At 39.2% G+C, this 143,192-nt stretch overlaps 10 protein-coding genes, 1 long non-coding RNA gene and 2 other non-coding genes across 31 annotated transcripts; 5 read left to right on the forward strand and 8 right to left on the reverse strand.

Moving 5' to 3' along the window:
• Positions 1–6,347: 6,347 nt before the first annotated feature.
• LOC122051255 (pentatricopeptide repeat-containing protein At3g06920-like) lies at positions 6,348–10,850 on the reverse strand. Of its 6 annotated transcripts, XM_042612276.1 has the most exons (3): positions 7,189–10,850; positions 6,837–6,981; positions 6,349–6,730 (listed from the first exon to the last, which is right to left on the reverse strand). In XM_042612276.1, exon 1 carries the CDS (start codon positions 10,267–10,269, stop codon positions 7,468–7,470), a length of 2,802 nt encoding a protein of 933 aa, XP_042468210.1. In that variant the 5' UTR covers positions 10,270–10,850; the 3' UTR covers positions 6,349–6,730; positions 6,837–6,981; positions 7,189–7,467. The 6 variants fall into 6 exon arrangements, with proteins under 6 accessions (XP_042468206.1, XP_042468205.1, XP_042468209.1 ...); XM_042612272.1 differs by having other exon boundaries at positions 6,348–6,981; XM_042612271.1 differs by having other exon boundaries at positions 6,348–6,730; positions 6,837–10,850.
• An 85-nt stretch (positions 10,851–10,935) lies between these two features.
• LOC122051257 lies at positions 10,936–13,590 on the forward strand. Its single transcript, XM_042612280.1, has 3 exons — positions 10,936–11,306; positions 12,432–12,541; positions 13,077–13,590. The coding sequence occupies exons 1-3, from the start codon at positions 11,132–11,134 to the stop codon at positions 13,359–13,361; spliced, it is 570 nt and encodes a 189-aa protein (XP_042468214.1). The 5' UTR covers positions 10,936–11,131; the 3' UTR covers positions 13,362–13,590.
• A 268-nt stretch (positions 13,591–13,858) lies between these two features.
• LOC122050239 lies at positions 13,859–19,662 on the reverse strand. The gene is made up of 9 exons (XM_042611162.1): positions 19,461–19,662; positions 17,921–18,036; positions 16,988–17,160; positions 15,622–15,715; positions 15,233–15,343; positions 14,995–15,084; positions 14,376–14,461; positions 14,175–14,239; positions 13,859–14,091 (listed from the first exon to the last, which is right to left on the reverse strand). The coding sequence occupies exons 1-9, from the start codon at positions 19,660–19,662 to the stop codon at positions 13,982–13,984; spliced, it is 1,047 nt and encodes a 348-aa protein (XP_042467096.1). The 3' UTR covers positions 13,859–13,981.
• Positions 19,663–42,326: 22,664 nt separating this feature from the next.
• On the reverse strand, positions 42,327–42,767 carry LOC122050240. The gene has a single exon (XM_042611163.1). It carries the CDS (start codon positions 42,765–42,767, stop codon positions 42,327–42,329), a length of 441 nt encoding a protein of 146 aa, XP_042467097.1.
• An 8,295-nt stretch (positions 42,768–51,062) lies between these two features.
• LOC122051258 (E3 ubiquitin-protein ligase RFI2-like) lies at positions 51,063–59,523 on the reverse strand. Its single transcript, XM_042612281.1, has 6 exons — positions 59,189–59,523; positions 56,590–56,759; positions 56,225–56,283; positions 52,540–52,568; positions 52,092–52,464; positions 51,063–51,872 (listed from the first exon to the last, which is right to left on the reverse strand). The coding sequence occupies exons 1-6, from the start codon at positions 59,331–59,333 to the stop codon at positions 51,425–51,427; spliced, it is 1,224 nt and encodes a 407-aa protein (XP_042468215.1). The 5' UTR covers positions 59,334–59,523; the 3' UTR covers positions 51,063–51,424.
• Positions 59,524–60,552: 1,029 nt separating this feature from the next.
• LOC122051259 (lipoprotein NlpI-like) lies at positions 60,553–63,773 on the forward strand. Of its 2 annotated transcripts, none has more exons than XM_042612282.1 (8): positions 60,553–60,858; positions 60,952–61,018; positions 61,106–61,145; positions 61,366–61,498; positions 61,780–61,851; positions 62,915–62,995; positions 63,301–63,362; positions 63,452–63,773. In XM_042612282.1, exons 1-8 carry the CDS (start codon positions 60,577–60,579, stop codon positions 63,516–63,518), a joined length of 804 nt encoding a protein of 267 aa, XP_042468216.1. In that variant the 5' UTR covers positions 60,553–60,576; the 3' UTR covers positions 63,519–63,773. The 2 variants fall into 2 exon arrangements, with proteins under 2 accessions (XP_042468216.1, XP_042468217.1); XM_042612283.1 differs by having other exon boundaries at positions 60,680–60,838.
• An 843-nt stretch (positions 63,774–64,616) lies between these two features.
• Positions 64,617–74,448, forward strand: LOC122051264 (AP-1 complex subunit sigma-1-like). Of its 3 annotated transcripts, none has more exons than XM_042612294.1 (7): positions 64,617–64,805; positions 65,193–65,279; positions 72,593–72,684; positions 72,766–72,874; positions 72,964–72,999; positions 73,081–73,167; positions 74,166–74,448. In XM_042612294.1, the coding sequence occupies exons 1-7, from the start codon at positions 64,803–64,805 to the stop codon at positions 74,235–74,237; spliced, it is 486 nt and encodes a 161-aa protein (XP_042468228.1). In that variant the 5' UTR covers positions 64,617–64,802; the 3' UTR covers positions 74,238–74,448. The 3 variants fall into 3 exon arrangements, with proteins under 3 accessions (XP_042468228.1, XP_042468227.1, XP_042468229.1); XM_042612293.1 differs by lacking the exon at positions 74,166–74,448 and adding an exon at positions 73,477–74,122 and having other exon boundaries at positions 73,081–73,277; XM_042612295.1 differs by lacking the exons at positions 64,617–64,805; positions 65,193–65,279; positions 74,166–74,448 and adding exons at positions 71,510–71,723; positions 73,477–74,131 and having other exon boundaries at positions 73,081–73,277.
• A 1,074-nt stretch (positions 74,449–75,522) lies between these two features.
• LOC122051263 (chaperone protein DnaJ-like) lies at positions 75,523–77,715 on the forward strand. The gene is made up of 4 exons (XM_042612292.1): positions 75,523–76,211; positions 76,300–76,351; positions 76,428–76,495; positions 77,004–77,715. The coding sequence occupies exons 1-4, from the start codon at positions 76,080–76,082 to the stop codon at positions 77,445–77,447; spliced, it is 696 nt and encodes a 231-aa protein (XP_042468226.1). The 5' UTR covers positions 75,523–76,079; the 3' UTR covers positions 77,448–77,715.
• Positions 77,716–81,471: 3,756 nt separating this feature from the next.
• On the forward strand, positions 81,472–87,721 carry LOC122051260 (calmodulin-binding protein 60 B-like). 7 transcript variants are annotated; one of them, XR_006131407.1, is made up of 12 exons: positions 81,472–81,694; positions 81,786–81,858; positions 82,752–82,801; positions 83,036–83,469; positions 84,139–84,299; positions 84,380–84,595; positions 84,762–84,897; positions 84,985–85,088; positions 86,026–86,095; positions 86,214–86,317; positions 87,074–87,193; positions 87,281–87,423. XR_006131407.1 is itself a non-coding variant. In XM_042612284.1 (11 exons), exons 1-11 carry the CDS (start codon positions 81,609–81,611, stop codon positions 87,554–87,556), a joined length of 1,710 nt encoding a protein of 569 aa, XP_042468218.1. In that variant the 5' UTR covers positions 81,472–81,608; the 3' UTR covers positions 87,557–87,721. The 7 variants fall into 7 exon arrangements, 5 of the variants coding, with proteins under 5 accessions (XP_042468218.1, XP_042468219.1, XP_042468223.1 ...); XR_006131406.1 differs by having other exon boundaries at positions 86,214–87,193; positions 87,281–87,310; XM_042612284.1 differs by lacking the exon at positions 87,074–87,193 and having other exon boundaries at positions 87,281–87,721.
• A 756-nt stretch (positions 87,722–88,477) lies between these two features.
• LOC122051265 lies at positions 88,478–91,879 on the reverse strand. Of its 5 annotated transcripts, none has more exons than XR_006131409.1 (6): positions 91,642–91,879; positions 90,839–91,102; positions 89,723–90,715; positions 89,257–89,595; positions 88,843–89,076; positions 88,478–88,759 (listed from the first exon to the last, which is right to left on the reverse strand). It is a non-coding gene; the product is annotated as an uncharacterized LOC122051265 (long non-coding RNA). The 5 variants fall into 5 exon arrangements; XR_006131411.1 differs by having other exon boundaries at positions 89,723–90,725; XR_006131412.1 differs by having other exon boundaries at positions 89,723–91,088.
• Positions 91,880–91,984: 105 nt separating this feature from the next.
• On the reverse strand, positions 91,985–92,056 carry TRNAP-CGG. Its single transcript has one exon. It is a non-coding gene; the product is annotated as a tRNA-Pro (tRNA).
• A 1,185-nt stretch (positions 92,057–93,241) lies between these two features.
• LOC122051262 (protein REDUCED WALL ACETYLATION 2-like) lies at positions 93,242–97,155 on the reverse strand. The gene is made up of 17 exons (XM_042612290.1): positions 97,048–97,155; positions 96,914–96,963; positions 96,629–96,720; positions 96,363–96,497; positions 96,216–96,272; positions 96,074–96,146; positions 95,501–95,659; positions 95,183–95,332; positions 94,839–95,094; positions 94,641–94,759; positions 94,462–94,548; positions 94,303–94,391; positions 94,147–94,209; positions 94,005–94,061; positions 93,820–93,916; positions 93,567–93,723; positions 93,242–93,480 (listed from the first exon to the last, which is right to left on the reverse strand). The coding sequence occupies exons 2-16, from the start codon at positions 96,944–96,946 to the stop codon at positions 93,571–93,573; spliced, it is 1,620 nt and encodes a 539-aa protein (XP_042468224.1). The 5' UTR covers positions 96,947–96,963; positions 97,048–97,155; the 3' UTR covers positions 93,242–93,480; positions 93,567–93,570.
• A 44,992-nt stretch (positions 97,156–142,147) lies between these two features.
• On the reverse strand, positions 142,148–142,219 carry TRNAP-UGG. The gene has a single exon. It is a non-coding gene; the product is annotated as a tRNA-Pro (tRNA).
• Positions 142,220–143,192: the final 973 nt, after the last annotated feature.

Below are 143,192 nucleotides of genomic sequence, written 5' to 3' on the forward strand. Positions count from 1 at the left end.
TCTCTTGCCGGCCCCGCTGCACCAACAAGTGGTATCAGAGCCAGACCGCCTCATAAAAATTGATCACCGACTGAAGCACAAAGATCAAGACGATGGCCAGAATAAGCATTCATCGCCCGAAATTCAACGGAGATTTCATGACATGGAAATGCCGAATGGAGATATTCTTTAAGACTGAATTTGATATACTTCTAATCATGAAATATGGTTTTTCAGCTCCCAAAGACAAAGAAGAATACAACTTGACGAAGAAGGAGCAAGCCGATTTCGTGGCCAACGGAAATGTTGAGTTCCATCTGCTTAGCGTTCTGCCGCCCCAGGAGGTAAGTCGGATCGGAAGCTACGACTCTGCCAAAGACCTCTAGGAAAAATTCCTGGAGCTCCATGAAGGCACCTCAGAAGCGAAACTAGCAAGGTGTGACATCCTCCGGACTCAACTGACAAATCTCCGGATAAACAACGACGAAAAGGTAGTGCAACTCCAAGCAAGGATAAAGGAGCTGATAACTCAACTGACTAATCTCGGAGAATTGGTAACGAATCGAGATTCTATCCAGTATGTGCTCAACGTCTTCCCAAGAACTCCAAAGTGGGCGTTCTTAGTAGATGCTTATTACATCTCTAAGGACTTTGAGGTAAGTACTTTAGAAAACTTATTTTCTACTTTCGAACTTCACGAGTCTCGAATTGCAGAGTCGAAACAAATAGAGAAGACAAACCTCAACATTTCCCTACAAGTCGAGATGGGCAATCCCGACTCCGAAGCGTCGATCGATGAAACTGAAGCGGCACTATTCGTAAGGAAGTTAAATAAATTTATTAAAACTAACAAATTTAGATCGCAGTCGAGGAAACATCAACGCAACAAAAAGATGGTCCGATACTACAACTGCAACAAGGAAGAACACATCAAGGATGACTGCCCAAAGGTGAAGAAAAAGAACAACGAAAAGGTAAAGTACAAAAGACCGATGTCCTCGAAGCGCAAGAGTCTGAAGGCTATTTGGGATGAATCATCATCCTCGAAATCAGAAGTCGAAGCATTCTCAAGAGTAGCACTGATGGACAACCATCAAATCTTTGAAGAAACCAGCTCGGATATGAGCATAGATGAAGGGGGAGGATCATCAGAAGAAGAAAGCTGCGATGAAGGGGAGCATCAGAAATAAAGATAAGTCAGAAACGTAAACTAACTCCCTAGCAGTCTTTTCAATTCATCAAAATGCTCACTAAAGATTTAGTTAAATTAAAAAAGGAAAATAATGAGTTAAAGTTAAATTTAGCAAAAACATGTCCTCTAGAAATGTACGATAATTTAAAGTTAGAAAATGAAAAATTAAAAATTGAAATTGAAAAATTGAAAAATGATCATGCATGCTTAAATAAATTTTCAAAATCAAAACTTAGAGTTTATGGAAAATTAAATTAGTATATTAGAAAACATCAGGGACAACTTAGAGAAGTTCATAAAAGTTATATACCCCCTAAGTTGTTAATTAATCCAGTAGGAAGGAACCTATACTGGGTTCCAAAACCCTTTTTAGATTAATTCTTTTTAAAAATTAGCGCTTTTAGCGAGAAAAATTAAACAGTTAATTACTTTTGAGGCTTTGTCTAAGTGGTTGTTGCTCCAATAATCAAGAAGGCCTAATGTCTCGCCATGACCTGGAAGTCAAAATATTAAAATAAAATGTTTAATTAACTTTCTGGTAAAAACATTAAAATTAAAATTAAATAATACTTTAAAAACATTTTTTTTGTTGTTTCAAAAATATTTTCATACTTAGAATTTTTTTCATAAAATTTTTTTCATTTATAAAAACTCTCAAAAATATTTTTACCAAAGGTAAAAATTTTCTCTGAAATTAGAATTTTTTCTTTACTCAGAAAATTCATAATTTGACTTAGAAATTTTTTTCTTAATCACAAAAATTTCTCAACGATAATTTTGAAAATTTTTACTTAATAATAATTACCCCATGTTTTTTGATGTGATCAAAGGGGGAGAGATAGGACAAATTTAGGAGGAGTTTTAGGGAGTTAATATTTTTTTTAACATTTTTTAGTGTTGCAAATTCTATTATTGCAATCTTGATGCTTAAACTGTTAGTTTAGTAATTTCTTCAAATTACTGTTTGTTTATTTTTTTTCCTAACTTGAACTTGGGTTGATGTACATCAAAAAGAGGGAGATTGTTAAATCCCGTGGTTGTTTAATTTGATGTGATCAACCAAGTTGAGTTAAGTCCTGCTTGTTATTTGATCCCTGTGTCTAAGTGTGCAGGAGCTTAGGAGCGCAGGAAGACGCAGCTAGCGAGAAGGACGACACGGGAAGGGAGCTGACGGGCTCAATGTGTCTGAAGGACGAGAAAGCTGCGGAAGAGTATGTAGGATCAAAAAGAATTTAGATATCTCCACAATTGCATGATATTGTCCACTTTAGGCCTAAGCCCTCATGGTTTTGCTCTTGGGCTCTCCTCAAAAAGCTTCATGCCAAATGGAGATATCTTTCTCTTATACACCCATGATATTTCCCATGTGTTTTCAATGTGGGACTATGTTTGTAACCTTGCAACCCCAACAATCCCCCCCTCAAACAAAGGATCACAGACTTCCCATGTCTGATCCTCGACCCACCAGGTCTTCCTGCCCCTCGGTCCACCCGACCTACTAGGACTTCCTGCCTGGTGTATGGTCCTCTTGATCCGAACAAAGGAACCCCCACTTTCTTTGTTCGAAGTCAATATTGTACCCACATGACTCAATCAGATCATAGCTCTTGTGCACAGTCGGCGGTTAAACCTTCTGGTAGTCCGGGCTCTGATACCAATTGTTAGGATCGAAAAGAATTTAGATATATCATAATTGTATGATATTGTCCACTTTGGACTTAAGCCCTCATGATTTTGCTCTTGGGCTCTCCCCAAAATATCTCATGCCAAATGGAGATATCTTTCTCTTATACACCCATGATCTTTCCCATGTGTTTTCAATGTGGGACTATGTTTGCAACCTGGCAACCCCAACAGAGTACACCGGTGGACGAGAAGAACATGCGCGGCGTTTGAGAGACGAGAAGCCGGGTCGGAAGCCTGCTCGAGGAGAAGACCGGAAATTGAGTTCGGGTGAGCCCTATTTCGGTTAGCCGCAATCACCCATGCATTCGGAGCCTCGGAAGAAGAAAACAAGTCAAAAGGAACTTGAAAAGCTAGCTGGAGGTGCCTTCAACGAAGTGCTGAAGGCGCCTGCGCTGACTGCAGGCTTGGAGGCGCCTTCATTGCCTTGAAGGCGCCCTCAACCTTGTCCAGGGTACCCTCAAGGTCATTGGAGGCACCTCCGACCTGGCCAAAGTGGTTGTTTGTAATCGGATAGAGTTTTATCCGGTCAAAGCCCTTAGAGGCTCCCTCAACCCCTTTGGAAGTGCCCTCCAGACTCGAGATAGAGTTTCCAGGAGCTATATAAAGGCCTCTGGAGCTAGGAAATTAATCAATCAATTCTGTATCAACTTCCTAGCGACTATTTGAGCTTCTAGTGTGTAAAAGACTTCTCCGTCTTCGGAAAAGGAGACTTTTCTAGTGCGCTCTTTTTAACTGCCTTTGATTAACAACCTTCTTGGTTGTAACCAAGTCAAAACGCTGAGTCTACTTTTCTTTTCAATTATTTCGTTTAATTTTTATTGTTGCTATTATCTTTAAGTTGAAAGTTTGAGGAGGGTATTTTTTTTAATTTTACAGGTAATTCACCCCTCCCCTCTTGTCGGCTCCGCTGCACCAACACACTCGACCCTGAACGGGGGAAATAGATACTCTGATAAGCTAGTCTGAGACTAGTGAAAACCACTCGACCCCAAACGGGGGATATAGATGCTCTGATAAGCTGATCCGAGACCAATGAAGACCACTCGACCCCTAACGGGGGAGATAGATGCTCTGATAAGCTGTCGGTGAAGACATGGGTTTAAGGCCGTCGCTCGACCGTCGGTGGAGACCTATGTTTAACGTCGCCACTCGACGGTCTTCACAGGGGTTTATAGTCACCGCTCGACTCTGGAGTTTAACGTCGTCGCTCGACGATCTTCACAGGGGTTTATAATCATCGCTCGACTCTGGGGTTTATAGTCGCCGCTCTACTCTGGGGTTTATAGTCGCCGCTTGACTCTGGGATTTATAGTTGTCGCTCGACTTTGGGGTTTATAGTCGCCGCTAAACTCTGGAGTTTATAGTCGTCGCTCGACTTCTAGCGCCTGTGGTTCTAATATAATATAATCCCGGTCGATCGGCGCAGGAGTCTTCGCAAATACAATCCCGACCGATCGGCACGGGAGTCTTCGCAAATACAATCCCGGTTGATCGGCGCAGGAGTCTTCGCAAATACAATCCCGGCCGATCGGTGCGGGAGTATTCATAAATATAATCTCGCCCGATCGACGCGGGAGTTTTCGCAAATACAATCCCGGCCGATCGGCGCGGGAGTCTTCGTAGATACAATCCCGGCCGATTGGCGCGAGAGCCTTCGCAAATACAATCTCGGTTGATCGGCGCGAGAGTCTTCGCAAATGTAATCCCGGCCAATCGACGCAGGAGGCTTCACAGATATAATCCCGGCTGATCGGCGCGGGAGTCTTCGTAAATACAATCCCAGTCGATCGGCGCGGGAGTCTTCGCAAATATAATCCCGGCTGATCGGTGCGGGAGTCTTCGGCAATGAGCCTGTGGCTCTAGTATGATAGAAACCCGGTCGATCGACATGGGAGTCCTTGCTCGGAAAACTATGATAGATTCTATGACCAAAAGAGAATATAACGGAAAAACTGACCTGCCGATCAGTAGAGGATCTGACTCAACTTCTCAACTCCCGAATACCCATGGAGTGAGGAGAATATGATATACTCATCGAAACCTATCAAGATCATGAATATCACCGCATTTTCTGGCGTCGCCCATCTTCACTTTCCAGATCAGGTGCATTCCCACAGACGACGCCAAATATGATCCTGTCGGAAATCTGGGAAGACGAAACTGCCGGAACGATGTGTCTAGAATGTTGACCGTATCTCCATGACCCGAATGGCGAGTTGTCTTTTGTGTTGACCAAGTCGTTCGATGTCCTCTGGTCAACACTACCTGCAGCCAGCGACCGGGTCACCCTGGTCTTTAGTACCCCGATGTTCGAGGCGGGTCCCACGAATATATAAGCAGCTGAATATGATAAAACAACTAAATAAATACATGACGAGTACAGTGACGTACCCTGCCCCCGGGGGGCACCCTCGGATGAGTCAGTGAGCTGGTCGCAGCGCTGATTGAGTCGTTGCGGCCCGGACGAGTAGATGGGTGGGAGCCAACTGAGGAGCCGGATCTAGGGCGACAACATGAAATCCGGTGCAGCATGGATCCAAGAGGCGACATATCGGCTGAAATATGATGACTCTTGAGCCGGAGTAATACAGCGGCTCGCAGGGCGAGATATGATGACGACACGAAGGTTGGAACATGATATCAGCACACAGACTCATATATAACATACAACTCAGAATCTAGCACAAGGGTCGGATGTCAAACAGTGACAATGACCCGAAGGCCGAAACACAACCCCACACAAAGCTGGACTAAGGATGAGATCAACGTGTGGAATACAGCTGCGCGAATTGCTGACAGGTGGCCCGAAGGCTAGCAAGCTGTAGCCGCCAAAGAGCAGCTATCGGCGTATCGATGAACCCAGCGACCGGAGTGTGCGCTGCCAGCGCACAGAGTGGGAAGGCGGCGACATCCTTCGGCATCCGAAGGTCTGTCTAGTAGTGGGATGATGGCTGAAGCTGGGTTGCGAGAGAGAGAGGGGAGAAAACATGTGATGACGTTCTCGCGTGAATCTGTGTGGCATCAATGGTGTGAGGAGTCGAAAGCGATTCCGGCGGGAGTGGCTATGGTGCCTGGCGGGAGTGGCTACGGTTCTTGGCGACTATGGCTGCGATACCTGACGACTGCCGACAAGCAAGGCTGCACCGCGCATAGAGCGGGAGAAGGCAATGGTTGTTGCTGGTGCCAACGGTGTCCAGAAGGGGTGCGCGTGTTGAGGAAAAAAGGGGTAGGACTAGGCAACATCCATGCGGAGAGGAAGGCGAGGAGGCTGCTCGCGATGGCAGCAGCACGGAGAAGGGGAAGATCAGCGGCTGTGGGCCTCGACCAGCAAAGGGGAGAGGGAGAGAAGAGGCGCCAAGGGAGATGACGGGCATCAGTGCAGAGAGGCAGAAGGGAAGGAGCTACTCACGAGGCGGTCATCGCTAGCAACCCTCCTTCAGTAGTGACCATGAGGGGAGAAGTTCTTTCCCCATGGCGGCGGCGGAAAAACCACTAGAGAGCTTGCTGATGAACAGTGTCATCCTTAAAACCAAAATCCTCCAAATAGGAAATGACGAAAATGCCCTTTCCTCTTATCTCATCACCGTATCATGTATTAAACTGCTAATATATGTTTTTTCTTAAAAAAAAAATCCTGATAGAAACTTGAATACAATGTTCGCCCTATTATTTGCACATCGGGATGTCTCTTTGCCTTTCAGACACTAAATGCAAGAGAAGTAGAAGTAGATGGAGATTGTCTTGACAAACCTCCTGATGACATAACTATTTCCTGAAGCATATACATCTTCATCCCTGATTCTTTTGGCGGATTCAAGTCTCTTGCATTTTCGCTTGAAGTTTGCATTGCCGAACAACAGAAACTTGAAGAGACTAGACTACACGCAAAATGCTGTGAGAAACTGCAAAGCTCTGTCCAAAGTTAAAGAATCATATGCAATAATATGTATGATACAAGTAAGGTTTCATATGAACCAACCTGATTCCTCAACACTACTCATCTTCTCGAGAAGCTTTACCAGAGCTTTTATCAGGATGTTTTGTTCGGTAGAATTGTGCCATAACCCATAACATGAAGATTTGTAGTTATTCTTAATGTCGATGTGCCCCACGACTATTTCTTGCTGATGACAGACATTAATGGAAATTGGAGGTAAAATGAAGATTTGAAGAGTCTAAGAGCCTTTTTAGGACAGCTACCGAAGTTTAGGGGGAGAAACAAAATTGTTAGCTGAGAAATACATGCTGCTAGACTCTGTTAACTCCATTAAAGCATTCTACTAAACTAGTAACATAATTGATTCGAACATGAGAGCTTATCTTTCTAGTACCTCAATGGTGCATCCTTCATAAACCTTCATGATGAAAAAATGATTGGAGTCAAGAAACCTTCGGTCAGCTAGCAGGAACAAATGGTAAGAATTCTCCAACTGATGTGCCAAAATCAATAGCAACAGATATGTGATTCTCAACCTATCTTTGTTATGTCGGAGCATAAGTAATGTTTTCTCAGGAACAACAACTTGTACAACAAGACAAATGTATCTTTTCTGAAGGAATTCTTTTATTAGGACAAGGATAAACTTCATTTTACCACATCAATGTGCACTCTACAATGATCTAGCAGCATGCTGGGATTTCGCCATCTCCTTCAAGACAGCACCAACAATGGCAGCCTGCTCAAGACATTCAGCCTTGTTCAATGCATCTAGGAGAGCCATACAAGTCTTGGCATTAATTTTACATCCCCTTATTCGAGTTTCTTCAAAAACCTTGTAAGCATCCATCGGTCTATTGGCATTGCTCATCCCTTCTATGAGAGCATTGAAGCTAACTGAGTCGGGAATACCACCGTTAGCCTTGAACTTCTCAAAGAGTTTACTAGCCTCTGATATGTTCCCTAATTTCGACAATCCCGATATCATGGTTGTGTAGGTGACCACATTAGGAACCAGACCATTTTTCTGCATTTCTTGCCAGAATACAAAAGCCTTGTTGTACTTCTGCACTCGACAGCAACCGTTTATAAGAATGGTGTAAGTATAGGTGTTGGGAGTGCACTTCATTTCTTTCATCGACTGAAAACAAACAAGTGCTTCATTTATCTCCTGCGCCTTCACTAGAGCATGCATTAGACAATTCCATGTGTACACGTTAGGCGTTAGACCTTTCTGCATCATCTCTTCCATAATCAGATAAGCTTCGTCGATCCTCCCTAGTTTACCGAAACCATCTATTAAACTACTGTAAACAACAACATTCAACACTATGCCAAGCGATTTTGCTTCTTCAAATAGCATGTAAGCCTCATCAAGCCTATCAATCTTTGCAAGACCATCTATCACCGTCCCATATGTAACCACGGTGGGAGGATGGCCCTGGGCCTTCATCTCTTCCAGGAGCTGGTAAGCTTTATCTACTTTACCTGCCTTGCAGAAACCATCGATGACAACATTATATGCACGTCTGTCTAGCACACAACCTTGATCTTTCATGGCGTAAAACAACTTGTATGTTTCACGTGCATGACCAGCTTTCGTGAGACCATGAATCAATGCAGAATAGCTATAAGTATCAGGGGATAATCCACAATCTCTGATGTGCTCAAATATGGCACGGCCCTTTTCAACTTCGCCTGCCTTGAAGGTGCAATCCATGTAAGTATTTAGAAGAGTCAAGTCAGGGGGACACCTTCGGCTACTCATCTCCTTGTAGATCTTATGGCCATCTTCTTTTCTGCCATGCCTGAAGAAGTTTCTAATCAGAGATGTGTACACAACACAATTGGGTGTGTGTCCCGCGTCCAACATCCTCTCAAACAACCTATAAGCTTCATCAACCTTACCCATCTTGCCTAAACCATCAATAAGCGAACCATATGTCACAGCATCAGGGGTGCAGCCCTTCAGACTAATTCCTTCAAATATCTTGCAGGCCTCATCAAGCTTCCCTGACTTGCACAATCTGTCTATCATTATATTCACAGTCAGTACATTAGGAAACAAGCCAGCAGTCTCCATATCATCTCTGATTTTATACGTCGCTTCAACTTTCCCGAGCGAGCAAAGCATATCGATCATTATGTTGTAAGTTGAGACGTTGGGTTTTGCATCTTTCTTCATCTCTTCAAAAACATTCAGAGCCTCATCAAATTTCCCTTTTTTACCTAGGCAAGTGAGAATTGAATTATAAGCAACGACACTTGGAATGCATCCTTTCTCTCTTAGCTGGTCTAGCAACTTGAAAGCATCATCAAACATTCCAGCAGAACCGTAGCCCATGATCATTGTATTGTAAGCATAAGCACATGGAATTTTTCTTTCTTGCTCCATTTCCTCAAAGAGCACCACAGCTTCACTAAGCCTACCTGCTTTCAATAGAACCCTAATCATGCTAGTATAAGACACGTCATCCGGTTTGAAGCCCTGTGTTTTGAGCTCATGAAAAAACTTCCATGCCATGTCAACTTTTCCTACTTTGCCAAAGCAGTCGATGCAGACATTATACAGCACGAGATCCGCTTCGAGTGAGTTGCTCTTCGTCTCATCCAGCAAGGAGAGAGCTGCATCGAGCTTCCCTCCTCTGGCAAACACACGAATCAATGTCGTAAACAGTTGAATGTTAACTTCATACCCAATCTCCTGCATTTGCTGGAACATGGTAAGAGCAGACTCAGGTTCACCAGAATCTGCAAGCACGCCTATCAGTGTTGTATAAGCTGAAAACGCAGGACGGAATTTAAACTTCCGCAACAAATGCATCACATCAACAGCTTGTTTCAATTTCCTGGATTTGATAAAGCTGGTGACCAACTCAATGCAGACAAGGTTCCATATACCATGCCCAAGAACACTCATTTCCTCCAAAATCTTTTCTAAACAATCATATCTCCTACTAGTGGCCATGATCATGATTAGGGAGTTATATGCCTCGGAAGCATGTGGCTCGCCGGTAGTGTTTTCCACCCACCGAAAATAATTTAATCCCAAGTTCAAATCTTTCTGCTGCTTTAACACGCCGTAGATGAATTCTGCATTGGGCTTTCCGTGGATCTCAGAAAGGACTCTCTCTGTATCGGGTCCCCAAGGACCTCCATTCAGAATGCGGCAAACTTGATCAACAGAAACTCCCTTTTGTTCCTCACCACCCCCGACTTGATGGTTTCCAGTTGAGAATCTTCGATTGCAAGAGATAGCTAACCTCGAATTCTGGAGAAAGTTCCCATTTTTTCGGCGAAATACCCGATTCCCAGCCCATGCAGAATGACACCGAGGTGGAGCCACAGGCAGAGTCGTCGTGCAAGCCACCGACGACGACGTTTCCTCGTCAGAGCGCATGGGTTTGAAGAGCCCGTCGCTGCTTCGAATCCCACGGGAGCATCGCGCTGCCGCCCGAGCTCCCGTCGTGGCCATGAAGGGTGGATTCCCGGTGAAGCCTCGCAACTGGAAGTCAGGAAAAACGGACCGAAATCAAACGCGGACGAACCACACAAACCCTAAGGCCCCTTTCCGTTTTATACGATTTGATGGAAGTACGCCAAAAACACCCTCTGTTTTTCTATTATTCACCAAACAACCTCTGTCTTCCTCAACCTACCGAGTACCAATTTTCCTCTCCACCTCACCATCGACTCTTTGCTATCCGCAACAAGATCCCTCCTTTCTCCGTCTTCCTTGCCGATCTCCACCTTCGCCATAACCGCCGAGAGCTTATTCAGGAGATCTCTCGCATCTCGCATAGTCTTTCCATTTCAAGCTCTCCAGACCTTCTCCGGCCTCTTCGGGACGCCTCCGATCTAAGGATCAATCAGAAGCACAATTTTCTGCACCAGACCAGTATGGCGAGGGTCGATGCGAGACGGTAGACCTCGCTAGGGTAGAGGAAGAGAAGGAGCATTCCAGAAGAAGAAGCGAGAGGAGTAAAACGGCCGAGAGAGGGAGTCGTGGTAGACAGCGGGCAGAGCTACCATTGCGATGGAGTTCATTTTTTAGTCCCACCTCGTTTGCTTTTGCTATGCTTCTCACATAAAGTTCTATAAATAGCTTCAAGGTGACTCGCAGCGATTTCGTTTAAAGAACCGAAAAGGAAAATTAAATACATAGAAAGAAACGAGGTACGGCCTAAGCCGGGGCATTCAGCATTTCTGACCCAGGCCGTTCATAGGTTCAAGATCACCTGGCCGGTTCAATTTTCGGTTTGAACCAATCTGTCCCTTCCCGTATATAATTACAACCCTAGCAGAAACAAGCTACGATCGAGTTCCGAAAGTCGAACATGCAGAAACGAGCGAATCGAGACGGCGGCTACGGCTGGCGGAAGAAGGCGACCGACGGGAAGGATCGCCTGAGGAAGAGGAACGAGCAGCGGTTGGGAGGGAAAGGCCTCTCGCTCGAAGCCTTCGCCAACGCCAAATCCAGGTCCTCCTCCGTCTACAACCCCGCCCTCATCAGTGAGTTCCTTCTCTCCCTTGCCTCCCCACCTTTTACCTCGAACTGATCGAGCTTCCTTGATGATTTGTTTGTTCAGTTCTAGAATGAGAACTCGATCGCCTTCATGTGGTAGCAAAAATTGCTCCGTTTAGGACTTCGATCTGTGGTTTTGTTGGTTTGGGGCTGTTGCGGTTGTTTTGATAGGATTTCTCGTTCCAATTGATATCTCTTGCCATGAGCATTCCTCCAAGCTAAGCATGAACAGAATTAAGGATCTTAAATAGTACTTTTGTCATAAAAAATAATGCGAATTTTCCAATCTAATATTCTGCAGCGGAAGAACTATCAAATTCCTTTGCTAGCATAGTAAGTAACCCATAAACACAGTTAAGGTTGTCTACTATGTGGAAGATAAGGGAAGGGGAAGGAGAGGAAGGGAGGGAGACTTGGTATTTGTCTACTTGCATGGGAGAAGGGAAGGACTGGGAAAATGGAAAAATTACCTTATGATCCCCAAGCCTAACAGCCCTCCCTTGCTAGCCGACTCGCCTGTTTTCGCCGTCCTCCACCTCCTGTTGGCTGCCCGAGATCACTGCACCTCCCTCCCTTATCCTTACCACTGCACCTCCCTCCCTTATCCTTACCACTGCACCTCCCTCCCTTATCGGCTCATGAGCCCGTCCACTCTCTCATTGCTTGTAAAAGATGCTACATCTTCCTCTCCCATCGACACACAAGTATATGCCAGCTCTTCGCGTGCAAAGATGCGCAAGGATGGAATTTCCATGGAATTTGCCTTCGCCTTATTTTGGGCGGGCTCAAAGTTTTGAGTTGATGCAGTTGAACTATTAAATCACTTACTTGGAAGCAAGATTTAGCTAGCGAGTTTCATTCCTCATTTTTTTTAAAGATTTTTTGTTTGGTTTCATCTGGAAGCTTCATATCCTGAGAGGCATTGGTAAGCTATACTCTCGCATACCTTGGGAGTTGTTTAGATTAATCTTGATCTCTTTTTTTTTTCATTTGTTTTCTTCTTTTGTAATTGTAGTAGGGTTTTTTTTATGATTGTTTCTAGTTGGACGAGATTTTTTTTATGCCTTGGACGAGTATTAACATGCAAAGCCATTTATTTTTTATGATTATAGAAAAACAAAGGGAGTTCTACAGGAATGCCAAACTTGTGAATAAGTACAAGAAAGAAGTTAAGCAAGAAAACATCTCCAGTCAACATCTGCCAACAACTTTAGATGACGAGGTATGTTGTGGTTGTTTATTCCTTTGGTTGTTTTGCATAATTAATGTATCTTTTTCGCCAATGAAACATGGTATCTACTTATGGTAATGATAATCGTTTGTACAAGCCTTTTGCTTTCTTATGGCATTAGAGAACAATTAGAATCATGGTTACCTAAATAGATAGAAAGTGTTCTCCAAGTGTTGAAAACACTTTCTATAACGTCTAAACACGTAATAATCATTGTTGGTTTATCCGCTATTATGTGAATAGGTATTGCAGGGGTCAGGTATCGCCTTTTTTTGGGTGCTACCTGCACTTAACTTATGGAGCACCTAAACTCATGGGTATCCACACTTTTAAGTGAATCGAAATCCAATCTGGCCAATTTGTATGCATAACTGGATATTTGGAATTGTTCATGTGCCCTCACATGCTTTATTTTTTTTTTTCAATATCTACTATCGTCCCTAAAGTGTTCCATGAAGGTCTATATTTTCTTTGTCGGCATGGTAATTTATAAATCCTGATTCTGAACTTTTTAATGGCTTTGCAGGAAGATCAAACTGAAAATCAGCAGATGCAAAGTAAAACAAAGAAGAAGACTTTCAGAAGCTTAAAAGAAGAGTATGAGAAGAAGCATGCTGAAGATGAGAAAGCCAGGATTGAAAGAGAGGTAATCATTCAAGCAAAGAATGAAGAGAGAGCGAAAAATGAAGCCAAAAGGAAGGCACAGAGGGAAAAGATGTTTAAGAAGACCCGATTCGGTCAGCCAGTTATGAAATACAGAATTGAGCACATCTTAGAAGGACTACTTGAAAGTTCTAAAAAGCAGGCATAGTAGAAAGGGTGTTTAAGAGGTCCAGTCGTGTCAAACGTGATGTTTAAGAAGACCAGTCTTGTTAGACGGTTGTGAAATACAGAGTTGAGCACATATTAGGACTACTTGAGAGTTCTAACATTAGGCTTATGTTTCTAAAGTTTCTGGATCAAAATGTTGCTCAACTGGTTTTGACTGTAATGTATTGTGTTAAAAGATTTCATATGATCCTGATTCCTTAGTCAGTAAACATTTCTAGGATTTGTTGTTGCTTCTACAATCTCTCTTTGACACTTTGATTAGAAAGCATACTTTGGTTTTCTTAGGTGAAAAGCGATCATGAAATAGAGAACGAACTATTTGGAATGACTGAAATAGACAAAAACAATAAGTATTCCTTTGTTAAAGTTAAGTAAGAGTGAGAACTAGGAATGTTGTAACAAAGATTATTATCACCATGTGAAATGAAACAAACAAAAGGTCATGTGCATTGCTTTCTGACTTATTATGTTTCAGACTTAATTACTGTAAGTCACCTTGATTTTATTACTGTGATAGTCTTGATTTTATCAACTGTGATAGTCGCCTTGATTTGAATATTACTGGAGAACATGGTAAAATTAGGTGTAAAATAGGTTAACTCATTCTATTAGTCCTAAGAACTCAGAAAAGCTTGTGAACTTGGGTTCCCATCCAAGAGCGGCGCGTGTTTTTGAGTTGTTCATCCTCTTCCCAAGGGGGCCATCACTTGCTGGTATGAAGTACGAGTTGAATGCATAACTAGAAATCTTCTGTACCTGAGAAGTGAATGATCTAAGAAACGTAGAAACTTACCAGTAAAACCCTGGAATTTGTTGCTAAATCTTCCACTCTGGTTCACGTAATCCATGATTTCCTGCCTGTGCACATGGCACTGAAGATATTAGACTGTGCAAATTAAAAAAAATGAAAAACAATTAAAATGCACAAACTGAGCCACAAAAATGAACAATTGTACTAAAATGACTTGAAAGATAAATATTACTATAATTAGACCTGGATAAAGGATGGTTGTCGCATCCAAGAAAAACTTGGCTGCGAAGCTTTTTTTTCATGATAGCCACTGAAAGGGAAGCTGCGTCCTGCCAACATCAAATAACATTTCAAGTCAATGAAGAACAAGAGCCTCAACAATTGGCCGACATATATTGTAAATAAGATTATATTCACAGCATAAGGGGATCTAGACTTTCGAAAACTTAGAAGAATATAATGATCTACATGTAGAGGCAGAAAAAAATAAATCGAGCTTGTTCTTGAAATTCATGAACATGGAGACCATTGTACTTTAAAGTTTGCTGAAAGGACGAAGCCTCATAGTTAAACTGGTGTCGCTAACCGAAACCAAGTAACTATTCTCGCATTATCTTATGGATGCAGTTTGCAATTTAAGAACACTACCCTCATAAATCACACCCACCAGGAAGATTTTACACACTTGCAACTTGATCAGTTTCTATTTTGAAGTAGCACAATCAAATGGGAAAAAAAATGAAAAAGAACAAACTGCTTCATCTGTAATGATTAGTTGCTGGTGACTGCAACATGCTTGAGCAAGACACCAAAGAAGCAAGGGAAAAAAACAAAAACAGACAAGAAGGGAAAGAAGTAGGACCTCATAATGAATAAGGTTTAATATGTGATCTGGGCGAGCATCAACAGTTCCTTTCCCCGACCAGTAGACATGAGCACCTTTATCTTCTTTGTATAAATAGTTAAGAACAGAAAATCACAAGATACCAACTATTGCAACTAATGAAAATCAGTGAAGTTGGTTTAATCTTGCAATAATTTTTAATTTCAGACTTAGTTAAAGTTTACTCTGATACCATGGAAAATTGCAGGAAGGATATATATAGCCCTGCTAGCCTCACCACACAGCCCCCAGCATCCAGAGTTTCTTTTTCTGCTCTTAGAAGGACATCAGTACGTGGGCTTTTCCCAACAGGCACCAGTGGAGAGTCCTACAGAAAAGGACAACGTATAAACGTTGAATAAGCACTCGTAGCAGCAATACAACATCAACAAAGAATAAAAAACATAGTGTTAGTTCAAACTGATTGTGGAGCACAAAATATTTAAACATATTCAACTTGTTGATATTTGCTTATTCTGGGGAAGGTGTTTCTAGTTCAACGAGTGAACCATTTATTTCCCCAAAAAATGTCAAATGGAATGTTTTGACATGAATTAATTATGTAACCAGAAACAAAGACAATCATCATTATTTTGGATGAAATACCTCATTGCAGAAACCATTATCACTGCAATCATATACAGCTGTGCTTGATGTAAACAGGAAAGAACCTTCACCACTCCAGTTTGACAATGCTAATCTGTGTGCCATCATTGCTCATCAGTCATGCATGTTATGCATTTTTATATCCTTTTCCAGTCTAGGGGAAAATATATGAATAAAATCATCCAAGAAGCTACATACTAATGAATCAAAGATCTTGAAGATTATCCATGTACCAAACTAGGAAGCATGAGAACATCCCATGAAAAAGTCCAATCTTGATTGCATACTAGATTTCATTATGGCAAAACACGTGCAAAATTGTCAATTGTTTGAGAATCTTCACTTCTATAGAAACTTGTAACCCTGATAAATGCTAACATGTCCATAAGCATTTATGAAATAGGATTATATTGTAGATGGTCTAGTAAGCTTGTGAGTAATCAAATGCCAAAACTGACATCTCAGGAGATACAAACAGTGTGTCTGAGATGCTTTCATGTAAACAGATGGTTATGATTTTATCCCACTGCATGCACGACAAGCATCATCATACAAAGTCATAGCAAAATTTAGTACTATAATCTATCATTGTCTCAACCGTTCATAGAACATTTCTCCTGCCATCCTGGACCAGGATGCTTAATTCAGCTCTAGCCTCTTACCTTTATATGCCCACAGGATTTTCTAGTGGTATTATGGAATAAGGAACTCCAATGTCTACTAATATGGATTTCTTGGTGTGCAAATCCTGGTCATTCGTTATTTTAAAACAATCACTCTAATACACTAGCCTTTCATACCCGTGTCTGACACTTTGAATAGACAACTGATAGGCACATCTAAAACAACTGTGTTGAACACTTGGATTCACATCCGTGTCAGTTACTTGTACTCAAGTCCAACCAGTATAAGCCCAAGGTAACTTAAGGATAACACTGCACTTGTTAATGATTTAAGTTAATAGCGACAAAAGTATTTGTCACATGCATGGTATCAAATCTGTGTTCAAGCAAATCTTGATAAGAACTTCTAGATTTATGCTAAACAAACCAATAGAGAATCATAGTGTTATCATTGTTCCTATTAACTTACAACATTACATGAATGACAAAAGTTCAAAAAAAAACAAAGAAAGGAAAAAGTCACAATGATAATTATCAAAATGCATTCCTCATTACGCTCATTAGAAGATACAGATCTGTATCTTCTAGAATATGAGAATCGTGAGACATGAAAAGCGGCTTTTGACCAAAACATAAAGAAACTTATGTTAATCATATAGATTTATGTCTTGCTTATCCGTTGAAACACCTTCTGAATATTTTTTTTAAAAAAAAAGTCTTAAATACTAGAAGTCTTTCTGCACCTGACATCACCAGGGTAATCAGTGGTTGGGTATGGAGGAGCACAGAATATAACATAAGGGAACTTGCAGTAAGGCTCCGATCCTCTCAATGAGGGAATTATACCACTTTTGATCAATTCATCATGATGATCAGTTGTCATTGTCTGTCCCCAAATCTGGCAATCTGGGTGTTCCTAATCACCAATGAGAAACAGCTTTACAAAGTAGTTGGACATTCTGAAAGTTAGCATCTATAGGACATTATGATAGTACTTGAGTTCTATTAAAATGAAAAATGAAACACAATGATGTACAAAAATTATAGATCCATCATATCTTAACCAGTGTTGTTGGATATGCAAGAAAAAAAATCAGTAGATTATTGTGGATATCTTATAAGAACAATAGCATTCATTCTCAGATGAAGAGTTGTGAAAGAATCGTATTGGACAAGTGACTCGCCAGATTGCCCTTCTGTTCAATTAAGTTAAACCACATGAAGGCAAAGTTTAATAGTAAACTTATGGCGATTGTGATATAAATTGTTGGAACTATTTCTACCAGTAGCAAAATTATGCTAGTGTATGACAGTCAGTAAAGATCACTGCTTACATTTGTTACAAAAAAAAAAAAAAAATTCAGTTCGCTTTGTAATCAGGCTAAATTGTTATATCACTCACCTCCAAATACAGAAAGGCCTGTAGCAGGATGAGAATTGGTAAAGACATGAGAGACTAATGAACTAACGACCATTAAGCTAGTTCATCTTTTTATAGAGATCAAAATTTGCAAACCCTTGTCTCAGTTCTAATCTAAAGGTTATCGCCCTCTGTGAGAATTGAAATATTTTGGAAGAAAAATTATTTATTAGGAAATATTGGAAATGTTTATATTGAATAATGGCAACCATAAGTGATGAGAGTTCAAATAATTTCTTCAATTAATTCAACCTACTTGTCGCCACTTTTCAGCCACAATACGACCAAGAACACCAGGGCCCACAATTAACAAATCATTCTTCCCAATAACGCCAAGAGATGTCTTTTTTAATCCAGGATTGATTGCTAGTCCTGAAACCATTAATTAGAAGCATATTTCAGTAGCCTGAAAATGTAAATGTATATTGAATATTAAGTCATGTTACACTCAACAGCTATGAATTTATTTTCTCTATAAACCAGGATAAATTAATTGCAAATTAAGATGTTTGATGGTTATATAAAGAACTGAGTTTAGGATGGTCAGAAAAAAAAAAAAGATTAAAGCCTGCTGGTCACATAGTTCCCTCTAGAAAACAAAATCATTGGTGGTAAGAGACTTTTCCTTTGTGACCAACAGATAGATATAAAAGGTTAAAAAAAAAGAATTTTATGAAACATCTATCATTTCAACAACCCACTTAGACCTCTGTGACCATGAAAGAAAACCAGACCTTCAAATTTTTTTTAGCTAATGACATATATTGTGCTATTTACACATATTTCATGCTCCTATGAGTTATGAATAGAACTCCCCAATTGAGTGTGCAAAGTATCAAGTGTTAAGAAGGTCTAATAATTGACCAGATCCTGATTTGTTGTGATGGAATCTAATTATTAAAATTTTATTCTGGAAACATCAACTGGTTTACTTGGAAAGATTGGTTCTTCAACAGTTTTCCAGCTCTCAACAAAAGTAAGATCTGTTGACTGTTTCCTTCAAAAGTAAGATAGAACAATATTTAGAAAACAATGATCATAGCACACAACTCTCAGGCTATTTAAGTTACTACTGTAAGAAGTACTGTTTTATACGACTAAAGAAAATTTCAGAAACAAAATCCAGAAGATATAGTTGAATCATATTCCCACTGGACCAAGTTTTCAACACTGAAACCGTTGCTATTAACTCAAAACAACAAGAAAACCCACTGCTTTGGAAGTATGGCTATAATTTAACCAATACGTGAGCAATAGTTTTGCATGATGGCAGAACAGTTGAAAACAATGACCATATAGCACAATTCAAGGGCCAGTTAAGTTACTACTGCAAGAAATACTGTTTTCGTCAACTAAGAAAATAAAATTCAGAAACAAAGTCCAAAGACAAAATCAAATCATGTTCCCAGTGATGAAGGTCTTTAACACTAAAAATATCCCAATTAACTCAAAATAACAAGAAAAACTACTTCAAATCAGTATGAATAGTCCAAGACCACACGGATAGACTTTAAGCAGCACGTGAGACACAATTTGGGCGAACACCCATTTTAAGATGCACACCTATCATGTCCTTCACACCAAACATGAGAACAGAAACACTGCAGCCATCTTAGCATTGTGACATACTCGATTCATTACAAAATGTAGCAAAATTGGAAAACAAACGACATCAACATGTCTCATAGCACAACGGGATATATTGTAAATCCTTATTCAAGAAGCGCCCTCCTCATCGACCAAATGATCGACAAATCCCGCTAACATGTTACAGAGGAAGGAAGAAAAGTACTGACCGAGAGTCGCCGAGGAGGTGAGATCCATCGAGATCGGTGGCCTCGGATTATGGAGGAGGAAGAGGAGGGGGCGGCGGGAAGCGAACGAGAAGGGAGAGCCAAGAGTGGAAGTCACTCCAAATCCAAATGTTATCTTTACAATAGACAATGATTTAGGTACTACTGCTGCCCTAGCCACCGTCCTACTACTATGACTATCCATAATTCTTTAAAAAAATAATAAATTTATAAATATTTATTAAGTTTTTAAATTCTTGTATCCTCTTGATTAAAAGAAATAAGATACGTATTGGCGTTTAGGTGAACAAACAAACGAGCTAAATTTTTTTCCTTTCCCTCGAGATATATACATAACTGTTGATGTTGGTTTATACAAATCAGTACTAATTATTGGTGTTAGTTAAAGATCAGTATCAATTGTTGATACTAATTTACGTAAACTAGTTCCTTTGCACTAGTAGTTGTTGTGTTGATTTATGCAAACTAGTACCTTTGCACCGATAGTTGTTGTGCTGATTTACACAAACTAGCACCAGCTACTAGTGCTAGTTTGTACCATGTTGATGTTGATTTGTACAAATCAGCACCAACAGAAGACCAACACCAACTACTGATGATGGTTTGTACCACATTGGTACTGATTTATGCAAACTAATATCACTATTGGTGTTGGTCTTTAAAGATCACGAGTGCTAACATAAGACCAGCACCAATTGTTAGTGCTGGTCTTTAAAAACCAACACTATTAAAAAAAATATAGATTCGTTGCATTAACGACCTCCTAATATCATCTCCACATATATGAAGGGAGGTAAATGTAAGTACATAAACGTTAGACGCATGATGGGGTAAACCATAGCACAAGTCGGTAGCTCCTAATAATCGAACCCTAACCATTACGCTAAAGATGTTATGCACTCACAATCTGCGCTATGCCCTAGGGGCAAACCAACACTGTTAAACATCAGTACATGTTGGTGTTAATCTTTAAAGACCAACACCAACAGAAAACCAATACCAACTATTGGTGATGGTACGTTGGAGTTGGTCTTTAAAGGCCAACTTCATCTTGATGTTTATTTATAAAAAATAATACTATATATATATATATATATATATATATTTATTTATTTATTTATTTGAATTAAAAATATTTATATCTGAATACTTGATTATTTAATCGAATCTAAAATATTTCCTCCATATTCGGATGAATACTACATTCCCATCGGATTTGGGGAAATTACCAGGGCATTTGCCAGATTTAGAATTAATTTAATTATTGCTCCAATAGAATTAATTTAATTATTATTTGATTGCATTCTGTTTTCAATTTAGTCCTATAACTTTCGTCATTTTTTGTTATATAAAATTTAATAGAGCTTACTCTATATTACAAGTTTATTAGTGGTTAAAGTGGTACCAGGGTTATTGTGTCGTGGTAGTATATTCAGATTATCATCTAAGCATCTATGGTTCGATTTAGAGCTATGATATATTTATAGAAATTTATTCTTTAAATAGGATGTGTAACCAAATGATTCTGAGCTTCTAGACTATTTGTCATATGTGCTTTCTGATTTATCATGATGATCAATAAAAAATTCCGTGAGACTTAATCGATCATTTCTAAAGTTAGCCAACTAATTGAGTTTATCATTTTTTTATTAGTGATTAAAGTGCTAAGATTTAATAGAGCTTACTATTCAAAATTTAATCTAGATTGAAGTGTCAAGTTTTGATTAATTATGATTTTCTATGTTGCATTAAATTAACAAATCTTGCATGCTTCTTAGAGCATGTACATTGGACTCGAAATCACTTATCCCAAGTGGTAAATATGGAGATATATATTATACATGGAGATATATATTATTTGAGTTCTAGGTTTGAGTTTTCTTAATAACAAATAAATTTTCGTGTGAAGAGGTCTGTTGACTGAGGTGTTATCTCAACAGTAGGCTCTTATTAACACAGTGATATTATACTTCCAAAAAAAATTTTTAGGAGGTTTTCTGATATGGAGCCTTTTTGGCGGTAGGATTGGTCATTATAAAAAGTTTATCTGGACAGTTTGTTTCATTCTCGAGGCTATGGTGCTATGATAGATCATCTAAGTTGTCATATTCACTGGCGGAGCCAGCCTAGGGGACCTACCCGGGCTGTGGACTACGAGCGCTCAACGTCCCGGGCTAACTTCCACTATTTTTCATTTTTTTCTCTTTCTCTACAGCAAATTCAAGCTGTCTTTTTCTTTTTACTGCATTGGTACCTGGGCTGCAGCCCGGGTACTTGTGAACCTGGCTCCGCCCTTGGTCACATTGGCACCTGAGATTTGATTCACAGCTATAGCGTATTTGTAATAATTTTTCCTCCAATGGAAGTGACAATCAAAGGATGTTGTGTTCTTAGGCTGGCCACAATGGCGGATCCAAGAATTCAAGTATGAAGGGGCGATCATGATAAATAAGGGACGGTACCTTCCATCTTCACCGGTGGAACCCCATAATAATGGATGGTGATATGTTATCTAAAGAGGTGATATATATTACTATTTAAATTAATACATATACCCTTGATTATTGAGGAGATGGAAGGGTATTAATTACTAGATCATATATAAAATCAGGATAATGATGTTTATTTCTAAAGTTAATTGTAACGCTAAAATGGAATTCACTACCTATTTTTTATACAGCACAAGGAAAAGTTATGTTACAATTGCAAGGCTGGTTCTGGTTGAGAATATATTTTCTATCTAATTAATCATGACTCAATAGATAGAAAATATGTTCAATTTTAATTAAATGATATTAAATTTAAGAAGAATTATATTTGATTTTAGATTTTTTTTTTTTTTACCTAAAAATAAGAGGGATTTTGGCTTTCAAGGTCTTGACGAGCATGGTATGGTATGGCATGGTTTAAGGTAAAAGTTGGTATTGTAAATTGGGAGGAAAAGAATGAGTATCAATGGATTTTAATTAAAATGGAGAACAATAAAATAAATTGGTGTCTATATGAAGCTAAAGCAAATAAATATGTTTGATCAGATAGTTAAAATAACATTTTTTCTAATCTAGGAATCGAGGGCAAAGTTTCAGTTGTAATTAAGGATTTTTAAACAATTTACCGTTTATCCTATCGTTTATCATTTCACCGTACCATAAAAACAAAAAACCGTGCGTTATCATAAACTATACAATAACTGTTTACTTAGATAATTTACATAATTAAAAATTTTAGTTTATATAATCTTAGACAACTGATGTTTTTTTTAGAAATTTAAATTAAATAACTTTAAAAAAAAATACACATGTATATCAATTTATATCGCCCTACATTTTATCCTAAATTTTGCAAATTTATCCGTATCAAAACGGAAATGTAAAATTACTATCATTTAATCTCATAATCACAAATTCGAATAGTAAATACAATAGCTGTCAATTAAAGTTGTATCTATCAAATTAACTCGATCCATCTTATCAAATAATTTAAATAGATTAAATTGAAATTTTATCAATTAATTTAAAAATATGTTTAAATAAATTAGCCTACGCAGGTTATAGATCCCGATAGTCAGTTTATGATGGACTTAGTTGATTAAGAAGATTTTTTTAAAAAATTTTCAAATTAAACTGTCAAAATTTTAAGATTTTAATTTTTTTTTTAATGAACTCGTGGATGTTTATTTTTTAATGGACTTTGACAGGCCGATCCATCCCGCTAGAGATCGTCTAACAGCTGTGTGTGCAATGCAACTTTCAAAGTTGCGTACATAGCTAATATGACACTAGGACAAGAATTTCGTGCACGACGGTCCTTTGTCAATACTAAATAATTATCAATCATATTCGTGTGATAAATGAATGAAAGTAGGAATTGACTGAAAAAGTTAAAAGGAAAAAAATGGAAAAAATACTTGACGATAAGGAATGTTGATATCGTACCATCTATGATATTGTTGAAAAATTATTATAGGTATGGAATTAGTTTTAATATAGTTAACTAAGTTAAAATAAGTCATGTTGATCCTTATATTTAAGTGTACAGAATCTTAAGAATATAAGAAGACAAGTGGAAGACGTAACTAGCGAGAATGATGGCACATGAAAGGAGCCGACGATAAGAAATGTTAAAGATTTTATATCGCACCATCTTTGATATTGTTGAAAAATTATTGTAGGTATCCAGATTAGTTTTGATATAGTCAACTAAGTTAAGATAAGTAATATATATTTGATCCTTGTGTCTAAGTGTGTAGTAGTTTAGGAATACAAAAAGTCGAGTAGAAGACGCAATTAGCGAGAAGGATGATATGGGAAGGGAACTGGCAGGCTCGGTGCATCCGAGGGACGATGTGTTATAGAAAAGTACATCGACGGATGAGAAAGACGTGTGCGGTGTTCGAGGGACGAGAAGCCGGAAAGAAAATCTGCTCGAGGAGAAGGTCTGAGTTGAGTTCGGGTGAGTTCAACTTTGAAAGGCCGGATGATCACCCAAGCGACTAGAGATGAGACAAGCGATAGGAGAAGATGTCGGGTGAGTCAGCATTGGGCTAACTGGTCCGGATGCTCAAACCACCAAGGTGCCCAACATGTGCCTCATCGCAGTGGAGCGCTCTTTGGCTCCACGTCAACAATGGCCCGAACGCCCAAAGGGGGTCCAAGCGCCCGAACATGAAAAACTTCATCTTCAAGCCGTTGTGAAGTTATTATGTGGAGATAACATTCGCCACACTGAGGGCACCCATAAATGCCACATCAACAATGACCAATTTCAACCAATTAACTATAAATAGAGTCTTGATTTTCTTCATTTGCACAACACGAGTTAACAAACTCTAAGCTTTCATTTCTAAGTGTGTAGTATCTTTTAACTTCTACAAGAGGTTTCTCTGTCTATATCAAAGGAGATTTTTAGTAATCTTCCACTGTTTTAGATTATCAATCTTTCCTATTACAAACCAATTAAAACATTCTTGTCTCTTCTTTAACTTATGTTTACTTTATTTGTTAAATTAACTTGTGTTTGTCTTTGCTAAACTTAAAAGCAAAAGAAAGTATAAATTTGACCGCACCGGATTCAACAATTATTACATTAACAACAAATATATGCTTATGTAAATTAAAATATTCAACCAAGAAACAAGGCATGAAATCTTATGCAATCGTCAAATGTACGAGAGCTTTACAGAAATGGATAATAGTCGATATAAAGATATAGAAAGAGATGAGACATCAAGAACCAACATGCCCAACAAGTTTTCCATATGACATGAAACATGCATATTTTAGGCAAATTTTCATTAGATATTTTTTCACCAGGCACCTCCCTCGAACATCAGTCAACGATTAATCGTAGCTAGCATTCAGAAACTTCAGCAACTCATTGCGGTTGCTCTCAGCCATCTTGTCTTCCTTTGACTTATCAAGCTTCAGGAGAACCTAGACAAGTAAGCCATATCAACAACACATCGAAATTGCTTGACAACAAACTCACACATTTCTCACTTTTTTACCGGAGATGGCACTGCGTCGGACACCATCTTCATTGTCACGGCCAAGGAACTTAAGATTTGGAACCAAAAAATGAAATGGCAATGAGGCCGTAAGAGAGGGAGGAATGAGAATAAAGGTTGATGAGGTTGGTTGGGGTAGTAGTACCTTGGATAGTTGGACAGGACAGCTACAACGTTCAGTTTGCTGTTTCTGTATGAAACTCCCATTGCCAAAGAAAAAAAATGCAAAAGCCAACCCAATCACCATCACCCATTCACAGGCCCCAGCTCCAATATCAAAGAGCCAACCAAAAAGGGGCAGCAAATACCATAAGCTTACAGGCAATTACCAAGAAGAAACAAAAATGTGAATCTATGTTAAGTACCGAGAACGCAACAACCTACCTCTTTATGTTTATGCTTTGGATCCTTGTTCCTATACTTCTTTCTCCTCTCTTTATCCTTGGGCTAATAAAGATGTTAAAACTTGCCAGTCAATCTGTGAATATACATGTATACAACCAGTGGTAGAGTTTACCTTCTTAGACCTCTCATGTTTGTGCTTCTTGCGGTGGCTCTCGCCATCAGAAGTAGTTTCATCACTAAAGTCAAACAGGAATCGGAATAAAATTGACTATTTAAAGAGATGATGCACACCAAATGATTTATACCAATTTTTCTGGTACAAAAGCATGTTACAGAAGAAAAAGAAAGAAAAAGGGAAACTGCAAGATTATTGCCAAGAGAAATCATTTGCACACTTGGGCAACCTAGTGCGACAAATCTACAAAGACAATAATTTTTCAAGTTCATTGATCTTGAGTAATTAATTATTCAGGCATCCCAAGCTTTATGTGGAGCATCAAGGACTTGACATGTGGTTCTGTTATTTGGTAGTTGTGCTACTAACAAATAATCACACAACAAACACAAAAGCATACATAGACCTAGACCAATTAATATAAGTAGACAAAGAGTGAATAAGGATAATGATCCGCAGTTAGAAATTCCAATTCTTCCTCCTTGGATAGTTCTTTATACCCCCTTGAGTTATCCTCCTCATACACCATAAGAAGAAGAGAGGCATGGGAGATTGCCAAAGTACCGTAGAAGAAGACATCCTAACTCCCAACACATTTTCCACTCCAATCGGCCACATTTGACAATTAGCACTAGACATGGGCTTTGATGCAAAAAATCAAAAGCCTTCTACAAGAGGTTTACGTAGGATCTTGCAAAACAGCAATTAGATGTCCAACAGCAACGCCACCCAATCACAATGAGAATCTCACATGAGCACAAAGATTGAGGATGAGTCCTCACCCACCTGAATGAACCAACCACACCCAAGATTTGATCAGAAGCAGCCAAACTACCACAAGGACAACCTTGGGGATTAGGACATGCTCCTATGCATTACTCAAAGTTGGGTTTAACCGACAACAACAGCACCAGCAATCCTGTGGTGTGGGAGTACAAGCACTACTTGTGCCAGTTATTGAATAAGTTATCACACTGAGATAAGACACCCAACTCTGTTTTTTTAACAATTAAACTTCAGTCGTCCAAGACTGAACCTCAGAGAAGTGTAAAGGTTTGTCACCTACATTTAAACCGCTGACAAAGGAAGTCACCTCAGCCAAATATCAAAATAGCAACAAACTAGGGTGATCTCTGATAATAGAGCCAATTTGATGGACCTCTTGCTAGAGAAGGTATCTGCCAATGAAAAAAATAAGTAATTCACTGGTGTTCTGTACAACTCCTTCTAGGTTGAGGTGCAAGTCCATTGACCAAGGTGCCAAATGGAGACTATGAACTTACCAAGATATATGAATGTTATATTGGTCCAATTTCCAACACTCCTAGCATGGTGCCAAGAGACTCCACAGGGACCTTCCATGAAGTGCCTTGTCCTTGTAATGGCCAAGAAGAGCTAAGGAGCTAATTCTTCAACTGTGAGCCATTCATCACAACTCACACATTGCATTGGCTTGAAGGTACTGAAAGGACTATATGGAAGAAGAGTGGAGGCACCAACTGGATCCAATAATTCACAATCCAAGACATCACATAAGCGCAACCACCCTGAACAATACAAGCACAAGTTTACATTTTTCAACAACACAAATGAGGGTCCTTATTGACATCAGAATTACATAATTTCATTGGTTTGATCATTGCGGAGTGACTATGGTCTACACCTTGTACAAGAGGAATGTGCCACTATTGTGATGCGTCCTCCTTTGTTAAGGGGCAGAATTGGCTAAGCACCCTCGGTCTATCCGATGAAATATCAAAAAACATCTGACATGGGGTCAACTGACACTGCTGGATATGACTCTAAACATGAATTGTGCAATCTCAACCACCTACTTTAGGTAGGTCATGCAATTAAAAAAAGTCATCTTAGGTTGCAACTCTTGTAGTGTTTTTTTACCAAACTAACCGATAATAGAAAATCCATGGAATCAATACCAGAGTAGATATCACTGTACTTGAGTGTTTCAAAAAAAAAAAAGATCAACACGAAAGAAGATTTGTCCACAACACCAATTCATTGACAAGGTAACAGATAAGAGAATCTCAATGTTGATTTGGAATCCGAATTGGTGCTAAGAACTACAGGAAAAACAAACATGATTAAAGGCTTTATTAATAGTGTAACTATACTTATTAACTGAAATACTTTGCGTTATCAAAATGGTAAAAAAAGACTGCATACACAAAACCATCTAACTGAAAGGATACTAGATCCATTTCGAGTAAAGAATTCATTCGATCAATAGTCTTTAAATAAATTACCCAAATCTATCAACAGGTTAAGCTTACGACAATCTTCGAATTGTACCAGATCATGATGTTAAAAAACATAGAGACTACTGCAACTACCTGATCAAAAGAACTGGCCCTCGATCCTTAATGTGACCACCTGTACCCATTGCTGTAGGAACGAGAGGAGTCGTCGCTGGGAGATCGACGGTAAGATCGCTGCCTTCCCCACGGCGGTGCCCAAGGCGTCGGCGATCGCGACGATGAATTACTCCACATAAATATATAATAACTCCACATATTACAAAAAGATAAAATCAAATTAATCGAGACGAAAGACCGAATTTAAAATTTTAATTCGATTAATTTAATTTTTTATTTTTTAAAAAATTTAGTATAGATTTACAATAAATCCATCAAAAGAAATTCACAGCAGGCCAATGCAAATCAAATCGGTAAATAAGAAAGAAACCTAATCTGGGAGATGACATTGTTGAGATCTCGACTGTGTGGGTGCTACTGCCATGGCTGATGCTTCTATATCGGTTCGACCGATCAATCAAGCAGTAGCAAGTGACAAGTATCTACGGCCTTGTAAGAGAGAGATTGCGGAAAATTCATGGATCGGATCGGTAGATCAAGATCGAATCCAATGTTGATGGAAGTGACCAACATCATAGAATTCACTAACAGGATTCATTAATTCAACGGGTTAGACACTAGACTGATACCCTATAACTAATTATCCTCTGTCAATTAAAAAAAATATTACGAGGTCCCTCTTTTATTATGTTTATTGACTTTTGTCTTACGGGTGTAGTGTAATATAGTGTAGTGATAAAATATTAAAAATAAATAAATAAAGAGGATTATGGTTCAAATTCTAAATAGAACAAATAAGATGTGTTTTGCATTTATTCGATTGATTATGGTTAATCAACAAAAAACTTCTGTGTGATTAGACCAACTATCTACAATTCTTTTTAAGGCCTGGTATAATTTTGTTGGGCCTTAAATGAGTCTCCAAGATAATTATTAAATTAAGTTTATAATTTGCGCTTCTATTTTTAATATTTCATTTTTGTTAAATGTAAGGGATCAGGATACGTGATATGTTTATTTCTTCGTACATAGAAATTGTATTTATGGTCACAATAAATGAAATTTTATTGATGTGAAATGTTGAATTGTCACTGATCCGGTATAAAATCTTTGGGTTTTGGAATACCGATGGACCAATTGTAATGTGGACCAAGTCATCATGACCAAAAGAAAGAAGGGTTGTTAGACCTCCAAAAAAAACCAAGAATAGGGAGCCGAGAATCTCCGAAAGTCCTTTGTCAACAATGCATGTAAGGTTGCTAGAAGACAAGAAAAGAGAAATAGAGCATTAGAGAAACAACCAGGGATGCCCCAACCTTCCACTCTGATGCTAAGTTGGATTTTCAGTGATGGAAATGCAGAAGATAAATAGTGTGTAAGTAAATGTGTGTGCCTACCTTGATCTGTATGGGCGGAGCTTTTTATAACTTGAAAGAGGGAGATGTTACATTCACGACTATTAGAGAGATGATGTGTTTCTGATAGGATGTTGTATCACAGTAAGAACAATGTCCATTTATCGTATCAGAAGGTCTCATCAATCATATCTGGCAATGTAGAAGATCTCGTGGGGTCATACTACGTCCGCCATGCTGCTCCACATGTTACGTCAGTCCACATACTAAAATGTTTGAATATTTGGGTCTAGGAGAGGCGTCGGTCGGAGAGGAGGTGAGTTGAAGCGTCCAAGAGGCAGAGCCAATTAGACGTGAATTGGATATCCGGTCAGGGGAGTTGAGCCCCTAGAATATTTGATTGGGGAGTTGGGCCCCTAGAGTATCCAATCAAGGAGCTAGGCCTAGGAGTATTTGATTGGGGAGCTAGGCTCCTAGAGTATCTAATCGGGGAGCTGAATGGAGCGGTGAATCTGCAAGTCAACGAAACACAGTGGCAGCAAGGGCTTGGAGGCATGATCGAAGATGGAGGCTTGGAAGTCGAAGACGGTGATAGGGTGGTGTGAGGGAGCACTGGTGCTCTGTGAGTCGCAAGACGACGAACACGGCTTGGGAGGTCGGCTGACAGAGGGTTGGTGGCGAGGGAGGAAAGGAGAAATCGAAGAAAAGGGTCCCCCCTCTTGGCAGCATCATCGTCTAACCCCAAAGAAAAAGGGAGTCATTGAAATGACCAAAATACCCCTCATCCACATGGTATTATCTTCATGTCATATTACGAGCCTCCTTTTCAAATCTAATCGAAGGAGATGCAAGTCTAACTAACTGGACTCTTATATATGTTATGGTGAATTGCTAGCATGAGAGTGCCCACAGTCGATGAAGCTAAGCAAAGCAATGGATTGAGGGAATGAAACCCTAAGAGTTGTAGGGAGCAGAGCCCTGAGAGTTGTGGAGAGCAGAGCCCTGAGAGTCGTAGGGAGCGAAGGTGACATCGAAAGAGCAACTATAGTGATGCTGAGCGAGTGGTAGTAGCAATGTTGAGCTTGCGGTGGTGAAGGTGGTAATGAGCGAGTGACTATGTCGATGTCTAGCAAGCTACCATAGCGGTGCCAACAAGCGACCTCGATAGTAGTGTTGGGTGAGCGATGGTGAAGGTGGTATCGAGCGAGCAACTGTGTCAATGTCGAGCGAGTGGTCGTGTCGATGCCGAGCAGGCGACTGAGTGGATTCTGAGCGAGCGACAGAGCAAATGCCGAGTGGATGGTTGAGAGGATGCCAAGCGGGTAGTTGAGCGAATGCCAAGTGGATATTGTTGGATCGTGAAACGTCGATAGAGGGGGGCGTGAATATCGATTCGAAAAACAACGAGTATAAACGCAGCGGAATAAGAAAATTGAACACAGTGGATTTACTTCGTTCAGAGCCTGTGACGACTCCTACTCGAAGGCCCGTACTCCGTGAGTACTTTCGTTGGGCAATTCACTAGCAATTCGAAATATAGATTACAAGTTAAGTACAATATTGCTAATAAGGAAAAATTACCGACAATAAAAAGACTTAGACCAGAAAGGAAAAGCTTGTCGGAGATCGCAGCGCAGCAGGAGCACAAGGAAGCAGATTCTTCGTTCTGAGAGTTGTGTCCTTGAAGCTTGCTCACCCCCTCCTTTTATAGCCCTTTGGAGGGGTCTCCAAAGCTTATCAGATCCCAAAAATTCAATCAGATGAGGAGAGTTCGAATCTGGCTGATCCGAGTCGTCTCCAACTACTTGTTTGACACAGTCATCTTCCGAAGGTCATAACTTTTGACTCCGAACTCGGAATCAAACTCTGTCAGTTGCTACGCGTGCAAAATTTGAAGCTCTACATTTGTATCTACAAAATAGAGTTATAAAAATATATGTATAGACATTTTATATAGATTTATGAGTTAGGTCCTGTCTTCCCGAGACCAGAACCTAGTCAGGGTCTCAATTTAGGGATCCAAAATGGACCTAAACTGGACCGACGCCTACTGTCCCTTAATTGGGATGCGTCCTCACAGTCACTCTCCTCCAGTGACTTACCTTTACTTACCTGCTAGACGTTCGTTTAGCCCTTCGACCCGTCTGGACTTTGTGCTAGCTATCCGGTCAGCCCGTCGACCTAGCTGGACTTCGTGCCAAGCGTCCGGTCAACCCGTCGACCCGCTTGGACTTCGTGCCAGATATCTGGTCAGCCCGTCAACCTAGATGGACTTCTCGCCAAGCGTCCGGTCAGCCCGTCGACCCGCTTGGACTTTGTGCCAAACATCCGGTCAGCCCGTCGACTTGTCTGGACTTAGCCTGCATACTCGATCAAAGCATTAGATAACGACAAACCTAACTTAACCTATTTGTCATTCATCAAAATCTGGGTTAAATCGTTAGTGCTAACCGCACCAACAATCTCTCCCTTTTTGATGGAATGACAACCTGGTTAAGTTAGTGAAAACATATGCAAGAAAAAACAAGTAACAACATGCATTTATGTGGTTTTTAAGTTAGTTTGTATTTTCAGTTTGGTTTAGCTAACTTAACCACCTAACCCTCCCCCTTTGGCATTCATCAAAAGTAAGCATGGATTAAGTAAGCATAAATACATACTTCAGACAAAGTAAGAAATAATGTCAAGTTAATCTGGGGGAGTTTAAAACATAGATTATTTTGCTTTTATTTCTTAAATCTTTGAAAAAAAACTAAGTCTTGAAAGATAGCTGATTTATAACTTTGTAATTTTGAAAGATAGCTAATTTTTCAAGTATAATTTTTAAGGTCAAAGTTAAAAATTCAAGTTTTCAAACATAAGTTTTTTAAAAAAATCACTTTCTAAAATAATTTTCAAAACTAAGTTGATAGTAATTTTCAAAACTAATTTTGTCAAATCAAATTGTCAAAATTAAGTACGACCAATTTTTCAGAACGTGATTCAGGGTTATTTTCAAAAAGAAGTGAAGTTAAATCGAATTCAAACATTAAGAAAAACGATTTTGAACTTTACTTTTAGTTTTCAAAGTTTGTCACAACTAATTTTGGTAAAGTAAGATCACATTTTTGGAATTAAAATCAAAATAATGTTTCAAAATGAAGTAGTAGGAGTTTTTAAAATAATTTTGTAAAATTCTTTTTCCAAAATTAAATTTTCAAAGTTTAACGTACTAATTTCAAAACCATGATTTAAAATATTTGAAAATCTCAGTTTTCAAAGACTAAGTAGAATCGAATTTTCAAAAACTGAGAAGATATTGTTTTCCAAAACCTAAGTAATTTTGAACTTTAAAGATTTTGATTTTATTCCTCCCCCTAAACCTGACATCAAGTCAAATGTCTAACCAGTTAGTTACTGACTGACTGTCAGAACACAATAGTTTTCACTAGGTTAGTCAAGTTAAGTTTAAATTGAATAACTTAACTTGATTAATGTATATCTTGTATTTAACACCCAGACTTATATTGATGCACTGCAATAAACATCTTAAGTCTTAGGCAAGTGGCCTATGCATCTCACCCCTTTTCTATATTTGTCAAACACAAGCAAGGTAAGCCTAGGGTGTTGGTGAGATGCTAAAAAACTAGTCCTATAGGTACATGCTTTCTAAGGAGTTTGAACTAGTCTAAGGCTAAAACTGTTTAAAAATCTAAAAATAGGGAAGTTTTTGAAAAATAAGAATAGAAATAATTTTAGCCTAAAAAATAACCATTTTTGAAAATAATTTTGTAATTTGAAAATCCTAGTCTATTAAACATATTCCTAATTTTCTATGTAAATTACTAAATTCACTTTCAGGGAGTGGTTTGGTAAATATGTCGGCTAAATTTGACTTGGACTCAATGTATTTGAGTTCAATATCACCTTTAGTGACATGGTCCCTAATAAAGTGGTGCCTAATTTCAATGTATTTGGTTCTTGAATGATGCACTGGATTTTTTGTTAAATTAATTGAACTAATATTGTCAATTAAAACTTTTACATTTGTGATATTTAAGTTGAAATCTTTTAAGGTGTGTATCATCCATAATAATTGGGCTACACATTCTCCTATGGCTATGTATTCTGACTCAGTTGTAGATAGCACAACACAGTGTTGCTTTCTACTAAACCAGCTAACAAGTGATGGACCTAGTAGTTGACATCCACCACTTGTGCTTTTGCGGTCTAATTTGCACCCAGCATAATCTGAGTCAGAATACCCTATTAATTCAAAGTTGGTGGTCCTAGGATACCAAATTCCTACATTTGTTGTTCCTTTAAGGTATCTAAAAATTTTTTTGACTTAAGTCAAATGGGATTCTTTAGCACAGGTTTGGTATCTAGCACACATACTAACTGCAAATAAAATATCAGGTCGGCTTGAAGTTAAGTAAAGTAGACTACCTATTACACTCCTATAATACTTTAGATCAACTGGTTTTCCATTTAGGTCATTGTCTAAGATTGTGTTTATTGCCATGAGTGTGATTTTCTTGAGGTTGTTCTTCTTCTTCATGATTTAAGGGTTGATTGGTTTCTTCTTGATTACCTTGAGTGAACTCAATTGGTAGGAGTTGGGGTTCACTCTTATAGTTCTAGGGGGTTGATTTTCTCTTTCTATAATTCCATTTTGTTGAGGGGTTTTAGGGCACGAAAATTCGTGATGGTAGTCATTTTTAAGACAGAATTTGTTAAAGTTATGATTTTTAAATTCTCCCTCATTGTCACTCCTAATTCTTTTAATTTTAAGATCTTTTTCGTTTTCAATTTGTTTGCAAAAGTTTGTAAAGATTCCAAAAGTTTCATCTTTATGTTTTAAGAATTTTACCCAAGTAAACCTAGAATAATCATCTATTATTACTAAGCAATATAAGTTTCCATTTATTGATTTGACTCCATGGGAGTCAAAAAGAATTAGGAGATATCTTTAGATATCAATTGTAGGATCGAAAAGAATTTAGATATCTCCACAATAGCATGATATTGCCCACTTTGGGCCTAGACCCTCATGGCTTTACTCTTGGGCTCTCCCCAAAAGGCTTCATGCCAATGGAGATATCTTTTCTCTTATAAACCCATGATATTTCCCATGTGTTTCCAATATGGGACTATGCTTGCAACCTTGCAACCCCAACAATCCCCCCCTCAAACAAAGGACCATAGGCTTCCCATGTCCGATCCTTGACCCACCAGGTCTTCCTGCCCCTCGGTCCACCCGACCTACTAGGACTTCCTTGCCTAGTCGCAACTAGGACTTCCTGCCTGGTGTCTGGTCCTCTTGATCTGAACATAGGAGCCCCCACTTTCTTTGTTCGAGGTCAATATTGTACCCACATGGCTCAATCAGACTATAGCTCTTGTGCACAGTCGGCGGTTAAACCTTCTGGCAGTCCGGGCTCTGATACTAATTGTAGGATCGAAAAGAATTTAGATATCTCCACAATAGCATGATATTGTCCACTTTGGGCCTAGACCCTCATGACTTTGCTCTTGGGCTCTCCCCAAAAGGCCTCATGCCAATGGAGATATCTTTTCTCTTATAAACCCATGATCTTTCCCATGTGTTTCCAATATGGGACTATGTTTATAATCTTGCAACCCCAACAGATATCGAGCAAGCGACCAAGCGAATGCTGAGTGAACGACTATTGTGGTGACATAGTACTCAATTCGCTACTCCCAAAGGTCTATAAAGTCGAGGAGAGAATAATATAAGCCCTAATAGTCAAAAGGGAGCAAATCCCGAGTCGGTGAGAGCAAAGCCTGTGGCAATATGAGAGAATAAAGCTGGTAGTAATACGAGGGAGTAGAGCTCGTAGTAATATGAGAGAGCGGAGCCTTGATGTCAGTGGGAGCCAAGCTCTGATGTCAGTGGGAGCTAAGCCCTGATATTAGTCGGAGCTAAGCCCTGATGTCTTTGGCGGCGTTGAGACACGAACTCTAATTCTGGGTTAGGGGCTATAGCTTACCATATGCTTAAGCGAGAGGTCGTAATCTCCATAAGCGAATCTCTAGAGCTAGGTTAGGGGCTTTGAGTCTACCATAAGTCCGAGCTAGTGGTTGTAATGTCAATGTCGAGTGAGTGGCTATAGCGATGCCAAGCGGGCGACTGTGCCAAGCAGACAACTGAGTGGATTTCGAGAGGGTGGTCAAGCGGATAGCTAGCAGACGACTAAGCAGATACTGAGTAGGCGACCGAGCATATGCTGAGTGAGCGACTATGTGGAAACTGAATGACGTGTCTTTGGGCTTGTGAGAACCACGCTTATAACTCGGTCGAGAGATGCAAGAGTTTGGATTTACCGACCAAGAGGTTGTTGGGCACGTGAGAACCACGCTTATAACTTGGTTGAGAGATGTGAGAGTCTGGATTTCCGACTAAGAGGTATTTGGGTATGTGGGAACTATGTTTATAACTTGGTCGAGAGACGTGAGAGTCTTTAGGCACATTAGAACTACGCTTATAACTCGATCGAAAGACGTGAGAGTCATTGGACATATGTGAACCACACTTATAACTTAGTCGAGACACGCGAGAGTCTTTGGGCACGTGGGAACCACTGTTATAACTAGATCAATATCGATATCGTCACTATCACTATCATCAATAAAAAAACCTTCAATCTTGTAATACAAATATGGAAAGTTGTTCGGAAATATCGTAATGAAAGGAACATGGGAGTTTGTCGCTAGGTATTTGACCAAATAGAATCGTTCAGTTCATATAGAACCTATTACTAAATACCCCTAAAAGGGGACAGGGCTAAACAGAGCGACAAGGGTTTTTTTGTGAGATGGGAAATGAAAACTATTAGCCTCATACAGGGTTTGTGAATAAGTGATTGTATGATAGTGAGCAAGGAATATCCATCTTTATGCTAAACAAGATATATTTCTTAGATTCATGGATCAAATTCAATTCAGTGAGATCGTTCACTCACATTATTTTCTATCAAGAACGTTTTATGAAACTTTTTGACCCTCAAATTTGGAGTATTCTACTTTCACGTGATATGCAGGATTCAACAAGCAATTGATATTTCATAATCAAAGGTGCATTGCTTGTAGTAGCAGTCCTTATATCTTGTATTAACAATTGAAAGATGGTCAAAAGAAAAAATCTCTATTTGATGAGGCTTCTTTCTATACCTATGAATTCCATTGGACTTGGAAATGAGACATTGGAAGAATCTTTTTGGTCTTCCAATATCAATAGATTGATTGTTTCACTCCTATATCTTTCAAAAGGAAAAAAAAGCTTTCTAAGAGTTGTTTCATGGATCCGCAAGAAAATACTTGGGTTTTTCTAATAAATCAAAAGTGTATGATACTTGAATCTATCCGGAGTTCACGGTGGCAGAGGTGGGGGAAGCAGATCAAAAAAAGGGATTCTAGTTATAAGATATCTAATGAAACCATAGCAATTAAGATCTCATTCAAAGAGAAAGATAGCAAATATCTGAAGTTTCTTTTATATCCTATACGAATGATCCAATCCGCAAGCACTATGATTGGGAATTGTTTGATTGCCTTTTTTCGAAGAAGAAACGAAGTATAATCAACTTGAATTTTGGATAGCTATTCGAAATCTTAGGGACATACTTGATTTCTTATCTCATATTTGCTTTTTGTGAAAAAAAGACCAATTAAAGGGGAGGGTTTCTTCAAATAATATTGAGCTGAGGCAACTATTTAATCAAATGATATTGAACATGTTTCTCATCTCTTCTCGAGAAACAAGTGGGGTATTTCTTTACAAAATTATGCTCAATTTCATATGTGGCAATTCCACCAAGATCTCTTTATTAGTTGGGGAAGAATGAGCACAAATCAAATTTTTTTCAAGAATGTATTGAGAGAGAATTTGATTTGGTTAGACAATGTGTGATTGGATTGACTTTTTTTAGAGACACAAGAGTCTGAATTTGCTAATCGGGAGGTCATTGGGCACGCGGAACTATGATTATAACTCAGTTGATAGATGTGAGAGTCTTTGGGCACACACAATGTAAGAGAGGCGGGCCTGCATTTTTACCAGCAAAAGGAGTACATATAGTACCTTCGGGATCATGGTGATGGCAGAGAATTTTCTGGCATCATCCATCTTCATGTTTAAGATCAGACATACATTTCCACATAGGACATCAAATTTGATCCCATTGGAAATCGGTAGGATTTAGAATGTCGATGATTTGCTGTAATGTGGATTAAGTCATCATGACTAGGAGGAAGAAGAGAGTGAGCTATCTTTTAGGTTGACTAAATCATTGGACCTTCAAGAAAAAGTCAAGAACAGGGAGTCGAGAATCCCAAAAGTCCCTGATCAACAATGCTTGCAAGGCTACTAAAAGACAAGAAAAGGGAAACAAAATGTTAGACAAACGACCGGTGGTGCCCCAACCTTCCACTCCAATGCTCAAGTCAGATTTCCGACGATGGAAATGAAGAAAATAAATAGTGCAGTAAAGTATCATCCCAAGACTGCATGGAGCTCGGCCCGTCTCCTATCGGTCGGGCTCTGATTGTCCGACCGACCATTGTAATTGTCCCCCGTTCAACCCTTTGACATCTGGCTGTTGATCGTCTTGACTTTGACCTCCACCCTGACAATTGACCTAGTGCTAGATAGGCTTCCCTCCATCACCGCATCACAAGCCTCCCCTCAAGTCTAGTCGAAGAAGACTGCAAGCCCGACTGACTGGACCAGTAGTCTTTGATGACTTCCATGCTTTTGCCATTCGACCTCACATAGCCCGACCGGGTATAAAAACACCACTTGGCCTAAATCCTTCAAAGCGACTGTATTTTGGTCGTCTGGCTGTGTGATAATCGCTTACTCACGCCACTCGAGCAATGAGTGGCAACACTTGGCGAAAAAATTCCCTTTCCTGCGCTCCTCGACCGAGCGCTCCGACGTCATCCATATTTCTTGAAGATCGTGCAAATCCCTGATCATTATGACCAAGCATGCGACCATATTTTTTATTTAAGCCTCATTAATGTCATTTGGTGGTAAAGCGTCACGTGTCCTTTCTGTCATCACATGTTTGACGTGATAGGCGGATATCCGTTGGTGACGTGACAGATGCCTTTTCGAATTCAACAGTTGGATCTTCTCCTAGTTTTTCGCAACCCTGAATCGGACGACTCAGGTTGATCAACCGTGAGATTTATAAGCCTTGCGTGTGTCACCTTCTTCCTCACTTCGCGCACCTTCATCTTCGAGCTCTCCAGCAACGTTTCATTTCTTCTTTCTTCGACGATCTTCTAGTAAGCTTCCTCCCCTTTCAATCGGATCTTTTCATTGCAACTCTTCAATCTCTTCATTTTTTGATGACAAGCTCCTCCCTACCCCCCCCCCCCCCTCTCGTCACCGTCCCTAGGCTCTGGTACACGTCCATCGAATCCAGGTTCGACGACGGCGATGCTAAGAGTTTGAGAGCCGCTTATGAAATTCCGTCTGACTATCAAATTGGTCTTCCTTCGGCTTTCGACTGCCCGAATAAACCACCATTGATTTTTTTTTAATGCTTTTTTAGGGATCAATTTACCGTCGGTTTGTGATTCCCGATCCACCCTTTCTTTTCTATCATTTGTAAATATTTTGGCATTTTTTTCAAACAATTAGTGTCGAACTCCTTTCGACTGCTATGTATCAGCTCCTGTGCGGGGTCGTCGTTCTGTTCTGCTTGCACGACATTCCTCTTACTCCTCGACTCTTCCACTATTTCTATTATCCCAAATTGTCCGAGCCGAGGACTTTTCTCTTCCAAGCCAAAGTGGGCCTAGTTTTCTTTGATAAGATGTCATCCTCCAATAAGCATTTGAGGGACTACTTCTTCTTTATTCGTTTTCCCGAGCGGCCGGACTTTCCGACCAGCTGACAATTAGAAGTGTCGAACCCTCCGGAGCTCAAGAAATACAAGAGCCGATCGGACTACCTCCACGTAGCTTTAAGCTTGGCCGGTCAGAAGTACCATATCCACAAGTTGCTGCTGGAGGGCGTCCTCTACATGTTCAGCCTGAGCCCGATTCACACAAGTCTTCCATCTAGCTTAGGTATACTTTTTCTTTCTCCCAACATTTGAATCTAACTGATTTTCTTCCTTTTGTGTAGCTCGAATCATGTTGCAAGTGCATCTGACCGGCAAATGTAAACTTGCAAACGCAGACATCAACACCGCGACCGTAGCCGAGCTGGAGAGCCGTAGTTTACAATCGGTCGACTCCAACAAGGATCCACTTGGCGATGAAGGAACACAGGTGCTGGGGAGCAGAGTCGACAAAAGCCAGACAACCGCAAGCGACACAGCGGCTGCAACAATGGATCTTTCGCCCGTTCGGCCATCAATGGCCCCTATATCGGTCGCCTCAGAGTTGGCCACCTCCGACGATCCCCTTCAACAACGCAAGAGACGTCGAGCAGAGGAGTCTTCCTGATCTGCAACGTCAGGCTTGTAGATCCTAACAACGGCCGTCTCTTGACCCCTCATCTGAGCGGGGTGAGACTTCTCTTCCACCTCTCGAGCAGGGAATCGGGGAACTCCCTGCGTCCCTATCCTCTGACCGGACACTTTCATTGTCTGGGCTACCTCAGGGGATGATCTGCGCGCCGCCGATCGCCTTCATGCCCTCGCCTTTGCCGGTGGCTCAAGTGTCCCACATCCGGCCAGTCTCCTCACAGCCCACGGGCAGGGTAACTTCTGAACCTTTTGGTCCGAGCGACCATAGATCAATAATAGAAATCATTCACTTGCCGACTGACGAGTACCACAATACGGATGACCCAACGCCCCTCACCCCCGAGCATCAAATAAGAATCCAAGGGTCGTTTGCACAAATATGGACTGATGTCGGAGCCTGTGCGGAGATTATAGCTCTAGGGGAACTGGCTAATAGCCACACCCAGATGTCTACTGGCGTATGTATACCTTTCTTTTCCTCCTTTTCTTGTTGTCCGCTTGGCTTATATAATGCTATCGTCGTTGCAGTACTGGGTAGATAGTCTGGCCATGTGCCACAGGCTTGCTTATCTGGAGTATGAAGTCCAGCAACTTCGTGCTCCGAGCGACCAATCATCTGTTTCTCAAGCGCAACTGGAGCAGATGAATACTGAGATGACTCAATTAAAAGCTGATCTAAATAAGAGCTCCAAGCAGCTTGAGGCGGAGAAGGGCAAGAGCATCGAGCAAGCAACATAGCTGGCTCGGCTTAATAAACAGGCCACCTCATTCGAAGCGAAGATCCACTCGACCAACACCAGGAAGCTCCGAGCCATAGAAGACTTGGAAATTAAAAATAAGGAGTTTCGGGTGCTGACTCAGAACCTGAAGGATGTGGAGGCCTCGCTGAACGCCGAACAAGAGGACAGGTCGGCCAATCGATCAGCAGTGCAGGCCCAGCTTGATGCCAAGGATGAGGAGCTGGCCTAGTTGAAGGCGGAGCTACAGGCATCTCGATCGGCCCTCGAGACCTATCAGGGTGGGGAGTCCGAGCGGTTTGAGCTCATGAAATGGGCCTATCTCCGTTCGGACACCTTCAACAACAAGGTCACCGATCGGACGCTCCGTCTCTTCAACCTTGCAATCAACGAGACGCTCGACCAACTGAAAGACGACGACTACATTCCAACTGCTCTGACAAGTCAGGTCATCAACCAAGACAAGATGATCGAGCCGATGCCCAACGATGCTCTGGATTATCTTGAGTGAGTTTGCTCTTGCGTGCCTTCTTTTTTGTACTGCCTTTTTGGGTTTGTAAAATTTTTGCAAGTGCTAATGAATGGTCACCCGCTCGATGAACCTTTTTATTTAATGTCACTCCTTCATTCTGCACCGTTCAGCTCTTCCTTTTCATTTTTTCCAATTTGCGAACTGCTCACCATAATGCACTTACCAATGTGGCTTTGTGACCTTCCAATCGACAATATACTATCCATTTTCATAGTCGATCGATCAATTCAGGCTTGCCAAACGACCACCTTATAGTGGAAATCGTTGCCTTTGAGCAGTGTTTTTGAATAGTCCTTTGACTCCTATTGAATTCTCGGGTTTAAGGTCGGCACTCGATCGTTGTTGAAAATAGGGGGTTTAAGGTTGTCGCTCGACCATGATGAAGACAGAGGTTTAAGGTCACCGCTCGACCATTAGTGAAGATAGGAGTTTAAGATCGTCGCTCGACCGTTAGTGAAGATAGGGGTTTAATATCATCGCTTGACTGCTAATGACGACAAGGATTTAAGGTCGCCGCTCGACCGCTGGTGATGGCAGGGGTTTAAGGTTGCCACTCGACTGCTGATGATGACAGGGGTTTAAGGTCGCCGCTCGATCGTTGGTGAAGACAGGGGTTTAAGGTTGTCTCTCGACCGCTGATGAAGATAGGGGTTTAAGGTCCCCGCTCGACCGTTGGTGAAGACAGGGGTTTAATGTTGCCGCTCGACCGTTGTAATGTGTAGACAAGAGCTTATAGTCACCGCTCAACTTTTAACTTGGCTGATTGGCTCAAGAGTCTAGATAACTTGTGCTTTTATTAATATTTTCCCTGCATCCAAATGACATATGTGCACTTATACAGATGCATACTCACGCACCTGGCTGTAGCCAGCGGCATGGATCTCGAGTCACCGGGCGTGAGCCTTGTTTGTTTGGAAGCACCGTTGGTCGGCCTAGCAACGATCATGCTATTTCTCCCCGAGCAAAGTTGCTCAGCTTTCCTCTTCTCGATATGCAAGTTTGCTCTGTTCGGTAGAGGCTGGGGGCAGAACCCTGATTGTCCCTATGAGATTGATGATAGCGTGGCTCAGCCGTCATCCTCTCTTCGTCCATTCGCTCGGTCGATTGGCGCCTGTGTCGTCGATCAGGAGATGGTGGTCGACGGTGACATTCTCCTTGTGGCGGCCGACTATCTATCGTCGTCAAGTCGTAGCAATCTCGGGTGTTGTGTGTTGGTGAATGGTGGATAGAGAAAAACATTGGCGTCCACACCCTACCTCTTGCAGCCTTTGGTCGGCTGGTTGCCATATACTGCACGACATGCGTCCTTGGCTCGTATGGTTGCACTTCCCATGATCGGGGCCCCTTGGGAGCCTGATGGCTACTCGACGAATGCCACTCAGATCCTCCTATGGGCTCGGCGGGCATCTCCTTCTTCCTTGCCGTCTGGGCTTCTTCCACGCTGATATATTTGTTGGCGGTCGAAGTCCCTTAACGACTTCCAAATGAGCGATCGGAAGAACTTTCCTTCAGTGAGTCCTTGGATGAAGGCGTTCACCAACACGTCCGAGGAGACCGACGGGATATCCATCGCCACCTGATTGAAACGTTGGATGTAGGCCCTCAATGCCTCTCTAGGCCCTTGCTTGAGCGAGAACAAGTTCACGCTCGTCTTCTGGAAGCGGCTGTTGGTGGTGAAGTGGTGAAAGAATGCCGCTTGGAAGTCCTTGAAGATGTGGATTGATCCGTCCAACAATCTCTTGAACCAGCGTTGTACTGATCTGGAGAGGGTGGTGAGGAAGACCCGACACTTGACTCCGTCGGTGTACTGATGAAGCATGGTTACGTTGTCAAATTTGGCCAAATGGTCGTCTGGGTCGATGGTTCCGTTGTACTCTCCAATTGCCAACGGAGTGTAGTGTTTTGGCAGAGGGTCCTTCAGAATCCCCTCCGAAAATTGCTGATTAACCCGCTCGGGTGAATCATCATCTCTGGGTTCCTTCCCTTTCCTTGCATCCCGAACAGGCGTGTTGTCTAAGGAAGACCCCCAGTTATTGTCCGCTTTTCTCCGATGGGTTCCAGATCAGTGCTTGGTGGAAGGGGATAGGCGCATTGGGCGCGCCCCCATACGTGTCGACCGGCTTCTTGCTATTACCCTAAGTGGATACTTGGTTTGCTTAGTCACACTGTTCAACTGGGCGACCTACAGCTGAGGCTGCAGGCTCTTGCGCTTGGTGTTCGGCCAATGTCTGTTGACGCTTGGCCAACGCCTGTTGTTATTGTTGCTCCACTATTTTCGCCGCTTGGTCTTGTATGAATATGTCAAGCTCCCTTGCGTCAGCGTCACCATTGTGAAGCGTCCAACATCCAGCGTCTTCCATCTTCCCGTTCAGATGCAGGTTGCGTTCCCACAGACGATGCCAAAATGATCCTGTCTGAAACCGTGAAGTTGGAAACCTGAGAGGTGGTGACTGTTGGAACCCCAAAGTTGTTTTGGTGTGATCAACAAGTTAAGTTATGTCCTGTGTTGTTTTAACCTTGTGTCTAAGTGTACAGGAGCTTAGGAGCACAGGTACTCGAGCGGAAGACGCAACTAGCGAGAAGGACGGCACGCGGTGCGTCTGAGGGACGAGGTGCTGTGGAAGAATACCCCGGTGGACGAGAAGGAAGCGTGCGGTGGTTCCGAGGGATGAAAGTCGGAGCGGAAGATTGCTCGGGGAGCAAGAGACGCAGCTAGCGAGAAGGTCGGCATGGGGTGCGACCGAGGGACGAAGACTGCGGATGAGTACGCTGGTGGACGAGAAGGAAACACGCGGCGATTCTGAGGGACGAGAAGCCGGAGTGGAAGGCTGCTCGAGAAGAACGGAACTTAAGTTCGGGTGAGCCCTTTTTCGGATGGCAGAGATCACCCAAGCGAGCGGATCCGGAGGAGAAGAACTGGACCGAGGCGGGACTGAACCAAAAAAGAGGTCCCGGACGAAAAAGTCAACATCTGTTGACTTTGGGCTCCGGGGCGCCGGGAACCCTTTCGGGCGTCCGAACCCGACTTTTGACCAGGATCGAGATTTGACTCGATTTGATAGTTGGGGGATAAAGTTTATCCCCCCAGGGCGCCTGGAACCCTTCAGGGCGCCCCGACCAAGGCTATAAATATAGCCTCGACCCAGAAGCTTTTAAAACGAACTCAGAATTGTAAATCCAACGCTTGTGTGCTTTAGAGTTTTATTGAGCTTCTTTCTTTTTGTGCGTCAACGTTGTAAGAGGCTTCTTCGCCTAAAGGAGATTGATATTGGGCTTAATTTTCCTTGGATTAACAACCACATCAGTTGTAACCAAGTAAACACTGGTGCCTCTTATTTTATGCTTTTAATTTTCTGCTTAATCTATTTATGCAAGTGTTAGCTTAAAGAGTTCGAGGAAGGGTTGTTTCTTTTATGTTTACAGGACTATCTAACAACCCCCTTCTAGCCGACACAATGGTCCTACAAGTGGTATTAGAGCCGAGACACCTCAGAAGGACTAACCGCCGTCTGAAGCAACAAAATGATGGCCGGAGCTAGCGACTACCCACCAGCATTCGAGGGGGAGTTTGCCGTTTGGAAACAAGAAATGGAGGTATATCTTAATTCTGATTTTGGTATTTCTTTAATATTAAAATTTGGCTATGAAGCACCAAAGACAACGAATGGAGAAGAACTCGATCTACGCCTCTGGAACAAGAAGTAACGTGACGAGTCAATGGCAAACGGTCGGGCAGAATTTCACATTCTAACCGTAATACCAAATGAAGATTTCAATAGAGTTGGCGAGTACAAAAGCGCAAAAGAACTTTGGAAAAAGTTCTTGAAGATTCATGAAGAATCAGAAGAAGCCAAATCCGAGACTAAAGAAATTGCCAAAACAACAATCATAGCAGAAGACCCACCTAAAGATAAAGAAAGCTCAACCGAGATGAGCATCGAGAAAGGGGGAGAGTCTTCAGAATAAAGTAATTCAACAGGGGGAGAACCAACGACCGATGAGGTAAGTAAGGTATGGTCTCTACCCTCCGAACAACTGGTTAATTCAATAGAAAAGTTGCGTGGAGCTTATTGTGATTTAAAAATTAAATTATCGAATAATTCAATAGAAAAGTTGTCTGGAGATTTTTGTGATTTAAAAATTGAATTATCGAAAGAGTGTTTCGGTTTACCAATTATCTTGAAAGATTCTTACGAATTACAAAATATTTTGATAAAAGAATTTTGCAAGTTAGAAAATATTTTGACAAAAGAATTTTGCAAGTTAGAAATTTTGCTGAAAGACTTTTGTGAATTACAAAATATTTTGTCGACAGATTTTTGCAAATTAGAAATTATGACAAAATACTTCTGCGAATTACAAAATATTCTTCTGAAAGAATTTTGCAAAGTAAAGACATTACCGAAAGAATTTTTACAAATTATATCGTCAAAAAATTCTATTAAATTAGAATTTATACTATCAAAATATCTTTGCAAATTAGGAATTCAAAATACAATAGAAAATGACATGTTACAATTTATACAAATTTCTACATGTTCAAACTTTCTTGCTTCAAAGTTAAGAAATTATGATAAGTTAAAATGGAAATTTAAAACCTTCTGATAAAAGCATAAAAAAAATGATGAAATAAAATTAAAAATAAATACATAGATTTTTTTTTATTATTTCTACATGTTCCAAAATTTTTTTTTATGCATAAAGTTTTCTACTGAGAAAATTCTTATTTTTCATGATGAAAACTTAGAAATTTTCCAAAAGTTATTTTTAACTTAGAAATTTTCTCTGATATTTTGAGATTGCTTTTGTGGAAATTATTACAAAATTTTCAAAGTTCTCAAAATTTTCTAAAAGTTCTTAATGACTTAGAAATTTTTTTAGAAATTTTCTTTAACTTAGAAATATTGTACAGGAAATCAGTGAAATAGATCTTTATAAAGTTTCTAAGTGTCAAATCTTAGATTTTTCTTACAATCCCAATTTTTTATGTAATCAAAGGGGGAGAAGAAAAAGTATAAGTCTAGGGGGAGGTAGAAATTGAAAAATTAAAATTGGAATTTAATTTTTTTCTATCTTGTTGCACATGATTGGAATATTAAAATGTTTAATTTTTATATCTATTTTTGACCCTAGCTTAACTTGGGTTGATCACATCAAAAAGGGGAAGATTGTTGGAACCCAAAGGTTATTTTGGTGTGATCAACAAGTTAAATTAGGTCTTGTGTTGTTTTAACCTTGTGTCTAAGTGTGCAGGATCTTAGGAGCACAGGTACTCGAGCAAAAAACGTAGCTAGCGAGAAGGACGTCATGCGGTGCGTCCGAGGGATGAGGTACTGCGGAAGAGTACCCCGGTGGGCGAGAAGGAAGCGTGCGGTGGTTCCGAGGGACGAAAGCCGGAGCGGAAGATTGCTCGGGGAGCAAGAGACACAACTAGCGAAAAGGTCGGCACGGGGTGCGACCGAGGGACGAAGATTGCGGATGAGTACGCTGGTGGGCGAGAAGGAAACACGTGGCGATTCAGAGGGATGAGAAGCCGGAGCGGAAGGCTGCTCGAGAAGATCGGAACTTGGGTTCGGGTGAGCCCTTTTCCGGATGGCAGAGATCACCCAAGCGAGCAGATCCGGAGGAGAAGAACCGGACTGAGGCGGGACCGAACCAGAGAAGAGGTCCCGGACGAAAAAGTCAACATCCGTTGACTTTGGGCTCCGGGGCGCCCGAAGCCCTCCGGGGCGCCCGGACTCGACTTTTAACTATGATCGAGATTTGACTCGATCTGATCATTGGGGGATAAAGTTTATCCCCCCCAGGGCGCCCGGAACCCTTCGGGGCTCCCGTCCAAGGCTATAAATATAGTCTTGGTCCAGAAGCTTTTAAAACGAACTCAGAATTATAAATCCAACGCTTGTGCGCTTTAGAGTTTTAGTTGAGCTTCTTTCTTTTTGTGCGTCAACGTTGTAAGAGACTTCTCCGCCTGAAGGAGATTGATATTGGGCTTAATCTTCCTTGGATTAACAACCACATCGGTTGTAACCAAGTAAACACTGGTGCCTCTTATTTTATGCTTTTAATTTACTGCTTAATCTATTTATGCAAGTGTTAGCTTAAAGAGTTCGAGGAAGGGTTGTTTCTTTTATGTTTACAGGACTATCTAACAACCCCCTTCTAACCGGCCCAACGGTCCTACAGCGACTTCGCTGACCGGATATGGACTTCGCTCCGCTCTGCAAAACAAACAGTGTCAGTGCCAAACCAGGGAAGGGATCCCCGACGTTAGCCCTCCAACGCTCAAGTCATTCATCGAAAATTGTGGAGAAGCAGAGCAACAGTAGCAATAGTGGAATTCAATAGAAACACATACCTTCGCCGGTGAAGGACCCCCTTTATATAGAGGTCTGGTGGGCAACGTGCATGCTTCTCGAGGCATGTGTAGCTCTCCCAAGTGTCCCATGAAAGGACCTTGTCAGGAAAATACCTCAAATACCATACCTTAACAGGGCATGCATATCTCTGCCGTGACAGTAGAAGTTTTGATTGTACGATCCGTCTGTCGACCATGCCTCGTGTCAGTGACACTATCTCCTAAAAGGATGTCGAGAGATACTACAGTGGTCCCGTTACTTGGCCGAGCGTGGTAGACGCTCGGTCGAGACTTCGCGCCGTCTATGGGCAGGTCTCGTTGGTTGGCCGATGCCCCGCTCGGCTGGGACTCCGCTCTGTCCCGAGCCAGGTTCCGTTGCTTGGTCGAGTGGGGTAGCCACTCGGCCAGGAATCCGCTTCGTCCCTAGCCAGGTCCCGTATGACGTCTTGCCACTCTGTATCGAGCGTCGGTTGCCTTGCGTGTCATCTCAAGACTGCGTGGGGGTTAGCTCGGCCCCGTCTCCTGCCGGTCGGGCCCTGACCACCCGACCGGCCATTGTAATTCTCTCTCATTCTGCCTTTTGACATCCGGATATTGATCGTCTTGACTTTGACTTCCACCCTGATAGTTAACCTAATGCCAAATAAGCTTCCCTCCATAGCCGCATCAATTTCCTTTTTAAAATAAATAATAAATAAATAAAATCCAAAGTTCTTCTCACTCCTAAAGAACACTATATAAGTGGCCTCTAGCAACAAGCAAAACAAAACAAGAACCAAGAGCAAGAAGATGGGGAAGAAGCTAACCGAGATCGAAGTCGGAGACGATGGTGTGGCTATCATAACCATCGCCAGTCCTCCGATGAACTTCTTAGACCACGACGGTGATCTACTCGTTAGCAAACATCTTCATCCCTTTCCTAGTTGAGCATGTTATGCTCTTCATCATTGTTTGCAGTGTTTTGGAGCTTGAAAGACAATTACGATGAAGCTTTTAGAAGAGATGATGAGAAGCCATTGTTTTAACAAGCATTTGTGCTACTTTTTTGGTTTTCCTTTGTTTTGATCAAGTTTCAGTTTTCTCCAAGTGTTAGTTAAAGATTTCTCTCCTTGATCAGGCCAAGGCCTCATTTTTCGGGAGGTTTCGACATCGATGCCTTGGAAAACTTTCAAGAAAGTAATGAAGGAATAAGTAAGTTGAGTCCATCTTTCAACTTCTTCAATTGGCTCTTGTTCAATCTAAGTTCTCACACCCACAGTGATGGACAGAATCCGAACCCAAAGTCGCGGCTATCCGACAATGTGCATACCGATATTTTTCAAGGAAGTCAAAAGAAAACTATCTGTTTCAGTGTCAATTCTGCATTAATGATTTCCATATGTCATTTAGGTGTTACTAAACCATCAGTGGCTGCTATCAAAGGTCTTGTTTTTGGGGGTGGATTGGGAACACCAATGGTGAGTGATTTGATTCATTCCTTGAAGTTGTTTCTGAACTTTAGAGTTTGATAGACTTTTTATCTTTTCTCAAAAATTCAGGTATGTCATGCCCGAATTTCGGCTTCGGACACTCATCTAGCTCTACCTGAACTTACAGTTGGATTTATTCCAGGGCTTCCGTGACTAGTTGGAGTTAACAAAGCCATTGATATCATCTTGGTATGATATTCGTAATCGAAATGATTTACAAATTGTAATGATGTAGCTTTCATCTTACCCCAAATGAAAATTTGTAGTTGTCCAAGCCATTTGGACAACTACAAATTTAAACTAATTTTCATTTATGAACACATCTTACAGGTTCCTGGGATCACTGACATAGGTTTGATTCCTCGGCAAATAACTAAAATCGGAATCGTTGGAGGAAGTTCAATGGGCTCTAGTATCGCGACGACACTAATCCTCAAAAATTACCAAGTGATACTTGATGCGGCGATAGAAGGAGGCTTATCTGACACGGGGCAAATTATCATGGTGGAGGTCAAAGTTAAGGTGATCAACGTCCAAGTACTCAAGGGCCGAATGGGAGACAATGACAATGGCTGGTCGGACAGTCATGCCCTGACTGATGGGAGACAGGTCCGAGCAGACCTCCAGTCTAGCTCGGGATGATGCGTAAGACAACCGGCGCTCGATAAGGAGCAGCAGGACGTGAGGGAAATCGGGTAGCTTGTCCGAACGGGGGAAGACAAGTGCTACAAAGTCATCCCATAGAAGAGCCACTGAAGTTGACAGAGCGGAGGGATCCTGGCCGAGAGGCTACCCCGCTTGGCCAAGCAGCGGAACCTGCCCATGGACGGAAAGGAATCTCGACCGAGCAGCTACCCGGCTCAGCTCAGTCTAGCAACGAGACCACTGTAGTATCTCTCGACATCCTTTTGGGAGGTAATGCCGCTGACACAAGGCATGGTCGACAGACGAATCGTACGATGGATGCTTCTACTGTCTTATCAGGGATATGCATGTCCTGTTAAGGTATGATGTCAGAGGTACTTTCCTGACAAGCCCTTTCATAGAACACATTGGAGAGTGTGTCCATATCTTGAGAAACGCGCACATCGTCCACCGGAGCTCTATATAAAGGGGGTTCATCATCGACAAAGGTACACGTTATCTATTGTTTGTGCGTAACTCTACAATTACTCTACTTTTCTCCACATTTCGATGATCGACTTGAGCGTCGGAGGACCAACGCCGGGGATCTCTTTCCTGGCTCGACATTAACGTTACTTATTTCACAGAGCAGAGCGAGATTAATATATGATTAGCGAAACCACCACCTCCCTAACTTTCCAATTCCTGCCTACGGATAGGATCAATACTCCAAAGAAGTAGGTGAGAACAACTTGAATGAGGGAATTTATGGAGTCAAAGGTATCACAATCTTTTATCACTTCCGAACAGCAACTTGAACTACAAGTATGCTTTGAAAATTTGAAGATCTTACTCACTATTCGGCGGTCTTCACAGAGAATTTGTGCGGTTTCGTCAGAGAAGGAAACATGCTGCAATGATTGATTTCTAAACTTTTTACCCCCTCTATGCTATCAGACAGTTCTTGAGGATTTGCATTCAAAACAACAAGTGTTTGCATATCTTGAGAAATATTGTTCTTCAAACTGTATATCGGCTACTAACACTTGTACATTTGATCTCAACTCAATCGGAGAAAGGACTGAGGCTCAAGATCGTATTGTCGGGGCACATATCTATAGGTAAACACAATGCAAATTCCGCAACAACACTACCGGGGTGGTGTGATCCTTTGGCCTGACTCACTTGGTGCAAGTTATGCATGCAAGAGATTGGAGGAGTGGTCGAAGGTGTATGGCGAGTTCTTCAAGCCTAGTGCATTCTTGAGAGAGGGCAGGGAAAGGCATACCATTGGTGAGATTTAATAGTATTCCTCCTTCATTGTGTGTATAATTTGTATGATCTTAACATATTCTATAACTTTAATTATGCCCTTTGGTTGCCGATATAACTGAGTTATCAAAATTTTCAAATTTAGAAATATGAGCAAGTTAGTAGCGATTTATACTGCTCCCCAAGTACTGAAGGAATGCAAATGAAAGCAGTACGAATTCACTTCCAGCTTCATCCTCGGAGGCCAGCAAACTAGTTTTTTTAACATCACTAAAATGTTAACATTTCATGACCTAGATAATATCAAAATGATGCATTGAGTGAAAAAAAAAAAATTTATCGCTGCAATGATACTTCTAATTGACATTCCAGATCTAGACAAAATATCCACTTCTTGAACAAAGATTCTCTAGGCATTCAATACGAGATAGCAATGAAATAATGTCACAGGAAAACTTGCATGTAAGCTTTGGATGCATCTTCCCAGAATGAAAATGGGTGCATGTTTTAAGCTTATGGGGGCCATCTCTCCCCTTACACTTGGAACAATTTCACCAGATTATTTTGGGCATGCCATTCTAGACATCATGCATCTTACCATCAACAATTGACATGTTTGCATAGGTAGCAAAGTTTATAATTCTGCAGCAGTTCAAACCAAATTTACTGTATTCCCGGTCAGCGGGAAAGCTTAATTTAAGGGGAGAGTTGAGAATGCCAAATAGTTAATCTTCAAGAAATGCCAATTTCGGTTCACATCAATGATAACATGCGTGCCGGAGGTATTGTCGGGTTGTACCCTGCTTGCACTGATGATGACCTCTCGGGACCATTGTGCAGCGGCAAGAAGGCCATCCGTGAGTTAGAGTCTAATGCACTGTTGGGCTGTGGGAAAGAGCCCCAAGCAGTAGGCTCCCTGTCATGAGGAGAAAACAGATGTGTCGCTACAGACTCACGCTCCCATAAACGATGGTGATTTCGAATTCCCTCAGCATCTAAAGGAATGGATGATATCAGGAAAGGGACGCACTGGTCGGCCAGATTGAGACCCCTCGGGTTCACAGGTTGTGGCATACTTGTTCCGTGCACATTTTGAGAATTTTGTCGTTGGAAAACTTCATGAAGATTGAGATGGTTTCGAAGGAATGGTGGAACCATGGAGGTGGCAGAGGAGTTGGTGGGACTAGATCTCAAGCCATTTCTGGAGGAAAACAGAAAAGAGTGTTCATATTAAACAAACTTGAAGCATATTGAAAGCATGCATGATGATGGTAAAATTTCGTTCCACTATTAGGCAGCCAAGATGTCAATTGATGCCTGCTGAAAGGTTCCTCAATGACCATCATGCTGATAACAGGATAACTTCTAGATGTACATAAAGAAACAGCACCATGGAAAATGGAAAATCGATGCAACTCACCCATGACTGAGAACAAAGGGATGGAAAAGAGAGTCAGCAGTAGGTAAACCATCTGCATCGTGCCTGGAAAAATGAGATGCTGGATCAGCAAGGTTAACATGTGCGTTCAGCGAGTAGGATGGATGATGGCGATGTTCCCAACCACGGTATGGTAAATTACTTGCAGCCATCATGTGTGTGTGAATATCTCTTGGTCTAGAGAAATAACTCCACTGTTGGTGATATCCAGGACCATCAGGTATGGTTTCAAATGATTGATTGGAGGAAGAAGGCTGGGGTGGTTGCATGTAAGCTACAAAAGGGCATGAATGTGATGACGACATGGTCGGCTGATTCTCTGAAATAATAGCATGATATCCAAAAGAATCACGAACTGCAAAACCACAAATTTGCTTCATTACTCAAAGTTACTTAACAAGTCATCAACTTGATATTTGCATCGACTTACAAGGAGCAGCTGCAGAAGATTCACCTTCCCTATAACAAAATAGAAAAAGGCAAGTAAGGCGACAAATGCAGATAAATGTTCCCAATGTAGCATATACAAGCACTTCTCTGACAAAGTACTTAAAAGAATTGCACGTTTTTGTGAAAAAGACAGCTTAGTGATGATGATAATGACCATTATGGGTCATTAAATAACCATGATTTAACACCCAGGTAAAATAGAACATGATTTCTGAAGTACTTGTCCCCTTTATCAACTTAAGCAAGTAGTTTAGTACATGAAAATCTATTTGTCCACGATACAACTATCTGGATGATCTAACATAATAATAAAAGGCAGCATTATGGCAAATTCAAATCTAATGTCACTCAAGTTGTCACATATACTAGAAAGGAATCGTGTCACTTACTATAACGAGAAAAAGGTTGGCTCGTTAACTAACATATGGAATTTGCAATAAGCGCACCACATGTTCATAAATCATGAGAGAATGCCCCTAAAAGATGCATTTGCAATTTATTTTGCAAATGTAATGTCAAAAAATGCAGTCTGGTAAGTACTATGTACCTAACAAGATTTATTTACCTAGATTTATAATTTCTGATAGGACTTTATTTTTGATTTTCTCTCTCCATTTTAGCAAAAAAGAAGCCAAGACTAAATGTTAAAAATCAAAAGGGCACCTCTTATCATAGTTTTCGTCAAAGGGGAGCCCCTTTTTCAAAAATATCAAAACAACAGCTATGGTCATAGTTGCTATAATGGAGCAGCTATGGTCATAGTTGCTATAATGTGTTAAAGTAAACAAGCTCAACTATTTCAAAATTATTGCATAGAACACTCTTATATCAAATTTTTTTTTATCAACTCGGTCAAATTATTCAAACTTAATCAACTTGTTCAAAATCACTTTAACATTGTTATAGCAACTACGGTCATAGCTACTACAACTTGTATAAAGTGATTTTGATAAGTCTGAGCAATTTTGATTAACTCGGTATAGAGTATTTTGATATAACAATGCTCAATGTTTTGTAGTTTAGCCATGTAAAAGAAATTTTGGTTCATATTATAGAAGCTTCGGTCATAGTTACTACACCAACGCTGAAATAAGAATATTTTTGGGATGAAAAATGTGAGATGCCCTTTTGACAAAAAAGATGAAAAAATGACAACGTATTTGTTCTGTAATCCAAATAGCTTTAACTTCTTTTTTCCATAAGAAAAAACTAAATAGCTAATTCCACTATTATCAAAATATCCTGCATTGTTCAACATTTTTCTTGGTTGCTCAAATGTGAATTCAAAAACAAAATGAATCTACCATTCTAGGGCATTATTTAGCGTAATGATCCTAGAAATATCTGTATTTTTTCAGTTTTTTTAGTCCAAAATCAAGACAATAATTTATGCTCTAAATCTGTATTAATGTACCCCAAATAATTGACGCACATGGTTTCTTCTCATTGCCATTGTGATATGGTTGTGGTGGTTTTCCAAGTCATTAGAAGAACAAACTAGAAACATTTTCTGTAAAGAACTCAAAATTTTTTTTTATCAAAGGCTACTTAATTATAGGTAAGCATGTCAATGTTAACTTGATCAAACCAGGAATCCAAGAAAAAATATATTCCTTGTATGCAAAACAAGATCAAACCTACATGTTGCATCATCTATACAACAGTTTGTACCTACATGACTATGCCCCGTCACATCCATTGCTAAGCTAAACATGCTTAACTAGGATTCAATACTTAAACTAATAAAAGATATAAACATAGAATGGTAAAAAAATACATTGATCACTAAGGCCATGCACAAATTGAGACTAATGCATTGAGGATGCAGTTATTAATTACCAAAGCAATAAAAACAGCACTATTGATATGGTTTTGCATAAATACAATGACGATTGACAGAATGAGATTCATGATTTCATGTAGCTGACCCTAATAGTTGAGGATGATAACTAATGTCAAAGACAGTACTGTGGTTAAAGAAAACAAAGTTGCATGGAACCAGAAGCACAGATAAGGCAAATCTTGACTGGAACAATGACATGATACAATTGAAGATTACAACTGGGTAAGTAGGGATGCCAAAAATGAACCCGTCCTGACGATCCGACCCGAGTCGACCTGAAAAAAATCAGATTCGGGTTGGGGATCTTCGGGTTCAGATTGTTGGGTTTTTGGATTGAAAATTTTCAAGTTGGGTTCTAGTAGGGTTTGGGTTGACCCGGGTTGGCCCGAATTTAGGTTTAGTGGATTTTTTGAAGTTAAATTAAATTTTATTTTAAAAATTAAGATGCTTTTATGTATATTAATATCAATGTTAATATGATCCAGTATTGAGATAAAAATGAAGGGTTTTATGGAAAATAGCCAAAAAGTCATTTTGAATCAGGTTATTCGGGTCGGGTTTGGGTTGGTCGGATTCGGGTTTAGGAGTTTCGGGTTGTATTCGAGTTCGGGTTGAGATTTTTCTTAAAAAAAATTTCCAACTCAACCCACCCGAATTGACACCACTATGGGTCAGGGAGTTTGTAAAACTGAGATATCAGTATGTGCCAGTGAATCAAGCTTACACATAGTAAAGTAGGTTAGCAGGAAAGGGTAAGGAAGGTCCCAATGTTTTGCTTCGATTATTGCTTGGTTACACTGTGATATTTGTTTTCTTTTCAGATGCGTTTTCTTTTCAGATGTGCTCTTCTTAGGCTTTGCAGCTCTGTTCCACTATTTTTTTTGCCTATACTGTTTCTTGAACTGGCTAACACTTCGACCAACAAAGTTGGTTAATTGTAGTTGTATCATACATTGTTTTCCTTATCCTAAGGGGCAACGGACGATCATAGAAATACCTCGAAACTCCTCTTGTCTTTATCCTATTAATATCCTGTTGATGATATCTCCACAAATATCCTTGTTGAGTAACATATTCACTAATATATAGAATTCTAGGTGCATTGATTTTGTGTCGTTCACTCAATCCCACTTAATTACCACCTCACTTACTTTCCCATTGTTGGAAGTACATCACATATATCTAGTTTTAAATGTACTTCCATAGAAACTAAATTTTTCATCAATCAGCACAATATCATTTGCAAGTAAGAATCAACAATAGGGCTTCTCTTGAATATGATTGGATAGTTCATGTAGCACTAACAAAAATCATAAACAAATTCTTCTTATTTTCTCAATAATATTGCATCAGTGTTCTTTGTTGACAAATAGCATCCATTATAACTTTCCAAGAATCAGCCAAATTAATTTTTAATACATTAAAATAATTCCCCTGATAGATTGAACAATACTAGCTAAAACATTTTTTTTATAACTTATTTTTATAAATTGATATTAACAAACACTTCCACCCTTCACAAAGTTCTTCTTAAAAATTAAGCAAAATATATCTTAACATCTTAAAATCTTTGAAATTTGAACAACTATATCATATGACCTAATAATTTGCATACTTTTATCTTCTTGCTTCTTTATCCTCATTCAATCTAAATATCTGATATCTTTCAACATACCAAACTTTTCAATCAGAAAAGCTATATTGCCAAAAGAATACATATATAAAAATAAAGAAAACTAGAAACAAAAATGGATTATTCCAAAACATAAGTAGTAACATGAATCATATAATGTATAGAGATTGAACAAAATGCAGAACTTACTCAAACAATGATGGAATTCTTGCCGAGTCACTGAACGGGCACCAATGGCCTCCAACTGACTGAACAAACATAAGAAATGAAAAGAAAATGTGATGTGAGAAAACATGATAGGATGGGAAGAAAGTATACTGAAAATAGAATTGCTACTGAAGTAAAAAATCTGAAAAAAAAAACAAATGAAAAAATGGGAAAATTTGAACAAGGGAAGCCAATGCACTCAAAAAATTGTGCAATAAAAGGACTGATAATTTTTTTATCAATGAGATTTCAAGATCCTCGATTTCTAAGTCTGATGCATTATCAGAGGTTTATACAAACAAACAGTTGTGAAATTGAAGAGGCAATGGTTCAAGTTAGCAGCATACACTTTCAATGTAACTGTGATTGTAGAGATCTTCATCATGAATCAACTCGTCAATGAAGTCCGGTGGGGTTGGAAGGCAGCCATTTGCATATAGCCAATTTCCTTCTTCAACTTTTCTACAATTTGGGCATTGCATAACTCCCTTAGCATTAAATGCAGAACCAATGCAATCTGAAACAAATGATGTTAAATGGTGATAAATCTTCACTAAAAATCTTCCTGGAAGAGCCAACTTATCCAACTGCTGAAAAAGATGCTATATAGGTAGGTTAATTAAAATGAGATTATGAACAAATTATGCCAAAGGAATTACATTGTCCACTAATCTTATCACACCAGTTAAACTACATGAAGGAGATGAACCAGAAGTTATCATTTATCCGCAGATGGTATAAAAGTGAAGCCAAACAATACAGAAGATACAGTTATAAAACAAAAACTATAATTGTGACATGAGAGTTGAAAGGTAAATTGAGCCTATGCCATTGGAATATTAATTGAGCGTATTTAAGAAAATTGGCAAAAAGAATAATCAAATTTTCAAGACTTTAAAAAATTGTACTACATGACAAATTCAAAATGCCTATACTGAACTCAGAATAAACCATCTTGCTAGAAACATAGACCATCTTCAAAGTTCTGGCGCAATTCATCAAAAAGTCAAATACACACACACATATACATATATATTGCATGCGAAATTAAGTCAAAAATAAAATAAAATCAGAGAATGCAGGACAAGGATGAATTAGATGGATTTTATTTTTTATATTAGAAAATAAAGTAATAATAACCCATTATTAATAATTATGTTGACAAGATAAATTTGTTTATGTCTTAAACTTCATATCACATAAAATTTAGCCCATTAACCTATTCTCATCACTAAACATTAACCCATTCCAGCCTTGGAACTCATTCTCCATAGCTATCACCAATAAGAAAATTCAGAAGAAACTGTCAAGATAAAGTTATATGCATTTCAGAGAAAGTCAATTGCAAGAGCTTATAATTGAATGGTCAATAGTGGATTTCTGACGAAGTTTAACAAGGTCCCAATGTCCCCAAGGTTTGAGTTTTTCATACACCATGAGAGAAGGGCAACCACAATAAGAAAGATGAATGATGACAGCATATGGAGAGCAAAAAAAAATTGCTAGTTACTAGGCTTCCTCTGAAGTAATAAAGGGAATTTTTTTGGCCAGCAATACTTACCTACTTAAATTCACCATAAGCAACCCAAAGAATAGTGCACTTTGAAATCACAAACAGTTGGAAAAGACAACGCATCTACAGAGTTAGCCTTGCTCTATTGCCAATTTCTGAAACCATAAGTCTAATCGAATTGGAATTCTATTCCTAACATTTTATTTTTGCATTAGAATATGATTTTCGCTAAACAAAATATGAGAAATAGGATTCTGTTATCACAAAAAACTTGGGCCTCAAATTCCAATGTGATTACTATGTTTGGGAAATAAAAGTATGAGAATGAGAATTCTATTATAGCCAAAATTTGAATGTTAACCAGATGTGAGAATTTGTGTATGGTAGTTCTTTATAAGTTGCAAGGGAAAACATCAAATATTTCAATACCCTATTATTCTAAACATATAAATTACTTTTTTTTATTTCATGTTTTCCCTCTAAAATAAAACATAACAACTGAAACCATTATTCTCAAAAATTCCTTCCACAATCCACCATAATATGTTGCGAACAAGCTAAGTCTTTAGACTCCAACAAGTTTGACTGGCTTGTTGGTTCCTTGCCTTTGAAAATAACACAAGCTATTTTGGATATAACTGGAGTGGAAAATTTAAAGAAGGAAGATGAAGGTCTTAGATTGTTCCTCCAAAAACTAAATTTATTAAAGGGAACTCTTACCCTTCCATTTCCCTTTATTTTCTATTACAAATGTTGAAATGAAATTCCTTTCTGATGGGAATCGGTTGCAAACCAGCTAGCTGTTTAACTCTTCAAACAGCTTCAAAGTCCCATGAAGATGATTGGTTTGTTGGTTTCTTGCCTTTGAGAATGAAGGAAATGCTTGCTTGGGCAGAATTTGGAGGACCAAGAAGGTGTTAGACTTCTTTCCTCCAGAAACTAATTTTACATGTGGGAGAACCCTTACCTTTATTTCTTATATTTTTCGGCTTATTAGCCATAATCACATCTATTTTCCTTCCCATCCTTCAATCCAAATAATAAATAATAATAATAATTTAGAAAAGGGATCGGCAGATTTTTTTAAATATATGCAGATCATATAGTTTTTTTTATAACTTGCCGCTAATTTGGTTTAGAGAAGTTTCCTCAACCAATTTTTTTTTTTTCCAGAAAACGGCCCTGTACATCAACTGTTAATGAAAAGAAAATGGCATACACATGGAAACGGAAAATTTTCCATAAAAATAGTTCTCCATCAGAATCCAGCAGTTGCATGAAAAAAAAAAAATCAAACAAAACAATTAAAAAAAACACCTTTCGATCAAATCAACCATTTTCCCCCACCGAATCATCAGAATCGGACGAGAAATTACCAGTTACAGGCAAATAAGCAAAAGAATCAAAGAGGAAGATCGCCAAGACGAACTAACCGAGATGGAATTCGTGCCCGCATTGCAGCCAGGCGATAGCCCGATCCCCTCCGCTCTTGACGACCTCGAGGCAGATCGAGCAGGCGACGCGCACAGCGTCTTCGCCTTCTTTCCCTTCCCCAACTGGCTCCTCGCGATCCATCATCGCATGCCCTAATCCTCGATCGACGAGCAAGGAGACAAGGAGCAAAATCCCTCTTCGGACCCAATCCAATCCACAAACTCTTGCCCTGCGGCCGCGCCCTAGATTTCGACCGCCACAAAAAAACGCCCAAATCTCCTCCTCTCCTTCGCTCGCAATGAAGATATCGCCGTCCCTCTCACGAGGCCGCGACTTTTATTTCGTGACCGGACAGGGGACTGCGGAGTCCGCATACAATGTTCATTGCGTCTCCATAATCTAAACCGTTCATCTGTCCAGACGTGTCAGATGACGGTGATCCTTGCGGGGACCATAGGCTAATATATGCGGAAGCATAAAATTAGGTGCCCAGTTCAAGATTTCCTGAATCATGTGCAATATGTTAATAACACACGCCGAATCCAACCAATCACATCTGCAACACAAAGGCGGGCCCCATAAAAGCAAGGAGATTATGGGAATTGTAACGCTTAATTTAAATGCAGTTGTGGAGGGGATTAGAAAGATGAGCTGGATAGGTAACCCGTCAAATGAAGGTAAGTATTTGTTGGGGTGTCCGTTGGGTCAAAAGTCGGATCAAATTTAATTAAATAATTAATTTTGATTTTTCTCATATTAACTTTTCCAAAAAAATCTAATTAACATATAAATTGAATTACTGATTAAATTATGTTTAGTTTGGATTAAGCAATTTTTCATCTAAAAATTCACAATTCTAATTTTAGCAATGAATTACTTTTTTTTCCATATGAAATCATTTTCTGAAAATAGAATATATTCAAATACTATCATTTTGGGAATTTTGAAAAGAGAATTCAGTTTATCAATGGAAATAAAATAATGTAACAAAATAATAGTAATATTATTTTCAATTAACACGTGGAAAATAATCAATTAGCACATGCATTAATTGAATCAATTTAAAATAAAATTGGCGCTGGACAATGAATTTAAAATTTATTTATGTTCATATAAATAATTTATCAATAAAATTGAATAAATCTATTTCTTACATTTTTTTGATTCATATTAATTTATAAAAGTTCTCTCTTAAATTATTCGTTAAAAATAAATAAGCTGTAAGCGAGTGGAACATTATCAGTTTGATCATAAACGTTTAATTTATTTACAGTTTTCACTGAGTGGGAGTCATTTAGAACACTATAAAAGTAAAGGGTGCATTTTGAAAGTTACTCTTTAAATATGCATAAGTAAACGGCCGACTCGTGGAGACGATAAGGAGACGATGCTCATGCTCGCCTCACGCTCTTCTCCTGCATCAGCCGCTGCTCCTCCCTCTCCCTTCAAGCTCAGCTATGGAATCGTCGCTCCCCCGGAGAAAATCCGATCGTTCGCCGTATTTCCTACCCGAAGGCCGAGGCTTGAAGCTCTATTCCCCTCCTTTCCGTTGCCCCGCCGCATCTTCTTCCCCACGGTTTCTGCCTCAGTTTGGGACTTCCTGACGAGTGGCAATTCCGCTCAAGATGCCTCCATTTCCGTCCGCCGAGGTATGCAGCTATTCAGAGAGGTACCCGGTCGCTATTCCTAATTCGTCCCTTGCCGTGTTTGGCGCAACGCTTTCGGTGTGTCGCTGATCCCTAGGCGCCGTCGATATGGGCAGGGGGACGTCGGTGGGTCGCTGGTTGAGTTCGATCGAGCCATTGAATTGAACCCGCGGCAGAAAGCGTGTATGCAATTAGGGTTCTTTCATTTCGTACACTTTCTCCCTTATCTCCATTTTCATCTGGTTTGATGTCCATGAAATTCTTTTTTAGATCTCTGGCAGCGTGGATTGTCTCTCTATTACGCGAATAGGTATCATATTTGTCCAAAATTGCATCTTTTTACACACCAACAGGCAAATATTTGCAACTTGTGAATTATTTCAAGAAAGTTTGGAGCTTGATGGAAGAGTTGTCGGACTAACGAACTGAAACTAATGAATGGCTTATTTATGGTTGCAATCAGAAAGATGAAGAGGTTTTATTAAATGCCTTTTTAGCTTTATTTTATTATTAATTTTTTGTGTTTGTAGATTTGAGGAAGGTGCAGAACAATTCAGGTTAGACGTTGCAGCAAATCCTAATGACACTGAGGAATCCATTTGGTGCTTTCTTTGTGAGGCTCAGCTTTATGGGCCTGAGGAAGCTCGGAAAAGGTTTTTAGAGGCAAGTTTAAAGTTTCATTGTATCGATTCAATTCTCAGGTCATCTGCTGGAATCACAGAAATCTTGAATTCATTAAAAAGGATCAGACTCTTAATGTCCGAGTAAACAGCTAAAACTTTAGTACTTTGAATAACCATTTTCCAAGAGGGAAACTGTAGAAGTCTTACCGCAATTGCCTCTTCAAGATGTTCGTATCTGAAAATATAAGCTTCTACAAATATCAATCATTTTGATACTGTTTTAGCTCATTTTGAGTTTGTTCAGTGACATTTTTTTTGCAGGTAGGTCAAGATCCACGGCCTGTAATGCGGGAAGCATATGATATGTTCAAAGATGGTGGAGATCCAGAAAAGGTTTGCCTAGAATTTCACTGGTTTGCTCAATCATCTTTTGCAGCATAGTCTATAATTCATTTTTCAACTCCTTCTTTGCCCATTTCCAGTCTTCTATGTGATATGCTTTTAGTTAACTGTGGATTAGGATGGGTTTGCCATTACAAGTAATACTAATCTTGCTCTGATGCATCCCCTGTGATCCTGTTAGCCTTACTCAAACAATCAAGCAGCATGCATTTAGTGACTGAATGGATAGTTTAAAATTTCTATCCCAGTGACGTTGCCTTGGCAGCTGGATTATTGTGTTTATTAAATAATCGAGTAGGTAGGCTAGAACTAAAGCAGTTTTGAACTTGTCTCATAGTATATCAAGAGATATAATTAACTAAGCAATCAATAATCACCAAAAGAGGGTCATATTACAATGGCACGGACAGACCAGGAAACCGTACCTTACACCATAAGGTTAAGAAACTGACTACATTTTTCATGAGAGTGAAAACAGATGAGTATGTAATTTGATAGTATTTATGCACGGGGAACATGGACACCATTTTATAGATTTCTTCCAACTGGAACATCCTTTCGATGCTGCATTTTCTAGGAAATACCAAACGTTGTTACTTCTCTTAGATGTGCAAGAATGAAAAGGTCAGATTTTGAAATAGGAACTAGTTTTGTAATCTTGCATTTAGTATACCACACTGAAATCTCAGACATTTATGCTTATATTCTTGAATTACTGCACAATCCCCTTGCTGTTTCTTTTTGTCCCATTAGTGCTAAAATTTCAACAAAGTGTTAGTTTATGATCACCACGCATGAGCATGAATAATTCAAATCTGACATGGCTCCATCAGTATTTATTTGTTTCTTTTGGGCTAACATTTGAATTAAGTGTTAGCTTGTGATCACCGCACATGAGTATGAGTAATTCAAATCGACATGACTCCACCACTACTTATATTTGTTTCTTTAGAGCTAACATTTAAATTAAGTGTTAACTTGTGATCAAAACACGAGTATGAATAATTCAAATCCACATCTCTTTAACCATAATTCATATCTGCTTCTTTTCCAGTTTTTGAAGAACTTCATCAGTGGCTCAGACAATGAGTACTTCTATGCTTCTTTATATGCCGGTCTTTATTATGAATCTCAGGTATGCAATCATAAAGCATTTCTTGTAAAATTCTTTTAGTTTGTCGACCTAAGTTGTTTATAGAGAGCTAATAAACATACGATATCAAACCTAGGTAGTTCTGCAAGACCATAACCTAATTCTTCTCTTCGAGTTTGTGTATCTGTATCACTGCCTTGAGTTGCTAAGACAAAAAAAATCGAAAAAGTGAATATGCTAAGTTGGTGAACTGATGATTGTGCACACCATTCACTTTCCCCAGCTGTGTTTTCCATTTGTAACAAAATACATTTGAAGATGATCAACTTGAGTTTTACCATATGTAGAACGATACGGATTCAGCAAGGCGGCACATCGTTGCGGCATGCCAAAGCACTTACGGGTCAAGGTTCATATACTATCCACCAGTTCATCCACTTCAATTTGGTGTTTTTCTTGATTGATCACTCAGGTAGGCTATCTTATTCCTCTGCTCAGATCAAACGACTACATGGCTGCACTAGCCAAGGTTCACTGCAGTTGCAGAGGCTGGAGCAAAAGCTGAAAGCTCTTTCGATTTCGAAGCCTATTCACTCGTGTATGTATCTATGCCAAAGGGGAAAAGGGGAAGGATGGACAAAGACTCTGCGGAGTACAAGTTCATATATATTTTTTAATAATATTGAATTCCTACAGGTTTTAGCTTTTATTCTTTATTTTTGAAAAATATATAATTTTTATTTTAGCATAACGGGACAAATGAAATTTAGACCTTATATAAATTTATGAATTTGAAAGGTTACATTGAAAATTTATCTCAGCTTAAATATATTAAGTTCAATAAACAGCCGAATAACCTTTAATATTGCATAATTTTCTCCGGAGCTATGGTGGAGCGCTCTAATGCTCTATTTGTGATAAAAAAAAAAGGCGAATATGTTCGTCCCAACGTTCCCGTCAAAACGATTATTAGCCTTTAAAATAGTGACTAACACATAAGGGACATTTAAAGTCGATATTCGAATCCCAGATCTTATTGTAGTAACATTTCATGTGCTAGCCACTAGACCCATCCGAGAGAATGTTCTATTGCTCTATTTATACTAAGGAGTGGATGATAGATGAATGAAATAAATTTAGGGATATGGAAAGAGAATAAAAAGAAAAAGTGTATATACATCATTTTTTTTTATATATGGTGTAGTTTTATATGTTAAAAATGATACATGTGTCATTTTTTATATATAGTGTAATTTTATAAATCAAAAAGGATATCTGTCTTATTTTTTTATCTATTGATTTCTGTCTGATTTTGAGATAATCAATTTTAATTTTAAAATTATCTAATAATAAATTATATATTTTTTAAATTTTAATAAAGTAAACATTGAAAATTTTTACTATGATTTTTTTTTTTTTTACTTTTTACTCTCTCAAGTAACCATAGCATAAGTGATTAACCCAGCATTTAAAGGTTTAACCCTAACTGTAGCCGGTAGTTGGTAGAAAATTTTTACGGGATTGAGTTGATAATGGGATTGGGTCGGACATTTCAATTAGATAGTTTGAAATATTAGATATCTAAATTCTAAATTATAAAAAAAATTATTCCATAAAGTTTCAGATAAATTTGTTCCCGTTTGTTCTAGGCCCTGAATGGGCGGGCCTGTTTGGACTTGATACAGAGGCCTAATTAAGCCTTCTTCTTGTTCATTTATTTATATTTTTAATTTTCGTACCCATTTTCCGCTTCTCTTCCCTCTGTTCGTAGTCTTTTTCCCTTCTGATCGCTGGAGACTGAAGAACAACACGGAAACAGATTTACAATCGCGAAGGAAACCTAAAAGAAATGGTTGGTTCTCTCTTTATCGCGCTTTAATTTCTTACTGTTTCCTCTCTTAATGTAAGATTAGGGCTAAGATTTCTCCGTTTCTTCGTATCGTACATCCTTGGGTGTATGAATCTATTCATCAATCTAGAAGTTTATATCTCCTATTCCGGAGTTAGTAACTTGAGCTTGTGTGTGAAGTATTACCTTCAATTTTCGAAGTTGATGATATCTTTGTATACCGTCAGTATTATACGAAGGGCGATGAACCAGGTTACCAACACGAACCTTCGTACGATTTAGATAAAATTACTTGGAGGGCCAATTTTGGAAGAAACATTTTTATCAATTATTAACTTACTTATTGAATTGTTTACTAGATTTTAACAATTTTCGTTTTTGTAATGACAGATTCACTTTGTACTTCTACTTAGTCGACAAGGAAAAGTTAGATTGACCAAATGGTATTCTCCATATTCTCAGAAAGAAAGAACTAAGGTATAGGTTATTTTACTTCAGATTTCTGTTTCATATTTTAATTGCATGTTTCAGTTCGTTAAGTTGTTCTGCTAACTGCTGTCCTGGCTGCAACTTCTGTCTGTGAATAGGCCAATTTTTTTTACTCCTTTTCATTTCCTTTAGCACATCCATATTTTTTGGGGATCTAGGAAATAGTTAGGGGTGTAAACGAGTTGAATTGAACCGATTAATATGAAAATATTGATATTCAAATTTGAGTTCGAAAAATATATAGGATATTTGAATTCGATTTGAAACTCGAAAATACCAATAATTTTGGCTCGAGTTGGAAATAGGATTTGATTCGAATCTTAATTCAAGCATAATCGAACTTTAGCTCGAAATGTCTTAAATTCGAGTTCGATTCAAATAATTCAAACCTAAATTTGGGTATATTCACACTAAAATTATATGCAACATAATAAAAATAAAATCCGAACAACACAACAGTACACAACCTAGACAAAATAAAAATACAAACCAGAATGAAACCTAAACAACACATAACATATACAAAATAGAATTAGATTAGTTTACTTGTGAAAGTAGAATAACAAGTTCATCAATAATTTGAAAACAGAATAAAAATACCCCAGATAGAATAAAAGTAAATAAAAATAGATAAAGTAAAAGTTCAATAATTTACAACTAATAACATAGACAATATAGAATTTCAACTCATACAAAGTTGAGTTAAAATGAGATTAATGGCCAAAAAATTAATTGCTAGAAGCCATACATTCCAAAAAACTAATTGCCAGAAGTCACATCCATAAAACTAATTTCAGCCCTGTATAAAAAAACCTAATTTCCAGAAGCCACATCCAAAAAGCTAATTGTAGTCCTGCATCCAAAAAACTAAATGCCAGAAGCCATGCATCCCAAAAAACTAATTGCCAGAAGCCATGCATCCCAAAAAACTCTCCATCCCTGCTGCCATTCCATAATCCAGAAGCTCTCCATCCCTTTGGATGCATCCCAAGTTCACCTTCCATTGCATTTCCATGTTACACAAAACAATACAAAAACTTTAGAAATAAAAAATCTTTATACTTCCATAGCTCCAGCTCTTCAATCTGTGCAAAATTCAAAATGTAAAATGTATGAGTGATTACACTTGTTAGTAAACTCAAATATAAAATGCTAAAAAATAAATTTATACCTCAGTCAGTGGCATGACTTGTCAACTTCTAATTATCAATTTAATCTATAGGTAAATCAATTGTCACATTGTTTTTCAACCTACAATAATTAGGATAAAATGTATCATTCATTTTTTAAATATACTTTCTAATTAGAAGCAACAAAAAAAAACATAAACAAAACATTTTAGCATCATACCTTAGTCTTTTTAGTTACTCCATGTCATTTTCAACACCAATCTCCACCACACATAGGAGCTAAAGAAGCATGATACTTGGTCCCCTCGGGGCGGTGCGATGGTTAAGGCATGGGGTGTTGCCACATGAGGTCTTGGGGTCGAAACTCGACGTGACCGAGCATAACCTCCCCCATGTCTTGGCCATTTGCACTAATAGCTAGTAGCCACCCGTGATTTACCTCCTCCGTGTTGGCCTAGGGACGGGTTGTCGGGGGTGCTGGGGGCGAGCGAATAGCGTAATGGCCAGGGGTCGATTCTCAAGAACTGACGACCTGGGGTTTACCCCACCATGCGCCTATGGCCTACTTGCATTTACCTCCCTCCATATCCGTGAGGCCAGCACTAGGGGGTAGCTAAGGTAATGAATCTGCCTTTTTTAAAGAAACATGATACTTGTCAATAACACGATTTCCAACACTAAAGGTTGCCTTTGAAGCTACTGTGGTAATGGGTATTGCTAATATATCTCTTGCCAAAGTTGACACCACTGAAAATATATATGTATTGAGCTTCCACCAACCAAGAGCATCAAATGCATCATTTCAATTATGACTATGACACCCTTCCTCTAGATACACATCTAGCTCAGATTTTTCAGGTGGTACTATTTCAATTTCTTTTAAATTAAAGAGAATTCAGTCCATGCAGAAGAAAACGTAGTATGTTCTCTATAACTTTGAATTGAGCTATTGCTGTTGGTGCAGGTTGCACCAGAATCAAATTTAAGTTTTGATATTGTCAAAGGTTCAAGTTAAGTCTTGTTATGATCTAATTGCCATGAAGTCACATCCAAAAAACTAATTGTCAGAAGTCACATCCAAAAAACTATTGCAGCCCTGTATAAAAAAACTAATTGCCAGAAGTCACAACCAAAAAACTAATTGCAGCCCTGTATAAAAAACCTAATTTCCAGAAGCCACATCCAAAACACTAATTGCCAGAAGCCATGCATCCCAAAAAACTCTCCATCCCTGCTGCCATTCCATAATCCAGAAGCTCTCCATCCCTCTGAATGCATCCCAAGTTCGCCTGCCATTTCATTTCCATGTTACACAAAACAATACAAAAACTTTAGAAAATAAAAAATCTTTATGCTTCCACAGCTCCAGCTCTTCAATCTGTGCAAAATTCAAAATGTAAAATGTATGAGTGATTACACTTGTTAGTAAAGTCAAATATAAAATGCTAAAAAATAAATTTATACCTCAGTCAGATGCATAACTTGTCAACTTCTAATTACCAATTTAATCTATAGGTAAATCAATTGTCACATATTGTTTTTTCAATCTACAATAATTAGGATAAAATGCATCATTCATTTTTTAAATATACTTTCTGATTAGAAGCAAAAAAAAGAAAAACATAAACAAAACATTTTAGCATCATACCTTAGTCTTTTTAGTCACTCCATGTCGTTTTCAAAACCAATCTCCACCGCATGTAGGAGCTAAAGAAGCATGATACTTGCCCCAGGACGTAGCGCAGACGGTGGGCACATGACATCTCTGGCGTAATAGCCAGGGTCGATTCTCAAGAACTGACGACTTGGGGTTTACCCCATCATACGCCTATGGCTTGCATTTACCTCCCTCCATATCCGTGGGGCTAGCATTAGGGGGCAGCTAAGGTAGCGGATCTACCTTTTATAAAGAAACATGATACTTGCCAATATCTCGACTTCCAACACTAAAGGTTGCCTTTGAAGCTACTGTGGTAATGGGTATTGCTAATATATCTATAGCCAAAGTCGACACCGCTGGAAATATATATGTATTGAGCTTCCACCAACCAAGAGCATCAAATGCATCATTTGGATTATGCCTATGACACCCTTCCTCTAGATACACATCTAGCTCAGATTTTTTAAGTTGTACTATTTTAATTTCTTTTAAATTAAAGAGAATTCAGTCCATGCAGAAGAAAACGTAGTATGTTCTCTATAACTTTGAGTTGAGCTGTTGCTATCTTGAGATTCATAGTTGCTTCTTGGTCCTTGAAGCTTTTCAACAACTGCATTTGAATATTCGTTATAAATTGCATATAAAAGCCTTTGGACCTCTTTAATATTACTCTTTGATTCAAATGAGTTATAAAGTTTAGGAAAAGTGAATTCAAGTACTCACATTTTGCATCTAGGATCCAAAATTGAACCAACAACCATTAATAAACTTTATTCACCTCAATATTTATCAAACTTTTCCTTCATTTTTTGCACCATTTTTCTCATCAACTCTTCTTCATCACAAGATTTCTCATCCAAGATTACTTTTACTTAATAGACTTCATTTAGAAAAAGATTAGCAGTGGAATACTCACTTCCAGAAATAATTTTGGTTGTTTCATAGAATACGTTCATTTATGCAATTTCTCCCAATTATCTTCCGGTGGACAATGAATGTAGCTAGGTTCCCGATCTTTAACTCTTGAAAAAACTTCTCTGAAAATAATTGTTGTTCTTAACATCTCATAAGTTGAATTCCATCTTGTCTTACAATCATCAAACAATATCTTTCTTGTAACTTCAATCATTTAACAATTTCAACAAATTGAATGAGTCTAGCATATGTTCTTCTAATGAAATCCACACCCTGACAAATTACATGAACAATATCCTTAATTTCATTGAGGTCATCTTGAGCTATAAGATTTAAAATATGTGCACAACATCAAACATGGAATAATTTCCCTCCACAAGTGAGATTTGTATTTATTTTCAAGAAATCATCCTTCATATATTTAATTGCAGTATCATTAGCACTTGCATTATCAACAAAAATAGTATATTTCTTATTTTCAATTTCCCATGTCCTTGCACACTTTAGAAGGGTATTTGAAATTTGAGGACCATCACGAGGAGAAGGAATATGAAGAAACTTGAGAATAAGTTTATTCAATTTCCCTGAAGAGTCAATCTAATGACAGTGATAATCATGCACTCTGTTTTTGGACTTCCATAAATCTGTCGTATGGCTAATCTTTGTTACATTTTTCAACAAAACATGTAATTTTTTTTGTCAGCGTCATATATTGTAAAACAACTCTTTTTTGCTGTTGTTCGTGATATACGAGTCCACTCAGGCATTCCACTTCTACAAAATATATTAAAGCCTTCTTCTTCTAATAATGTAAATGGATGTTCATCCATTAGGATCCATGGGGCAGCTGCTTCTTTCATGCGTTCCATACAAAATTTCCATCAAGTAACAAAGGTGATATAGTTGTTTCAACACTTTCGAAGCTAACAATAGTTGTTGTTGTTTGAGTTTATCTTCAAGTTTCTTTTAGACTTCAAGTGTTTAGTACAATGATCTAAGTGTCGTTTTAAGTGTGTTGTAGTACCTGACTTCATTTTTACAAGGAATAGACTACAATGTTTACACTTATCACCTTTTGGATCCTCAACCTCAATCATGTTTGATCATACTTGAGACCTCTTTTGTTTCTTTGACTTATGAAGCAAATGACCATCCTTAGTCAAATTATTATTCACACTATCCCCTTTATCTATTATTTGTTCAAGGATCTCATTTGAATCTAATGAATCTTGTAGCTGAATTTGTTGCCAGAGCAGAATCAACCATATTCTTTGAAAATCAAAGGAGAAATTTAGCTGAAAAATATTAATAATGCAATATTCAAATATATTTTATGGAATCCTTTGGAATCAACATATCTTCAAGAATAAGGAATAAATTATTCAAATAACTTACATGGAAACATTATTGTATTTAAATATGCAAAATTGTAACTCTAAAAGTTATCAAATTCACTAACTATTCCACTAAAAATCAATATTTAACAATTGTTCCTTCAAGAAATAAAACGAACGGAAAAATTAAGGAAAAAAAGAAAATAATTTCTTCCCAAAAATAGGGAAAAAAACAACTAAGAATGGTGTTGAATCAATTCTGTACTTAAAGGAAAAATTAGAGATTGAGGAGAAAAAAAAGAGACGTACATCTTAGATTTTTCCAAACGGGCGAAGAGAGCTTGTGCCTGGTCTTCGGCACGAGCAGTGAGAGCAAGAGAAGTTGCGCTTGATCTTCCAACAGAGGGAGGCAGCAGAGTCGCTAGAAGCTCTCGACATCGGTGGCGGTGACGGTGACGATGCTGCAATAAAAGGGGCAGTCCCCCGGTGCCTTCTCCGTCCCCAGCACCAACTCTAGATCCTAACCACTAAAAGCTCAATATTGTCGTCTTCATTCTTCAACCTCAGGAACCCTACCTTCCGCCATCATCCAAACTCGGGGGGTTTGTGAAAATTAGGGTTTGCAAAAGATTGGGTTATATCATAACATATAATCGGTTATCCATTAACTCATTAACCCAGTAAACCTATTTACCCATTAAGCATTACTGAGTTCATGGATTCAAATGGTCAAATCCATTAAAATTCATTTACTGAATAATATAATAAAAAATAATAAATATATAATAAAATTAAATAAAAGCTTGCAAACAATTGAACAAAATACTATAAATTCGAATTCGGCTCGAAAATTATCGAACATGTTTGAGTTCGGCTTGAATTCGATGATTTCGAATACAAATCAAATATTATTCGAACAGCTCGAGAGCCAGCTCGATTCGTTTGCACTCCTAGAAATAGTAATACTTTGTTGATCACTCTGGAAAAGGTAAATTTGACTTTTCATTTATCAATCTTAGTTGTTGATAATGCATTTGCATTTTGTTTTCTTGTGTTTCTGGTGCTCTTGTATTTCATGCATGCCCTAAATTTGCTTTAATTACTGAAGATGGAAGGAATAATATAATTTGTTTAACATCACCATTATAGCTACTGTTTGCAAGTTAATTTGCATTATGTAGCTAAATTGTGATACTGTGTAACCATTTTTTCCACATTATTCCACGTCAGTGCTTGGTATTGAATCCTTTTCATACTGAAGAGTGATTGTCAAAGTCCACGTGGTGTTTAAGTGGATTGGTTCCTGTTTTTTGGTTCCTTTTTTTTTTCTCAGGCGTCCGTGATTCCTATAGATGAGTAGTGACTGCTATTAGTTCACTGATTGGAGGCTATGGTAAATTTGATGATTCCTGCGGACCTTTACCTTTCAATTTGATCCTTGTTTAAGGAGTTTATTGGTGAAGGGGAATCTTGAAGCAACAGGAAAGTGTCATAGGCTCGAGTCACGGAAATAGCCTCTTTGCTATGCAAGGTAAGCCTGCGTACAATAGACCTAATGTGGTTTGACCCTTTCCAGGGACCCCACATTGTTGGGAGCTTCATGCACAGGACTGCCATTTTTTAAGGAGTCGATTGGTTGTCCTGAGTTAACTTCAATTCTGTTCCTGTTTAGTCTTAATTTGTTTGCTGGTTTTTGCTAACATATTTATCCTGTCCATGGGCCTTATTCGGTGTTTGTAGTCTACTGCATTAGTTGTGATTAGCAACCTGGAAGTCATACTAGGCGGTGAAATTTAGGTGTGGACTCTGGATGCCCAAGATGTTCTGTTCCATGATCTACTGTGAAGCCGAATACATTAGTCAGTACAACTTATAATCTAGTTTTATCCAATTTATTGGATATGATTCCTATTGATCAAACATGCACAGAATTTCCACTACAAATAAATTCTGGTTTCCCTTGCATGCTACATCTACTGTTCTAATCTCTACTATAGATTGACATTAGCGTTAGCCAATCATTCGTGTGTTAGATTTTGCAAGATGTTCATTATATTGTTGTTTATGAGCTATTGGCTCCACACTATTTCATTCTCTTGTTGGTCTATAACTTTCAAGCATTATATCAGCAAGGTTTGCTATATGGGATTGCACCTTTTGCTATTTTTTTGTTTCTAAGTACAATATAAATGCTGATTCATTTATTGAATTTGATAAATTCATCATGCTTATACTTAATCACTTGCACTTTTTAAAAATAAGGTCATCCATGAGCTTAGTGGACTGATTCTTGCACGAGCACCAAAGCTTTGCAACTTTGTAGAGTGGAGAGGATATAAAGTTGTGTATAGAAGGTAACGTTGTTGTGTATACATTTTCTATTGCTTGATTTGGTGGTTATTTGTTGTTCCTGACATGCACAATATCATTTACAGATATGCGAGTCTTTACTTCTGCATGTGCATTGATGCAGATGATAATGAATTGGAAATACTTGAAATCATTCATCATTTTGTTGAGATACTGGATCGATATTTTGGCAGTGTAAGTTATTTTGTCTAATGGATTGTATCTTAGAGCAAAAGAATTGTTCCCAAATCAAATCATGAAACTTCATAGTTCCTTATTCTCAGGTATGCGAACTGGATTTGATATTCAATTTTCACAAGGTATTTTGTTTTATGATGCAGATGGTCTTTTAGCCATCATTCGTTCTCTTGTTTATATCTTATCTACTTTTAATTTCGCAGGCATACTACGTATTGGATGAAATTCTCATTGCCGGTGAACTTCAAGAGTCTAGCAAAAAGACTGTTGCTCGTCTTATAACTGCACAGGTATTTGTAACCTTAAACATTGACGACAAGTTTAAAAATGTGATGGGACTAATGGAGATAAGCTTGTATTGTAACACTCATAAAAATCTTACAGTCAGATTCAACAATAGGCTACTTAAACCAATAATATGAAATTCTCATTGCCGGTGAACTTCAAGAGTCTAGCAAAAAGACTGTTGCTCGTCTTATAACTGCACAGGTATTTGTAACCTTAAACATTGACGACAAGTTTAAAAATGTGATGGGACTAATGGAGATAAGCTTGTATTGTAACACTCATAAAAATCTTACAGTCAGATTCAACAATAGGCTACTTAAACCAATAATGTTGTTGACTGTGACATAACTTTTGTTTTTAAGGTACAAAACAGTCGTCCATTTTAGAAGCATGTACTCTATCAGTTGAAGACCAAATACCATTACCAAGGATACAAATATTTAAATTAGTCACTTTCATAATATAGTTTGGCATTTGAGACAAAGTGGTTAACAATCAACTTTAACATTGATTTTGTTAGGTGATCCAGGGTTACAATCTTGTCTTGATCGATTTCCTAATAGCCCCAGCTTTTGGATAAGGGGTTAGCCAATCAACTATGACAACCTCATATAATAGGAGGCAGACACAATTGAGTTTATTGTTTGATACATAAAAATTTCAAACCTATTCCAAGTTTTTCAAACTAAAAGCTGAACCAAATAGTATCGGTGTCCAACTGAATCAATACTACATATTTTATTTTATTTGCTAATAATAAAGTGATAAACCAAAGATCAACTTTACTTCCTAGATCACATGTATATGTAATATAGCAAAACATGGGTCTGGTTTTATTGGTTTACTATCCAATTCCAAACCAAATGGAAACAAAAATATTTTGCTCAAACTAAACCCAAACTAATATAAAGCAAATCTTTGTTTGGGTTGATTCAATCCAAGTTAGTTTTATTTTTGGGTTTTGGATGCCCGCCCTTAAATTTTTTATCTGTGATGCAAGGACCAACTGGTGGAAGCTGCTAAGGAGCAGGCAAGTTCGATAAGCAATATGATCGCACAAGCTACCAAATAGAGTTCCTGCAGTCTTTGTAAGACATATAAAATATGATTGTCCTCCAACATGTTCATCGTTTTAGATCCCTTGCGTTACTATATGTTTCAGATGATATGACATTTGCTTGATACGCTTAACAGCTTGTAGAAACTGCACTCATGTTTAATCTCTGATTACTAAATAAATAGTGTAAAAAAAACAAAAATGACTACATTCTTTGTCCTAGAAACTAACTGCTTTAGTGGCTAAATAAGAGAAAATAATGTTGACATTTACCAATTCACTCTTGGCTGTGATACATTTAGGTTAATTTTGGTAGGAGTTCCATACGAATGTTTATAAAACTGTTTGGTGAAATAGCTGATAAACTAAAAAATTTGTCATTTTCATATTTTGGCTGTTTGTTCTTATGTTCGTGTGGGTAGTTTTTTTCTTCTCAGTACCCCTTCGGAATTAAAATAATTTTCTTTCATTGAAGCTTTTGCTTTCTTCCAAGTGTTGTTGCATTAAGACCTCCTTTGTCAATCTTTTTGTGCCTAACAAGAAGAAACAAAACACAGGCCAAGTTCTCATCTCCTTGTATCACACATGTAACATGCTCATTTTAGTCTTCTGTAATGACTTTTCCCAGTTGTAATTTGTTGACTGATAAAAAACATTTACTAATCATGTTTTTTTTTGTATCATTTGGTTCCATTTGTCAATTATGGATTAGCTAACCTAACAATCCAATCCAACTCATTATTTGAATTTTTCTTTATATAAACATAGAAAATTCTCTAAATAATAAACTTAATGAATTTTGTTTTACTGAATTATTCAGTACAATAAAATGACTGTCTGAAATAATTTATTTTGCATTGGTTGACTAAATTGTGAAGGGAGTCTGATGTAACAGTAAAATTATTACTTTGTGATAAAAAAGTCACGGGTTCGAATCTTAGAAACCTCTTTCTGAAATAAACTTTTAGTCTACCAAATTGTTTGACTAAACAATTTAATATATATATTAGGTTATTCTAGTCAATTAAATTGTCTATAAAACTCAGTTAATTTAATCAAATTGTTTCATAAATTTTGCATTGTTAAAAAAATTTGGAAAATATGTATTCATTTATCAAATCAAAAAATATTTACTTCTCTTTCGAATTCCTCTCAGCAGCTTCACCAAACCACAGCTTGGATCTAGAATCAATCAAATTGGTGAAAAACTGAAGGGTTTTCGTTTAACAATTTTTAAAAATTGTGTTTTAACATTGAAATTAATCTTAAAAGAAAATTATCATCTAAGTTACTCATTAATTAATCATATTAGATATTGGAAGGGTGTTCTAACTAACATTCGTAAACTTTGAGGGGTCATTTTGATAGATAGTAAACATTGACAAACATCTTAAAGATTGCCCCAAAAACGAATGCCATTTTGATCTTTTAACAATAATAATATAATTTGCAAAAATAGAATTTACGTGTAATTTAATATTTTTGGAGGTTTAATTAATTTTTTAATTATCTATGAATACACGGAGGAGAGGAGTAGAGATGTTTTCCCTCGCTCAAGCGGCTCACGAGGAAACCACGTGCCGAACCTAACGGTAACCTCTCCGTCACCTCCTTCACGCTCGCTGTCATTTGATTTGCTCGCTTTACTTCTTCAAAAATCTCTTCCGCAAATTCCGCTTCGTAAATCCAACCCATCCACTGCCGTCCTCCGTCTCTCTATATGATCGATCGAGCCCCTGCGATCTCGTTCTTACTAACAAGAAATCGATCGAGACGAAGATCGAAATGTCGCCCAATCCGTGCCGAAAGTAGTGAGACGGAGCTCGAGGAAGAAGGGGACGGGAGGGAAGAAAACCGATGGCGGAGTCGGATTGCAAAGCACAACTTGCGTCAGAGATCTTCTCCGCCTCGATCCTCTTTTCCTCCTGTGCTCACCGCGGCCGATCGCGCAATGCGCCGCCCTTCGTCGATTGGTATCTCATTCTTAGGGTTAAGTCCGATCTACTAATTCATCTTCTTCTCATCTGAAACTTTAGATCGCGATTAGGTTATTGATTGAGGCGCGTTGAATCTGTAGGTCGATGAAGAGGCGGAAGCGGATGTTATAAAAAAGCAATATCGTCGACTGGGTACTTGCTCTAATCGCAAGATCAATTTGCCGTTTAATTGGTTGTTTTTTCCTCCAAAAAGATCACTTTTTTGCAGCGTTACAGCTTCATCCGGATAAGAACAGGCACCCTAAGGCTGAAGCAGCTTTCAAGGTTGTGTCTGAGGTAATGTAACATGGTTTTCAAGTTTCAACAGCTGCTATCACTAGAAATCGGGATATTGTCTGTTGCATTCCTTCTATTTATTCATCAGTTTGCAAATTTATTTAGATTTGATCGGGGCAAATTAAAACTCTGTTTTATTTTTGGTTGTTCGCATGAACTCTAACCCGAGTATCTATGTTTCACATTGTTTGGATTATGCCTTGGTAATGGTGGACCGAAATAATAAGACCGAACACTGTTAGATTTCTGTAGCTAAATTATACTTGATCTAATGATCATTTTGTTGCAATAACTAAGCAATTAGGATAGAAAATTGCTCATCTTTATTGTATGTATATATATAAAATATTAAATTTTCAGTAATAGTTTAGTAAATTGGGATTATGATCTAGAACCTCTTACCCCAATTTATCCATGGTCAGATAATCTTCTAAAACATAGTCTAAGATAGGATTATGTTTTAGCTCAGAAGATTAGGATTATGATCTACAGACTCTGCACATCACAGGCTTATGAATGCTTGTCGGACAAAACAACACGAAGAGTTTTCAACTCCGAAAGGCGAAAGTTCTTCTGCAGTGAATGCCATAGACAAAAGTTTCAACCCAGCCTCTCTAGGACTATCAACAATCACGAAAATCCAAGTCCCGGGTTTCAAAAGCTGAGAAGAGCCCTGACAGCCCTCAAGGAAGCCAGAAAGAGATTCCAAGAAGAGTGCAACGTGATAGAGGCTTGCTTGAACTTGAACACCAACGCAACTTTTCAAGATGCATCACCAGTCTTTGATCCATCTCTTTACTTGCACCACACCAGCTATCCACACAGCAGGAGAATTTTCGAATCAAGTGATGGCCAGAAAAATATGAGAAAAACTAGATGTGCGTCTCCAGTTTATGAAATCAGAACAGATCAGAAATCAAGCAGAAGAAAAAATTGTAGTTTCGGAATCTGAGTTGCAGATAAATTGTTTGAGAAGTAGCATTCTTAAAATTATATCCCAAGTTAATTTCTGTTTATACGAAGGTTTCAGGCTTCACAATAATCGATTCATTGTTTAGGTCCCCTACTCATTTTGTTTCTTTAATCATGTTTTTTTTTAGTTTTGTCTCAAATGTAAGACTGGTCATTCTTTCCAGGTTTGCCTTGTCAATGTAAGTTTTAAGCACAATGTAAATTGTTTGGTCAACTTGCTGAATATGACCTGAAGTTTTGTCTCTCAATAAATATAATTTGATTTTTTTTTTTAAATTTCATAATTAGGTGCAAGCCAGTGTTTATTCCTTCTTGATATGTTATCAAATCAATCAACAATCCCTTGTTGTCTAATATTATCACACAAACAATAGTTATACAATACACATGGATTGAAACTCCTGAAGAATTTGTTTGACAATAACATTTGTTTATTTTTACTTAATTTCAATTAATAAAGTTAATTTAAATAGATATCCATATTTTACAATTCGATTAATCCTGGGATAGATCAGGAATGGATTCAAGAATTAGAAATGAACTGGACTGGACAAATCAAAGGTTTGAGTGCGGAAGGGGTGGGTTATCAAAATAAAATGAATAAAAAAAAAATGAAAGAACAAATTAATTTTCATTAATGTTAAATTATAAGCTATAAAATATTCATGTAATTTTTTTTATTAGATTAGATTGGTCTATGATTACATGGATAATCTGCATTTTATCGGACATTTAACGAGTATAAGAATTTTTTTTTTTTTTTCATATTGCTAGCTATGATCGATTAAATCCATCTTATTTGTTTTTATATTCTCAAAAGTTGAGTTAAGATAAAATAATATTTTTAACTATATTTTATATTTATTATATTTTTGATAAATTTAATTGAGATTGCCGCTATAATTTAATCGGAAATTAATGAGATTATAATATATGATTATCTCAAAAATTAATCTATTTAGCGGATTCTGCGCTGATGAGGGCGCCCTCCAGGGTGTTGGAGGCGTCCTCCACTGGCCTTATAAGGTAGTCTCGAGTAGCAGCTTGGGAGAACAACAAAAACGTGATCCATCTTCCGTGCACTATTCAAAGAACCATCCAATAAAGTTGTAGCAAGGCACCGACGACCTAAAATTTCGAATTTCCTATTCTTAAGTTGTTGGTATATTTTCTTACTGTACTTAATTGATGTACTCTAAACTGTAACTTTTGCAAACTTATAGTGATTGCCCAAAGTAAACGCTCAACGAGCGTGAGTATTGGAGTAGGAGTCGCCCCAGGCTCCGAACCAAGTAAAAAACTTGGTGTTTGCGTGTTTGTAATTATTTTATATATTTCTACTGTGTTTTACTCTTAATCTTCTAAAACGAAAGTGAAAGCCACGAGCGCTATTCACCCCCCTCCCCCTCTCTAGCGCTTTCGATCCAACACTTCCTACTGTTCTTCTCCTTCTTCCTCTTTGGTCGAAACCTCCTTGTTTAGTTGCTAGCACAACCTTAGGTGGTTTTCTTCTCTTAGTTTGTGAATTCGTGAGACGGACGGAACGTGCTCATGTGGAACCGAAAGAGGCGATAACACTTAATCGTGCTGAGATCCAATGAGAACAAAGTTGTTGTCAGGAGTTCATGTTTACACAACAAAGGCATAACTCTCATCACAACTAGTATACGGTTCCCTTCGCATGGATCTTCTGGAAAGGATCTTGAAATTATATTCCGTTGCGCTTACGTTATTTTTGCATTCAAAATCCTTATATTAAGAACACTGAAAATTGGATCGAGTGGTATTGCATCAATTTCGAGCAATATAAAAATTGCTCGAATAGTGGTTGCACCAATTTAGAGTAACCTGACTATAATATCAATTGTAGGATCAAAGAAAAATGTTAGAAGGGGGTGAATAATATGTGTTGTTTTTCCATGTTTTCAAAGAAACTTGAGAGATAATGCAGCGGAAAATAAAGTAAAGAGAACAAGCACAAGGCTAACACCCTTCTTTTTACTTGGTTCATAGTCTAGCAACTACTAGTTCAAGGTCCGCGATCGTTAATTGCTTCCGTTAGGCGATTCACTAAAAGCACAATGATTACAAAAGTAGTTCGAATACAATGCAAATACAAATGTTACTGACAACTTAAATGAGTAGCAATTTTGGTGTTGAGCAATGTTTAGGTGTCTTAACGAAGGTTTTGGGGTTGATGCAAGTATAGAAGTCGTAGAAAAAATGATGATTGAGGTGTTGGTCAAACTCTTCTTTTATAAGCCTTTCTAGGAGCCTGGATCCCTTCTAGGTGTCTCAATCAAGGCTGACATGGTATGACCTCAATGAAGCTATATCCGTCAAAACTTATCCTAACCTAGGTGCTTAGATCCTTCCAAACGCCTAGAAGCTGACGTACTCTTGCCAATCAGAAGTTGCCACTCATCTTGCCGTCAGGCTAGGGTTAGGGTGCCTAGAGCCCTTTTAGGCGCCTATATCAGCTCTTTTCAGAATTTAACTCCTACATCATAGAGTTAGCGTAGAATAATAATATGGGCAAAAGGCGATTCGCTCACCCCAAGCACTTCCGCTCATCCTCAAGCCAACACAGAAGAGGTAAATCATGGGTGACTACTAGTCTTGGGCAGTTGAATAACGCATGGGGAGAGCAAGCACTCGGTTGCTAGCCAGGATTTGACCCCTAGACCTCATAGTGACAACACCACCATGCGCTAGCTAACTGTCCATCTTGAGGGGATAAAAATCAAAATCGATTAACACATAATAATAATAATAAAGTGCAAAGTAGGCAGCCCAATTTGAAACATCTAGTCTTGACTTTTAGGTTTCTAGTGAAATCCTAGGTCAGACTGATGTCTACTGTTCCTTTTCGAGGAACACGTTCTCACTCACTCTTCTCAGAAAAGATTATCTTTTTGCTAAACATCCAATCCAACTTTTGGTCAGCATCCAATTTGGACCTTCTGGGCTTCAAGGACTCATCTAGACTTTTTTTCTGGCGTCCTCGACCCCCAAGATTTCCCGCCTAGTGTCCTTGATCCCTAAACCTTCTGTTCGACGCTCTCGATCTACCAAGTCTTCTGTCCAATCCACTCGACCAGGACTTTTTTGCCTAGTCCACTCGACCAGGACTTCTTTGTTCAGTCCACTCGACTAAGATTTCTTTGTCTAGTCACAACTAGGGTTCTCCCTTTGCCTAGTGTCAACTAAGACTTTTACTTTACTTAGTATCCAGTCAACTTGACCAATTAGGACTTCCTAATTAAACTACTTATATACTTAGTCAATCTTATTATATCATAACACATCTCAACTTTAAATCATTTATCAATATTAAAATCAAATTCAATTATCTCGTACTTTCGGCGTCAATAAATTATCCCAAATCAATAAATCCTGAAGAATTTGTTTAACAATAACATTTGTTTATATTTACTTAATTTCAATTAATTATTTAATTTATTCCATTAGTGGAGATGTGAATGGGTTGTGCCTTAAGCATTGCTTGCGCTTGACTCAACCCAGCTATGTTGTGCCACTTAACTCGATCCTGATTAACTTTGCATTTGTGATTAAAATATAAGTTGATATGTCTCTTAATGATTCTTTTCAAATCACAATCCTCTCCGTCATTTTGAGAGTTTAGATTAACAAAACAAAATTTTAAGGAAGTTTAAATATTAGAGGAATTTAAATAGACACCGTTGAGATATGTTTAAAAGTATAAAAAAAAATTATTAATATTAGGAGAAGATTTAATTTTATCGAGTGACGCAAAGGAAAATAATTTTAATTCGAAACATCAAACAATGATGCAGAAAAGTAGTTTTTTCCCCGAACTATATAACGGTAAACCGCGTGAGTTGGATATGGATCACGATACGGACAGTAGAGATTTCGTAAAAACACACGTGGACGGACAAGATACCAGGACGGAGACGCGTAATGTCTGCGCTGCGCTTGTGTTATTGTTTTATTTTAAGGGGTTGGACTTTGGAAGGGAGATCGAAGACGACCAGTGGCGAGACTAAAGATTCCAATTTCCTTGCGATTTCTCCTTCGCTCGCCTCACCATGTATATAAGAGAGCGGAGGGCGCCTTGCGACTCCGCTATTTCCATCTCTTCGGTGTGCAAGCTACAATGGCGTCCAGCAAGCGGCCACTGTCGGAGGGCGGCGACATCGGAGAGGGTTCGGGGAGACTGAAGCGATCCCGGTCCTTATTCTCGTGAGATTATAGATTAGGATTATGGATGATCGAAAGTTTCTTCCTTTTGTCTTGTTTGTCCCTTTTGCCTAGCTTTCTTTCTCATTTGTAGAGGCAGAGATGCCAATTGGCCGCGGATCAGCCTCCCTGTTTTGACGCGAGAGGATTTGCTTCCTCACAGAGCGGTAAAAGTCTGATCTTGATTTTGAGAGATGCGTGATGGTTTCTTTTGCTTTGAAGGTCTAGTCTGGTTAACCCAGCCTGATACGTTTTCAAATAACTCCTTTTCTTGATTCGTCAATTATAGTTCGAAGCCTGTGCGTACGATTCAATTATCGTCGCACATCCCTAATTTCCTCTTTGGAAAATGAGATTAATAGTTCGTCTCTCTGAGATTAACCGAACCAGTTTCTAGTAGATTCAGCTAGTTTTTAGAAAGTGAAAAGCAGCTAGATCATGAAGTATAGTTTTACTCATACTCATTCTTGGTACATACATTAAGAATATTTCTAGCGTAACATAATTGAACTTAAGCTTGATGAGGACCTGCCTATCACTGAAGTTTCTACAGTAGAGATACTTGACATCCTTGTTTCATTCGAAGATGATTGTTTTCAGGTGTTTTGTGTCATCAACTCAAGCAGTTTGCAGTAACCCTTTGTGCACTGTTACTAAGCTAATGGACAAGATGAATGAAATAGAACTAATCATAATCACCCACCATTTCTATCCTAGTGCTTGTACTTTTGTGTTCCTAAGGTCGAAATTCCAAATAATCAAAGATAAACTTGCTGGAATATGTTGCTTGCTGGTCTTTCCCCTAAGCCAACTATCTATATCGATCCTTATGATGGCACTGACAATTTCATAATAATGAAATGACAAGCATATCAAATAAGAATAGCAGGAAATGGCATGCAATCTTTAAAAAAGAGGTCAAATCTCTATGATCAAGTTTCCATATAGTTGACATAAAAGAAGTTATCATTTCTATTAGAATAAATAGTTTTAAGTTACCTGAGCTTTGTTGTGTTTGTTGGATCCATAGTTTTAAATAATTCATTGATCTCTTGAGTAGATGCAAGAAGTAAGGCCCCTACTCACTGATTCTGCACCTCCAGTTCCCAGGTAATTTACTTCCATACAAAAATTGTTTAGTACTGTCCTACTGAGAGTATTTTAGTAATTTCTTTTATATGTGAGGTTGATGTTTCAAAATGTTTGCTGGCTGTACTTAAAATTTGGAATTAGTGATTGACCAGTATCTTAAACATTCACTCTTCTCTGAAAGATTGAATATGCATTAGAAGTGTTTTATGCATTCTACAAAATAATAGCAAACAGAAAATAAATCCTGTTCAGATATCAGCTGCGGTTCCAGAATTGCTTGCCACCCTGTGTTTACACATGCCACGAAATAATGGCAAAGGATAAGGATCCTCTTCAGATTTCACTGGTGGATACTGCCACAGGGGACTGTGTTGCTTCTGGTCCCCTGTCTTCAGAGAATATAATGGTTCTGGTTCTCGATGGTCATTTTTGTGGTACTAAACAAAGAGACAAGAAAGAGTTCGAGAATCATATTGTCCATCAAAGAGTTGATAAAGGGCCACTGCTTAAGGGCAAGCTGGTAATTCAGCTGACAAGTGGTGTTGGGTATCTTCAGGATATCAGTTTTACAGATAACTCCTCTCGGAGACCAAGCAAGAAGTTTAGGCTAGCTGTTTGTTGTGAAACTGAAGGAATTCAAGAAGGAATAAGCAATCCGTTCCGGGTAAAAGAGCATCGTAGTTATCGTAAGTCCATATCATTTTCTGTTTCTGTGTCATTTTATTCTATGATTTTTTACTTTTGTTTTATATACAATACACTTCACGAGTACATTGAAAATAATTGATCCATGAAACACTTGACAAATTTGTTATTTTATTGAAATTGTCTTAAGATAGAGAGAAGTACAAGGCAGAATAATGTAGTCTAAGGTACCTTCTTTTCTGATTCTTAGGCTTCTGAGTAACTTAAAAGTATCTTTTAAAACTGAATTACAGTGAGAAAAGCATCATACTCAATGCAATACTCCAGTGTAAGAAACTCGTCTAACATGTTAGTTGTCTTCATTTTGTTCTGTTATTACTGGTTTTAAGATGGTACTATGATCATTGAAATCTTTATGGAGATAATCTAGAAAAGAACAGGACCTCCTGTTTCGGTACAATCAAAATTTCATATCAGACAACAATTAGGTGTTTGATCCCTAATTGTGCTTGCAGCATAATGCCAAAGTAGAATTCAGATGCTGCAATTATCATTATCAATGTAGTCATATATAAGTAGGCCAAATATTTTTATTGTAACAAAAATCCTGCAAAAGTACCTGGGCCATTGACCTTACATGTTCTTCATCAGCTTAACATATATAAAGCTAGAATGTATGCTTCAATAAGAACATCCCATAACAATTTCAGTGAATGAGAAGCATCATCCTCCAAAATTAACTGATCAAGTCTGGAACCTTGTAAACATTCGGAAAGATGGTGTATATCACCGAAGACTAACAGCTGCTGGAATCCTTAATGTGCAACAATTTTTACAAGCTCTTTCTGTTGATCCTGAGAATCTGCGCAGGGTAAAGCAATACCTAACAGTTCTTATCTTTCCAATCATGTCGCATGCTTAATATTGAACCTAATTCCTGTAATGTTTCAGTTACTTCAGAATGGCAGCTTACCCAAGAGAAGAATTCCAGACAAGGAATGGGAAGCAATTATTATAAATGCTCAGGAATGTTTTCCAGGCGATCAGCTTTATTCTTATGATGTTGGGCAGGATAGCACTCTCATTTTCAACTCTGTATATCTGCTCCTTGGAGCAAAAGTTAATGGCTGGTATCATGATATCAAGAACCTCAATGCAACTGACAAGGTTCTTCATAATACTCTCAATAATACACATTGATTTAACTGATTTTATATACTGACTTCAATGCATCTCCAACGAGTTGGGTGGTAAATATGCGTGTGCCACCGCTATCCCAATTAGTTGCATGTGTGGATTTTGCTTAAGTGGATATGCATGTTTTGGCTTGCAGGCTTTTCTAGAGAAGTTGCAAAGACAAGCATTTGAGTATCAAGCGAGCATTAAGTTAGATGATATGTGTATTCAAGAATTTAGTGACTTGGTCACAGCATCAATCTCACTAAGCGTGCCATGCCCACAATGTTCAGGTAATTCAGGATCTTTGTCTACCAAACAATAGCTCTTAGAAAAATCTCATGTTGTGATGGTCTTTGTGTTTATAAAATTTTGGACAGTTGAAGCATCTAGGCAAGTGAAGTTATTTGAGTCTTTTGCACCACCATACAGCCAGCTTGGACATACTAATCAGGAGGATACATCAGAACAATTTCATCCTCTTGTACGTACTGCAAGATTAACTACATTGTTTTCTTTGCATTTCTGTGATCCACAGAAACATGGTGAAATTAATGACTCAAAGTTGTCATTCGTTCTCATTATTAATAAGAATGTTATGCTAATGATTGGTAACTTTAGTACTTGGATCAAATTTTGAACAAGCAGCTCAATAAGTTTTATACTGCACTAAACCATGTTTGTGAGATAATATGCTTCATGGAGTTCATTCCTGTTAGGAGTTCTCCAAGTAGTTTATTCAAATTAGGAGTTAAACAAGGATAAAATTTATCCATTTCAAACACTCTCTCCTTGCTTTAAACAACAGCTGTAAAACAAGGGATCCATAACATGCGCTATCATCTTCTTTTTTATTTTATTTTATTATTTTTTTTTTTGCAATTCCATTTTCTGATTAACAACTCAATACTTGAGATGTTGAGATGGTCCATTTGGCAACTAATGCTCATAAATTCTGTTTTTTTTTATCAGACATTGATTTACCATCTTCATCTAGCAATTACAATGCTCACTTATGCAACATCTAGGCAATCAATTTCAGATAAATATATGATGATTAGTATTGTTGTCAAGTGTCAACCACTTAAATCTGATTATTTTTTTTTTTACTGACTGAGTTCTTATGCATGACACAGAGCCCATATCTTCCACATTTGAAACAAGTAGGTATACACCAGGCATAACATCTATAAGGTTTCTCCCACCCCAAATTTGTCAATATTGTATGTTCTGCTTTTATTAGTTTATACCCTTTTTTGTTTATATCTAAGAGATGATGTAAGCATTTCTTGCCATTTTCCTACTATTTGGAGCAAGTCATTGCTCCCTGTGAACTAACCAGTGGTCTTACTTGTGTCCACAACCCTTTCAAATTAAAACTAACTCATTGCTCCTTTTATATCTCCTGGAATTTTGGTCAGACAATACCACCAACCCACGCTGCATTTCCAGGACAAAACTTAGAGGAACTAGGAAGTTCATGCTTTTCAGGTAGATGTGCATCTATATGATGTTCACCATACTTGATTCGACGTGTTCTTTGATTTACTTAAGTTATCCAATTATGCTTCACAGCCTCAGATCCTCACATATAGCTATGAATTTTCAGATTATGTTCAGCCAGAAGTCGATAGCAGCATGCCAGATATTTACATACCAGATACTTGCAACTTTCAAGATGTGTTTCAGCTCGAAGATTTGATGGATAACCAGGTAGGTGCTACTTTTACACTGTTATTTATGCCTCTATGCATCTACTTTCTCTAACCATTTGGCCTATATTACTTGGGTAGGAAACCAGATTATGGGCATATGTTTCTTTTTTTTCCTCCAAAAAATGAGGACAATGGGAACTTGGTAGAAAGGGACCCAAATTTGGGACACAAGTATTTGGATCTACTTCTACCTATCACCCAAGACTCAAACTCAGACCCAATAATCCCTTGCTTGAATCCAGTGTTGCGATTAATTTCCCTAAGCAACCAAGGGTTTGGTTTGGGACTGCTCTAGTGTCGCAAACCCCTAATAATAAGATATTAAAATTAGGGCCTCACAAGTCTCCTCCTTCCTCCTCCCTCCTCCCTCCTCCCTCCTATGCTGCTTGTTTCTACCTCTACATGAGAAAGTGGAGCAGTTGCTTACTCTGGCTTGTTAACTTATGTTTCATACCCATTTACATGTCACGAATATGGGAAGGGGGAAATGTCTAGTCTGAGTTTCATTGCATTCAATTGGATAGTAATGCAGAAGTGAATTTCTATGGACTATCATCAATTTCTAATTTAGCGAGGCTACTTTTTCTTTGCTGCATGCTCTATTGCTAAAATCTAACAGAATATATCGTTGGTCTTCAATATCAAATGTGGTTTATATATATTGGCTCAAGGTTGATATGATAAACACACATGTACAAACAAGAAATTGTGATGGAAAGATCTACCTGAAGTGTGATTTTTCCCATGGTTGTAGCCGTCTAGGTCATTGGTCTAGATTTCATTTCGATTAGACAAAACTGAGCTGCATCCTGATGAAGTTTACCAAGGAAAATGGGAATAGGACCTCATTGTGGTTAAACAGTTCGAGAAAAGGGTAATTCTCACTTCCCAATTGGTCACTTTCTTCATGTCAATAGGAATCATACATTTCTTTTGATCAACATTATTTTTTTTTATGCAGTCTGAAATCAACAATCACCCTGGTTTCTTCGCTGTCAGTAGTGAACATGTGTATCCAAGGCGTTTATCTTTTAGTAGCCTGAGTGATAATGAGATCGATGAATTTTTAAGGGAACTTGAACAGTCTGATCCAATCGTGAGATCTACCAGAAAGTGGGTCAAGCTCGTCGCCGTTCTCAAGTGGGGACTTTTTGCCTACATTTCTGCTAGAGAGTTGGGTAATACATCTGATCATCCGATTATTCCAACCATGGATAACCGAAGAACAATTATGTAGGGAGCAGACTTCAAACCCAGATTGGAGACTCTAGGAGAATCCTTTGGGCCTTCCCTAAGATGAATGATGATGGCATTTGCAGCTTAAAGATTGTAATGTTCCATGTGTAGATTTTTCTGTATACAGTATATATGTATATATATGAATTGACTAATGATGATCCAAGGACATTCTCTAGCTTGAACAAAATACTAAATGAATAAAGAATTTATGCACCAACAGTTATCTGATACAGTGGTGAGTGAACTAGCTGGAGGGGTTCTAGCCAAAGATTTAATTTTGTTGTTTCTGCTCGGAATAGGGAATAAATAGTTTTATATTTAATATAGTGTGAGGATCTTAAAGCATTTTTCCTACATGCGAGAATGATTTTTTTCTTTAATTACAAACATTGACTTCCGTAATAACAATGCTTATGATAACTTGTCTGTTGAACCCTTTTTGTTGCTTTTCTTTTTGTTATTTTGAAACAGCTTAAGTCATGTCAATTTTTGACATTGCTTTTGATTTCTCATCCATGATATTAGAAATTTTAATTGTCATTAAGTTATACTCATGCCATTTAGCATAAATGAAAAATGGAAGAATATAAAATTCAAGGGATTGTAGAAATAAATTTATAGAACTTTATAGGGGATTAAAAACTTTTGCTAATCACATCAATGTAGAATTAGATATAAACTTCTGGCTTTTGAGTCGCACATCAAATCTAAACTTGGTTGCTGCTAGACCAAACAATTATTGATCATCAATGTGTTTTTGATGAAGTGAAACTATATCTAAGGTGTGCTCATTAAGCATTTACAATTCATGAGGTGCAATTTGAAAAACAAAAATTGAAACTTGTGCGAGTGGCTTGGAAAATTTATTGACTTTTTATGGATTGATTCTTCCTCGGAACCTCTCATCAAGACATGGTGATAATGTATTTCAAAAAGAAATGGCAGTAATTGGTTAAAGGGGCAGGGCATGAACATGACAAGTCAGCATATGGAAGATTTCTTAATCCTCTCTTCCCCTTCCATCCTCCTAACTAAACAAACTCAGTATCCTCCCTCAACCAATTCTCTCGCCGCCGCCCCCTTCTTCGACCTTTCACCCTTCCCATTCCATCCACCGAAGCAAACAAAGGCTTTAGAATTTGAACTTACGATAAATTTCATCAGAATGTACACATGATAGATAATCTTTGTCAAAGTACACCTACATCAGGTTCAAACATTAAGCTTAATCTATATTAACAAACTAGCAAAACAAAGTCCAGGTGATAAAAATTTCTGTCTTACCTTTGTGATCAAGCCTACTTGGAATACCAGCTAGGCCTCCTCTCCCTGTGCCTGCACTGCACACATGGATTATCGGCGGAGGGAACATCTTCAATGATCCGCAAAAGCTCTTGTATAGGAATACTAGAATGAGAAGTATGTTTCAACAATGAGCCATCAGCATCGTCCAGACCCATGAAGCACAAATCCTCCCACTGGAAAACTGATTCAGCATACTTGTACTTGGAATTACGCCTAAATGAACATACAATAACAGTCAATAGCCGGAGAAAGTTGGAAGCTAAAAATTTAGTGACAAGGAAAGAATGCTAGTACGAAACCTGGAGTTAGATCCTAAGTACGATTCGATGATGCATACTTGAAACTGTCTAAATCGTGCAAATTAGAAGTTTGGGAAACGGGAAAAGACACTACCTAGACAATAACCATAAGTTCGAATGTATGAATGCTAGATCATCAACATAACTCGAATTTAGCCTGTCTCTTTGCACTTTGGATATGGTACTCCGTGGTCTCTCAACTGAAAAAGAACTGATGTACTGAGCTCGTTCGTATGGCCACCATGAAACTTCCACTAGTGGAAAACATTGTTTTTGGGATTTCTGGCATCTCTCTTGGCTATGGGTGACGAGAACTTCCCCTTCTTCTCAATGAAGGACAGAAATTGTATGCGAATAACATCCTGGCGATCAGCATTTGGGTGCATTTTACATATGGCAGCAATAGCACCCTCAAATGCCTCATCATCTTGATCTGCACACAAAAGCAAGTTCACAACTTCTTAAAAACCATACCGAAAACAAGTTGCAAGATTAATGATGAAAACATCATAATAGTATTACAAAGGAGGATCAATAAATGAGCCAAAGAATGAATCTACCTGGAGGGCATCTCTTCCTACATCCCGGTGCCGGAAGTTGTAGGTATTCCTCACCGTAGTACTTTGGAATGAGTGTGTAGGTCAAACAGTGTAAGGGAAATTTCTTCTTGTTCCACCCTGTAAGGACCTTTTCTTCCACAATTACATACATATCTTCAAGCCCGCTCAGATTTTTCTTTAATTTTCCCCCAGCATATCATCCATTTTCTCGCATACCTCGCCGATAAGAGGACCATCTTGATCAGAAAACTTGATGATCTTGTATATTGGTCTGATAATCTTGTATACTAAACAACTTCTTGTCCTGTGACTTTCAGTAAATCCAATCTCGATAATCTTGGAAGATATTGACAGAATGGGGATGGTATAAGAGATATCTAACTATACCTTTAGTGGTTTGATATGTCTGCTTAAGCCAAGGAGGTGTGCTCATAACATCCTTTAGTATCAAACTTGAAGTGTGAATCATGCAAGGATTCCAAAATAAGCGAGGATACACTTGTGCCACTTCATCACTAGCAGTGTTGCAGTTGATTGAACTGTCGTTATCAATTGAACATACAAACCCACCTTCTCGATTACTTCTAACATGAAATCAGAAATGCCTTTCTGTGATTTCTCTCAACTGCTACAAAGTCAAGGGCATTCGAGAACATGGATCCAAATTGGTTTGAAGCCCAAATGTTTATCAAAGGTAGGTTCTTTATGTCCCTCCAACCATTTGATACAATTGAAATTCCAAATTGTGGCCGCTTCTACTTATGGAAGTTGCTCTCTCATAAGAGGGACTTTCATAGCTCAATTCTTGACTAATTGCCAATACCATTTCTTCCCAATATGGTGATCGCAGAACACTGAAGGGGAGGTCGTTAGCACATAAGCATCGTATTACTTTAGAATCAACGTCATCTCTATCCTGCGTCGAATACTCCTGCTCAAAAGAACTTACACAGGACAAAGGCAAAGAAGGTCCTTGCCAAGTTGTTCCTGAACCTGCATTGAGCTTCAAAGGAACGACATTAGGTGAGCTCTCAATGTTCTCAACTTCCCTTTTTATTTGCATTTGTAGATTTTTGCAGGTGTAGCTATCATGATACATCTTGTGGCAATACTTACACTTGAAGACATGAGAACCACCATGAGAATTTCTACACTTTTCCCCTTTGACAACATGTTTCCACAGCGCAGTTGCACTAACATTTGATTGAGTATCATCAGCCAATTGTTCCTCGAGTTCTTGCTGCGCTCTATAATCTTCACGATAAACCAAATTTTAATCCTCAAATACGAAGGGACCATCCCCAAGGACCGGAAACTCCATTCCCGGCCCCCTTCATTGGTGGCTGTATGTTCTTCAAAAGGACAACTAAAAGACATCTCCTGAAAGTAATATTTCTTAACATTTTTCATCAACAAAGCAACCAAATGATTTAGTAATTATCATAATGCAAAAATACATCACCATCATCGATCATCAATTAGTTAGGAAACATCTAATTTTAAATTGTACCAAATCAACAAACTTTTGGCAAGGTTCCATCAAAATCTTCCTTTTCTCACTCTTCCAATTCTCTTATGAGTATATTGTAAGTATCCATTGATTCAATACTCTAAGAACTAATAGCAAGAAAATGGCTCGAACTATTGCCATAGAACTGGATAGAGGAGCCGATAATAATGATGGCTAATGAGTAATGATGCAAAATAAGAAGAAATTAATGATGAAAAACGGTTAAGTAGAGAAGGGTAAAGATCGTAGCTTTAGTATTCCACAATTTTCCTTTCAGCAAAAGGCCGATTAATCGAACTAAACAGTAGAGAACAAATCGTCATCTACTCAATTCCGAAATACCAGGAAATCAATACACAGAAGGCAAGAAGAAGAAGAAATGCGAGGTAAAGAAACCTAAGGATTGCACCTGAGGGAATCGGACGAGAAACGGGCGAACGGGCGAACGAGGGGAATCTTAATGGAGAAACGCACTGCGCGGGGCGAGTACTGGACGCCGGTACCGTGTTCGAGGAAGAGAAGGAAGCGGAGAGAGTTCAGGGATTGGGGGATACGCGAAACTGGTGGAGGGGAAACGACCGGGGAAGATTCCAGCGATGATGGAGCGCCTCCGTGACCGAGCAAGATCCGGTCCGTTAAATGAGGGGAAAAACATAAAAAAAATTTGATCCGGTCCGTTAAATGAGGGGAAAAACATAAAAAAAAATTGATACGGTCCGTTAAATGAGGGGAAAAACATAAAAAAAATTTCCGGGGTGTTGCGAGAATCGAACTCGCGACCTCTCGCACCCGAAGCGAGAATCATACCACTAGACCAAACACCCGTTGTGATTTATGATGATTTAAATATATTATTAAGTAAATATTACATTATCACCATCTTGATTTCAAGTGGCATGTAGTCCTATAGACTCTTTTAAATTTCCTACCATCATATTTTTCATATAACGTAACGAAAATATTAGAGTTTCTTGTAAGAAAAATAACTTTATAATATTTTAAATCCTCAATTTTATCAAAATTAAGATGATAAATTTATTATCATTGGCAGAATACTTAAAAGGCTAAATCAAAAGGACACTTAAATCCATCATGATCCAGAAGATTAACATTGATAGCATAATTCCACATCAAAATCTTTTTTTTTACATGGAGACTTTAAATTACTCATGGTGATCATACATTTAAACAATAACTATTGGCTGAATAATAATTGGGCAAATTGGCTAAATAATAACTGAGCAAAATTTTAAAAAGTGCCCCCTTTTAAAAATAAATAAATAAATAACACACTGCTCCACTATATTTTGCAGGCTGCCTTCTTATAGCTTCTTTTCCACATCTTTGTGTTTAAGATGCATCATCATTGCACCGGATTATTTAACAGTGACAAGCAGCTTAAATGTTTCACTGAGAATCTCAAGATTATAATTTGTTCATCTTCTGTTCTTTAGTTGTCTTGCTTACATCTTTTCACTGAAGTTTAAGTTTGCTGATCATCCATATGTTTCCTCAACTCATTTGCTAATGCCCCCTGCAATGTTGTTTTAGGCTGGTGGACATTGCTTCACATTGCTACAGAGTATGAGCATTAGCTTCCTTCAGTTCTATCACAAGCTCCACTCCGACCAGATTGATCAAGTGTTGTTCTTGTTGCAGTTTTTGATGTGTCATTCATACTCATGAGCAAAGAACAAAGTTTCTCAGTAAGTACTTGTGTTTGCAAAAAAGATACACTACTATATATTTTCAGTTTCGCTAGTTGAATTGGTCAGATCTGATTTGGAATCGAAGATGCACTACAATATCTAGATCAGGTACCGCTAAAAAATCAAACTGAAGATTGAACTGTATGAATTCCTAATCATTGGTCCAATAAGCGGACCAGCAGATCGATGAACATGTTGATCCAGACATTGAGTAGGAGGTCAAGTAATGTTTGTCAGATGGATCAAATGTCAATCGAACAAATAGTAGATCTAGGCGAACTGTTCATGCACAACACTTTGTTATCGTAAAATAATGATTTCATATTATATTATAGCAAATGGACAGAACAGAGTGCATACTTGCATGTTTACACCAGTTCATTGCACATAAAATCTACTCTCCTCCGAGCCAGAAACTACTATCAACACCTCAAATCAAATGTCGATTCACAAAACAAAAAACAAATAAGGTACTTGGTTATCGGAGAGTCCACCCTCGAGTTCTTATTCAGAAATCAGAACTCAAATGCCTACATTATCTAGAGACAAATGAAACAACAGTAGTATATCAACAACTGCAAGATACAGAGAGATGTTTATTTATTTAGATTTGAAGCATGTGTACCTGCTTATTTATAACCGACTATAACCAATGACAAAGCATAGAGGGTGACAGAGATGAGGACTCCTGAGATCAAGTTGAAGAGCAACTGCTTGTTGTCCGTGTTTGGTATAATTGCCAGCTTCAGCTTGTTTGTCAGATCAAATATTCGGCGTGCAACCTGCAGGACGAATTTCATGACAAGTTAATACTCCATTTGATCTCCATGTATGCATCAATCTCTAATTTCATAATTTGGTGTTCAATGTTTATTTACAGTGACAAATATGATGGTGTTGAGCAAAAAGTTCAGCATCGGGTAGTTGGGTATGATGGACAGTAGTTTTCGGGGTTGTGCATCGGGCTTCCCTGATCTGCATTGTCACAAACACGATCCAGGAAGCTTCATGTAAAATGTTAAGGTACACTTTCAAACTCAAATGAAAATATAGGAGTGTGTACCTTAGCCATATATGAAACTGTGTTATGTAGAACTCCAGTGTCACCTTTCCGAGCCACCTTATTGTAGCAAGATATTCAGTTAACCTGTCTCCAATATAATCAACCAACAGTTGCAATGGTTGTGAAAGAATGAGAACAATACCCGAAAAGTGCAAGGGTATAGCTTCGAAATTCTGGAGTGATGTTCCGCAAGCAGATATAGACACTGATTTCCCAATAGTTGCAGAATGATTGTATCAGCAATAGTTATAATTCATTGATAACAAAAAAAAATGGAACGAGATAGAGAATATGGTACGTGATGGGTATCCATGATGTATATGGATGGTATCGGTTGTAAGTATACTTTTCAAGCTTGTAAATGTGCTCATACCATAGATAACCAACCTGTAATTTGGAAACATAAATGGGGTGAAAAGAAATTGAGTAAGGAACAAATCTTGAATTTGAAGTATACCGCAAGGCAGATTGCAGAGATACAAGTTTTGATCAACATTCTCAGCTTCACTTCTGTTTGTTCTAATTTTTCCAACCATCCTTCTACCTGTATCAAGGATACACACGGTCATAACATTGTTAAGGTGTCAGATTATCGACCAGAATCCAACATGTTCCCTAATATGGACAGGAATTTACAGTCGGATGGAAGTAGGCATATATCATTCCCAATATCCATATATAACGATCTAGGCCAGCACGGAAATTCCATTCATGCATCGGTGGGTATTGCCTCGTGGCGTCGGGATCATTGTATGCTGAAATTTAAGGTATATTTATCAGTTTGGACATTGGGATGAAGCGAACAAGATAGAATCAAGTTCTAATGATACCCACCTAAAAGAAAAGCAAAAGGGCTCCAAACAAAATCATACACACGAGGAATCTCCCACATTATAACGATCACCAAGAAGCATATAGCAATTTTGATTGCAATCACCAATCCAATCCCATTGTATTTGTTAAGAATTCCAAGTGAGCAGTAGACCATCAGGGTGAAAAATGTGTGCATGGGGCAGATGTAATACAACATATAGTGGTTATCAAGAACGATGCAACAAAATGTCACTAAAAAATTCAATCGCCACATCATCTGCTCAACAGGAAAAAGACTCTAGCTTTGATTTCAGATTTGGAAGTGAAGTTTCTAAGAAAAGAAACATTATTTGAAAGGTTATAACCTGGCAAAATCGTGCGAAGCTGAAATCTTTCCGGATATAATAATATGAGAAGTTGCCAAATCCAGTCATCCACACATATGCAGCAATAAAAACACGAATGGCATTGTAATATTCTTTTGAATTAAAGTAATGATACATCACAAAGAGTACCTGAAGAGGAAAGAGAGTATCAAGTTCTAGTCACAACCTCAACAATCTGAGTTATAAAATTCTCTAGAGTTCAAAATTCTCCAGGATGACAGATTGTAGTGCTAGTAAACCGAATATGAACCAAGTACAAGGAACATAAATGCTTTCCTCAGAGAATTGTTATCTTACTTGCATCCATCCTTTCCATTCCTCGGTTTGGTGCCTATTGAGATATAGAACTGATTTTGACGAGAATGGAGAAGTGTCATGATGGATCTTGAAAGAGGTCATTGCTGCTACAAGAATGAGCAGGAAATACAGAAAAAGAAAAAGATCCCTGTTGTAGCTCTGCAAAAGACAAAAGGAAATTCAATTATATTCCTCTCAGATTGAAGAAATTATAAAAATCTGGAATTATTCTGAATTCAGAATAAGTTCACGCCCCTTGGAATTATTTAGAGTGAGGTAACTCCGTAACCAACTGGATATTCATCTATAGCAGTGTGTTATAATGGTGGGCTAGGCCACAATATCCTTACATAATTTTTGAGTTTTGGAGCATATATTTGTTTCATATTATGGCTGAATATGTGCGGTCCAGCAAACTTTGCCAGATTAGAGGAGCATGTGATTGGTATAGTAATCACTCTATTGTCAAGAGGTTCTGGGTGGTTCATGAGATCATATAATTTGTGAAGTACAAACTTTAAATGTGTAAAGTTGGAATGTATTCATTTTCAGTAGATCGTGAAGAAACAGAACCTTTATGGATTCTCCAAAGAGATCAGTTCTATCGCATAGGTAGAAATAAGCCAAGAAAGCTCCAAATTCTGATCTGAAAACCAACAATGTATCAGTTGAACAAGTTCTTTCTATTAAGCTAGAATAGCATGCAAATACTTACGCGGCTCTTAATATTGATCGGTTCTCTATCAGAAAATCCTTGTCAATCATGAAAAACCTAAGTAGCGGCATCAAACAAGTGCACTTATGAGTGACAGTGGCAAACATAGAGTTTAAGAGAAAGATAGCTATTTTTTATTCGAGAAACCTGAAAAGTCCTGGTTTTTGTTTGTGAGCTCTTGAAGATGTCGGCAAATGGCCTCCCTCCAACAATTGGCTTTTAGCTTCACCCCCGAGTAAAATGTCATCAGAGACAGTGAAATTGCCATTTGCAGGCCTGCCACTAAAATTAGCAAATGGAGAAAAAAATAATCAAGGATAGAACAATGTGTGATACAAACTGATCAACATCAGAATTCTGAAATGATAATTGATGAGAGTAATCTGAATTCTGAAATCTATTAAGCAACTTGCGTTCTCAAAATCCTCGAGTTGTTCCAGAACTCTAGCACTTCAGCATACAACCATGACAAAAGGATGGGAATGAACCCAATAAGCACTGCCATCTGCAGAAAGAACACGCCCAAATCGCATCATCTAGTGCCCAAAGCATTCGACTAAACCACAAAATATCGCAAAGAACCCTAGTAGAGTCGGACATAAAATCCCAGCATTTTCCCCCAAAAAAACAAAAAAAATTTCTTCAACTGCCGTTAAATCACTTCAAAAACTCACGATAACCAAGAAAAATCCGCGCACCTGGCCAGGCGTAACCCATCCTGCAACCCCCATCTGAGTTCTTCCGGAACCTGAGAAGAAAAAAAAACAGAAACGGGAGGACTCGAAGGGCTTTCAAACCTCAAAGGCGCGACATTTCGAGGTTACCAAATCACCTTCAACAACACGGGAAAACTCCGCCTTTCTTGCTCGAGAAGCGCTGACCTTCCTGAGTTTCGCGGCGGAAGAAAGGCTGGGTCCATTAGTAATGCTACGGCGGGAAGAGAGGGAACACGCTAACTTAACCGGTTCCAGTAAACAAGATAACTTTTTTGTGCCCCCAAATGCCTCATAGTTTTTATTTTATTTTATTATCATAATGGCTCCACGAGTTATTTAAATAATAATTTTTAAAAACATGTATATATAATACTCATCTTAATAAAAAAATTAAGGGTGTTTTAATTTTACTTAAATCGCAGACAAACCCATGAAATGCTTTGCAAAATCAATACAACCGTCAATGATAAACACTACTGCAAAAAAAACTTATTATAATTTGTGACTTTTCCTTTCTACAAAGCACCTTTTATAATCCTACAGAGCCTTTTAACTTTTCTTTCCACTAAAATAATTAAAATTATAGCGTTAACGCACTTTCTAAGATTTTAAAACTTAAAAAAATGAAATATGTCGAAGTTTGAAAGGCGGACTGCAAAATCTACAAACATGGGCCGGAGTGAAACTTTCCCTTCCATGATTGCAATTTTGTATTTTCTCCCGTCTTTTTTTAGAACTTTTTAACCGGGCCGTGTCGGTTGGATTTGTCAGTTAGAGCGACATTACAAAAGTAAGAATAGACCGGTGGCAGAGAGACAACGATGGAGAAGATGCCAATTACATCATCTAAATAAATTATGTATTGCCGTATGCAAATGAGAATTGAGCTTTGGTCTGGTGGTGGCACCAGGTGATTATATTTATTTTTAATGCCTTGTCAATTCATATTAGGAATTACGGACGGCTATTAATATTTAAAATAGTGATTAAAGTAAAAAGAATTGAGCTTTGTTCTGACTCGACTCACTAGGTACGTGTAGGGGCGTAGCTATATTACGAGGAGGGGGTGCGATCGCTCCCTCTGGAAGTTTCAAAAATATATATATATATATATATATATATATATATATATAGTATATATTTGAAAAATCCTCGTCGTTATTTTGACCAATCGATTCACCATCGTTTGTCACCGGAAGATTGAAATTGGTCACATATTTAGAAAACTCTTGTCTATAAGCTATCCATTGGTACCATTTTTACAAAAAAATATCGTGACTTGGAATGTTAAATATTAAATTTTAAAAATAAAATATATAATAATAAATGAATAAATTAAATGTAGAACACAAATGAGAACACTAAATTAAAATTAGATCGGATTTGAACTAAATCCAGCATATAGGCACACATATAATGATTATGTTGGTTTAAATTGGAATTGATTTGGTTGAGTTATGACCGAAGCAAATTTAAAGTTTAAGCGAGTTCGATTGATTTAAAATGAATTATGATAATTTTGAGAAAATTTTATCTTATATATTTTTTCTCTCTACGCACACTGAGCCTTCATCGTGTCATATGTCATCACCGCTATAGGAATGTTAAATATTATGAGAAAACGATATCATAAATAATTTTTCAACTTTAAGATATAGATAAGTTTTAGAAATTGACGGATCATTGTTTCAATTAGACCTTAGAGCTAAGGTCGAAAATTTTAAGTTTAAAATCATTTTTGGCTCCTTAAATTTAAAATTAGATTTTAGATTATGAAAATCGACTAGTAATAATGTTTGAAAATTTTAAAAATAGTCTCTTCTAGTTTAAAATCCTGACTACGCCACTGGGTACGTGGTTATTAAACCGTCGATAAGAAAAGGAAGAGTTGTGTTCGTTTGAGAACAATGATCATCCTTTCACTTTCTGAAGAAAATTGACTCTGACTTGTATCTAGTTGGTTGAGAATATTTGACCGTGATTATTTTGGTGAGCCCATTGCCACCTGCAGCAACTGAGCACGTAATGATTTCAGGTACTAACTTATCATTTGAGCTGTAGAAATTAAAAGAATGAAATATTAATCATATTATTAAATTTAAAATTAATTAAGAAATAAAGAGTATAAGACTTTTATATAATTAATTATAAAAAAAATCTAAACCCTAAATTAAAAAGATAAAAGTTCAAATTGTCCTCAAGACTATAAACAAATAATTCTAATAGATTATATAATATAAATTATATAATATAACATTCTCTCTTAAACTCACGATGTTACAGCCAGAAGCATTGAGAGTTTGTCAGATAAAAATCGGAAGCACGAAACAGAATGATCCTTGGTAAACATATCAGTAATTTGTAGTTTTGAAGGAACAAGAGGCAATGTGATGATGCCAATCTGAAGATGGTGACGAGTAATGTGATAATCGATTTCAATATGTTTCGTCCGTTCATGAAAAATTGAATTGCGCGTAATTTGAATAGCACTCTGATTATCACAATATAATGGAGTAGGTTGATGAAGAGAGATACCCATATTCTCAAGCAACCAACGTAACTAAACTATCTCATAAGTAGTTGAGGTCATGCCACGATACTCAGCTTCTGTGGAAGATCTAGAAATAACATCTTACTTTTTACTTTTCCAAAAAATGAGGGAATCACCAACCCAATCCGCATCAGAGTATGTACGCAACTCAAGAGATAAAGTAGAAGGAAATAAAAGGCTTTGAAATTTAGTGCTCCGAAGATACCTAAAAATCTGAAGAACAACAGCCTAATGAACTGTAGTTGGTGCAACGACAAATTGATTAACCATATGAACAACATACATAATATCTGGACGAGTCACGGTGAGATAAACTAAGCTTCCGATAATAGTTCTGTACAAACTAGGATTCGACAAAGGTGAACCATTAGATGGAGAATATCGAGCATTAGTCTCAATAGGAGTATCAATAACCCTATTATCAGTAAGACGAGCACGTTCAAACAAATCAGATATATACTTTGACTGAGATAAAAGATAACCTTTCGGGGAATAAGAAACCTCAATACCCAAAAAGTAACGTAATATACCCAAGTCTTTCATAGTAAAACAATGAGCCAACTCAGACTTCAAGGAAGCAATTCCATCAGAATCATCACCAGTAATAATCATGTCATCAACATATAATGATAAAAGAATACGACCTGCACTCGTACATCTGACAAACAATGCTGAATTATGATTACTAGGATGAAAACCAAACGAAGTAATCACTGTAGAAAATTTCTCAAACCAAGCACGAGGTGCTTATTTGAGACCATAAAGCACTTTACGAAGCCTACAAACTTCACCAGGTTTGTGTGAAATACCAAGAGGATGTGTCATATAAACTTCTTAATGAAGATCACCATTTAGAAATGCATTATTGGCATCCATCTGAGATATTCTCCATCGACAAACAGAAGCAACAACAATCAGAGTACGAACAGTCGTCATTTTACAACAGGAGCAAATGTTTCCTCATAATTCATGTCATACTCCTAAGAATAACCTTTAGCAACAAGACGAGCTTTGTATCGTTCGATAGATCCATCAGATTTAGTTTTGATCTTATATACCCAACGAGAACCAATGGTATGTTTTCCTGGTGGCAATGAGACCAAATCCCATGTATGATTCTGATGCAAAGCAATTAGTTCCTCGGCTATAGCACTCTGCCAAAGTGGGTTACAAATAGCTTCTCTATAGGATACGGGCTCAGAAAGACAATGAATAAATGCAACAAATGAAGCAAAAGAATGAGAATAACAAGAGTAAGCAAAATTTGGCAGTTTAGTATACTTACGAACACAAGTTGATTGACGACGGTCGAGAGAAGGATCATCCGCAATCTCAGGAGATGATTGGGTGGTGGTAGAAGGAGGAGCATGTGGAGCAGATATCTCGGGAACCAAAGTACCAAATTCAGTTAAGCTACCAGTAGAAGCTGTGGGTGAAGCTTCCTCAGTGTCGGTATTAAAAGGATCAATGCAAAGTAGATCTGACTTTGTCATATTATCCGAACTAGCAGGAATAGAAAAGAATGGAATATGTTCAAGAAACACAACATGACGAGAGACATATAATTTTTGACTAACAGGATCAAAGAAACGATATCCTTTTTGACTAATATCATAACCTAGAAAGACACAAAGAGTAGACCGAAAGGGTAACTTATTACGCTCTGTATGTGGACGAAGGACAAAGCAAGTACAATAAAAAACACGCAAAGAGGAATAGACAGGAGCATACCCATACAATCTTTCAAAAGGTGACAAACTTAAATTGTATGAGGTTGGAATTCTATTAATGACATGAGTAACAGTAAGGATTGCTTCCCCCCAAAAGGCACTAGGAACACTAGCAGACAATAAAAATGAACGAGTTGTTTCAACAGGATGTCTATGTTTCCGTTCAGCCACGCCATTTTGTTCAGGAGTATACATACACGAGGTTTGATGAATAGTACATTAGAAACAAGTAAATGTGAAAATTGATTCGAAGTGTATTCACTTTCCAAATCACAACGAAAATACTTTATGACACTAGAATATTGAGTTTTCACAAGAGCTCTAAAATTATTAAAAATTGTAAGATAATCAGACCTGTGTTTCATAAGATAGATCCAAGAGTAACCAGTGCAAGCATTAATGAAGGAAACATAATACCTTGGACCTCCTTTTGTAGGAATAGGAGAGGACCCCCATACATCAGAATGGATAAGATCAAATGGAGCAGAAGAAAAAGAAAGACTTTTACAAAATGGTAAGGCAGAAAATTTGGCTAGTTTACAACCACTACAATCAGAAATATAAGAACTTTTTAAAGGTCCTAATACTCCTGTAGAAGCTAAAAACTGCAAACGAAACACTGAAACATGATCTAAACGGGAGTGCCACAAATAAAAATTAGAAGATGAACGACTCAAATGAAAAGATGATAAATCTACACTTGAAGCTACAACTTCTGGTACTTTGAGTTAACCTAAAACATAGAGTCCTCCTTGCCTATGACCGGTCAAAATCAGCCTCTAAGATCGCGGGTCCTGAACATAACAATTGGATGAAGAAAAAGAGATTAGGTATCTAGACTTACATAATTGACTAATAGAAACAAGATTTAGAGTAAAGCTTGAAATATAATAAACATTAGTTAGAGATAAAGAAGGTGTAACAATTGAACCAACACCTGCTAATGACATAGGAGTACCATCAACAGTCACAATAGATATAGATGAACTAGAAGAAAAATAAATAAAAGATGACAAATTGGATGACATATGATGGGAGGCACAAGAGTCCAAAATCCATAAGGACGAAGATATATCTGAAATACCAGACGATGCTAAACCTATATGAGAGGAAGCTGACATGATAGAGGGGTGTGAAACAAGGAACTGTGAAACTACTCAAACATATACGAATCAAATTTCCATGAAGCATGTCAATGCCGAAATTAGTAGAAAAGGAAGTCAGTGCCGAAATTGGTAACATAGGGCGTTGACATTGAAATCGGCAGAAAAGAATGTTGGCACCAAAATTAGCAGCACAAGATGTCTGTGCCAAAATCAACAGAACAGGGTGTCGACGCCAAAATCGACAGAAGCAGGACAGAAAATAGATAACGACGCCGAAATCAACAGCAGTAGGAGGAGACGGCAGCAACAACAGGAAGCAATAACAGAGGGTGGTAGAAAAATTAGGTCAGAGAAGGAGAACCTTGCTCTGAAACCATGAAAAAATTAAGAGAAGGAAAAACTACCATATTTTTGAATCCAAAATTGATTAAGAAATAAAGAATACAAGGCCTTTATATAGTTAATTATAAGAAAAAATCTAAACCCTAAACTGAAAAGGTAAAAGACTAAATCTAAACCCTAAACTGAAAAGGTAAAAGATCAAATTGCTCTCAAGGCTATAAACAAATAATTCTAATAGATTATATAATATAAATTACATAATCTAACATGAGCAACAAAGAATGCAATTCTATTAATTAGCATCACTCTAGGGGCCAAACACAGAGCATAATCTATCTAAAAGCTGCTCACTAGTTATAATCACGACGGTCAAGTTGGATCCATGAATGAGGCTTTGATGCCTAGCACCGGGCAGTTCCTGCCTCAGCCATATGACGACAATGCATCGATGATTGGCCAATCGATAGGGTCCTGTTTACAAGCATTGTTTTTGAAAATTTGGCATTGGCATACTGAGCTCTGCGCCAGAACACTGTGACCACATTAAGCCTGTGCCTCAACAGGATTTCAACTCACCTTGGATACAACTATGGCGACATCATCATCTACTGAGAGAGTGAGATGGTTGATGAAATTGAAACTCCCCGTCAGACACTTCTTGACAGGCACAAAGAGTGGCGCCCCACCTTTATCGGTTGATATGGGTTATGATATGTGGACCCCTTTGCAGGATAAGGAAAGGGGATCACAAGGACAAGGAAGGATGAAAAGGGCAAGATGAGGGGCCTCCCAGAAAAGGTTTGACCCGATAAGGGGGTCGCTACACGTATGACAGATAGAGATCGGTCGAACTTAATAAACCACCTGAGCATATAGGTTCGGCAAGCAAAGGCCGACCGAGGGAGGGGTTGACCAGGCGAGAGGGCTTATATATGCCCAACTGATTAACTTCGACCGACAAGGCATGATTTGCCAAGCCCCATAGACCGGTCAAGTACAGTGGGTCTGTGGAGCATATAGCACCGGCAGACGAAGACTGACCGAATATAAAAGACTGATCAAGTATATATGGTCAGTCAGATATAACAGATCAACCCGACATAAGGAAAGTTTAACTTTAGGCGGTCTGAGACATGGTAGGGTCACTTAGGCCTATGAGTGTGGTAATCAAAGACCGATCAGACACAAGTGCTCGGTCGGGCATAAAGAATCGGCCAAGTTTAATAGATCGGTCAAAGCACAGAGGCCTTTAACAGCATATGATAGACCGAAGGAAGAGGTAAAGGGACAATGCCGCTTTTATAAGCCCGACCAATTAATTTCGATCGGCAAGGTAGGATTGGCCGGGCTTAATAGACCGGCCGAGTATAGGATACCGATCGCACATAAAAACACGTAGCATCTAAGCTATCCTGAAAGTCTATATACACCCGACCAGTTAGTCTCGGTCGATAAGGTAGGATCGACCGGGCTTAATAGATCGGTCAAAGCACAGAGGCATTTAACAGCATATGATTGACCGAAGGAAGGGTTAAAGAGTAATGGTGCCTTTATATGCCCAACCGATCAATCTCAGTTGGCAAGGTATGACCGCCCGAGTTCAATAGATAGGCCGAGTATGAGAAGTAGATCGAACAGAAAGGTCTTCAACCTTACATGGTTTCTGGCATATTTATAATGAAGTCCTAGTCGAATATAAATAACCGATCGAGTATAGAAGGCCGACTGAGATTAGTACAGACAGAGGATATTCCGCATATATGCAAAATGAGCTTAAGTGACTAACCAAGTATGTGTAACAGGTGAACCATAACAATATATAATCATATTACAGCTTAATCAATTTGACAACAAATAGCTTCTAGAAGTCTCCACAAGTATGCTAAACGACAAAGAGAGTACATCTGGGGTAAGAAAAAGATTCCTTAAACTATTATTGTAGTTCTGGCTTACGTCATCTCTTAACAAACTTTAACAAACCGAGGTCCACCTCATGACTGTGGAGGTTAGATGAGGTAGAATAAAAAATTGAATCCTCTCCACTGGCAAGGTACTCAAACATACGCATTACATCCAAATCAAACCTTAATTTTCATCTTCTTCGATACTGCTTCTTCTTCATCTCGCCGGAGACTAACTTGAGCGTCGGAGGGCCTAGCCAGGGATTCCCACCCCGGTCTCAAACAAGATTATTGGCGAACAAGTGCAGGTAGAAGATGACATTCTAAACTTATTGATGCAGAATCAGTAGAGCAAATTTGTGGAGGTGATGACTTTTGACTTGGATATTAAAATGAGACGTTTTAGTGCCAAATTGAAATTTATTATCTATATTTATTATCGGATGAAATCCATAGTAATCTAGTTTTAGATTAAAAAAAATATCCATTAAGCTTTTTTTTCAGAAGCTCCAAATATGTTTTCTACTAATTTTATTACATTGTGGTCTTGGTCTTTAAAAAAACACCACAGTGGTGTTAATTTTGAAATTAGCACCACTCCATGTGAGAATAACATGACACTTCGATATTGATTTCGAAAGATTAGAATCATAGTGATGTTGATCTTTCGAAACCAACAAAAGCATGAGTCAATTGGCACACAATTATAATTTTGTTTACAAAGCTCAGGACGAGATTTATACCCATATTTACCTTCTCCACACTTAGCTCTTTTATTACTTGTCAAATTTTTATAAATTTAAATTCTCTAGGTTTATCAATGAGTTTCGGTCATAATTCATTGATGAATCTAAAGAGCTCTGATTAAATCCATTTTAAGTGCTATATATTTTTAAAATGACCCAGAATCTATATATGTTAAGAGATATCAGCTTTAAGTAATTAACAATAGTAATCAAAAAATTTCAAAGGTTATGATTTTAAGACAATTCACACATACATATATAATTTATCATAGGGATGTTAGAACCAAAAATAGATATTGATCTTGTCCGAAGGCGTGAAGTTGGAAAGTCAGGGATGTGGCAGTTCCACTGACTGGATGAAGACCTCACTCCTATCTACAAAACAAACCAAATCAGGGAAGGGGTCCCTGGCGTTGACCCTCTGACGCTCAAGTTAGAAACAGAAGGAGAGGAATCGAAAATAATAGGGACAGAGATGAATCTTGCCTTTCTTCATTCCTAGCATATTCTTTTATATCTTTCTTGGTGACCTTCCATCTCCCTCTATTTAATGATATTAGATTACCGACCGAAGGCATCTTTGTCTTGGCTTCTTTGCATTCAATGATAGATGGAGTATTCTCCTTTGCTTTCTCTTCCCCTTATTAAATATCTCAATCTTTTCCTCTTTTATTATATCAATTCATTATTCACTGTCAATGGCGTACCCCAAGCCAGACAGATGTCCCGTTCGGCCCGCTCTCCTGTCGATCGGGCAGACCAAACGTTGTTTCCTCCAGACGGTCGATTGGACATCGGTTCCTTCGATCAGCATGTGTATTCCCCTCTTACTGGGGCGACGGGGTTGAGACACATTGATCGTCTTGATTTTGACCTCCATCATGGCTATTGACCCGTGCCAAGCAGGCTCCTTACCGTCGTATCACAAGCATCCCCTCCAAGTCTAGTCGAAGGAGGTTGTAAGTCCGATTGACTGGACAAGATGTGTTGCTAATGACTCTAAGGCCCGAGCGACCTTCATGCTCTAGTTTTCAATCGGCTACAGGCTCATGTCATTCGGCCCTCCTTCGCGGGGTTATTGCTCGGTCCAAGCCTTCAAAGAGAAAAGGTTGTTCGGATATGTGGTGATCACGTGTCCATGCTTGATTGGAACGATAGGCGGTTAAACTTCGTGACAATTTTCTCTTGCTTGCTCCTTGTGCCCCTCGGTCGAGTCCTGGCTGATGTCATCTGAATTTCTCGAAGACTGCGTGAATCCCTAATAATCATTGCCAAGCACGTGACCATACCTTTTTAATTAAGTGCCTTAAATGATGCCTCATGACCGAAGGACACGTGCCCCATACTGCCACCGCGTGCTTGATGTGACAGGAGGATATCCACTGATGACGCGATGTGCACCTTTTCAAATTCAACGATTGGATCTGCTTCTAGGTTTCCATAACTCCATATCGGACGGCTGGGGTCGATCGACCATGAGGTTTATAAACCTTGCATGCACCGCCGTCTTCCTCACTTCGCATCTTCGTCTTCGAGTCTTCATCTTCGAGCTTTCCTGCAACGCTGCGTGCTGCTCCCTTTCTGGTGATCTTTTTAGTAAGCTCCCTCCTTTCAATTGAATCCTTTCACTGTTCTTAGTGCCCTCTCTTTCAATCGAATCTTCATTGTTTCTTATCGACCTTTGTTTTCGATGGCAAGTTCCTCACAACCTCCCGTCTCCATTCTTGGACTCTGGTACATGTCCATCGAGTCCAAGTTTGACGGAGGCAATGATGAGAGTTTGAGAGCTGCTTTTGAAATTTCCTCTGATTATCAAATCAGCCTTCCTTTGCCTTTCGACTGCCCGAACGAGCCGCCTTTGGATTTTGTATGCTTCTTTAGGGACCAATTTACTGCCGGTCTGCGGTTCCCGATCCACCCTTTCTTCTCTTCCATTTGTAAAAATTTTCGTATTTCTCTCCATCAACTAGTGTCGAACTCCTTTCAGCTGCTGTACTGGGTCGTCGGTTTGTTCCGCCTGCATGACATTCGTCTTACTCCTCGACTCTTTCACTATTTATATTATCACAAATTGTCCAAGCTGGGGATTTTTCTCTTCCAAGCCCAAGTGGGCCTAGTTTTCTTTGACAAGATGTTGTCCTCCAACATGTATTGGAAGGACCATTACTTCTTTGTTCGCTTTCCCGAGCGGCTGGACTTTTCGACCAGCTAGCAATTAGAGGTGTCAAACCCTCCCGAGCTCAAGAAATACAAAAGACTACCTCCATGTAGCTTCCAGCTTGGTCGATAAAAAACACCATATCCACAAGTTGTTGCTGGAGGATATCCTCTACGTGTTCTGCCGGAGTCTGATCCACACAAGGCTTCCGTCCAGCCTAGGTATGCTCTTTCTTTTCCCCAACCTTTGAATCTAGCTGATTCTTCTTCCTTCTGTGCAGCTCAAATCATGTTGCGAGCATGTCTAGCTGGCAAGTGTAAGCTTGCGGATGCAAACATCAATGTTGTGGCCGTGGTCAAGCTGGAGAACCGCGGCTTGCAACCGATCGACTCCCATGAAGATCTGCTCGGAGAGAGCACAGGAGCCTCAGCTCAAGGGAGCGAAGAAGTAGCTAGCCTTATGGTTGGTGGTGAAGCGGTTGGTGCAACGAATCCTCCGCCCGAACAACTTCTGGTGATTCTGGACGACAAGGCCTCGTAATCGGCTTCTTTTGGGGAGCCATTGATAAGCCGAAAGAGGCACCGCACGGAGATGGTTGCCCAATCTACCACCTTTGCTACACAGACTCCAACTAGGACCAGCCTACGTCTTCCATCCAAGCGGGGCAAAACCTCCACACCTGTGCCCGAGCGAGCGATGGCTGTCCAACATACTTCTCTTTCATCTGATCAGACGTCATTTTTGTTCGGGCTGCCACAAGGAACAATCTGTGCGTCGCTAGTCACTTTCATACCACCTCCGCCTCTTTTGAAGGCTCAAAAGTCTCAAATTCGACCGACATCAGCGTCCTAGTCGGTTGGTAAAGCGGCCTCAACCCCATCCACTCTGAGTGACCGATGTTATATAACTATGGTCATCCATCTATCTACAGACGAGTGGCGTGACTCTGACATTGCCGAATCCTGAGCCCCCGATCACCAAATAATTATCCAGGGGCTACCCGTACAGATATGGACCGACGCCCGGGCCCGAGCGACGGTTATGCCTCCAGGGGCACTCGTCGATAGTCATATCCAGATGTCTACTAGGGTAAATATTTTACTTGTATGTTCATATTTATCGCCGCTCGACCCTAATTAATTTTTTTTCTTCCTCACAGCATTGGGTAGAAAGTCTGGTCATGTGCCAAAGGCTTGCCTTTTTAGAGCAAGGAGTTAAATAGCTACGCACCACGAGCGGCCAGGCAGCAGCTTCTCAGGCCCAGCTGGAACAAATGAGCACCGAGATGGCTCAATTAAGGGCCAATCTGAGTAAGAGCTCTGAGCAGCTAGAGGCGGAGAAGAGCAAAGGTGTCGAGCAGGCTGTTCAATTGGCTTGGCTTGATAAACAGGCAAGATCCTTCGAGTCCAAGCTTAACTTGGCCAACACTAGGAAGCTTCAGGCCATTGAAAACTTGGAGATAAAAAATAAGGAGTTTCGGGTGCTAGCTCAAAACCTAAAAGATGTGGAGGCCTCGCTAAACGCTGAGAGCGAGAGCAGGTCAGCAAAACGCTACGCCACAAAGACCCAACTCGACGCCAAAGATGAAAAGTTAGCCAAGTTAAAGGAAGAGTTGAAGGTCTCCTAAACGACCTTAGAGACTTATCAGGGAGCCGAGTCGAGCAGGTTTGATCTCATGAAGCATGCCTACATCTGCTTAGACGCTTTTAACGACAAGATCGCTGATCGGGCACTCCGTCTATTCAACCTTGCTATCGATTGGACACTTGATCAATTGAAGGAAGGCGGCTACCTCTCCTCTGTTCTGACAAGCAAGGTTATCAGTCAAGACAAGCTTACTGAGTCACTGCTCAACGATGTTTTGGATTCTTTGGAGTGAGCTTACTGAGTCATTTTGTATTTCCCTTTATGTTCATGTAGGTTTTATCGGAGTATTAATAGATGGTTGCTCGTTTGGTAGACCTTTTTATTTAATGTCAATCCTTTGTTCTGCATCGTTTGACTTTTTCTTTTCCTATTTTTTAGATATTTCATTGCGATACTGCTCATTAGTGTGGCTCCGCAAACCACTGATTGACGTCCTATTAATTGCCTGGACGAGCAGTTTTTCATTGGTCTTGGGTTTACAGCTGCTGCTCGGCTTTTGATGTAGACACGGAGTTTAAGGTCGTCGCCCGACCGTTGAATGGCGTAGCTGGGGTTTTAAGGTTGCCACTCGACTGTGGTAAGGGTTTAAGGTCACTGCTCGACCGTTGATGGTGACAATGGTTTAAGGTCGTCGCTCGACTGCTGATGACGACAAAAATTTAAGGTCACTGCTCAACTACTGATGGCGACAAGGATTTAAGGTCGTTGCTCAACCGTTGATGGCGACAAGGGTTTAAGGCCACTACTCGACCACTGATGGTGACAAGGGTTTAAGGTCACCGCTCGACCTTTAACTTGGTCGATCGGGTTAAGAGTCTGGAAAACTTTCATCGTTTATTCATGTTTGTCCTGCATCCAGAAGGCATATACACAAGTACATCAATATTTACTCACACACCTCTCACCTGGCTTTGTAGGGTTAGAGATGATTCGCGTTCCATTGCCATTCGAGCCATTTTCCGTCTTCATCTTCCAAATAGTATGCCCCCAGCAGAGTTTTTGTACTACCTTGTAAGGTCCTACCCATGGTGCCTCGAGCTTGGTGACTTCCTTGGCTGGCTTAATTCTCTTCCAAACCAGATCACTGACTTGGAAGGATCTCGAGATCACCCTCCGGTTGTAGTTTTACTTCATCCGCTACCGATATGTCATTAGCCAAATGACAACTTTTTCCTACGTTTCATCCACCAAGTCGAGCTCTATTAACCTCCGCTTGGTGTTTCCCTCGTCGTAAAATTGCACCTGGTCGGACTATACCGCAACCTTCACGGGGACCACTGCTTCTCCTCCATATACCAGGTGGAATGGTGTTACACCTGTTATCTCCTTTGGAGTAGTGCGAAGTGCCCACAAGACACTCAAGAGCTCGTCGACCAAGCTATCCCCAGCGTGGTCGAGCCGAGCTTGTAAGCCTCTAAGGATCTCTCGGGTTGTGACTTCCGCCTGGCCATTGCTCTGGGTAGGTCACTAAGGTGAAGGTCTGCTGGATGCATAGCCTTCACACCACTCCCTGAGCCTCCTACCTGTGAACTGCCTCCCGTTTCCGAGACGAGCCGGTGGGGGATGCCAAACCGACACAAGATGCTCTGTCAGATGAATTTGATGACCATCTGCTCGCTTATCCTTGCCAGTGGCTCGACCTCCACATAGTTTGAGAAATAGTCCACTGTGATGAGCAAGAGCCTCCACTGATTAGTCACCATGGGAAATGATCCCACAATGTCCATGCCCCATTGGTCGAACGGGCAAGACACCGCGACTGCCTTCATCTCCTTGGTCGGTCGGTGCGGGATGTTGTGATACCTTTGGTAGGACAGGCATGTGGCTACTGTCCGAGTGACATCCTCTTGGAGAGTTGGTCAAAAATATCCGGCCAAGAGAATCTTTCGAGCCAACAACAGACTGCCCGGATGGTTTCCACAGGAGCCTTGGTACACTTCCTGCACGATGTGTTCTGTGTCCTCTGGTCCAATGCACTTGAGCAGGGGTCTTAAGAAAGATCTCTTATAAAGTTGGTCTCCGATCAAGATGAATCGTCCAACCCTCTTCTTTAATAGTCGCGTTGTCTCCTAGTCGGCTGGAGTGCTACCCGATCGGAGGAATTCAATCAAAAGCATTCTCCAGTTTCTTGGGAAGACTACTCCCTCCATCTAGTCGATGTGCGCCACCAATGAGACCTTCTCAATCGGGTGGCTGATCTCCACTGGGAATAATGAATTAGCTAACTTAACCAGTTCATCCGCTACTTGATTGTCCGATCGGGGGATCTTCTGTACAGTGACCTCTTGAAAATTTACCTTCAGTTTCTCGAAAGCTTCTACGTATAATTTGAGTCGGGAGTTGCTAATCTCGAATATCTCTGATAACTGTTAGGCGGCCAACTGAAAGTCTGAGTGAATGAGGACTTTTGTGGTTACGACATGCCATGCTGCCCGTAGGCCAGCTATCAGGGCTTCATACTCGGCTTCGTTGCGGGTGACCCGATATTCCAGCCAAACAAAAAGTTGCATTCGGTCTTTCCATGGTGAAATGAGCAGAATGCCGATCTTGCTACCTTGTCGAGTGGACGAACCATCAACATATATTCTCCAAGTTGCTACGGCTCGACGTTCTGGACCTCTATTATGAAATCAACCAAGGCCTGAGCTTTTGTTGTCGTTTGGGGTTGATATTAGATATCAAACTCGCTTAGTTTGGTTGTCCATTTGATTAGCCGCCTAGACGCCTCTGGGTTGAGGATGATTCTTCCCAGGGTACTGTTGGTCATGACAATGATCGGATGAGCGAGGAAGTACGGGCAAAGTCTCCGAGTGGCAAGCACTAAAGTGTAAGTAAATTTTTTCAGACTAGTGTAGCAGGATTTGTTGTCTTTCAATATATGGCTTATAAAGTATATGGGTTGTTGCTCATGGTCATTCTGCATGACTAATGCTGAGCCGATCGCATACTCTATGGATGACAAATATATCTAAAGCGGCTCCCCGGCACTTGGCTTAGCTAACACAGGTAAGGAGTTGAGATACTCCTTGGGATCCTCCAACGCTCGGTCGCACTCCACGTCCCACTGGAATTTTGTCGCTTAGCATAACACCTTGAAGAATGGTAAGCTCCGGTCGGATGACTTGGATATGAATCTGGACAATGTTGTAATCTGTTCGGTCAACCGTTGGGCCTCCTTTAAGCTGCGTGGCTGAGGCATGTCATGCAGTGCCTTTACCTTGCTCGGATTTGCCTCGATACCCCATTCGATGATGATATATCCGAGAAAGTGTCCACTCTTACTGTCAAACATATACTTGCTTAGGTTTAGCTTCATCCCATATGACCTCAAGGTTTGACATGTCTCTTCTATATCTGCACACAGATCAGCAGCTCGGACTAACTTTATTAATATGTCGTCGACGTACACCTCCAAGTTACAGCCGATCTGCTTCTGAAACACCTTGTTTATGAGCCTTTGGTAGGTGGCACTGGCATTCTTTAGTCCGAACGGCATGACGTTGTAGCAGAACGTTCCATCGGTCGTGATAAAGCTCACTTTTTCTTGATCTTCTTTGGTGAGCGACACTTGGTGGTAGCCTTGATATGCGTTGAGCATGCAAATTAGCTCGCAGCCCGTTGTAGAGTCCACCATCTAGTCTATCGGGGCAGTGGATAGAAATCTTTCAGGCATGCCTTATTCAAGTTGCGGAAGTTGATGCACACCCACCATTTGTTGCCTGGCTTAGAGACTAGCACGACATTAGCGAGCCAACTCGGGAGCTGGACTTCCTGGATGTGGTTGGCCTCCAGTAATTTCTCTATTTCTGCCCGGATGATCAGGTTCTGGTCCGCGCTAAAGTCCCTTTTCCGCTGTTTCATGGGCCGAGCATTTGATCGGATATGAAGCTTGTGCTGGGTGACGCTCGGCAAGATCCTGGGGAGCTTGTGGGCCGGCCAGGCGAACACGCCATGATTATGCCTGAGGCAAGCAGACAGCTTCACCTTTTTCTCACTCTCCATATCGGCGACAATGAAGGTGGTCGCATTTGACCGGTTCAGGTGAATCTGGACTTCTTTTTCTTCATAAACCATCGCAGGGGGCTTCTCAATGATGGCATTCACCTCTAGGCGCGGTTTTTCTGAGCGGTCCTTGCTTCTGATCTAACTATCTCGATGTAGCATCGTTGAGCGGCCAATTGGTCACCTTTGACTTCTCCCACCTTGTCGTCCACCGAGAACTTAATCTTTTGGCAGTAGGTGGATATCATCGCTCAGAACTCGTTTAGGGTCGGTCGGCCTAATATAACGTTCTATCTTGAAGGTGCGTCTACCACAATGAAGTTTGTGGTCCTTATCCTATTCAGGGGCTCCTCGCCAAGTGAAATAGCTAGCTTAGTTTGGCCGATCAGCAACACTTCATTGCTCGTGAAACCATAGAGCGGGGTCATCATCGGCAGTAGATTGCTTTGGTCGATTTACAACTGATCGAATGTCTTTTTGTATATGATATTCACTGAGCTCCCTGTATCAATAAAAGTTAGATGGATTGTATAATTGGAAATTATCGTCCGGATGATCAGTGCATCTTCGTAAAGGATCTCTATCCCCTCTAAGTCTTTAGGGGCGAAGATGATTTCGGGTCCATCAGCTTTCTCCTTGCTGCAGCCAACAGTGTGGATCTCGAGTCGCTGAACATGCGACTTTCTTGCTCTGCTAGAATCTTCGTCGGCCGGTCCTCCTGCGATCATACCTATCTCCGCTCGAGCGACATTACTCTGGTTCTCTTCCTCCCATGCCTACGGTTTGTTCTGTTCGGCCAAGCATCAGGTGGGACTTTGATTGTTCCAACGCTGAGGTTGATGGTGGCATGGTTCAGGCGTTGTCCTTTCTCCCTCCCTTCAGATGGTTGATTGGCGCCTTTGTCGCAGATCAGGTGATAGTGATTGATGGCGATATCCCTGCTAGCTATCAGGTTATAGCAGTCTTGGGTGTTGTGCGTCGTCGACTGGTGGAAGGAGAAGAACATCGGCGTCCACACCTTGCCTTTTGTAGCCTTTGGACGAGTGGTTGCCACATGCTGCACAGCATATGTCCTGGGCTCGTGTGGCGGGGCTCCTCCTGATCGATGCCCCTTGGGAGATTGATGGTTGCTCGGCTACCGCCGTTCAGATACTCCTGCGGGCATGGCATGCGTCTCCTTCTTCCTTGCCGCTTGGGCTTCTTTCATGTTGATGTATTCGTTGGCCTTCTTTTGTAGGTGGCTAAAGTCCCTTGGCGACCTCCGAATCAGCGACTAGAAGAATTCTCCTTCGGTGAGCCCTTGGGTGAAGGCGTTCACCAACACGTCCAAGGAGACTGCCAGGATGTCCATTGCCACTTGATTGAAGCGTTGAATATATGTCCTTAATGCCTCTCGGGGATCCTGCTTCAGCGAGAATAGATTCACACTCATCTTCTGGTGGCGGTGACTATTAGCGAAGTGATGCAAGAAGGCCGCTCGAAAGTCTTTAAAGCTGCGGATTGAGCCGCTCGGCAACTGTTTGAACCAACATTGCGCCAATCCAAATAGCATGGTGAGGAAGACTCGACATTTCACCCCATCTGTGTACTGGTGAAGTGTGGCTGTATTATCAAGCTTGGGATGTGGCAGTTCCGCTGACTGGATGAAGACCTCGCTCCTATCTGTAAAACAAACCAAACAGGGAGGGGTCCCTAGCGTTGGCCCTCCGACGCTCAAGTTAGAAATAAAAGGGGAGGAATAGAAAATAATAGGGATAGAGATGAATCTTGCCTTTCTTCATACCTAGCATATTCTTTTATACCTTTCTTGATGACCTTCTATCTCCCATTTTATAATGATATTAAATTAATGACAGAAGACATATTTGTCATGACTTCTTTGCATTTAATGATAAATGAAGTGTTTTCCTTTGCTTTCTCTTTCCCTTATTAAATATCTCAGTGTTTTCCTCTTTTATTATATCGGTTCATTATTCACTATCAATGACATACTCCGAGCCGGACGGATGACCCGTTCGACCCGCTCTCCTGCTGATCAAGCAGACCAGCCGCTGTTTCCTCTAGACGGCTGACTGGACATCGGTTCCTTCGATCGGCCTGTATATTCCCCTCTCGCTCAAGCGACGCGGTTGAGCCATATTGACCGTCTTGATTTTAACCTCCACCATGATGGTTGACTCATGCCAACTAGACTCGTCCTTACCGTCGCATCAGATATCATAAATACCTTCATTATACTTCTCACTTCCATTATATGTCAATTTTTTAAAATTTAAATTCATTGGTTGACATAAAGAATTCCTATTTGATCCATTCTAATTCCTATATATTTCTATAGTCTTCTTTATTATTAAAAAAAATAATATTACTGACTAGTGTTTCAGTTGCGATGTTAGGTTAAATTATGATAATTTTTAAAATTTAACAGTGTAACGGTGTTGGGATTTAAAATCAAGAATATAAATAAATAAAAAATATCTAGGAAAAAAAACAGAGGAGGGAGAAGAGTCGATAAAAATACGAATTGGATACAAGAGAATGAAATCTTAATGCACGTTTTAGGCATTCAGAACGTCTTTGAAAAAGTACCGATGAGGCGGCGGCGGCGGCGGAAATGGGAATATGAGGAAATTTACTTTACCTATTTGTAGGAGTAAATTGCCCCTTTTATCTCTTGATTATTTTTTTTGAAGAGAATTAATAATGTAAATGAGTCAAATCGTTCGTGAGTTATTCAAAATTCGATTTGATAAAAATTTATTTGAGCTCGTTTGTTTAATGAGGCTCGTTAAGATAAATAAATCAAGCTCAAGCTTCATAATATTCGACTTGTTAACTCGCGAACATGTTCGTACTGTTAAATAAAAAAATAATAATTTTGATATTAAATTTATAGATTTTACATTCTACTTATGAAAAATATAGATAAATATATTAAATTTATTTATTAGAATAAAGTTATAAATTTTAACAAAAATATTATATATTTTTTAAAAATATATAATTTAATTTTTAATGATTATTTAAATTAATAATTTATATTTATTAAGCTCGTTTAAGTTCGATAAAAGCTTGAATAAGCTCGTGAGCCATGAATATATTCGTTAAATAAAGTTCGAGATCGACTCGATTATAAACGAGCCGAACTCAAACATCCAAGAGTTCGGTTCGGCTCGACTCGATTACACCCCTAGAGAGGATTGAGAGAACATTCGAGACGGTAGAATTTGATTTGTAAAATTATGATGAGTTTTCTGATTTTGTGATCACTCTTCCGACGGTAAATTTGAAATCACATTTTGTCGCCAATTATAGATCATCAATGTAAGTATTTATTGTTTACGGTTTTTGTTTTCATACCTTTAGAATGTAACATTGGTATCAAAGTAGTATCCATTCTAAAGACTATAGTGTGATCGTGCACACGCGTTGCGTATTTAGTATAATAATATATAAATTATTTGGGTGTTTAAAAATCTGAATTAATTGATTCTAAGATATGGGGCTAAAAAGAACTATATTTTTTTTTATAAAATAATCAGATAAAATTAATGATGAGAAAAATTCATAATAATACGCTGTAGCTGAGTCTCGAACTCTAGATCACTGATTGTTTCACTTGTGGAATTACTAATAAACCTTGGAATTATTTTTAGTGTAAATAGAAAAAAAGACATTAACGTAAATGCATTTTAGGCTTCACCAAAGTTAGTTAGTAAAGGGGGGGAGGGGAGATTTTTAATAAAATAGTAAGATAATATGATGCATATTTGAATTACATGATAATGCTCATATTCTCTGTTCATCCCTTACCTTTGCGTTGAAATCACGACTGAGTCATGATCGCATATGTGTTACAAGAAAAGCCAAGGTCGGTGACTCTGTATCGCAGCAAAGTCTCACCGGCGACATCGTCTCAATAGAGGGATGCAGTCAGCGACCAAGTCGCTCGCTGAAGGACACATTGCTACTGTGAACAGTGTCTTGATAGTTTGGAAAATTACAACGACGTCGCAACTTCCATCAGCGAAGGGCTAGTATCACGGAGGGCCACTGGCGACCAAATTCCTGGGCTGGAGATGACGTTCAGGATGGCTGATAACACACCTATAGTTGGCGACCGTGTCTGTCGTGTTTGAGTGGCGTGCGGCGTGGGTGGCGTGTAAGGGCGTAGTTAAGATTTAAAATTACCTGGGGCTGATCGTCGGCATTGGTGTTCTGGCTAATATGGTTGCGGCCGAGTCATGCTGATAGGGCGGAGTCGATGTCGCTTGTGGCAGAGAGAGCAGCGAAGACAAAACTATCAATAGGGTAGCAATGAATGTGATGTCGTAGTGGTCAGAGAGGAAAGTAGCGATGGCAGGGTCGTGACTATGGCTACGGAAATGTCCCACAGAGATAGTGCGCTAATAAGGAGAAGATTTGTCGTTGTTATGCTAATCATATCGCAGCTAGACGCATGTGAGGAGGGACAAGGAAGGTGACGATACTAGTTGCTTATGGGGCAGATAGAACAATACATTTAGAGAGGTGAAACAATAAATAAGGAAAAATTTAGATTTAATTAAAATTTTCAGTAATTCAATTAGGAGAAATAAGAATTGAAATGAAAATATTATAAATTATTTGGACTAAAATAAAATAAGGATGAGACTGAAATAAAATTTTAATTGTAAATTTTTATAAATAGATGGGGCTGGAGTCCATCCTACCCAAGGATGGCTCCGCCCAGGTGGCGTGCGATGAAGAAAACGGAAAAAAAAAACACATGAGCACAGTATCCTGAGGAGAAGTTTGATTTTTATGAATCATATAAAATATAAAAAAGATACCGTTTTTTTTCCTTTTTGTTTGCATGGATAAATTTTATCGTTTAGAGGAATGCATTAAAAAAACGCGAGATTTGATTCTCATGATCCATGCATGCAAATATTAAATCAACTCTAATCAAATTCAGATTTAATTTTAAATCAGTGGTTGATTGAGTTCGGATGAAATATTATTAAATCATCATATTTATTCTATTAGATTAAATTTGATCAAAATAATTAAATTTATTTTTATTGATCATACTTAATTTAATGAGTATTAATTTAATCAAATAAATCTGAATTTGATTAATAGGTCTAGGATTGACTAAAATAGACTTAGATTACATAGTAACAGTACATAGGTAAATAAAAATCTTTGTCCAATTAGATTAGTTCTAACGAAGACAATGGACTAAGCTTAGGATCTGGATTCCCAATTGATTGGTTCAATGGGTCAGTTAACTTAGACTCCTGAAAATCGAGATATTTTATTTTTTTTGATTTATTATGTTGGTACTATGTCTGTATAAATTGAATTAAGCTGATTTTATACTGATTAGTCGGTTTTGCACTGATTTATTTAATTTCAATTTTTCGGATGACATGGATGATTACCACATTGACTCGTCACAACGTGCGTCGGAACCAGCTCAGGGAGGAAATTTAGGAGCTTATCGAGTTGACGGACTCATTGGACGACTTGTTGACATATTTTGGAAACTCAAGCGAGAAGAGTTTCTAGTCCTAGATAGTTATAGGATCTCGACTTTGATGCGTTCATTGCCAGAGTATCCTAAGGTCATATTAGACTATATATGGGGGTGTCATGAAGAATGTGTCACATATTCAGAATTGTGTGAGAAACTACTTTACCATATGGCTAAAGAGGATCTAGAAGAGTTCGAAGAGGACCTAGAAATGATCGAGGAAGATCCAGAAAAAGATCCGATTGTGGATCCGATAGAGAATCCTGAAGCTGTCCACCTGAGATTGCCCCAAACGAGTCGAGGATGAAAGGGATTATGTTAACCACTGCACTAGTGTCTATCTAGTGGTAGTGGTATTAGTCTATCTAGTTTATTAGAGTTCTATTATTATTATTGTCATTATGTATGCATAATATTAGTCCATTTTGTTTATGTTAGTTTGTTATATGTTAACAATATGCAACATATTTTTATAATAATTATATGTTCATTCATATATTTGTTTATGTAGTTTACTCTACATGATGCATGATACTCTTTGATTAATTTATTATGAGTATAATAAATAATGATTAATTCATTAGTTGGGATGTGTGTAATAATATTGATTAATATTAATTTGATTGGTTATACGAATGATGAGTGAAAATGTAGTTATCACTTGATTTTGTAAACCAACTCAAATTAATATTGAGTCAATCATAAATTGCATACATATGAATTACACTGAATATTAAATAATGTGTTTATTTATGATAGATTATGATAACAAAAAATATTATAGCTGAACTCAACAAAGATGAAAAATTTAATGGGGATGACTATACGATCTGGCACCTAAAGATACAATATGTACTTAAGGAACAAGAAGTTCTTGGGGCTGTAAATTAGGTTATGGTAGAACCTGTAGATGGTGCCACTACACAACACAAATGAGATTTTGATGCCTATAAGGCATGGAAGAAAAAAGACTCCACTACAAAGGGCATATTGATTAGTTCAATGGTAGACGACCTAGCTTTTGAGTATGAGTCGTATGTTTCGGTTCATACAGTCTAGGTAGCCCTTAAGGAGAAATATAGTGGAGTAAGTCTGAGCAAACTTCGATAGCTAATGATCAAGCTTGACAGCTATAAGAAGCGTCTAAATGTTTCAATGGTTCAACACCTTAGGGAGATGTCGAACATGATTCAAGAGCTTAAAATTGCTGGTCATGAGTTGACCGATGAACAACAAATTTAAGCAGTTATTCATTCTCTTCCAGATTCTTGGGAGACCATGAAGCAGGCTTTAACTCACAATAAAAGTATCATGACTTTCACTGATGTCTCACATGATGTAGAATTGGAGGCGAAGAGAGTTGAATCCACAAGGATTTCTAGACTAGCCTATGTGGTTGTCGGTTCTATTGGATCATCTGGATCCATGAAAAAATAATTTAAGAAAGGGAAGGGAAAGAAAAAAGAAGCTACTACTGTGGGACAGAACCCAATCAAGAAGATAGAAAAGAAGACTGGAAAGAAACCTAAAAATAAGTTGACTTGTTTTAACAGTAGTAAGAAGGGTCACTTCGCTCGGGAGTGCACTGAGCTAAAAAAGATAAATCCATGCATGTCTTTTTTTTTTGAGAATTTTGTTCTAGCTCAGTGTTGTTAGCTGATTCTTATCCTTTGTGGATTATAGATTCGGGAGCAACCAACTATGTACCTCGAGAACGAGTTATATTTGTTGAGTATCGTCGGGTACCAGCTGATAATAAATAGATCTATATGAGAAACAATGCAAGAGTTGAAGTCAAGGGAGTCGACACTTGCAAACTTAACATCCGTAATGATAGTGTTTTGTTTTTAGATGATGTCCTGTATGCTCCTGAAATTCAACGAAATCTTATTTCCGTTACGTGTCTTCTTGATTTAGGGTATTGTATTAATTTTTACAATTGATGTGTTGAACTTAAGATTGACTCAGTGTCAATCGGACATGATTTCTTAACAAATGATTTTATGATTCTTGATATAGAACTAAATGTCAATTATGCAATTGAAGGTTATTTTTTGAACATTTCTCTAACTAGTGATACAGGTATAATTGATGAGGTTTGACATGCTAGATTAGGATACATAGGATAAGAACGTATGAATCAGTTAGCAAGAGAGAGTCTATTAGGTACTCAGGCTAAGATTCACTTGTCTATATGTGAGCATTGTCTTGCAGGAAAAATAATTAAGAGACCATTTGGTAAAGCCATTAGAGCTGAATCACCATTGCAGTTGATTCATTCAGATATTTGTGGTCTAATGAATGTGAAGGATAGACATGGAGCTTCCTATTTCATTAAATTTATTGACGATTTCTCTCGTTTTAGTCATGTGTATTTGATTTCTCATAAATTTGAAGCATTGGATTGCTTCATTCGTTATATGAATAAAGTTGAAAATCAAATAGAACATAAAGTTAAGACTTTACGCACTCACCATGGAGGAAAATATTTGTCCGATATGTTTAAGATAATATGTAATAATAATGGGATTATAAGATAGCTGATAATCCCTGGAACTCCACAGCAAAATGAGATAGCTAAAAAAAGAAATAGGACTCTTCTTGAAATGGTTAGGTTTATGATGGTACAGGCTAATTTACCTATCTCTTATTGGGGAGATGCATTATTAACTGCGACCTATATACTTAACAAAGTGTCTTCAAAGTCAGTTCTATCTACCCTATATAAACGTTGGACAGGTAGAAAACCAGATTTAAGTAATCTAAGACCCCGGGGATCAGCTGCTTATGTTCATGCTAGTTCTCACAAGTATGAAAAATTTGGACTTAGGGGTAAGAAATGTATCTTTATTAGATATCATGAGACTTTCAAAGGTTATGTTTTCATAGGTGAGCAACTAGATGGAACCATCTCTGAAATAGATTCGAAAGATGTGACTTTTCTTGAAATATAGTTCCCAACTAGAGGTGATGTTGATAAAATAGTTCCTCTATTTGAGGAGAATGAGAATTATCAATAAGAGAGGTGTCAAAAGAGATGCGTGAGTCTAGTCAACTGAGTGGGAGTGATATGCCAAGTCATGAGTTGACTTCTCAACAGCTCAACTTACGAAGAAGTGTTCGTAAAATCAAACCTAAGAAGAACTTTGATATTGAGGATGATGCATTGATAACACTTCCAGTTGACGATGACGAACCTCAATCCATTGAGAAAGCATTGTGATGTAGAGTTAGAGAAAAGTGGAAAGCTACAATGGATGAAGAGATGGAGTTAATGAATCAGAATCATGTTTGGGACTTGGTCGATCTTCCTCTGGGCCGAAAGGTTATTGGGAAAAGTGGATTCTCAAGATAAAGAGGAAAGCTGATGAATCGATTAACAGATACAAAACTCGTTTAGTTTCAAAAGGATATACCCAAATGGAGTGTATTGACTTTAAAGAGACATTTTCTCCCGTAGTGAAATTTGTATTAATACGAGTTATTTTGGCCTTTGTGGCACATTATGACTTGGAATTATATCAGATGAATGTAAAATCTGCTTTCCTTAACGGTGAGCTTGATGAGGAAATCTATATAGTTCAACCAGAAGGCTTTATTACTAAGACCAAGAGGAGAAAGTATGTAGACTTAAAAAGTCTATATATGGGCTAAAGCAAGCGTCGAGACAATGGAGCATAAGATTTAACGAAGTCATTTTATCTTATAGTTTCGAGATGATCAATGAGGATCATTGTGTTTCCTTGAAAAGAGAAAAAGGAGAGTATGCCATTTTATCATTATATATTGATGATATGCTGATAGCTAGAAATGACATTAGGTATGTGAATGAAGTCAAGAAGTGGCTGTCATCACAATTTGATACAATAGCTATGGGAGAAGCTGAGTACATCTTAGGGGAGAAGATCATTAGAGATCATCCTAAAAGACTTTTGGGTATGTCACAAGAGTTTTATATAAATAAGATGTTACATTATTTCAGCATATTTAATTGCAATGTAAAACATACACATATTGTGAAATGTACTGTTTTGAGCAAGAGTATGTGCCCCAAAACTACAGAGAAAATACCTAAAATGAATAAAAAATCATATGCCAGTGCTATTGGTAGTTTGATATACACTATGTTGTGTGCATGTCTCGATATCAACTATGTTGTTGGCTTAGTCAGTCGCTTCCAGTTAAACCCAGAACTGAGACACTGGAAGGCAGTAAAAAGGATATTTAGATATCTGAAGGCGATAATAGATTATTGTCTCTGTTTTTAAGGATCAGATATAAGTCTGAAAGGTTATTCAGATGCAGATTGGGCTGGGGACCAAGATGATAGAAAATCCACATCAAGCTATGCATTCTTGCTGAATGATGACGCCATCTCTTGGAACAACAAGAAACAAGCTTGTGTAGCTTTGCCGACTATGAAAACTAAATATGTGGCATGTTTAGCGGCTGTTCAAGAAGTAGTTTGGTTGAGAAGGCTCCTAAAGCATTTGAAGATTGTTGAGGGCAGTGGGAGTCTAGTAACTATCTACTATGATAGTCAAGCTGCGATAGCTTTTTTAAAAGATCCCAAATATCACAGCAAAGACAAACATATAGAAATTAAATATAACTTTGTGAGGGATATTGTGACTAAAAGAAAAGTAATTCTTGAGTATGTCCCTACACGTGCTATGCTTGCAGATCTTTTTGCTAAGCTAATGACTAGAGAGTCATTTAAAGAACATGTAAAGTCTTTGGGACTTCATAGAATGTAACAATATTGTAATAATAATCATATATTATGATTTGATTGTGTGATTTGCCATAATTTATTTAGAGTATATAATTTTGTTACATTCATCTAAGATCTCGATGAGCATGTTGGCAGGTTGAGATTGATCAACTCACATAGACAATCATCTCTATTTGTTAAGTACAAATAGAGGTAAGACTGTTACTTATGAGACATCTTATGTAGCTGTGAATAGAGACAGATCTATAAGTTAAGGTTGCCTTGATAATTATGTCAAGTTGAGATCAATTATGTGTTAATAATGATCGAAGTAAATGAACCCACCATTTATTGAACCTGTTGAAAGTCAGATTAGAATTTATATGTTGAATTCAGAGTTAGACATTAGGTATATCTAGATTAAAATCTGTATGATGTTAAATTTGAAGAAAACATGCGCTCTTTTTTAGTAAAGAGAATAACATCGTAGCATGTGATTTATACCACATGTGCTATTACGACAATAAAGGTAGTAGGAGAATGAATCTCTATTTCTCTACTATGTGAGACCTTTGAGATTATAAGTTAATCTTAGTTTTTACCTTTAGTGACTATTTAGCTGTTTACTTAAAGTTTTAATCAGTGTCGCTATTTTAGTATGTATCCTATGACTATGGATGATTTGGTCAATGGAATATAACTAGGAAAGCGACTGATTAGCTGAATAGATTCTAACTAAAAAAGAATATTAAATAGATTTACATCTTTTGATATTATTCACTGGTCGACCTATTTCTGTTATGTATAAAAATGATAATGAATATTTGAATATAGAAAATGCTCTTAATATAATAGTCATTATCAGGGATTAGAGATGTTCATATTGATGTAAATGAAAATTATTTAATATGGATAAATAGCAAGATATGAATATCTCCAAGATAATGGTTGTGTGTCATCGGGAGATTGAATGTTTCTTGGATAACAGATATGTACCGTTAGGAAAGAGACTATGTACCATGAAGAGTGTGTCTCTAATTTATTTGGAAGAGCAGCTAAATAAAGTGTAACAACTTTGTTAGCATTGATCGCTCAAAGAGCGGCTATGTAAGGTGTAATAATTTTTTTTAGTAACTATCGCTCAGTATGCTTGCTGTCACACGAATCATTTTCTCTAATATGAATTGGATGTTATAATATGATCTTTATGACTAAACTCTCAAATAGTGTATGTGACTTATTTAGTTTTTGTGACTAACTGATCTTAGTAATTAACTTGGATGAATTGGTATTAGTAACTTACCTTAGACGAGTGAGAGATGTAGGAAATGAGTTTCTTAGGGACAAATTATCTCTTATACCTCTGTGTTATTTTTGTTTTATAAGAGATGCGTTCAAGAAACATTCATGAGAAGGAAAGACAATGAAGTTGGTTAAGAATAGAGAGAACTGGGAGAATATTTATGACGGTGAGATTTAACTTGTGAAATTATAGAAAACTTTTTAATTCTATGATCACTTTTAGACAATAAATTTAAAAATCATGTTCTGTCGTCAATTACATATCTACGAAGGATCGTGGTAACCGATTACATATCTATGAAGGATCGTTGTAAGTATTTATTATTTACCGTTTTTATTTTCATAGTTTTAGAAAGCATCCCTGCTACTCGGACTATTGCTGCCGGTGGAAGTAGATTGATGGGACTTGACGTCTTGAGGTAAGGACGGGGCTTTGGGGTGAGGTCAGGGAAAAAAACAGAGGGGAATAGAGGCGAGAGAGTCAGCAAGTGTACATAGCACAGTAGAACTCATGCAAGAACAGCGGAACCGTACAAGGATCGCAATAGGGATTAAATAATCAAATCCTACATGGACGACAATGGGATTCAATTGAAGTTTTCATCCACAGAAATTGAGGCTGCATGTGATTCTAGAGGAAGGCTAAACTCGACACGTTCTTTTTTGTTGGATAAAAAAAATATCATCTTATCCAAAATAATTCAGAAAAGAATTCAAAAACAATCTATCAACCCCTAATCTTCTTATTTACTGTACAATCTACAAAGTAAAGTCTAGATTAAAAACACGAGAGAAGAAGATCGAGAAGCTAACCCTTCCGTCCCAGTGTTCTTCATTGTAAGCAAACCTTGGCTGACAGCAAGCACCAAAATAGTCTCTTGCCATAGATTTACCTTGTGTCCTACAACATGGTGAGCAGTATATAATAGAATCATAGTTATCTAAGCCAATCAAATTCTTAGAACTCCACCAAAAGTTAAAGATTTCATAGAACTGTTAGAAAGGATTTGATCTTATCATTTTGTGTCATAAATAAGAAATGGCTTCACATTCTATATCAATATATATAACCCCAAACCTGTTGGATTATGAATTGTGTTGTTTTCAATTAAACTGGTTAAGAATCCAATAACACAGGCATTTGTAGTTCAAGGAATGATCCAACTCCTACAATGATTTGTTTTAGTTTGTCTTAGTAACCAAGCGACAACGTGGAGATCACATCAGCATCCATGGTGGCATTCTATCTATTGATCCAATAGGGCTGATAATTTACTTAGCCTTTGACAATTCGAAGAAATTTGATTCTATGTCATTCCATGAGATGCATGTGGAGAGTACATCACCACTTTATCTTACCTAAGAATCAAATTCGATACAATGTATAATGTTAATTGTAAGGTGACCAATATGGTGTAGTTCTAACTATTATTTGGGCATCTGCAACTAGCGATGCCCTATGTATTATGATGGCTACAGGGCAAAAAGAATTTTCAGGATTCCTAAGAAGGGACAAGGAGGGAAAAGATAGCCCTGGCACAACAAAGTGAATCCAACTTTGAGATCTAATTCTTAATTAATAATTTCACCATTATTTATTTTAAGAGATCGGCCCAAATAATTATGTGAATCATGCTGAGATGAATTGATAATGCATCACATGGAAGGGGACATGGTTCTCTCTTTTATTTCTCCTGATCAAGGTCAACTCCTCTTTCTTCCATGAAAGAATGACCTGTGATTGATCAATTTGATACAATTGATATTTTTGCCAAAATCCTAAAATTTGAAAGATATATGCCTCCATGGATCTAACCAAGTCGACTTCGTATTTAGTTGTTGAGTTAGTCGATTGAGTTGGCTAATCCAATCTAATTTTAAAAACACAACACTAACTATATCTAATCAAGTTCTACAAAGATCCTCCAAAGCACTCATTCATTTTTGGATGAAAAAAGGGGTGTTGTGAGAATCAAACTCACAATCTCTCGCACCTGAAGCGAGAATCATACTACTAGACCAAACACCCGTTGTTGAGCACTTATCATTATAGCAAAGGGTAATTATACTCATAAGAAGTAGCTTTCACTTGTAGGAATCATGGTGATTCCTCCTCCACCATGTTGGTGTTTGCCACAAACACTTAATTGGCAAACAACTGCTGGGGAAAAGAAAGGAAAGGGAAGAAAAAAAGAGAGGCAAACAACAAACAAAAAACAAGAAAACAAGAAAAAAAATGTGTCTGCCATGGAGAAATTAAGTGTGAGGCTAATGATTTGTGGTTTGGTTTCCTTGTGGGGATGAATTGAAATCCACCAAATTTTGAGTTGCTTGGTGTGAGCTCATGAACCTCTGCCATTCAATACATGTCACCATGAATTGAGCTACAACACAAAATGAATCTTAAATTAGGACTTTGATACTTATAGAAAAGGGAATCAGCAACCAAAGTCATCTCTTCTTATTAAAATTCAAACTAGACAACTTGTTATTTTATCCCTATTTTGTAGGGATTTATTCCTTGTTATGTTTTTCCTAGATTAGATTGTAATTAATTCATACTTATCACATCCTTAAATTTAAGGGATTTATCTTTGTATATAAGGAGGACATCCTATCAATGAAAGTGACATAATTTTTGTCAAACTACATGGTAGTAGAGCAGAAACCCTAGCCGAAGAAACCCTAGCATGAGATCTCCTTCTTTGTTGGGCTCTCTTTTCTCGGTCTCTCTCCATTATTACCACAGAAACCCTAGTAGCGAGTTCTTCCTCCAACCTCAAGACAAAGTTGCATGATTGCTAGTTCTTCTAGCAGTAGCAACAACGTCGATCTCCATTTCAACGTCATCAACAAACAGAGCAGTCAACTTCCAGGTGTGATAGGATCATGGTTAACTCTGATTTTTCAGTGCAAGACACGGCAATAACTTCCTCTGGAATGTCTTGCATCATGTTTTTTTCTCAAGAAGGGGGTCTCCTTCCCATCACCACTCACAAATTTAAGGGTCACGATTATTATCAATGTCGAAAGCTAGGCCATCTCAAAGAACAATGCTAGCAACTCCATGGAAAGCTAGTCGATTGGAAGCTTCCTAACCAAGAGGCAAAGACACGTCATGCATCTACTGAAAATTCAAAAATTGTGACTTCTCTTTTCTCCAAAGAGAGGGTTATTTCAACAGAACAATCTGTTTAACAGTTCAAATTTCAACTCATCAACGAGTAATCCTATGTCAATGCACATAAGAAAGTCCTCCTCTTAGATCATCGATCAAGAGCATATGAATATATGTCAGGTGATAGAATGTTATTCTCAACATTTACATTATGTAGCAAATATCTAATGGTGCGTATAGCAAATGACACTTGTACCAAAGTGGTCGGAACATGAACAATTAAAATTTTATCAATATCAATCTCAATTCTGTGCTTTATGTGCCTGGACTTGCTTGTAATCATGTGTCGGTTAGTAGTCTCAACAGAGATCTTTACTATGAAATAATTTTTTTTGGTGATTATTGTGTTTTTCAAGACTTGAGCACCGAGAAGATGATTGGTAGTGTTAAACTTCATGCAGGACTTTACCATCTTGAATCCTCCCCTACATCTAGCCAATCTGCAAAGTTCAACTGTCAGCCAATCCATAGTTTTAGGTTTATCCAATAATGAAAATAAAATTATGATGTGCCACTATCGATTAGGACATTCAAATTTCAGGTATTTAAAATATCTTTTTCCTTCATTATTTATCAATAAAAGTCCTAATTTCATTTAGTGTAATGTATGTTAGTATGCTAAATATACCAGACACACTTATCCATTCCATCAATATCAACCAACACAACTTTTCTCTCTCATTCATGCGGACCATTCAAAAAATCCAAGTCTTACTGGCTCTAGATGGTTCTTACTTTTTGTTGATGATCACACAAGGTTGTGTTAGATCTTTCTTATAAAAGAAAAATCTGAGACCGCACAAATCTTTTAGAAATTTCAGGTTATGATCAAGACTCAGTTATAGGCTAACATACAAATTCTCAAAACAGATAATGCCAAAGACTTCTTTAATTCCAACCTTAGATCCTATCTCTAATCCAATGGCATAGTCCAACAAAGTTCATGCATTGATACACCCCAGCAAATGGTGAAGTAGCCCGTCTTTACTCTTTCAAGCCCATGCTCCAACCAAATTTTTTGGGGAACTAGTTCTAACCGCTATCTATCTTATTAATCATCTCCCTTCCAATGTTCTTAAGTTCAACACACCATTTTAAGTTCTACAAAACATGTATCCTACACTCCAACTTGTCTCCAACATCCCTCTCAAACTATTTGGATGTATTGTTGTCACGCCCCCAGAAGAGTCCCTGTCCGAGAAAATTTCGGCAGCATCTCCCCTGTACAGCGGACAATCAAAATTTTCTACAAGCACTAAATACTCAGCCACAGGCGGCTGGAATAATAACAGTAATAAAAATCAATCACCACGCAGTTTATATATATATATTCAGCCTCTGGCTGACACAACCACGCAGTAATAATACTCTGACTCGAAATCAACCCTACTCAACTACACTCGAAGCGAACTTACCTCTTCTGCCGTCCAGGCAGCATGTAGTAGAGTAAATCCAAATCATACGAAAAGTTCATCCAACGGAAAGATTCCATACAATATCCATATGTAAGTCCAAAACAAAACTAAAATAAAGTCTGATAGCGAAAAGCTAAAATGAAACAACTCAGAAAACCAGCAGCGGAGTAGCACTACGTGCAGTGGGGACTAGCGACTGGAACTCCCTCCTGACAGCATCAACCTGAAAAATAACAACAATGGAGGCGGGGTGAGTCCAACACTCAGCAGGTACAGTTGATATACAAAGTAAAGAAACAACACCTAGCACTAATCATGCGTACAGTCTCCTGATAAGAAAGATAAGAATGCATCTGAAATAAACAGGAGAATACTGTACTAACCAGGTCCTGAGTATAAGGTCAAACAGTCCGAGGGATAAGGAATCCTGTATGCATGTCAAACATAGGTATCCAAACAATATGCAGCATATAAATGCAGCAAACACAAACACAAGCAATAAATGCATCATGCATATGATGCCAATGATGCGTCCTGGTCACCCCCACGCCACGATCATCTCATACAAAAGTGAGGTCGAGTGGGTAGGGCTGACAACCGTGCACTCTGTCGTCACTACTCACGATGAGTGACCGACGGGATGATGTCGGAGTACACCTATCCTCCTACCCCAAATCATAGATGGGGGAGCTTGATGCTCTCAACTCCCGGTACTCAAAGACGGGGAATCTCTGGATAACACGTTGTGTCACACTACCCACGAGCGGACCAGCGGTGCCTAACAGAGCTAACACACTCATCCCGAATCGACCACTAACCCATGAGTGGTGGTGTGTGCAGATCCATGTAACTCGCGATGTGCTCAACAATAGTGGAGCGGACTATCGCACAGATGCAATCATGCAAATGATGCATGGCAATAACCATATAAACATCCCGACCTAATCCATATATATAGAAAAGTGCACCCTAGGTCAACGAATCATATCGAATCAAAGGTACACGGAAGGTATAAAAACCTAGGTCCTGAACATGGTCAAGCATGGCATATCACTACCCCTATAAGCATGTACAAACAGTAAAATATACGAGATGCAAAACCAATCAATCAATCAAGCATGTAAGATTTGGGTAGTGATTAACCAAAACAGATAAGAAACACAATTAATGCAACATGTTAATTTAATTACTAAGCATATCAAATGACATAAGTCAAAAGTACCCGCCTCAATAGGAAAAATCCGACATCGAGATACTCGTCTCGCGTCAAAGTCCTGTATCCAATAAATACATTTTTATTTAGCTAAAATTTGAATGAATTGCTAAATAAACCCTTAAAACCATTTAGGGCAAAACCCTAAATAATAATCATCAACTTATCTAAATAAAGTCTAACGATAAATTAGGGTTAGTTACCTAATCCCCAATCCACCATTAGATCAATTCCAAACTACCTAATCCTATCTATCAATCAGCAACAACATGATTAAAGTAAAACCCTAAACCTTACCTCAGTTCACAATCCAAATGACTGCGGTGAAAGGTTGCTTGCTGCTGAAAAATCCTCCACACTACCAGGATCAAAATAAAATCCACAACAACAATTAAATACCTTATAATATCAATTAGGGCAGCACCCAATACTCTGTAAATCTGAGCCTCCAACCAAAAATACCTAAATTTCCTTACCTATCTTCTGAATTCCGGCAATCTAGGGCAAAGTGGCCGGCTGCCGGCAGTGCAAGGGCACAACTTTAGCAGGGCTCGGCTAGGGCAGAAGCTCTGCTCGACGATCGGAGGGAAAGCTCTAGGGCTGAGTAAGGCCGGCGGCAGCGCTGCTCCGGGCAGAGGGAGAGGCGATCGGCGCTGTGCCAAGACGCGGCAGAGAGGAAGAAGGGCACAGAGAAGTCGGACTTGGGAGAAAGGAGGAAGATGACCGGCGCTGCTCTGTGCGTCGCCGACGGCAGTGGCTCGGCGTCGGGTGGCTAGGGCAAGCAGAGAAGAGGAGTTTGGCTCGGGCAGGCGGTCGGGCGGCGGTGCTAGGGCTCCGGCAGAGGAGAGGAGGAGAGGGAGAAGAAGTGGCCGGCGTTTTGTGCTCTCGGAGAGGTGGAACCGCCGGCCGACGGTTAGGGCAGAGAGTGGGCGCGGCGGCAGAGAAGAGGAGAAGAGCGGATGAGGGCAGGGGGGTTTCGGCGAGGAAGTGAGGAATAAAGGAAAAAGAATTAAAAGAAAAGGAATTTAAAAAGAAAAGTAAAAATCAACTTTTCCTCACTTAAATGGGGTAACCCAAACAGACTTTTCTGGGCCCCGTTTTTATCCCCGTTAACTCGTCCGTACGAGCTCCGAAAAATTCCCGAAAAATGTCCAAAAATTCCGGAAAATTCCCTTATTCATATTCGCCTATTTCCGGTATTTTACATTCTCCCCCACTTATAAAAATTTGGTCCCCAAATTTCGTTATCTACCATCAGCAAGTACTAACAACAGATATAGAATATAAATGCTGAACGGTAAATAAATCACATACCTCAAGTGAAAAGATGGGGATATCGAGCTCGGATAGTGTCCTCGAGCTCCCAAGTAGCCTCCTCGTCCGAATGATGCTGCCATCCGACTTTAACCAGCCGGATAGTCTTGTTCCGCAGCTGACGCTCTCGAGAATCCGCATCGGAACCTCCTCATACGTAATGTCAGCGAATCGAACCGAATATCCGCCAAGACATGTGTCGGATCGGCACGATCTCCTCAGATCGATACGTGAAATACATCGTGTACGCCTGACAGGGATGCAGTCGGTAAGCTATTGCTCCGATCCTCTCCAAGATCTCGAAGGGACCAATGTACCTGGCTTACCTCGAGGTTAAATCTCTTCACCCTTTCATGGGTGAAACTCGAGAAATACATGGTCGCCAACAGAGAACTCTAGTGGTGCGTCTCCGATCAAGCATAACTCTTCAGCGATCCCGCCTCGACATCCTCCGTCGATAGTACGGACCAACTCGCATCCGCTGAACTCTATGAGGTCCCAACAATCGAGCCTCTCCAACCTCATCCCAAAGGACGGGTGTCCGATAAGGTCTCCGTATAACGCCTCAAACGGTGCCATCCGGATAGCCGAATGGAAGCCGTTGTTGTAGGCAAACTCTACCAACGCAGATGGTCCTCCCAATCGCCTCAAAATCCATAACACATGACCTCCGAGTCCTCTAAAGTCCGAATGGTCCGCTCTGACCGCCCATCTGTCTGCGGATGGAAAGCCATCTGAAACGGAGCTGTGTGCCCAAGGCCTGCTGCAGACCTGCCAGAAACGAGACGTGAACCGTGGATCTCTATCCGAAATGATACTCAATGGAACACCATGTAGTCGGATAATCTCTCGGCAATACAGATCCGCCAATCGATCCAGGGGATCGGTCCTCCGAATCGCTAAGAAATGCGCGGATTTGGTTAATCGATCAACGATTACCCAAATCGCGTCATGACCTCGTCGTGTCCTACCACAAAGTCCATGGTAATGTGATCCCACTTCCACTCGGGAATAGGAATCCATGAAGTAATCCTGCAGGTCTCGGTGTTCAGCCTTCACCTGCTGACAGACAAGACATCTAGCTACGAAATCCGCGATGTCTTTCTTCATACCGTTCCACCAATAGGAACGCCTCAAGTCTCGATACATACGGGTCCCGCTTGGATGGATCGCAAATCGAGAACGATGTGCCTCCTGAAGTAGCTCCTGTAAGACCGAATGAGACCGAGGTACGCATAATCTGCCTCGGAAGAATATAATACCCTCCTCGTCTCGTGTAAACTCGGTATGCTGCCCGGAAGCTATCCGGCTGCAAACCGCAAATGCCGATCACTAGCCTGGCCTCTCGGTTCGCCCGATCGACGATCGAGCAACCATGGTAACCGAATACCGCCTGCCCCCCGCCTCAAGATCTAACTCGAGAAAGCTCGAATCAAGTCCGTGATCAAGTCCTGACTAGCCAAAGTCCTCTGGACTTCCCATCGAAAGTATCTGCAACCACATTAGCTTTCCCGGGTGGTAGCTAATGGTACAATCGTAGTCCTTCAGGAACTCCATCCATCTCCTCTGTCGGAGATTAAGCTCCTTCTGAGTGAAAATGTATTTGAGACTCTTATGATCAGTGAGAATCTCAAATGTGATACCGTATAAATGATGACGCCAAAGCTTCAGAGCAAAGATGATGGCAGCTAACTCCAAGTCATGAACTGGGTAGTTCTTCTCATGCTCCTTCAGCTGACGAGAAGCATAAGAGACTACCCTGCCGTGCTGCATCAGAACAGCGCCCAAACCCTGTAGAGACGCGTCGGTGTACCAGAAGGTAAAACCAAAACTGGAGCCGACACTAATCTCCGCTTCAGCTCCTGAAAGCTGGTCTCGCAATCCTCGGACCATACGAACTTCACGCCTTTCCGGGTAAGACGTGTCAGTGGCATAGCAATACGCGAGAAACCCTCGACAAAACGTCGGTAATATCCGGCCAAACCCAGAAAACTGCGGATCTCCTGAACTGACTTCGGCTGCTCCCAACCGGTGACAGCCTCGATCTTCTGAGGATCAACTGAAATACCTCTGCTAGAAACCACGTGCCCCAGAAAATCGACTGAGGATAGCCAGAATGCACACTTGCTGAACTTCGCGTACAGCTGATGTCGTCGAAGAATCTCCAAGACTGTGCGAAGATGCTGTGCATGCTCCTCCTCGGAACGAGAGTAGACCAATATGTCATCAATGAAAACGATAACAAACTGATCCAGATACTCCAGAAATATGCGGTTCATCAAGTCCATAAATACCGCTGGAGCATTGGTAAGCCCAAATGGCATTACCAAAAACTCATAATGACCGTATCTGGTACGGAAAGCTGTCTTCTGGATATCAGAATCTCTGACTCTCAACTGATGATAACCGGATCGCAGATCAATCTTAGAATACACTGAAGTACCTCTGAGCTGATCAAACAAATCCTCAATCCGTGGTAGTGGATATTTATTTCTGACGGTCACTGAATTCAGCTGCCTGTAGTCAATACATAATCTCATGGTGCCGTCTTTCTTCTTGACAAATAGAACTGGAGAACCCCATGGTGAAACACTAGGGCGAATAAATCCCCTGTTTAAAAGCTCCTGGAGTTGAACCTTCAGCTCGTTCAACTCTTTTGGTGCCATACGATACGGAGCTTTCGATGTCGGCGCGGTTCCTGGAATCATCTCAATAGCGAACTCCACTGGCCTTCTAGGAGGCAAACCTGGCAGCTCCTCTGGAAATACATCTGGGTACTCCCGGACAACAGGAACGTCGGAGAGCTGCGAACTACTACTGTCCTCAGTACTGATCAACGATAACAGAAAACCATGACAGCCGTGAGACAGCAGCTTCTGCGAAATAATCGAGATGCCGTCGTCTCTAATGCCAGTGAAACTCCACGAGGGTTGGTTCGGAGGCCGGAAGGTGACCACCCTTGTCTGGCAATCAACGGTAGCATGATATACTGATAGCCAATCCATACCAAGAATGATATCAAACTCGACCATCTCCAATACTAGAAGATCTACCGTAAGTATCATGTTGCCAAAGTCTAACGGGCAACCTCTGATCTCCTGGGTGACGTCTAAAGTATCACCAGACGGTAGGGAGACAGTCAATCGCCGCAACCTAACAGTAGGTAATCTACCAATCTCCCGCATAAAGGTATGGGATATAAAAGAGTGCGAACTACCAGTATCAATCAAAATATCAGCAGTAAATGCATAAATGGAAATCGCATCGGAAAACGGATCCGCGGCCACCGAGCGTCCTCTCCGTAATAGCATGAACACGACCGCCTCTGGCGGAGGAGGAGGTGGTAATGTGCCGCTCGAGGCGCTGGACTATGTGCGATAAGACGAGAGGATGATGATCGATCTTGGGTCAGAATCGAGTCCGACATCGCCTCGAGTCGGATAATAAGGTCCGGAGCAAAACTGGGTGCTACACCGGAGTACTCTGTCCAAGCATGCCAATGCCGCGAGGGAGCTACCTCCTAGGAAGATTGGGCCGCCTCCTCGATATGCCTGATCGACTAGGTGCCCTCGACTGACCCTCCGGAGGCCGAGCCTTCACCGACAATCTCGGCTCTGGTGCCTGGCTTGCAATAAAAGCAAACCGAGCAGAGCAAGGGGTGAGGTGATCTGGATCCACATCTCAAACAATGAGTATCACCGGGTGGTTGCTTGGCTCGAGAAAACCGGAACGCGTCAAGAAGACCGCCACGATTTGAGGCCTACGAGACGCCCCGGAAGAACTCGACTGACCGTCTGCGACTACTCGAGGCCACCTGCCGCCGAGTCTCGGACCGCCCGATGTCGACCCGTATGCTTTCTTTCCTGTCCGGATATGCCGTCTGCCGAGCTAACTCTATCATCAAAGCTCGATTCAATGCATCGAGTAAGATGTAATCCCTAATCCGCAAGTCGTATATGCGAGATAACCATCCAATCCTCGATAAAGATCGAGTTACGTCCTCCGAACTAACTCGACAAAACCGAGCCAACCAAGGAATTTCAGATTATACTCGGTCCATCGAGCGCTTATTCGCCTCGACTCATAAAATCTCGTGAGACATCCGATAGGATGGAAAGAAACAGCCTCAAAAGCCTCTCGAACTCGGTCCATGTGACGTGCGCTCATCAATAATAGAACGCTGACCCACCGGACATTAGCTTCATCCCGTAAATGATAAGCAGCCAGCTTTCTCCCACTCGGAGCAAGCCATATAGAAGAAAGTCTGCTCCATAGTCTCTATCCATGATAGAGCCATACTCGGATCGAGATCTCCGCGGAAAAGAGTGAAACGAGTCTTCATCGACTCAGCCAGTGCTGGAATCCTAGCTCGTGCAGTGACAATATCAGTGAGCTGTGTCGGGACGGCTGCAGGAACTGGCGGAAACACTGGAGCTGATACTACAGGTGGTACCGCGGAATATACCGGAGGAGGAACTCCCGGTGCTGCTGTATATACCGGAGCATAAGCCGTCGGTGGTACTGCCTGGGGGACAAACGTGGTGGCAGCTGGAGGTACGGGAAAAAGTACGGATGTGGAGCAATTCTTTGAGGCACCGGAGGTACAAAGCATCGTGCCCTGCACTGTAGGTCCAAGTGGCGGTGGTCCCGAATACACCGTAGGTCGCTACTGGAGCGTACGGGTCCTGCACACCAATGGTACTCGATGGTACTGTAAGCGGGTAGGCGTGGATACCGGTGTGGCCAAAGTAGGTATTTCTACAGGAGCTATCGGGATTTGAGAGCCCGATGCTCCCGCTGCATCCTCTGTCCCTGACCGACAGGCTCACTAACAATGGGCATCTCTGGCATATCCAGAGATTCCGTGCGCGGTCGTCCAGCACCACGTCTCGCAGGAATACGAGTAGATCGTCTCATATCTGTTAAATTAAATTACAGATATCAATACCAATATAACCAACACAAAATAACAACATACCTATTTGTCATCTGGAGATGTGCTGTCCAGTCCCCAATTTGACCTCAAAATTCGAACGATAATCCGAAATCCAAATCCAAACATAACCATATCGAAAATCCGAAAATGCCCGGTTTGACTAAACTGCTAACCCAAATATCACGAATACCCACAACCAGATCCGATAAATCTCCGAAACCAAAAGTGTATCCATAACTCGCTCGATACCAATAAATTGGTATCAGATAAATCCCAAAAATCCAAAATACGAAACAAAAGATCGTATAACCTGGCTCTGATACCACTAAATTGTCACGCCCCCAGAAGAGTCCCTGTTCGAGAAAATTTCGGCAGCATCTCCCCTGTACAGCGGACAATCAAAATTTTCTACAAGCACTAAATACTCAGCCACAGGCGGCTGGAATAATAACAGTAATAAAAATCAATCACCACGCAGTTTATATATATATATTCAGCCTCTGGCTGACACAACCACGCAGTAATAATACTCTGACTCGAAATCAACCCTACTCAACTACACTCGTAAAGCCCAAATCCGATTTTTCTTACCTCTTCTGCCGTTCAGGCAGGCATGTAGTAGAGTAAATCCAAATCATACGAAAAGTTCATCCAACGGAAAGATTCCATACAATATCCATATGTAAGTCCAAAACAAAACTAACATAAAGTCTGATAGCGAAAAGCTAAAATGAAACAACTCAAAAACCAGCAGCAGAGTAGCACTACGTGCAGTGGGGACTAGCGACTGGAACTCCCTCCTGACAGCATCAACCTGAAAATAACAACAATGGAGGCGGGGTGAGTCCAACACTCAGCAGGTACAGTTGATATGCAAAGTAAAGAAACAACACCTAGCACTAATCATGCGTACAGTCTCCTGATAAGAAAGATAAGAATGCATCTGAAATAAACAGGAGAATACTGTACTAACCAGGTCCTGAGTATAAGGTCAAACAGTTCGAGGCATAAGGAATCCTGTATGCATGTCAAACAATATGCAGCATATAAATGCAGCAAACACAAACACAAGCAATAAATGCATCATGCATATGATGTCAATGATGCGTCCTGGTCACCCCGACACGACGATCATCTCATACAAAAGTGAGGCCGAGTGGGTAGGGTTGTGAACGTGCACTCTGTCGTCACTACTCCCGATGAGTGACCGAGAGGTTGTACGAGTACACCTATCCTCCTACCCCAAATCATAGATGGGGGAGCGCAATGCTCTCAACTCCCGGTACTCAAAGACGGGGAGGAATCCCTGCCGGATAACACGTTGTGTCACACTACCCACGAGCGGACCAACGGTGCCTAACAGAGTCCCTGCTGCAACACACTCATCCTGAATCGACCACTAACTCATGAGTGGTGGTGTGTGCAGATCCATGTAACTGGCGATGTGCTCAACAATAATGGAGCGGACTATCGCACAGCATGCAATCATGCAAATGATGCATGGCAATAACCATATAAACATCCTGACCTAATCCATATATATAGAAAAGTGCACCCTAGGTCAACGAATCATATCGAATCAAAGGTACACAGAAGGTATAAAAACCTAGGTCCTGAACATGGTCAAGCATGGCATATCACTACCCCTATAAGCATGTACAAACAGGTAAAATATACCTGAGATGCAAAACCAATCAATCAATCAAGCATGTAAGATTTGGGTAGTGATTAACCGAAACAGATAAGAAACACAATTAATGCAACATGTTAATTTAATTACTAAGCATATCAAATGACATAAGTCAAAAGTACCCGCCTCCAATAGGAATGTCCAAATCCGACATCGAGATACTCGTCTCGCGTCAAAATCCTGTATCCAATAAATACATTTTTATTTAGCTAAAATTTGAATGAATTGCTAAATAAACCCTTAAAACCATTTAGGGCAAAACCCTAAATAATAATCATCAACTTATCTAAATAAAGTCTAACGATAAATTAGGGTTAGTTACCTAATCCCCAATCCACCATTAGATCAATTCCAAACTACCTAATCCTATCTATCAATCAGCAACAACATGATTAAAGTAAAACCCTAAACCTTACCTCAGTTCACAATCCAAATGACTGCGGTGAAAGGTTGCTTGCTGCTGAAAAATCCTCCACACTACCAGGATCAAAATAAAATCCACAACAACAATTAAATACCTTATAATATCAATTAGGGCAGCACCCAATACTCTGTAAATCTGAGCCTCCAACCAAAAATACCTAAATTTCCTTACCTATCTTCTGAATTCCGGCAATCTAGGGCAAAGTGGCCGGCTGCCGGCAGTGCAAGGGCACAACTTTAGCAGGGCTCGGCTAGGGCAGAAGCTCTGCTCGACGATCGGAGGGAAAGCTCTAGGGCTGAGGAAGGCCGGCGGCAGCGCTGCTCGCACAGAGAAGTCGGACTTGGGAGAAAGGAGGAAGATGACCGGCGCTGCTCTGTGCGTCGCCGACGGCAGTGGCTCGGCGTCGGGTGGCTAGGGCAAGCAGAGAAGAGGAGTTTGGCTCGGGCAGGCGGTCGGGCGGCGGTGCTAGGGCTCCAGCAGAGGAGAGGAGGAGAGGGAGAAGAAGTGGCCGGCGTTTTGTGCTCTCGGAGAGGTGGAATCGCCGGCCGACGGTTAGGGCAGAGAGTGGGCGCGGCGGCAGAGAAGAGGAGAAGAGCGGATGAGGGCAGGGGGGTTTCGGCGAGGAAGTGAGGAATAAAGGAAAAAGAATTAAAAGAAAAGGAATTTAAAAAGAAAAGTAAAAATCAACTTTTCCTCACTTAAATGGGGTAACCCAAACAGACTTTTCTGGGCCCCGTTTTTATCCCCGTTAACTCGTCCGTACGAGCTCCGAAAAATTCCCGAAAAATATCCAAAAAATTCCGGAAAATTCCCTTATTCATATTCGCCTATTTCCGGTATTTTACAATTGTAATTGTCCACATTCACTCTCAATATCGATGAAAGTTTGATCCACACGCACTTAAGTGCATTTTCTTGAAATTTTCAGCCAACAAAAAGGGTTATAAGTGCTTCTCTCCTGTCACCTAGAAATTTTATCACTCGGTGAATATCACCTTCTTTGAACACATTCCATACTACTCCAATACCATACTTAAGGGGGAAAACAAATTTGAATTGTGGATTAGGGGTCCTTCTTGAACTAATACAACACCTTCTCATGATATAGTGAAAGTCTATGTGAGGAGAAAACATCTTGTGTCTTTGCACGAAACTCAGCCGTATCATGAATCAACTTGAGGCCAAGTTGAACCTGAAAAGCAGCAAGATCTAATAGAACCAGTTCCATAGATAGATCCCACATTGGACTAGCCTATTACTCATAGAAAAGGTATTAGATCTTGTATTCTTCATCTGATGCACAACTATATGTCCTACTCATGTCTATCTCTAGGGTGCCAAGCATTTGTGACATCACTTGATAAGATCAGTATTCCTAATTTTGTATATGAAGCTCTAAAAGTTACTAAATGGCACAAAGCAATCCTAGAGGAATACACAAACTTAGACACTATCTTAGCTACCTCAAGGGAAAATAATTGTCAAATGTAAGTGGATTGTTTCAGTCAAGCAGAACCCAAATGGAAGTATAAATAGATACAAGGCTCAACTAGTGGTAAAAGGTTATACCCAATCCGATGGGATTGACTATCAAAAGACCTTTGTACCAGTTACAAAACTCAATGTATCCAGGTATTACTATTTATTATTGCTAAATTAGATTGGCCCTTCATCCAATTAGATGTGAAGAATGCCTTTCTAAATGGAGATCTTATGGAAGAAGTTTATATGGATGTCCTTGTAGGATTTGAGACAAATAGTACAAAAGGAAAAGTCTGCAAACTAAGGAGTGCCTTGTATGGGCTCAAACAATCAACCAAAGCTTGGTTTGACAGATTTACTAAAGTCCTTAAAGGAGATGACTACTTCGAGTCTCAAGTTAATCACACGCTATTTGAGAAACATTTTCCATGTGGAAAAATCTTAGTACTAACTGTATATGTTGATGATATTATCTTCACAGAAAACTATGAACCAAAAATTAAAAGGCTTAAGTCACTCATATCTAAGGAGTTTGAAATCAAGGATCTAGGATAACTCAAATACTTCTTGGGAATGGAGATAGCTAGAAGTCACAAAGGAATCTTTATGTATTAAAGTAAGTATGTTTTGACCTACTACAAGAAACTAGGTTGAGTGGATGTAAGGAAGTTTGTATACTTATGGATCCTAATACCAAGTTAAGGTCTTAAACTGATGAAATGGAAGCTAATAAAGGAATATCAACGATTGGTAGGCAAACTTACCTACCTAACTCACACTCATCTAGATATAAATTTTGTTATCAACTACATTAGCCAACTAATGGAAAATCCTTTAGTTGATCACATGGATGCTATGATTGGAATATTGAGATATCTAAAAAGAGACCCAAGAAAAGGACTTATGTTTAGAAAGATAGACAGACGAACCTTGGAGGTTTACATTGATACTGACTAGATAGGTTCACCTAGTGACCGACAGGGCTGATAATCCTACACTGATTTGTTTTAGTTTGTCTTAGTTACCAGTGACAACATGGAGATCACATCACCGTCCTTGGTAGCCTTTGACAACTAGAAGAAATTCAATTCTGTGTCCTTCCATGATATGCATATTAGGAGAGTACATCGTCATCCTAATCTTACCTAGAAATCAAGTTCGTTACAATGTATAACGTTAAATGTAAAGTGACAAATATGGTGTAGTTCTAACTATTGTTTAGGCATCCCCGATTAGCGATGCCCTATGTGTTATGATGGCTAAAGGACTGAAAGAATTTTAGGGCTTCCTAAGAGGGAACGTGGATGGAAAAATAGCCCTAGTGCAGCAATGTGAATCTAACTTTGGGATCCAATTCTTAATTAATAATTCCACCATTTATTTTAAGAGATTGACCCAAATAATTATGTGAATCATGCTGAGATGAATTGGTAATGAATTGCTTGGAAGGGGCCATGGTTACTTCTCCTGATCAAGATAACTCCTCTTTCTTCCATGAGAGAATGACCGAAGATTGATCAATTTGATATTTTGCTAAAATCCTAAAATTTGAAGGATATATACTTCCATGGATCTAACCAAGTCAGCTTCATCTTTAGTTGTTAAGTTAGTCGATTGAGTTGGATAGTCCAATCTAATTTTAAAAACACAACACTAACTATGTCCAATAGTCCAATCTATCAAGTTCTACAAAGATCACTTATTCGTTTTTGGATAAAAAATGGGGTGAAGTTAGTCGATTGAGTTGGATAGTCCAATCTAATTTTAAAAACACAACACTAACTATGTCCAATAGTCCAATCTATCAAGTTCTACAAAGATCACTTATTCTTTTTTGGATAAAAAATGGGGTGTTGCGAGAATCGAACTCGCGACCTCTCGCACCCAAAGCGAGAATCATACCACTAGACCAAACACCCATTTACAAAAATTTTTATTCATTGTAGTTAAAGGTGATTACGTTCAAATAAAAAATAAGAAAAAAAATGTCTGCCATGGAAGAATTAAGTGTGAGGCTAATGATTTGTCGTTTGGTTACCTTATGGGGATGAATTGAAATCCACCAAATTCTGAGTTGGTTGGTGTGAGCTCATAAACCTCTGCCATGCTCAATATATGTCACCATGAATTGAGCTACAACACTAAATGAATTTTAAATTAGGACTTTGATACATATAAAAAAGGGAATCAACAACCAAATTCATCTCTTCTTATTGAAAATTTTCAAATATAAAATTGATTTGAAAAGGGGGGTTTAAAAAAATAGAGGAGGAGAAGAAAGAAAGATATTGGAGCTCTGAGGATTCTCGGGTGAATGTGGACATCAAGACATGAAAAAGATGCATCTACTTCTCTTTCTGTCAGATTTCATTTTTTTTCTTCTATTTTCTATTGCAAAGACATAGTTTTAGATATCAGTCTATGTCATTCTATGAAGTTGTTCTACTATTTTCTACCTTGCTACTCAACCTTCTTTTTTAGTGCCTCAATGGGACCATCAGCTCTGAGTCAAGTCCTGCAAATTGTGAAAAAATAATCAAAAGTCTTGTGTTTTTTCCAAGAATATAGATGTCTGGCGCATTTGTTTAGTAGACATATAGATTTTTCAACAATCATGAGAGACTAAAATCTATGTAGCCGAACTCAAATAGTTTGAAACTTATGCAGCGCCACAATGACATGATGATTTTCAATAGTTTCTCCTACCATTACAACAAATATTAACCTGATAAAGTAGATAACTTTGCTTCCTTATCCCATTAAAAATTTATGATAGGAAAGGTAAAACCAAGATCTAAAGAATATGTGACATGGTCATACTCATGGGGCCGCTGAACCTAACAATCAATACAAAAAACAACTTTTTAGGGACGAATTTGTTAAAAAAATTCA

The sequence above is a fragment of the Zingiber officinale genome, chromosome 3A (assembly GCF_018446385.1).
Source record: "Zingiber officinale cultivar Zhangliang chromosome 3A, Zo_v1.1, whole genome shotgun sequence".
Lineage (NCBI taxonomy): Eukaryota > Viridiplantae > Streptophyta > Magnoliopsida > Zingiberales > Zingiberaceae > Zingiber > Zingiber officinale.

Coding starts and splice junctions, on each gene's coding strand:
- LOC122051255 (XM_042612272.1), bottom strand. CDS start 10,269: ATGGCCACGACGGGAGCTCGGGCGGCAGCGCGATGCTCCCGTGGGATT.
- LOC122051257 (XM_042612280.1), top strand. CDS start 11,132: ATGCAGAAACGAGCGAATCGAGACGGCGGCTACGGCTGGCGGAAGAAG. Junction 11,307..12,431: donor CTACAACCCCGCCCTCATCA/GTGAGTTCCTTC, acceptor TTATGATTATAG/AAAAACAAAGGGAGTTCTAC. Junction 12,542..13,076: donor CAACAACTTTAGATGACGAG/GTATGTTGTGGT, acceptor ATGGCTTTGCAG/GAAGATCAAACTGAAAATCA.
- LOC122050239 (XM_042611162.1), bottom strand. CDS start 19,662: ATGGATAGTCATAGTAGTAGGACGGTGGCTAGGGCAGCAGTAGTACCT. Junction 15,344..15,621: donor ATAATGGTTTCTGCAATGAG/GTATTTCATCCA, acceptor CCTTTTCTGTAG/GACTCTCCACTGGTGCCTGT. Junction 15,085..15,232: donor TGAGGCTAGCAGGGCTATAT/ATATCCTTCCTG, acceptor AACTATTTATAC/AAAGAAGATAAAGGTGCTCA.
- LOC122050240 (XM_042611163.1), bottom strand. CDS start 42,767: ATGCTTCATCAGTACACCGACGGAGTCAAGTGTCGGGTCTTCCTCACC.
- LOC122051258 (XM_042612281.1), bottom strand. CDS start 59,333: ATGATGGATCGCGAGGAGCCAGTTGGGGAAGGGAAAGAAGGCGAAGAC. Junction 56,760..59,188: donor CGGGCACGAATTCCATCTCG/GTTAGTTCGTCT, acceptor CATTTGTTTCAG/ATTGCATTGGTTCTGCATTT. Junction 52,465..52,539: donor ATCTTCTGCAGCTGCTCCTT/GTAAGTCGATGC, acceptor GTGGTTTTGCAG/TTCGTGATTCTTTTGGATAT.
- LOC122051259 (XM_042612282.1), top strand. CDS start 60,577: ATGCTCATGCTCGCCTCACGCTCTTCTCCTGCATCAGCCGCTGCTCCT. Junction 61,146..61,365: donor TCTCTCTATTACGCGAATAG/GTATCATATTTG, acceptor TTGTGTTTGTAG/ATTTGAGGAAGGTGCAGAAC. Junction 61,852..62,914: donor ATGGTGGAGATCCAGAAAAG/GTTTGCCTAGAA, acceptor CTTCTTTTCCAG/TTTTTGAAGAACTTCATCAG.
- LOC122051264 (XM_042612293.1), top strand. Junction 65,280..72,592: donor CTCAGAAAGAAAGAACTAAG/GTATAGGTTATT, acceptor TTTAAAAATAAG/GTCATCCATGAGCTTAGTGG. Junction 73,000..73,080: donor TGATATTCAATTTTCACAAG/GTATTTTGTTTT, acceptor TTAATTTCGCAG/GCATACTACGTATTGGATGA.
- LOC122051263 (XM_042612292.1), top strand. CDS start 76,080: ATGGCGGAGTCGGATTGCAAAGCACAACTTGCGTCAGAGATCTTCTCC. Junction 76,352..76,427: donor AAAGCAATATCGTCGACTGG/GTACTTGCTCTA, acceptor ACTTTTTTGCAG/CGTTACAGCTTCATCCGGAT. Junction 76,496..77,003: donor CTTTCAAGGTTGTGTCTGAG/GTAATGTAACAT, acceptor TGCACATCACAG/GCTTATGAATGCTTGTCGGA.
- LOC122051260 (XM_042612284.1), top strand. CDS start 81,609: ATGGCGTCCAGCAAGCGGCCACTGTCGGAGGGCGGCGACATCGGAGAG. Junction 81,695..81,785: donor CGATCCCGGTCCTTATTCTC/GTGAGATTATAG, acceptor TCTCATTTGTAG/AGGCAGAGATGCCAATTGGC. Junction 86,318..87,280: donor AAGATTTGATGGATAACCAG/GTAGGTGCTACT, acceptor TTTTTTATGCAG/TCTGAAATCAACAATCACCC.
- LOC122051262 (XM_042612290.1), bottom strand. CDS start 96,946: ATGGGGGTTGCAGGATGGGTTACGCCTGGCCAG. Junction 95,660..96,073: donor TCTTTGGAGAATCCATAAAG/GTTCTGTTTCTT, acceptor TGTCTTTTGCAG/AGCTACAACAGGGATCTTTT. Junction 94,549..94,640: donor ATGCCTACTTCCATCCGACT/GTAAATTCCTGT, acceptor TCCTTGATACAG/GTAGAAGGATGGTTGGAAAA.